Source organism: Pithys albifrons, chromosome 15 (assembly GCF_047495875.1).
Source record: "Pithys albifrons albifrons isolate INPA30051 chromosome 15, PitAlb_v1, whole genome shotgun sequence".
In the NCBI taxonomy this organism is placed as follows: Eukaryota; Metazoa; Chordata; class Aves; order Passeriformes; family Thamnophilidae; genus Pithys; species Pithys albifrons.
In genome coordinates this window covers 19,393,535-19,535,743 of record NC_092472.1, presented here as the reverse complement: position 1 = coordinate 19,535,743, position 142,209 = coordinate 19,393,535, and the positions used below count along the sequence as shown (strand labels likewise).

The following is a 142,209-nucleotide window of genomic DNA, read 5'->3' as shown; positions in this document are numbered from 1 at the left end:
TGAAGCTCATTAGTAGTAAGATAACACTCAACTCTTAAGTTTTTATCTAGCCCACATCTTGTAGCTCTCATGTTAGCTAATTATTAGAAGACTCTGGATAAAAGCAAAATAGCTGTAACTTATTGGGACTAAAATAGACCTTTCTCTCTCCCGTTTGCCCTTTAAACAAAAAACCCAAGCTTGGTTAAGAAAAATACTGAGGTGGAATAGAGCAAGTTGCACCATCTTTGTTCAAGCAGGTTGCAACACACTGCAGGTTTTATGTCTTCCTAGACCTAAATGTTCTGCTGCCTTTGGTGCTCAGGGTCTCCTCCTGGTGTGCAGGATGCCAAGGAGCACTGCAGTGCTTTGCAGGGCAGGTGCTTGGCCTGTCCTGTGCCACACACAGGGGTGGCACACTGTCCACACCATCCTGTAGCTGCAGAATGAGCTGCTTGGGGCTGCTCTGCCCTGGCACAGGGAGCTCCAGGCTAGCTGTCAGAGGGTACTATTGATCCTGGCCAATGTCTCTCTGCCAATCTTAATGACTAATGACTTCAAAGGCCTGTCTGAACTGATTGGTTTAGTTTGTGTTCCTCCCAGAGTGATAAATACAACTTAGCATTGAAGGACACTGATTGCAAGAGCAGGATTTCCAGCAGAGTTATATTCCGTGCTTAGGACAGAGCACAGTATTTCTAATGTACTTATTTTACAGAGTTGAAAAAGAATTTGCCTTATCCTGCATCAGAATGTATATCTAAGAGTTGACATTTTCATAAGGCTCTTGCTGATTGCATGGAAGCAACACACTCCATTCTCGTTAATATAATCTATTTTGGTATCAGACATTTGGGTCAATCTGCTCTCATACAAATTCTTAATAAACATTCTTTCTCCTGGCCCATGGAGGCTGAAGAGATGGGAAAATGGAAAGCAAATGGGCAAGCTAGAAACATTGCACCCTTATATTTCCAAGAAATGTTGTTATTGTTTACTACTGTGTAGCATGAGGACCATAAAACCAAATCTTAGTTTTTATTGTAGTCTATGAAGTTTCAGGGCACAATTTCAAAACTGTTTTTTCTGAATCAAAGAATAAAAGCTGCTGTTTCTGTAGACAGATGGCTAAGCATGTAGTTATCCTATCTGCATGTGCAAACAAAGATTATTGCAGGCTTGCTGCCTGCACCTCGCTTTCAGACTTTGGCCTTCATTTTATTTACAAATGTTTATTAAATAATATAGGAAGTTGATTTCACTGTGCCTCTTTTGTTCACAAGGGTTGTAGAATATAAATGAATGAGGGTTATATTCTGAAACCATTTTCTCTTACAGCAAGATTTAATAGGAAGTACATGTAATTAAAATTAAGACTTGATTGCCAACTTCTGATCTACTCTAATTCTTACATATTTGCTTATCTTAGAGAGTGCTAGCATTAGATTTTTCAATAATTGAAGAGTATTATTGCATTTAAAAATATTTAGCAATTACTGCACAGTGGTTACATTTAATAACCGAACCAGTTTGGCTAAAATTATTCCAATTGTTTGAGTCTCTAATGCATTTCAAACTACTGAGACCAGAGGGTGAGCTTGAAAGGACAGTTCCTCAGGCATCACCAAACAGCTTCTGTCACTCCACATTTTAAAAGAGAATTAAATGCCTTCATGAGGGCCATGTCTTCATGAACAAGAAGGTGCACTGAGGAATTGCCCTGTTAGGTACAATAATCAGAGAGCAGAGGGAAGTAGTTCCAGGACTGCAGTCTGGTGTGTGGGATTTGTGTATTTACTTGGGGGGTGCTGGTTTGGGTTTTGTTGTTTGGGGTTTTTTGGCTGTGTGGGTTTTTTTGTTTGTTTTCTTTTCTTTTCTTTTTTTTGAGCAGGTAGCCTTGTAGACGAAGCACCTCTTTCCTGATGCAGAAAGAATTCCTTTTCTCTGGAGGTCAGATTCTGGTTTTTGATGAATTCACAAGAAAAATCAAGCCTTGGGCTTGTATCAGATTCTGGGGCATCACACTGTGGGTTTGTACTAAGAAATGTCCCCAACAGTCCCGGATGAGGAGGCTTCACAATTAGAGAAGGTGTGTTGGGAACTCCTGTGCCAGCGCCCGTTATCGAGTGTAAGTGCTTTATTGTTCATAAAACCCCTTGAGAAAGGCCCCACAAATGTATGTGTGATGCCCAAGGTTGTTGCCACAGAACCTGTGTGTTCCTAAATCCCAATTTTAAGCCTTGAAGCTCAGTTTAGCTCTGAGATTCACTTTGCCAAGATCATGATTTTTTGAGATATTTGAATTAAAAAAAACCCTAGGACCTGAAATTCTGCTGTCAGCATGAAGGGGAAAAACCCCAAACAAAAATCCCAACATTTTTATCTCTGCATATTATGCTTTGAATGACAGGCTGGGATGAGACGAGAGAGAGGAGGAAGAGGTTTTTATTGAGTAATTTGATGATGACTCCTTTATTCTGAAGTGCTATTGATCTTTTTCTGTCTGGAAGGGGTTTTGGGGCTGACAACTAAAAGGCCTGGCATGAATCTCTGTAGAACTCCGTGTGTCCTGTTGTGCCATGCTGAGAGCAGTGTCCAAACAGATCTGAGTGGGGTGAGGTGTTCGCAGGGACAGAGAAGGTGTGCGGCGATGCTGCTGCGCTGCCGCTCCCCGCGCTCGGGGCTGCGGGGCTGCGGCTCCGCCCGCTCCTGCGGGGCCGTGTGCGGGGCCGTGTGCGGGGCCGCGGCTCCGCCCGCTCCTGCGGGGCCGTGTGCGGGGCCGTGTGCGGGGCCGTGTGCGGGGCCGTGTGCGGGGCCGTGTGCGGGGCTGCGGCTCCGCCCGCTCCTGCGGGGCCGTGTGCGGGGCCGTGTGCGGGGCTGCGGCTCCGCCCGCTCCTGCGGGGCCGTGTGCGGGGCTGCGGCTCCGCCCGCTCCTGCGGGGCCGTGTGCGGGGCCGTGTGCGGGGCTGTGGCTTCGCCCGCTCCTGCTGCCGCGGGCCGTGCGCGGGATTGTGCGTGGGTTGCGCGTGGTTTCGCAGGTTTCAAGGTGCAAGCCCAGGTGCTGCGGCAGCGGAGGCAGCCGCGCTGTCTCTCTGCATCCCCCTGCGCTCGGTCCCTGCGAGGCTCGGCCCCACCCGCTCCCGCGGGCCGTGCGCGGGTTGTGCGCGGGGCCGTGCGAGGGTTTAGCACGTTTTAAGGTGCAAGCTCAGGTGCTGCGGCAGCAGAGGCAGCGGCTCTCCCTGTCTCTCCCTGTCTCTCCCTGTCTCTCCCTGTCTCTCCCTGTCTCTCCCTGTCTCTCCCTGTCTCTCCCTGTCTCTCCCTGTCTCTCCCTGTCTCTCCCTGTCTCTCCCTGTCTCTCCCTGTCTCTCCCTGTCTCTCCCTGTCTCTCCCTGTCTCTCCCTGTCTCGTCTCTCCCTCTCTGGGCATCCCCCCGCGCTCAGTCCCGCTGGCATCTCTGCCGTTGCCGTGGCAACTGCCGGGGCGCGGGATTGGTGGCGGCTGCAGGCGTGGGCAGTGCCGGTGCCAGACACCGCACAGGCTGCACCGGGAGAGTGGCACAGAATGATTCACCATGTCAGATCCCTTTATTCGTGAAGAAGCCTCATGAACAGGTACATCTGCAGTGCCTTGGAAGTTGGACTGGAAGGAGTAATGGATGGAAAATTTCATCTTTGTAGAAACTAATGTGTTTTGGGGCGCTTCTTTTCTGTTGTTTTTTTTTTTTTTTTTGTTTTGTTTTTTTTTTTCCTCCCCATGGACACTTCTAAGACTCCGTTTAATGTCTGGGCCTATACTTTGCATTTATTTTTCTGATGATATCTGTAATAGAACTTGATTCTGACAGGAAGGAGCTAAAATCCTCACAAACCCCTAAATTAAATAAACAATCCAAAACCCCATACTGAAAACAGGTCTGTTTAAGAAACTACTTATTACAAAATGCTATCTTTTATTTTATATTTTCAGAGGAATAGAAGGAATTCACGTCCTTTGAGCTGCTTGTATTCGTCACCTTTTTTACACCTGAAAAGCTTGTATCAAAATTCCTTCCTAGCCTGTTCTGCTCCCACTGATGCCTCCATGAATGCTGATGGGCTGCAGAGTGCTGCATTCAATACCCTTCGTTAAGCTTTGCCCACATTTTTTTCAACAGTTGTAGGAAGACAGTTTTTGTTTTCCACCAAATATTCACTGGTAAGTAAGGCCTCCTTATGTCAGATTGTCTCAGTTACTTTGGAGAAAAGCAAACTATAGCTTAAAGCAAAATTCACTGTCTCAAGAAAAACTAGAAAGTCATGGGTGGTAATGTAGTTCCCTTGTGCATTGGTGTTGCTTTCAGTATCTAGTGTTACTTGACCATCGTTGCCCAACAAAATACCTGATCCCAGTGAAGAGTTTTTACCACACTGCAGAGAGAGGATGGCCCAGGTTACTCTGCTTATATGACTGTATTAGGAAAGAATGGGTATAAAGTAAAATCACTGTGCCACTTAGAGATATGTTTAGCATCCTTATTTTTCAGTTGCTACTTTCTTAGGAGTAGCATTTCATTTTCATTCTTGAATTATTCCAATATTTTTTTCAGACTTGTAGACATTTTTTCAATTCAAACAATAATGTATAGCTAAAGCACACCTTCCCCTCCCTGCCCAAGCCTGTCAGCAGTGAAGGGCAGGCAAGAGAACAGGTTGCCGAGCAGCTTTTGCAGACCCACCTTTGTGAGTTCGGGAGTCTGGGCTGGGTAGAGCTCCCAGTGGTCAGAGCTGACCAGGCTTTTAGCAGGACATTGTGCTCAATGGCCACTGGGATCTCCTCCAGCCTGAGTTCTCCTGTGCTGTGAGCCATCTCTGGCAAAGCTGGGTCCTATTTCCAGCTCCTGTTGGTCTGGCTGTGGCTTTGAGCCCTTGGCTTCCATGAGCCCTGTGCGGGCAGAGCTGCTTTGTGCTCTGTTGGAAGGGAACTGTTAAACAGGACACGCAGGTGCCTCTCAGCCTGTTCCCAGACCAGCAGCTACACCTGGTTTGGCTGCCCTGGAAGGTGTTTGCTCCATTCTGCCCTGGACAGAAAAGTGGAAAATATGCAAAATATGCAGACTTTCTCTGGAATGCATACATTGAGGCTGGATGCAGAATTCCCCTGTTGGAGTTTCGGTGGTTTCCTCTTGCTTCCTGTTTCAAGGTGGTCAAAAATATTCTGAGCAAAGCTCTGAACAAGAAATATACCGATCAAACAGGGGCTTTTTGCAACTTTTAAAATAATTACTTATTGTGTGAAAAATGATTGCAAACTTCTGTCTTGTTTCTTAGAATGTTTCTCAGCAACTGAGCGGTCAGAGGGAAGCCTGGGCAGGGAGGCACACACCCTGCCAGCCTGCCTTGGCACTGCCCCCTCTGCCCCTCTCTGCCCAGGCACTGCAGGTTGGCCCTCCAGAGCCAGCAGCTCTGCTCTTCTGCCTGCATGTGCCACAATAATAATGGTGCTTATTTTGGACATTTATTACATGTAGGTGATTGTGTTCATCAAAAATCTGTAATCTTTTGAAAGAATAAAATCAAGCTTTTAGTCCAGACCAATAGTCTCAAAAACTATTTAGCTGGGAACTAAGTATTTCCCTATACTTCAATTTGTCAGGCTGTTGCAGCAGCTTTCTGTAATGCTGCCAAGAACTGAGGTTGGGCATCTGGCCTGTGGTTACCTGATTCATCCCTCTTGGCCTTTTTTCTGTAGGCACAACATTGCCTCTCTTTTAATCTTCTGGAGTTACTCCAGTTTTCCATGATTTATTAGCAAATGAACATTAGCAGACAGGAGGTTTCCTCTGCCTCCTCTCCTTTAGTACTCTTTGGGGGATTTTGTTGGTGGTTTTCAGAGGCTTTTTCTTTTTTCCCCTGCTATGTTTTCAGATTTTTATAATGTTTATCCTTGGTGGGCTTTCCTTAACATCCTTCCTAATAATTCACTGTCAACTGATTATTTTTCTTCTTCCTGTGCAACAACTTACCTGGATGGTTGGTTTGTTTATTTGTTTTCCATATAAAACATTATTGTTTGTACTTTTAAAATTTTATCTCTAATGAATATGCTATGAATTACATAATTTGGTATTGTGTATATACCACAGTTATTTTTTCCTCCTTTTTGTGGAGTTTCTACTTTTCATGAAAAAACCCTCCAAAATTTATTATGAATTAAAAATGACAGAATTGACTTAATCTTAGCAATTCACTTTTTTGGGAGAGGATTCTAAACTCGAATTGAGACAGAATGGATTGAGATGACTGTATTTCTTATTTCAACATAATTAATAGTTCTTACTAAAAGTTCTTTGTTCCACTAATCCTAAAATTAAGAATCCGCTTAAATATCTTAAGATTTGCTGGACTGAGACACTATCTCTGCTTTATCTGATCAATTTTCCATGCCTCATAACTTTTAATTTACATTACTTACTGTCTCCTTCACTTTTTTTATTAATTCAATTTGCACCTTCACCTGGTCACTGAAATGAAGTTGTCTCTTTCTACTACTGTCATAAATTTGGAACTTTTAGTGTTCTGGTCTTTAGAAACCCTTGGGTTTGCAATTTCTTTTTCCTGGGTTTTTCCTGCCAGGGAGTGGATTCCTTGCGTTGAGGGCAGAGCCCCTCCCGGGCCCTGGAGCTGCTGGTGCTGCTGGCAGGGCTGGGGCAGCCCAGGGAGTGCCCAGCCAAGGCCAGGGAGCAGCAGCTGCTTGGGCAGAGCTCCCTGTGCTCGGAGGGCACCGTGGCCTTGGCTCTGCCTGCAGAGCCTCTCCATAGTTCTGTGGTTCTGCCAACCCTGGGTCCATGGAGAAGCTTCCTGGCCACTGCCAGCCCAGGTGGGGTGCAGGGCTCTTTGGAGGCCACTTCAGGGATAAACCTCCTGGCCTTGCTAGAGCACAAAATCTGTATTTATAACTAGGACTCTGAGGTTCTTGAAACAGGTGCTGAATTTAGGTGGAATATAATCAGGTATTTCAATTTCAGTAACCACCGGTGTCTGTATCAGTTACAGATGTTTGTTTCTCATCCAGGAGAATTTCCAGTTTATCTTTCATGTATCCTTATCAATGAAACATTATTTCACTTGTTCTTCAGTTACATTGACACCTTAGTATCTCAGTTACTGTTATCTTACATAATACTTTGTTGATTTTTTTTAGACCTCTGTTTAGAAAGTTTGCCTGTTAACATGTTATGACTTGGACTACTCCTCCATTCAGTCTTTCTTTCTCATGGAAACTTTATTCAATATTCTCTAAATTTACATCATCAGCTTCACAGCAACCACCCAACAAAATTTCCTCCTTTGTAAAAGCCATAAAATATTGTTTGCACTCTCCCCCTGCCCCCTTAAGTTCTAGTCTTCCTAGTTGTTAAATTTAGCAAATTGAACCAATGTTTCACTTTGCCTGGTTTGCAGGATTGCCTTTATAACCTCTCTTTTCTCTTTTCCTAATCCTCTAAAGTCCTGATGCTTGTGGAGAATTCCCTAATGGCACCTCAAGGTCCTGAAATGTTGCTTAGTGCTTTCTGGGATGGAGCCTGAAACGTTCCCAGTGGGATTCTGAGGCAGTGGCAGCACCAGGAGTGCTGTGCCCGGAGCCCCTGGACCATGGTGTGGCTGGCACTGCTGCTGCCAGGCTGCTGGCACAGGGCTGGGCCACCCCTGGGTCTGTCCCCTGGGGGGTCTCCAGACTTGCCTTCTCTGCTGCTGCTGGATCTCTTGCTTCAGCTTTTCTCCATAAACTTTTCTTCCTGTTGTTCTCTAGGGCTCTGTGGTGCCACTGATCTGTTGTGCAAGGACTGGGCACACCCGAGGTGAGCTGCCCAGTCTGTGTCCTGTGGCAGCTCACCTGGGGCCAGTTATGGCTCTTAACCAATTTCAGAATCAATGGGATCTGGACATCAGGAAGTATTCTTTGAAACTTGTATGCCTAAATAGAGTTTAAACATTTCCCCCTTTTTCAGTCCCTTATTCATAATTAAATGATTTACTTGTGGCTATTTAGTGTTAAAAACATGTGAGGCAGGACTGGAACACATGCCCAGATAAAAGCTGCAGTGCCAGGCAGGCCCCAGACAGCAGGATTGTCACCAAAGGGTGCCATGGGATATCAGGCTCTGCTCGTAGCAACAGGTCCCTGTGGCTTGTGTGAAACAGGAGGGAGCAACAGCACTGAGGGGATGGTGTTTGGAGTGTGCAGCTGGACTGAGAAACGGTCTCCTTTGGCATTTCAGATCCTGCAATAGTGCAGAGGCTGCTTGCTGTTCAGTTCTTGGCTCTGTAAGCCCCTCTGCAGCTTTCAGGTGGTGTGTCTGCATTACAGGTGTTTGTCTGGACAAGAGAATTTGCAGTATAAGAAAAACTGAGCTCTCCAGACTTTCTAGAAGTCTAAACACTCCTTCATACTCCCAGGCAAGCAATGTTGGTCAGGCTGCTGCATGGGGAGGTGGGTTTTGTTTTGTGGTTTTTTACTTCCCTGCAAACACACCTGTCTGACTGTTAACTTGATGTTCAGAAAACACTTGATTCAAATGATGCAAGTACTTCTTGAATTTTATTAAAATCTATTAAACTAAATGCAAAGGCTTGCTAATAGAATGAACAAGGGATACCTGCCTTCCCCTGCCTTTCTTTCAAAAGGTGTACTCAGGCTGGTAATAATCTACAGTGGCTTAAAATTCATGGAACTACTTGTGCTTCTGTAACCTCATTAGATATTTGAATTAGAAATCTGTCCCTTCCAGTAGTGAGCAGGAATTGTTCTGCAGGATGTGGGAAAGCCCCAGCTCCAACTTCTCCAAGTCCTGACAGCTCTGCTGGCTGGAACTGCTCTGCTGGTGGGGGCTGAGCTGCCCCTGGGGGTGTCTCTGCCTAACTCGGGCATGGGCAGCAGGAACCAGGATGGGAATTCAGACAAGTCCTTCAGCCCATTGCTGCAATTCCTGGAAGAGGCATCTGCAGATAATTTATCAGGGCTTGGGCCCTTTCTGCCCTTTTCACAAGGAGACATCATCTAACCAAGGGCAAGCAATGGTGACTTTCTGCTGGGTTCAACCTGTAGAAAAGAAATCCAAAGCAAATACTCAGACTTTGGTTACGTTTGGGGGTTTTGGAATGCTTGTTGTTTTGGAAATGGTTGTTATTCTGCTGTGTTGAGGAATAATTGTCTTCTCTAAGCTGAATCCAACATTAACCTTATTTAAAATTTGAGATTGTCACTACTCTTGAATCTGTTCATTCTCCTAAGAAGTGGGTAGTTTTGTCAGTAAAAAAAGGAAAAAACTAAAGTGCAGAAGCCCAATAGAAGATGGGTTTGTTTTTTTTGTCTTGTGCTTAATAAGGAACTGTTAGCAGCTTTAACCTTGGAGGCTGAGATTAAGCCTGTGCACTGCATCGAATATTCACAAGCAATTGTCAAATGCATTTTATTTGTGATAGGCTCAGAGCCAAAAGGGAAATGGATGAACTTGGAAGAGATTCTTAACATACAGCACTTAGCAGGAAATGTATTTACTGTACTTACTAATACATAGACTATATATTCTACATATGTAATATATATACTATATACTAGACTATAATATATAGTACTTATAATCTTTGTACATATATTTGCTTACATAAAGTTTTGCAATATCATTCCTGAATTTGACAGAGAAGACAGTAATTTGAATCTAGAGGTGTCCCAGCTGTGCTGCTCCCTCAGTGCTGGGCAGGGCACAGCTCAGCCTGTGCCTCCCTCCCTGGGCACTCAGCAGGGCACAGCTCAGCCTGTGCCTCCCTCCCTGGGCACTCAGCAGGGCACAGCTCAGCCTGTGCCTCCCTCTCTGGACACTCAGCAGGGCACAGCTCAGCCTGTGCCTCCCTCCCTGGGCACTCAGCAGGGCACAGCTCAGCCTGTGCCTCCCTCCCTGGGCACTCAGCAGGGCACAGCTCAGCCTGTGCCTCCCTCCCTGGACACTCAGCAGGGCACAGCTCAGCCTGTGCCTCCCTCTCTGGGCACTCAGCAGGGCACAGCTCAGCCTGTGCCTCCCTCTCTGGGCACTCAGCAGGGCACAGCTCAGCCTGTGCCTCCCTCTCTGGGCACTCAGCAGGGCACAGCTCAGCCTGTGCCTCCCTCCCTGGGCACTCAGCAGGGCACAGCTCAGCCTGTGCCTCCCTCTCTGGGCACTCAGCAGGGCACAGCTCAGCCTGTGCTTCCCTCCCTGGGCACTCAGCAGGGCACAGCTCAGCCTGTGCCTCCCTCCCTGGGCACTCAGCAGGGCACAGCTCAGCCTGTGCCTCCCTCCCTGGGCACTCAGCAGCAGGCACAGGATGCTGCCCACTCGGATTGCTCCTGCAATGCCTTCACAGGCACATGATCCAACGTAAGAGTTCTACTTTAAGGGCAGGAGAAGAAACAGAGAGATAAAAATAGGCCTGCAGATGGAAACTGTTTCACTTTCCCTATGCTAATAGCTGACTACTAGGGCTCCTAATCATCCCTCTCATCAGTGGCTGCATTTTCAAAATGGTCTCTAAAAGCTCTTCAGATGTGAATAGCCAGAGAGAGATGTGCACAGTGATACAGGGACCCCCCAAGAAAATGGATTTTATCCCTTCTCCATAAAATCCTAACAGTCTTTACTAATTTTTAATCAGACCTGGACTAACTTTGTACTTTATATTAATTTTGATTTTAGCTGGTACCTAAGCTTGTCAGTTATCTTAACCATGCACAGCTTTAGACAAAGAGGAATTTAACCCTGTAGGTGTAAGATGAACTTTAAGAAATAAACCAAAACCTCTGTTTAGATTAGAAGCTGAGCTGTAAGAAATGAATCGGAAAATCTGTCTAGGTTGAGGCCTGAAGCTGTAACATTGTTTAGTTAAAAGGAAATGCAGAGCTGCAGAGATAAGAGGAGCCCATTAGAGCTCTTAAGAGTCACACAAAATATCCTGCTTAACTTTGGGGAGGAGTTTTCAGTTGTAACTAGGGATATAAACCTGGAAACACAAAAGTCTCATTGGTGGAATTATCCCCCATATTCCCAGCACTGAATAAAAGGAAGAATTTTGTTCTATTCTATTGGATTTGATGGTTTCTGAACTCAATAGATAAAATTAAACAAAATTTTGAGGCCAAGAAACTAGACACAAAGCATTAATGTTGTCCTGGAATAACCGGAATGCAATTCTGAGTGTGCAAATGGCTTGCACATTATACAGCTTTTCTCTGTAAAAAGTCTTCAAATGCAAATGTCTTTGAACAGTTTGATGAGAAATATTTTACTTTATTTTCTGTTGTTGGAGGTGACAACTTTCTTAAAAGGGTTTGAATGAGAATTTTTGGTGCTTGGGGAATTTTGGGTATGAACAGCCCAGTGCTAAGGCCAAGGACAGCTGATGCCAAAGCCAGCAGTGGGTGTGGGTGGAGACTTGCTCAAAGCAGGGTCGTGTTCAGCAGATTTATCTGTACATGCACAATAAAAGCCTCAGGTTCAAATGTCCAATATTTTTCTGAGGAACAGAATGCCACTCTTCAAAGATGGGAAAAAACATTCTCCAGCAACACCTTAAATCATTGATGTTCTCAGTGGCCACTGAATATTTTGTTATTGCATGTTATTTAAGAACTCGGGGTTTGTTTGTTTAGAATTCAAGTCAAGATACATAAAAAGTGTTGCACCTTATGTGAGGTGTTATGAACATACAATAAGGGAGTTCCATTTCTCTGTGATTTATAACACGGTTGAATTTCTTAAAGGGCACCTGATTAATTTTCAGAGTGATGATATCTTGGCAATAGACACTGTCAAGTTTTAGCTGAAATCCTCGTTAGACTCCTTTACCATAACATGCAATGTTTAGCTTTTGCTTTACTTTGCAAAAAGATTTATATTGAGCCTTCTAAGCACTAAAATCTTCTTAGCACAGATCGCATCTTTCTGCATTGTATGTGGTAGATTTGGATGGATTGTCCCAAGCACAGCAGAAATAAACCCTGCAAATATGCACCAGGTCCCTGATTTATCCATCTTATTTGCAGATGGACTCTTCTGCTTGCATTTTGAAACTGCCATTTGTGAAAAGGTTCTGTATTCAAAATGAATAGTTTCATATTGTAAAAGAAATGTTTATTATATCCCATAATGTGCAGTCAGGTGAGTGTGTCTATTCCAAGGCTGCTTCTTAAATAACAACGAACGTTTATACACACCCTTTCCTTTTGAATTTTTCCTTTCTTATTCCTGCCCACTGGACTCAGTGAAATGAGCCAGTTCATAGAGCTGGTTTAAGAGAACTTTTCAGGGCAGTCAGTAATTGGGATGTCAGTGACTGCAGAATCCAGCAGAACAAAGGGATCCATGGCTGGCAATGCCAAGCATCAGAGCACTTTATTTCCTTTGAGTCCAAGCAGTTCTGGGGAAATCCATGACTGGGTCGTTAGAAATTCAAGTTCCTGAGTTGCTGGGAAAAGTGTTCTGCCCCTTTTAGGTTCAGGAAGCAAACAGACTGAAACAGGCTGAAAATTATGTTTCTGGAGCCCATAGTAATAACATGCAGAACTTGCAGATGTGTAGCTATTTGAAATAATTTTAAGAAAGTACTGAAACAAACCACTACTTTCCAATCAACTGATACCTCTTCAGTTATCAAAGACTTTCTAGCAGTAATTGCTAATGTTTCAACTCTTGCATTTCTAATCTCAGTTATCACCTGTAGATGCTAATTTATTACTATTTTGCCTTCATCTGACCTTACTTCTCCTCTGTTCATCTTTTTTCTTTTTATAAACACACACCCCCTAAAATGTGTTAATATACTTTGAATTTTATATAAATTACTTAACTTATTCCCCTATCCTTTGCATTCCCATCTCTTAATTAGGGGTTCCTCACTCTGTGACTATTTAGAGGGTCTTTAAAAAGTCTCCTTTTAGGAACAAAGCTTGATGGGACAGTGTTAAATGTTAACACCATAAGTGTAAATTTTAGTATATATTTAAAATCTGTGATTTACCAGCAGCTTATTAATTATTTGAACTCCTTAAATTTCCTCTAGCCTTATTTAAAAAAGGGTGATATATTACAGTTCTCTTCTTGGAAATTAATATTTTTAATCCACATTTAGGCTAAGCTCAAAACAGTTTATGGTTTCCCTGAATCTATGTCATGCTTTCTTTACATTTATAATGACTCTTGTCTGTACTACCTCAACCCAAATGAATGTTACTAATATGTTTCATGCACCATGGAGTATCTCTGGAGTTTTTTAAGCTTTGTTTTTCAGTACCTTGTTGAGGCCATAGTTTGGAAAGATGAAATTATTCCAGATTTTGAAAGTATGTATCTGTTGCCAGAATTCACTGACCACCTTTGTAAGGGTATTTGGTTGGTTGGTTTGGTGGTTTGAGTGTTTTTTTCATTGATTTGTTTTTTCTTTTAATGACCAAAGCCTCTTCTTCAGGAATTCTTTGGTCTGGCTGTATCAGAATTATTTTGCCAAGGCTCAGTGAGTTGTCCTGTCACAGAGGAACATATTTAGGGGCATATGGCAGAGGAGGCAGCATGTGCTGCTTGCTGGGAGAGCCCTTCCTCTCTCCTGCAGCCTGCACTGAGCAGAGCACAACATGGGGCTCTCCTGAATGTGCATTCATTGAAGGAGAGCATTTCCTAATGGTAAAGTCTGTGCTCATTTAATTTCTTTCTTGTTTACAAAACCAACACCCTTGAACAGCCAGTGTGCAGTAATTGCTGGTCTCCACTGAGAGAACTGGGAACGTGCCTTTGTTGTTCAGGATTTAGTTGTTTTGTGCATGACACACAACTCCCAGCTGAGGCAAAGCAGGGAAAAGGCAGAAGGTGCATGTGTATGTGCTCCCTATGCACCCAACTACAGAAGAGACAATGAAGAGATGACCTGGCACAGTCTGTATGAAAATGTCCATCCCTAAATGCCTGGGGCCCTGTTTGCAGGCACATGGACCCTGCACTCAGGGGGCAGGGGCCTCTCCCTGCACGTCTGGGGCAGTGCAGCTCCAGCAGGCACAGGACACTGCCCAGGCCCAGGGTGGGGTGTGCTGGCAGTGCCAGCACTGAGCTGAGCCTGCCTGCAGGGCTCCATGGGCAGCCTGCCTGCCAGGGCTGCCTGCAGGGCTCCATGGGCAGCCTGCCTGCCAGGGCTGCCTGCAGGGCTCTGTGGGCAGCCTGCCTGCCAGGGCTGCCTGCAGGGCTCCATGGCCAACCTGCCTGCCCAGGGCTGCATGGGCTCTGTGGGCAGCCTGCCTGCCAGGGCACACTGGCTCTGTGGGCAGCCTGCCTGCAGGGCTGCATGGGCTCTGTGGGCAGCCTGCCTGCAGGGCTCCATGGGCAGCCTGACTGCCAGGGCACACTGGCTCTGTGGGCAGCCTGCCTGCCAGGGCTGCATGGGCTCCGTGGGCAGCCTGTCTGCCAGGGCTGCATGGGCTCCGTGGGCAGCCTGTCTGCCAGGGCTGCATGGGCTCCATGGGCAGCCTGCCTGCCAGGGCACACTGGCTCTGTGGGCAGCCTGCCTGCCAGGGCACACTGGCTCTGTGGGCAGCCTGCCTGCCCAGGGCTGCATGGGCTCTGTGGACAGCCTGCCTGCCAGGGCACACTGGCTCTGTGGGCAGCCTGCCTGCAGGGCTCCATGGGCAGCCTGCCTGCCCAGGGCTGCATGGGCTCTGTGGGCAGCCTGCCTGCCCAGGGCTGCATGGGCTCCATGGGCAGCCTGCCTGCCAGGGCACACTGGCTCTGTGGACAGCCTGCCTGCCCAGGGCTGCATGGGCTCCATGGGCAGCCTGCCTGCCAGGGCACACTGGCTCTGTGGGCAGCCTGCCTGCCAGGGCACACTGGCTGGATGCTGTGGAGCTCAGCTCCTGATGTTCTGGCACCTGGGCTAAAGGAGTGCCACAGGAACCCCTCTGAGGGTACAGGGGCAGAGATGTGTTTTGGAAAGGTACCAACTCACAGTCAATGCTGCTTCAGTCTTCTCAGTATCTCCACTGCTCACAGAGTTTTTGATAGCTGCATCTTTGGGGAATGCCTCAAAAGCTGCTTTCTTCTTCACTGCTCCACATGGGCTCCTCCTATTCACTGTCTAACGAGCTAAGTGGGAAAGATTGTCTCACTGGAAGATCTCAAGAGGTGCTGACATCCCATGTGCATTCTGCTGAGCTTCCAAACTTTGGCTTTTACTGCATTTTGTTCCTATGTTTGGCAATCAGATTGGAATTGTAGCCTCTCAGGCAGTCATTGTTTAGGATCTTGCTTTCTGCCATAATTTGAGTTCCATTCAGAAAAAGTGGCTTGAAGGCCTGCAGACTTTATTTTTCAGCCCCTTCAGTACCTGCTCTGTTCACTGCATTTCCCTTGATTTGGTGTTCAAGAGCTCCCAGGGCTCTGCCCTGACTGTCTAACAAGCTGCTGTCCAGGCTGCTCCCCATGCATTTTAAAATGTTTTCTGTTCTTTTGACTTCATTGTCTTTCAAACTGCTCTAGCCCACTCATTTGAAAAGAATCTGGCTTCCGATTTTCACTGTTGGAAACTACCACTTACTTTGATCTTAAAAAACATGTCAAAATTAATTATATTCAGGGTTTTTTTTCTTTACTAGGTCAATCACACTTATTTACAGGAATTATTTCAGAAAATTACTTAAGGCAAAGTCAAGAATAGCCTTTTCTCTTCTTTGCTTCAGAATGAGCTTACTCAAGATGCAATTGTTTATTACTTTCAAAATTGTCTTTCCAATTTCTGTTGTGATGTGACATACAGCTCATTTATATTTGGTAGGATAGTTGTCCTAGCAAACTTTGTTACAGATTGCTGTAATCTCTCCAAAGACCTGCAAACACTCAGCTGTGTGAGTGTTCTCCACCCTGGGCTGTGCTGTTGTGTCCTGTGGGCCCATCCACACTGGCACGTAAGACCCACATGTGCCACAGTGTTCACTTTTATGTTGTAATAACCTTACAAAGAGAAGAGGTCATTCTTGCAGAGTTACACATGGCAATAATGGCCAGATCTCCTGTGCATATGGCATGTTCTCCTGTGGGATATGGATTCATGCAGCAGCATCAGAAAAGTGATGGGTTCAGAAAAGAAAACAGTTGCAAATGGATGACAGCAACATCCATCAGCCTTGTCCTGGAGAGAGAACTCTTACCAGAGCCTCAAAACCAAGTTGTGACAGGGTCAGCTGTGTTTTTGCCTTAGTGTAGGATGCCAGACTAGGGACTGACCTTGGGAAGAAGCTGCTCAAACTCAAACCAGAAAAACTGCAAACTGGACTTAAGCTTCAGGGAACTAGAGAGGCAAGCCTTTAACTCCGGAGTTCTTGACATGGTCAAGTGCTGCTTGATGCCTCATGGTGATGCCAACTGTCTATATATCTATAAAGTGTACCTGGAGAAGTGCAAAGGTATTTGAAAGACAGGGTTTTTTTGGACTGAAACTCTGAGGAGTTCTGGACATGTGAGTAATTACTGTACAGAGTTAGGATTATCAAGCTTTGTTGTGGAAGTTGTGTAAAGCACAGCGAGCCAAGCAGCTGGGGGTAACTAAAATGAAGGGAAATATATAAATAAAGCAGCATCATTATTTTACTATGCAGAGATTTTTTTTTGTAATCATGTAGAATTTGTAGTGTTACTCCTGATTGACACTGGCATGAGATGTCTAAAGTGCCACGTTAAGGCAGAAGGCAGAGCAGTACTTTGGATCTGCTGAGTAACCACATCAAATATGGGTATTTCTCAGCTGCTTTTTTTACCTGGGAGAATAACTTTACAAAGTCCATGCCATGACTGGTGTTACCCAGAGCTGCTCCTCTGTTTCCAGTGACAGACTCTTGTTCTGACTGGTTAATTCACAGCTCTTCAAAGTGGCTCTGAAGACAATTTTATTGTCCTGTTTAAGATGTCACAAAACTGTCCATGTACAGAAAAGTGATCAGTGCTAATTGTCAAAGAGACCTTCTGTTGGCCTGTGGGGAATAGATACGGTCTGTCCCCAGGCATTGGGTGAAGGTCACACAAAACAAATTCAGAATGGCTTCAAACCCTCTCTGAGCTCTCTCTGCCACTGCTTGAGGACTGAAAATACCTGTACCAACTCTCTGAAGGGAAGTTCCAGCCAGGTGGGGGTTGGTCTCTTCTCCCAGGCACTCAGCAATAGGACAAGGGGGGCTCAAGCTCTGCCAGGGGAAATTGAAGTTGGAGATCAGAAAAAACTTGTTTGCAGAGAGAGTGCTCAGGGATTGGAATGGGCTGCCCAGAGAGGGGGTGGATTCCCCATCCCTGGAGGTTTTTAAGCTGAGCTTGGCCGTGGCACTGAGTGCCATGATCTGGTAAAGGGACTGGAGTTGGACCAAGGGTTGGACTTGATGATCTCGGAGGGCTTTTCCAACCCAATTGATTCTATGATTCTGTGATATCCTCTATTTTTAAAGCTGTAGCTGCAAAAAATCTAAGAGCCTGAGGATGTTTTATTTCCATCATTAGATAAAAATTACAAAGTATTTCTCTTTAATTTCCCTGGAGATATGGTAGAGACCAGATTGGTAAGAAGTTGTTGAATAATCATGACTCTTGGGCCTCTTCCAGTTTTCTAGCATTTGATTCTTTGTATGATGGGCCTTGGTGTTGCTGTTCCTGAGCTGAATGTGGATTTTGTGATTTTAGCAGGAACAGGGTGTTTGGGCAGTGTGTGCTTCATGTGCCTCATCTGTGAGCCTGGCATGGCAGTGCTGTGGAAACTGCTCTGCAGGGATGAGGTCTCTTCCTGACTGTGGCTGGATGAAAGGTAACTACCCACAGGGACACTGGAGGATTTCACAGAGATCCTTGGATGCAACGTGGTAAATACTGATGGTGTCACTAGATTTTGTTCTGTATATACCTTCTTGAGAGGAGCTATTGCACAGCTCCCTTTGTTGTTGGTTTGAGTGGTTTGTTTTTTTCCTGTCCTGGCATTCTGAATTTTTCCAGGATTATCATCATTTCCTCTGGGACTCAGGTGCAACACCTGTGACTGTGCTCCATGCTGAGCTAATTTTATTGTCCAGTTTCAAACGTTGCTTTTGTGGTTCATTCACTCCTCTGATGTCACCTGTTTTGTGCTCCCTTGGATGTGTTTCGATGCATTCATGCCCATAAAGAGTCAGGTGCTGCCTCTCTGCCAGCGCTGCCCATGCCCAGGGGCAGCTGTTCCTGCAGGGCTGGACAGTGCCTGTGCCCCCTCGCCCAGCCCTCCCTCATGCCCACGCTGCTCCCCTGGGGAGCAGGGCTGGTCCCGTGCAGGGGATTGCAGCTCTGGGAAACGCTCCCAACTCAGGAAAGGCTCCATTCACACCTGGGAACTGCTGCTGAACAGGAGCATCTGTCAGTGAAGTGTTACCTTCCAGCAGCTGTAAATAGAGGCAGATCACATGGAAAACAAATATCCATTTCCTTAAATATTTGGGCTGTAGGCCAAAGGTTAGAAAGGATCAGGCAGGGCCAAAATGTGCTACAAAACATGTCTTTATGCTTCCTGCAGCCCTGGGGGACATACCCACACCCTCCCCACGAGGATTAGCTGAGGATTTAGGACAGCAAGGAAAGAACAGGAATATTGACACAAGCACATTTGGGATAGGCACAGAAGAGGGTGAAAGACAGTGAAGAGCATTGTGTTTCCTCTGTTCTCCAAGAAGGCTTGAAGGAACAGCCCTGCACATCTGAAGAAAGCAGTTCCATCTCCCTCTAGAACACCAACAAAAGGATGATGGGAATCAGTTTTACAGTCAGATACAACTTGTGTACTGCAGCCCTAACTGAAAACCTCTGCCTGAAAAGCACTTCAGTATTGCTTATATCCATTCTTAAATTCTTCTTAAATTCATTCTATTGAATTGTCTCCTGTTCTCCCTTCATCTGTTTAAGGTGGTGGTAATGAGGAGGAGGAGTTTTCTGAAGAAGGGAAGTCCTTCTAGCCACAGAAAAATCCAGCTAAAACTATGTAGATTTCCATTTGAATCTTAAAACCTGCATACACATAACTGTACCAGACCCGAGACTGATGTTTGAAGCTAAATGGCTTTAAAAAGAAAACAATTTGTTTTCCTCTGAAGTTTCAACCTCGCAGTTTTAGAACCCTCAGCTATTTTTACAGCCGTATTTTGGAATGTATTATACAATATAAAAAATTTAGGAATCCAACTCTCTGTGCAAGAGAGCTTAGAAAGGAAGACCAAATCCTGCAATCAATTGATGCAGACAAATGCCACTCCATTAATTTAATAACAGGTTTCTGCAATCTGCTTTCAGAGCTGCATCTTATACAAACAGCATGGAAGAGATTTAGACAGAGACTGACATAATCTTGGAGTACATTTTTTGCTGTCTTTTAAGTGTTTACTGTCCTTACCCTCTGCAATCACTCCTGGTGCTCTGTCCTGCCCTGCCTTCCCATCACAGGCTGTGTATACTGCAGATATTTCCCAGCTAAGTGCCAACATAGCTAAAATTGAGGAATTAAAAAATTGCTGTCTATATGGCTCTTCAACTAATTTATTCCACCACTTTGAAGGAAATAGGGCCTTTTTTGGTGCTTTCCTGAATTGATAAGAGGACTGTAGATCTCAATCCATCACAATTCCAGGTGCCAGACACTTTGTGCTTTGCTCTGGTCCCCACTGAGCTGCTGACAATTGTCTGCAATCAGAGCACTTGGGGATGTCTCACACAGCCTTTGACTTACTTTTTTTTTAATCTGTAATTCAATTTCACATTAAGAAATTTTCTTCAATATACATCTAAGATCTGCTGATCTCAAACTACACAAAAGATTTTTGTTAAAAGATACAGCAGGTCTTTGACTCATGAAGTGCAGCCTGGGTCATGAGCTGGGCTAAGTTCTCACCTCTGGAGCTGAGTGAGTTACAGAAATATGAGCTCCAGCAAAGCAAATCCTACATAATTATGCAAACAAGTAAGTGATTATTATTTGCCCTTCCCATTTGCTCTTCTCTTACAATTAGTGAAGGTCATGCTTGTATCAAGTGGTACTTGATTCCTAAGCAAGGAATAAGACTCAGTTTCTTTACAATGGCTCATGTTTTTTCACATTTTTGAAGGGCCATGAAGACCTATAATGACAGGTGAAACAAGATAAAGCATATTGAAATCTTGTTCAGGAAATTTCTACAAGAGTTGACTATATTTTGTTTTCTTTACATGAATTTATGGCTTTACAGGAGTTGGAAATTGAAATCAGGTATCAAAATAATTAATTATTGACATGCTTTGTAAATTAGAGAATGAAATCTTATTTGATACCTAGAAACAACTTTCACCTGAGTGTTTCTGATACTACTGCATCTCATCCAAATGCCCCAAACCTCTGGAAGCCTCACTTTCATAGAACTGTATTCATGACACCTGTTCATATGCAGTGGAAAGAATTTTTTTAAGTGGGATTTTGCACTTGTTAGTCACATGACTTGTGATAAAGGGTTACTGTTCTTGGGCTGCTCTCAATCAGCACCTCTTCTGGCTCTACTGCCTTGAGTGATTGGATCACTTGAGAACCTCTCTTGAGATTCTTACTCCATCTGAAAGCTTAGTTCCATAATCTATATATTTACAACAAGCCATTTGGAAAACCTTTAGAGTTCTTAGAAGACCCTGCTACAGTCAAGGGCTGAGCAGCCAAGGATGCTGTTACTTTGCAGCCCATTTCTTGCACAATGTCTCACCCTGCCCACCATCCATTCCCACAGAGTATTTCACTTTGGGGGGCTGTTGTTTTGCACTCCTCAATCTTGAAGGCTGAGAATCAAAATAATCTACAATTGGCATTTCATATATGACCATCTTTGCTGGCTCCTCTGGGAGATTACAGTACTTGTAGTCTAATTGAGATATTTTTAGAGCTACAAGTACCATCCCCAGCTGGGAACCAGGTTATTTGCCCATTATAAGACACCCAAAATTGTAGCAATCCTTAAACATGTCACATGAACGGTTCTGCATCTTGCCAATACTGATGTTCACACCAGTTATTTCCTCTACTTTTCAATCAAACACACAGACACAAGTGAGAAAAAGAGGGGAATGATTTCCTTGACAAGTTGCTTAAAATAAATGGGAGATTTTGAAGGTGATAAGAAATTATAAATGGCAGAGACAGACCAGAACCCTGTGGTCAGAGAAAAACTGGTAATGTCCCAAGTGCATAGCAAAGCACAAAAACCTTTGCAAAAGGGAAAATATTGTATGACTTTCTCAATATCTAATGATGATACCCTGTGCCATAGGCTTGTCTGGGCACACAGAGCTTGGAATGGTGCTAAGGCAGCGTTGCTGCTGGAGACCCATTTACACAGGGGCACTTCTCCAGCCATGGTGAGTTATACAGTGGTGCTCTGGGCACAGACTGAGCAGGTTCCACGGGGCACAGTGGTGCTCTGGGCTAGAACAGGTGCTCGTGGAGTATTAGTGCCTGTACCAGAGCAGGGAACAAATGCTGGATAGTCTGGCATATTTTGGATTCTCTGTGTACTACTTTAACATTCTGATGGAAGGGTGGTACTTTTCTGCCCCGATTTTAAGCTGACATGTAAATCAGAGATTCCTGTCAGCGCAGTGCTGAATAATGCCCAGCCTTCAGCATCAGGTTCGTGTTGGGATCCGGGTGCTGTTTCAGTGGTGTGACATTTCTGTGGTGTAATGGCCATTGGCAGCAGAGGCGCAGGACCAGCTCGGGAATCGGGAGTGTCCCAGGTAGCCCCAAGCTGGCACTTGCAGGTGCGTTTCACAGTGCAGGATTCGAGTGTTTTATCTCGAGACTTCCTGCTCTTCCCATGTGATTGCAGAACAAAGGAGTGTCCGTTACCCGTGTGAGGTGCGATGGTTCCGTGCGCGGCGCATCCCCACGGGCTGTGCCAGGAGGGCTCGAGAGGGCAGAGCGGGAGCAGAGCCGGCGCTGGGGCTGCCCTGGGGCCGCGGGCACAGATGGCTTCGATGCTTCTGAAGGGTTTGCTTTCCGTCTCTGGAACACACAAACGAGCCGCATTTATCGCACGCGGACGCGCTTGGCGCTCTCGCCACTATGTGTAATGCCAGGGACGGGAGCGGGAGGTGAAAGGTGTCCTGAGGGATCGCCCCGGAGATCCCGAGCTGGGCCGAGCTGGGCCGGGCACGGCGGGGCTGTGGGGGCCGTGCCCGATGGCTGCCCTGTGGGGCCCAGGGCTGTGCCCGCTGTGGGGCCCGGGGCCGTGCCCGCTGTGAGGGCTGTGCTCGCTGTGGGGGCCGTGCCCGCTGTGAGGGCTGTGCTCGCTGTGGGGGCCGTGCCCGCTGTGGGGGCTGTGCCCGCTGTGGGGCCCGGGGCCGTGCCCGCTGTGGGGGCTGTGCCCGCTGTGGGGCCCAGGGCTGTGCCCGCTGTGGGGCCCGGGGCCGTGCCCGCTGTGAGGGCTGTGCTCGCTGTGGGGGCCGTGCCCGCTGTGGGGGCTGTGCTCGCTGTGTGGCGCGGGGCCGTGCCCGCTGTGGGGGCTGTGCTCGCTGTGTGGCCCGGGGCCGTGCCCGCTGTGGGGCCATGCCATGCCAGGCCGGGTTGCTGCGGAGCCGCCCCAGCCCCGCTGCCCTGCCCGCTGTGCCCTGCCCCCTGTGCACCGCCCTCACCGCTGTCCCTCCCCATCTACCGCCCTTTCTTCTTTTATTTTCATTTTTTCCCGCTCTTCCACCTTTCTGCAGCGACTTACACAAGTCTTTGATAATTGCCACCTCAAGTGCTCCCCGTGCCGTCCCCGCGCAGCCGACCTGGCCCAGCCCAGTCCCAGCCCAGCTCAGCCCAGTCCATCCCAGCCCAGCCCTAGTCCCAGCCCAGCCCTAGTCCCAGCCCAGCCCGGTCCAGCCCAGTCCCAGTCCTTCCCTGCCCGGCCCAGTACCAGCCCAGCCCATCCCCAGCCCAACCCAGCCCGGTCCAGCCCAGTCCCAGTCCGGCCCAGCCTGGGCCAGCCCAGTCCAGCCCAGCCCACCTCCAGCCCATCCCAGCCCGGCCCGGCCCGGCTCGGCTCGGCCCGGCTCGGCTCGGCTTGGCTCGGGGAGAGGCGCAGACCCGCGGGCCGGGCGCGGGGAGCAGAAACAGGAGGAGCAGGAGCAGGAGGAGGAGGTGGTGATGTGAAAGGAGCGACGAGCACAAAGCACATTTGAGAGGAATCATTTAGCTCCGGTGTTTGTTGTTTTCGGGAGTCTGTTTTTCCCTTCTCTTTCTCCTTTCTATCGTTTTTCCTGCTCAGGATTTAAATGCCACTCAGAGCATCCCCAGATCAGCTTGCGGCTCGTCTCCTGCTTCTTCCGAGGCATTGACTGCATCGCTCTCTGCATGCGAAGGGCTCGGGTGTGCCACCCGCTAAGGTAAGGGGCTTGTGCAGCCGTGCCGGGGCTGGATGGTTAGTGCCAGCCTCTCGGGCGGTGTTGGGCTCCCTTCGGCCCCCAGCCCCGTGCCAGGCTCCGCGGCACCCGGAGAGCTCGCACCGCCGGGTGCGGTGCCGGTCGGGGAAAGGCAGCGGGGCCGGGGGGGCTCCGCGCCCGCCCCTCACACCGCCCGTGCCCGCGGGGAGCACCGCGACCCCCGAGCCCCCGCGCCTCTGCTGCTGGAACAGCGCCTGGCATCGCAGGAAGGGCAGAAACAGCCTAATCCTCTCCTACAAGAAACTGTTCGTCATCATTTTTTTCTCCGTGAGAAATCCTGGAGGCGCCCATCTCCCCTCCTCCCCGCCCGCCCCCGCTGCCAGCGCGGCTCCTTTGCCCCCTCCTCTCCTCTCCTCTCCTCGCCTCGGGCGGGTCTTGCCAGGGACCGGAAAGTTGCGCTGCCCCATCTGCCCCATCCGCACGCTGTGCGTTCCCCTTTGAACCCGTTCTCCCCCTGCCTGATCCGCGGCCGTCCGGCCCCCCCACCGCCTTAAACTGGGTTGCGAAGGCGCCGTGCCCTGAACTCCTCAAACTTCTCTTCTGGCTGTGATTTATATTCTATACCAACAGAAGGGACAAGAGAAATATACTGATCCTCCTGTGGATGACTTTTTTTTTAAATAATGCATTTCCTTCTTCCCCTTTAATTTTTTTTTTTTTTGGCAAGGAAATTTGCTCCATCTCCAGCAGCAACCACTGCTCCTTTTGATGTTGTGGTACGCCGTGCGCATGCGCCTCACATTAGAATTACTGCACTGGCCAGAATAAGTTGGATCTCTTCTCTTCACTGAAACCCTAAATCATATCAAAAGCGAAAGGGATGCTGAGAGTCCGGAAAAAGGGGTACTTTGGGATTTGGTCATTCCCTTTAATAATAGCCGTGGTGTGTGCACAGAGGTAAGTGATGAAGGTATCTCTTTTCCTTTACTTTGAATTGCAGTGCATGCTTCTGCTGAGAGGAATGTACAGCTGGGGGCTGAGAAATCAGAAATAATATCGTATTATTCTTTTTTCTTCTTTAGTGTCAATGACCCTAGTAATATGTCACTGGTAAAAGAGACCGTGGATAGACTGCTGAAGGGCTATGATATTCGCTTGAGGCCAGATTTTGGAGGTAATTTGACCGCTTTTGAATAAGCGAGGATGCATATCCGGGCTGTGCACCTTTGGTGTGGGGGGGATTTCAGACGTGTTGGGGGTGCTGTTGCTTTGGGGTGTGTGTGTTGCCGTTTTCTCAAGCTGATCCAAAGTTAAGCTCGTTGTTTCTCAATTTTCTTAGCACAGGATGTGCTCTTAATGCCATCACTTCAATCACTTGCATATTCGTAATCGGTCGCTCATTTTGTGTGTGCTGACACTTTATTAACCCGTAATTAAACCCTTGTTTAACTGGTTTTATCGAGATGCAAATCTCTCTTAAGTTTACCCAACGTTTGTTCCTTTTAGTACAATGTGCCTGTGATCAGTTCCTATTTTTGAGTACAAGATGTGCTGTTAACTGATACAAAAATGTAATTTAACCCCTGCGTGCTCCCACTTCGAGCTAGTTTGTTTATTCCGGACGTGTTCGCTGCGGGTGGCCCCTTGTCCCCCGTCCCTCATCCCCATGCCCATCCCGGGCTCGGTGGCCGCTGTGCCCGGGTGCGGGGCGGGGGCAGCGCGGCGGGGTCGGTGCCGGTGCCGGCGCCGGCACGTGTGCGCTGTTACATAAAGCACGGGCAGGCTCCGGGCCCGGGGGCGAGGGGAGCTGGGCTCGGGGGGCCTGGGGGTTGAGCAGGGCAGCCTCGGGGGGCCTGGGTGGCGAGCCGGGCAGGGCTCGGGGGCCCTGGGGGATGAACCGGGCAGGGCTCAGGGAGTGAGCCGGGCAGGGCTGGAGGGACTGGGGAGCGCTTTGTGCCTTCCTCTGCCTTTCTGGTTATGCTTTCACGCCGGTGCTGTGCGCGCCGTGTCTGTGCCCAGTAACTCCGGTAAGGACGAGTTAAGTTCTCAGAGCTCACATTGCGGACCATCCTGTCGGTTTGCAGGTCCGCCGGTGGCTGTGGGCATGAACATAGACATCGCCAGTATAGACATGGTCTCGGAAGTCAATATGGTGAGTATCTCGGGTTTGGGGGTGGCTTCGCTGCCCCCGCCCCTGCAGGGCGGAGCGCGCCCGGCGCGGCCTCGTGCCCGCGGCGCCGCCTGCGGGGGTCGTCGGGGGGTCCGGCGGGAACGGGGCGGGGATCCTGCGGGCGGCAGGATTTGATGCGGGGCGGTGTTCCCCCGCTGCGAGGCGGTGGATCGGCAGAGGCGGCTCCGGGGCCGTGGGAGATGCGGGTGATGCTGCGGGGCGGCACAGGCGGCTCCGGGGCGGTGGGCGATGCGCGATGCGGGCCGTGGATCGGCAGGGGCGGCTGCGGGGCCCCTGCCCTGCCCTCCCTCCCGCGCCGCCTTCCCGCGAGCAATGGCGCCCCCTGCCGGGCGCGCGCGCGCACCGCACCCCGGGCCGGGCCGGGTCAGCAGCGCCTCAACCTGAACCTGAACCTGAACCCAACCGGGTTTAACCCGCGCTGCGCTTTAACCCGGCTCAGCCCGGTCTGTCCTTCAGGGGCCGGTTTTGTTTGTGCCATAGTAAAAATAAAGGGCCGTTTTGTCTAAGCAGTGCACTTCCTATTAAAACCAAACAAAGGGGCTTTTACTTCTGCACATGTTCTAAATGTACCGGTTTGTTCTGAAGCCTGACATTACTTTGGGTGGCGATGACCGAGTCAATGATTTTACAAGTTTAGTTTTTCCAAGATGTTGGCTTTTCTTTTCTGAATCCTTGGAACTGACTGTGCTGAGATACTGAGCTTGTTCAGAACAAGATAAGTGACACTTTCTGTGTTTCGCTGTCATCACCTGGGACACTAATGAGGTGTGAAGGAAATTGGAGAACTCTAGAAGTTGTTCTTGGCTTAGGTGAAACTTTTCTCACACTGATTTTTCGTATTTAGAAATGTTTGGGGTCAAGTTTTGACGTTTTTATTGTAATTTGCATCCTACTTAGTGAAGGATGCATAATTTGGCCTAATATTCATCATATACAGGAAGGCAACGTGAAGACACTGAAACATGGTTAGCAGCACGTGATACAAAATAAATGCCTTTGTCATGTGTTGGTGAATGGGAGATTGCTGTTTGAAGCAAACTTTTCACTACTTTTTAAGAGGTTTAAAGGAAACATCTTTCTAAATGCAAATGTGATTTTAGGGAAACTACTGTAGCTCTAATGTGTTTGAAAATAATATTTAGAGAGTTATCAGTTGCTTTAATATAATTCTACTCCTGAATTATTTAATTGCTCAGTGTCATGTTTGAGTTCTCAGCCATGTTGCAGTGCATGAATTGGCAAACGTTTGCTCTCAGACTGGATGCCTTGTGTGATGTACAGGAGCTTTTTCATCATGTGAAATATGGCCCTTGGCCTGGCTTGAGGGTGACATTACAGGTGGTTTTCCTGTGAGACAGAGGGATGCTGGTGGCAGGGCTTGGTGCTGCTCATCCTCAGGATACCAGGAACATGCAGTAATTTCACCCTGTGCAACTCGGGAGATATTTCTAAGTGGCTAAAAGGGGCTTCCAAACTTTGTCTCACTAAACTTGTAATCTAGTATTCCACCTTTGTGAGCTTTACATGCAGAGGAGGAATATTGCATTGTATTTTACACCTCTTGCTTTTCATTAAAAGAACTATGGGTGGGAGAAATAGGGTTGTACAGAGCTGTGTCTTGGACAGCCAGGGGAGTGAGGGAGTGATGAGGGTGCACTTGGCAGAACTGGGAGCTGCTGGCCAGTGTATTAATCTCACATCCCTTCAGCACTGGAAGGTTCTCATGAAAAGATTGTAAAGGTACTTGTGAATTTTTTCTGTGTTTCTTTCGATGATTTCTAGAAATGTGGTCTCCAGTTAAAGGTGGTAGCACATCAGAATACTGTGATCTGACACTTACAGACTAACTATAAAACCAAGAGTTATTTTTAGTATTCTGTAGTCAGTTTATTGTGTTTCTATAATGAAATGTTTGACCTTTCTGCAAAGTCTTTTCAGACCATCTGCAGAACTCGGGGGAGTGTGAGGGGGAAACGTATAGACAATTTTGTCCTACTAATTTGCCTAAAGCATTTAAGCTTTGAGCTTATTTTACTCTGAGAAGCCACCTATTTCTTAAAACCAGGCAATCATGTTACATAATTGTTTTTTTCACTTTACACTTTCCGATGAGATTCCAAACCCAGATTATGTTCTAAATCTACCTAATTGTCAGATGTAACATGTAACACCTGATTTCACAATGGTCTGTACAACACAACAAGTACTAATGTACCCTGATAGACCTGACATGACTGAGAGAGGCCCCCAAGCAAGCAACAGAATGTTTGGTGTACAAGGCCTTGCCTTTTTCCTTGCAAAGCCTCCAGATTTTGGAGCAGAAACCAGGAGGAGTACATGGAATGCTGTCTGATGCAAAGCCTTCTGAGATAACAAGATACACAAAAAGCATCTTTTGGATTTATGAACCTTTTTTTCAGAGCATGGACTTGTAGCACTGTTTGTAGTCACAGCAACCACTACTGACTTTACATAAAGGCAGATTGCTGCCTGGAGTCGTGTACTAACATTAGTGGGATCAAACTTCTGCCTTGGGAGGAAGGCTAAAGAATCATAGTTAATTTTAATGTTAACTTACTTTAAAATTACATTTCTTTTTCAGTCTTGATCTATTCTATCTTCCATACATATTTGTGCCACTATGCAGGCTGAAGGTTTGTCTCCAGTGTCTTGAAGTAAATCATAAAATCTTCACTTTGTTGAATAGGAGGATTTAGAGTTCCTGTTATAGTAAGTAAATGTGTATTAAGGATGTTCAAGAATATTATTGTTGATTTTGAATTCTTAAAGAGGTGATAAATATTCTGCCTCCTTAAAACTCTCAGAGTGTATCAGGCTTTACAGGTGCTTACAAATATTTCTTGTGTGCAACAGAGCTGAAACCATCAACTGTTTACCTTTTGCAGTCAGGAACTTGATCTAACTTATGTCTTAGTTTACAGAAATGGTTTCTAAGTGCTGGTACTCGTGAACGTGGTGGGTTCCAGCCCTGGGGACTGCCCAGGACGCACATAAGAAAAGTGAGAACTTCAGGAGTATGTGGTTGTTGACAAGTGTCATGGCTACTTGGACTAATTTCTTGGTATTTTGCAAAGAAAATCTGTAACCGGGGGAGACGAGTTTTTGGACGTGAGGGAGACTCCACAGGAGTCAGCAGCAACAGGCCCCTTTATTCATCCACACACTCTTGTATACACCTTCAAGACTGTAACTCTCCACAGCTGATGCCACTTTGGCACTGATTATTGGCTAATAATGCTGTTTACATTACAAAGCCTCCCATAACTGGCTGACCATGCACATCTGCTGAGAAGGTCAGCTGTTTCTGATTTCATTAATTAGTTCTTAAGGCTACATTACACTAATTTACATAGGCAGTTCAGCACATGGCTTGCTTTTTAGGTGAAATACCATACGAAATTCCAACAAAAATCTACATCAGGTAATGATTTTATGCAGTACAGTAATGACTGTGGTACCCCTATGGACCAGGCCCTGCAGTATTGTTGTGTCTCCTTTATCCCAGTTATGCTACAGATTCTCTGAAGGTTTCTCTTATTCATGTAACAGTGGAGAACGAAGATGGAGAGGTGTGAAGGCTACTAAAATGGTTTTCCTGGGCTAGTGAATTTGATGTTCTATTAGATCAGCTGTATTGCCCCGAGCTTAACTCAGTATTCTCGATAGTCTCCAGGTGGTTTTTTCTCTACTTCAATTTTCTTCTGAGCTTCTTTACCCCTAACACTAAAAATTCATTGTCAAAATAGTATCTTCAGACAGTAATTGTGCAATAGTATCTCTGGGTTTTTTAAATTTATTTTGATAAGCTATGGTAGCTGGGATGGCACATTTCCACATTTTCATCTCAGTTAACTTTTGGAGTAAACCCTTATGGTGCAGCAGCAAAGACTGTTCTCCATTCTAACTTTCCCCCTTTCATCCCAACAGTTCCCTTGTAAATTGTTTTTAAAAATTGGTACAGGGTCATTAAGAGGTACAGATACAAATTTCCTTCCCCAGACACCCCTGAAGATTCTGTATAACGTGTGCATTTGATCTGTCTAGATAAGACATGAGGATTTCCATGGATAACTTTGGTCATGTTGTGGTTTTCAATGCCTTGGTTTATTCCCTATTAAATAGGTCAACATTTCGGGTTTTTTGTGTTCTTTTTTTGTGTTCTCCCCCCCCCAGTCTGTAGCTATTCTGGGATTCTGGTACAGGATGTCTTTAAAAGACAGAGAAATATTTTGCAGCTATAGCTTTTACTCAGGAAATACACACTTTTTTGAGGTAATGGATTGTGTCCTGGGGGTCACTGGGGTCTGCAGAGAGGAATCTGAACTGTTTATTTAATTCCAGGTATTTGCTTCTTGTCCAGCTTTGGCACATGGCTCGGTGTGTGTGTGGAGTCAGGACACGATGGATGGGTTTGTCTTTCTCAGTGGAGCCATTAGTGTTGATTGAGTGCATAATCCTTCCATCAAGTGGGAGCTGGAGACACAAAGGAGCTGTTACCATCTATCAGGGAAAGGTTTACTACTTAGTGTATGCCAAGTTTTACACAGCAGAGCCCAGTAGCTTCAAAGCTTGAAACAGAAAAGCTTTTTTATGTTATATTTCACTTCTATATTTGAGATATGCCAAAGTTGCCCAAAATAGTAAGTCTAATACGGGTAGATCAGAATATTCTCAGTCTAAGAACGTACAGGCATGACTGTAATTTGCTGGTAGACCTCTGACTTTGAGTTGCTCTTGATAATGGAGACCCATTGCTGGTTTTCTTAGAATCTCTTATATTTTCTTGAGGTATTTTTAGAAGGGGACATTAACAAAGCTCAAGATTTAGATTATGAAATAAGTTTAGGTTACAAAACCAGCAGGAGCTGTGTGGCTGCCTCTCAAATGGCAGCAATTATCTTTGTGTGTTAAAGGGGTGTAGAGATGGCTTGTGATATAAAAAGAAAGGGGGGTTAAGTGGTGAGGAAATACAGTGGACCTGTTCCAAACCCAAAACCTCCAGGGAAAGTCCTGGTAGAGACAAATGAAGAGAAAGGAATTTGTAGAACAGGAGAAGTGTTCTGTATACACTGGTGCAGAAAGAGGTGAGGGAAATGGTTTCTGCCAGCAGGATCTTTTGTTGGTCCATTCTAGTTGTATGTGCTGCTGCACGTGATCTGCAGGGAGAATAAGAGAACAGACTGACCATGCATTGAGAATGAAATGAGAAGGTGCTGCTTCCCTAATCCTGGGTAGTTCCTGCTGCTGGAGATGGTTGGGTTTATATTCTCTCTGTGTCACAAATGCATGTGCTGCTTCACACAAAATTGCATTTCTCAGCACAGTTTGAATTTGGCTCTTGCCAAATTATTGTGCTCGCACCCTACTGACTCATCCTGAAGTGTCTGCAGAGACTTCTGTGAGTGCAGAGCAGGTGATGGATGTCTTGGAAGTGAACTTCTTCTTATTAGAAGCCCTCTTGTACCTTTTCCTTCAGCTGCTGTCTGGGATAACATGGCAAGACCTTTCTTTTTGAATTGGGGTACTTTACATTAGTTTGGATTTCCATTTCTTGTTACTGTGTCTCTAATTAAGGAGTTTTCCTTTCTTAGCTTAAAAGAATGTAAAACAAATTAAGAGCTCCTGTGTTCAAGTAAAATATTCTAGAGGAGAAAACTGAGTCTTCCTATTGGTACTCTACATATGGATTGAAGTTTTCACACCTTGGTCAAGTATGACATGACTTACCCAGAACATACACGCAGGAATACAGTAAGTTTGTAACTAAGATAGTTCAGAAGTAATAAATTATTATGTGTATATATATAATGTCTATCTATGTTACACATATCTAGAAGAATCACCTAATCCTTTTTTTCTTTAAGGTCAGTATAAATGGTTTGTTAATTGGATTTCACTTTCAGTGTGCTACAGCAAGACTTTAATCAGCAGAAAATTATCTTGTTTGGTTGTTGGTGGTGATTTTTCAAAGTCATTACTGGATTCAGCAGACCAGGAGATGGTTGGTAGTAATTTAAAGAGGTTTCCTTGGAGATGATTTGTACAATTGAATGAATAATTATTGCTTTTTTTTTTTTCTGAAAGCCTTGTTCTATAAATATTGAAGTATTTTGGCTCTTGCCATAGAAGAAAAGAAATTTATCTTCAGGGCATTTTCTGGGCAGTGTCTTGGTGCTAATGCCTGGGAATGAACATGAAAGTGTACTTTGTTGGCTCCTGCTAAAGGCTGCTTTATTTCATAACTCCTCTATTCAAAATCACATAAAATCTTTATAGATGAGCCGTGTTAGTGGAATAAAAGATTTTATGTTGTGCTCTACAAACTTGTTACAAGTTTAAACGTTTCCAATGGTTGTATTTGTGCTCCTTGGTGACTCTGGAGTCTGCCAGTGCATCATGGCTAAATCCTTATTATTCCTCCCTCCCTTTTTTATCCTCATGCATCCTGCAGCTCTCTGTCAGGTTTATAGCAGAACCTTTGGTATTCAATCATGTTGAAGTACCACCATGTAGAGTAATAATTCTTCTTTTTCTAGAAGTAATCCAGACTCCTGGTAGGCTTTTAGTGGTTAATGCAGTAGTTCTCTGCCAGTGCTCGTATGAATTAGGGAAGCAAGAGTCAGTCCCTTCATTTCAGAGGAGGGTGCTTGCCCATGAGGTAATGTTTTTATGCCTCTTTGAAGCAATGAAAGAAAGCATCTTGCTTGTCTTTAGAGTTAACTTTGGAGACAGTCAAATATCTGGAGTTATTGACTCCTGTGAGGGGATGCAATCTGTAATTTAAAAATACATTGCACGTTCATAATTACATATCAACTGTAGGCACTGATAAAACTTGTGGGTTGGCAAAAAAACCCCAGACAGAATCAGCCTTTGAGCTTCCTTGCAGTGACTCCAACTCAGCTTCTCCAGGGCTTCCCCCCTGCTCCTGTTCCCTGGCTGTGGTGGCACAGCCAGTGATGGCAGTGGTGGCACCGTGGACACAGTGCCAGGCAGTGCTGCCTGTCTGAAGGAGCAGAGGTTTTCCCTACAAAGATCTTGGTGTGCAAATTTTCTGACTTATTATTTTCAAACTAGTAACCAATTAGTCATCCCAGTTGGGTCCAGGAGTTAGACCCTCCCAGACTTGGAATCACACCAACTGTCATGACATTTTTGTAGGAGTTTTGCAAATAAGGGTGTAATTAATTCCCAATAAAAACTAAAATTTCTGTTTTAAATCAGAAGACATTTAATATCCAGGAGGCTGACATGTATGCAAGGGAATATAGAATTTGTAGATCATGTTTAATGTAGCTTATGATAGGCCAGATAAAGCATTTAGAACGTGAGCTCTTCCCCTCTCCCCAGACTTGAAAAACAGGGAGACTTTTCTGTTTCTGTCTATCTTGAGCTTCTTTCTGCATATCTCCATCAAAGCTAAAGCCTGTTAATTTTTATTCTGTAAACACTGACAGAGGGATTCGTTTGTTAGTTTTCAAGTAATAAGAATTTAACTATGTGGGGAAAAAAGCAACCCTTCTGGGATGCATTTTGCATTTCAAGTGTGTGCTGTTGTAGTAGATACGGCACTTTTGAGTATTTCCACTGATTTTTCTGTAGACAAACCACTGATTCCTTGTGATTGTGCCAGAAGACAAACTCAGCTTTATAAATTTTGAACAAGTAGAAGAAGAAATTTACAGGAAGTTTGGTCTTGGAAAGGAGCAGTATATTAAATTACCCTAATGAATGCATTATTAAAATAATGTCCAGCTATTTGACATGGAACATCCTTGTTCCAGTGCCCACTTTTTGGACTAGTTCTTTGATGAACAGGCATTTCTGTTAACCAAGCACCTCAGTGACAGTTGGTTAAAGCCCAGAATTTTCCTTCCCAGTGGAATGTTCTGGTGCTCCGGAATGTCCCATCCCTGGTGAGGGGCTTTGCTGCCCAGCACAGCCTGGGTTTGGGAACTCTCTCCAGCCAGAGGTTTATTGGCCTGTGGTGGCTGGGAGTGTTTTCAGACTGCAGGGACCAGGACAGGGGGAGGAGGGAACCTGTGACAGGTGCCAGCACACACTTCACCTTCTCTGCCCCTGGAAACAGCTTTCAATCACAGCAGCTCATGACTTGCTGTTCTCTCAGGCATGACCTAAGCACATGAGCGTTATCTGCTTTTGCAGGAGCTTTAAATATTGTCAACCTGCCTGAATGGGCTTAAGTAGGAACAACATATCTGCTCACCTGAAACAGTCCCTTCCTGAATAGATGTGCAGTAAACATCTTTGTGAATCAGGAAACCAAGTTGTCAAAATGGAAAACCTTGTGAATACAGTCTTTTTCAGAGATCAGTTATAACAGTTTCCTTTGAAAGTTGTTTTAGAATGACATATGGCAAACAGCTGTAATGTGCAAAATAATTTTAATTTTTGAGATACAACCCTTGGATAAAAATTGGTAGAAGTTGTAGAATTAGGTAAAGGTCATAATAAACCCATTTGAGATGAGAAGAAGGTATTCCAGAAATGGCTGTGGATCTTCTGATATTTGGGATGTCTGAGAGCTGTGACTCGTGTGGTTTGTTTTTGGAAGTGTTTCTCATTCAACTGCTTGTTATGACTGTGGAATAGGTACATGTTCTGTTGCTTTTAGGAAGCTGAAGGCATCTATTCCTCACTGAGCATTATCTCTTCAAGTGTGATGATTAAGTATCTGGGTAAGATACTGAAGACTTTTTAAAAACTATTCACTACCATGGATGCAGAGGCCTTTGGAAAATCTGGTCCTAATTCCTATTGTAGATTAATTTATATTTTTTCTTCATGGAAGTTTAAATTGTTTTTAATACTTGAAACAGAGATTCCTTCTGCTTGACTGAGTAAAATTAGTGCTTAGACTTTTTTATTCTCCATACAGACTTTAAAAAAGTTATATTGGTTTTTTTCAAAAATCTCTCTTGTTAATTCCTTCTGGTCCACAAGGGTGAATATGTTTTTTCATTTGCATAAGAGTTATTCCCCAATAGTCCAGAAGTCATTATGATCCCCTGTCTAATCCTTATTTGTTTCTTTGCTCAGTGTGTTTGAGTTACCAGCCCGTGCAGCTCAGAGGGCGGGCAGGGCACTGGCAGCTCAGTTTGCCCAGCGGGCTGTGCCGGCTCCCCCGGGGCTCTGCCAGGGGCACCGCTGAGCCAGCTCTGACCGCGTGTGCATCGCGGGAGGCACAAAATCGAAGGGAAAAGAAAGGAGTTTGAAGGTCCAGCAGACTGTTTATAAATTAAATAATTCAGGAGTGTAACTGTTCCATTTTTCCTTATTATGAACTGATTTGCTCTTTTAGAAAGCACACAGGGAAGAGGGAAATAGGATTAAACAAATATGCACGTCATTTACAAATGAAAAGGAGCATTTTGCAACTAATTCCATCATTGTGTCTCTAATCATGTAAGTCCATAAATGACCAAAGAAGCCTTTTAATCAGCCCGAAATCTTCCACAATTTATGTGGCTGTTCAAACTGCTCCACTGTCCAGTTGCTCGGTTTCATGGATGTTTTGTGATGGGAGATGCTTTAGGAAGTCCATCCATGAGAGAACCAGTAATGCAGTGTTGGTATCTTGGAGCATTTGCTACCTTAGGTTGCTCAAGATAAAGTGCTTAACAACCCCACCAGATAGGAAAATAAGACAAAATTATTTTTTCAATTTTGAAAGGAGCCTTTTCAAAGGTGTGGGAAGGTTTACTGAGTTAAGCATAGCTGAGACCTTTCATATCAAGTCTCAGCTAAAAATATATAATTATAGCAAAAATAGATTTGTAATGGAAATACCAGGAGACCCCTAACTATAATCACTCTTGTTAGTGTAAATGCCTGCAAATGAGCACAGTTTTCATTAATGTGCTGTTATGTGACACGAGTGACCACTTAGAGAGAAACCCAAAATAACTCTGGTTAACTGGCTGCAGTTCAACCCCCACCCTGCGCTCGGGCTTTGCAGAGCCCTTTGTGAGCTCAGGGCCACGGCAGCCTTGTGGTGAGAGTTAGATGTGGGAGTGTGGGGCTGTCTCTGCCCATCTCTGGGTGCTGGGCTGCCTGGCGGTGCAGCCCCGCATGTGATCTCTGGGCTCTGCGCGGGCACCGCCGGGCACGGGGCTCGGGGGCAGCAGCAGCTGCTCCTCTGCGGTGAGGGGGTGCCACTGTGCTTGTACTGGGCCACACAGCCAGAGCACCGTGCTGGCACTTCTGATTTAAGGATATTTAAAAGCCAATTAGGCCAATCATAGGAAGAGTTTATGTTTTTACTCTTACACTTGAGTTTGTGCCATAACCAAATGCACGGCTGAGGCAGCATTAGGAGGTTCCCACCAGGGCCAAGCTTTGCCTGCCATTAAATGGAATAAATCACTTTGCAGCAAAATCTTTCTGGCTTTTTTTTCCTTCCTTTTTCAGTTAAATGAAAAAGAATGAACTTAGTTTTTGGTCATAAAATCATCTTGGGTAAGGTAGATGGTAATGCATGCACTTAAGTGTAGAATTAAATTTTGATTAACTTTTTAATTGTATGGTTTTTTTGAAAACACAAAGATATATGAACTTTTGATATGGCATTTTAGGGATAGTTGTCTACTCCTCAGTAATGTGCTGGTTGGACAATAGTTCTGTTTAATCATCAAGGCAGCAATTATTTAGTAAAGATTAAGAACGAGATTTCAGTCAAAATCACTGCTTTTAGATATGTAAACATTTTTGTTTAATCAGTTCTATGGGGAAACATTGTTTTTGTTAAGGAAGTATTTTGTATTTTATGTAACTTAAATTATCTCTTGAGTTAAACTTTTTGAAAACAAAGAATGTGAGTATGTGTTTCCTCAATCAGTAATTCACATAAGCTGAAATGCATTCATGAACTCTTTTGTATTGAACACCAGCTGAAGTGCAAACCTTTCCTGGCCATGGCTGAGCCGTCTGCCCCTGTTGGGTCTTGCTCTTGGTGTTTGTTGCTCACTGTTTCAGTGGGTGTCCCCTGCTGTGCCTCCCTGTTCCCTGCAGTGTGTGCAGCAGATCCTGTTCCTTCAGCTCCCTGAGTGGCTCTTCTGTTTCATTCAGGTTGATACAGTGATACCTTTGGGCATCAACAGTTCAGGGGCTGTGACACCTTTAACCAACCACTGGGGTTGTAGTGGGGACTGTCTGACCGGAGCCTTCCCCAGCTGGCACTGGCTGTGGCACTGGCACAGTGGCCCCCACAGGAGTGGGCAGTGCTGGGGCTCCTGTCCTGCCCCTGTGCTGAGGCACCCTGTGAGACACTGGCACGTGGCACAGGCTGGGCTTGGAGGTGCTCTGTTCCTCCTGAGTGCCCTGCCCTGGCTCCATCTGCAGAGCCCAGCACAGGGAGGTGGCTGTGGCAGTGCCCATGGCAGACACCACGACTGCCACAAGCAGGGCTGTGCCTGGGTTGGGAGCAGCAGATCAGACAACCCCCAAGACAGAAATCCAGGTTTCCAGCAAATACTCCAAGTGATAAAGAACCTGAGGAGAAAAAGATTAAATGTGATCCATAAGCAGAATTGTTCCTATGCAGAATATTTTTCCAGCTTTCCCTTGAGGGGTCTGCTGTGCTCTGAACATCCAAGAGGTTTGCTGTGCTTCTGATCAGCTTCCCACACATTCTCACCCACTCCACTTTGCTGTGTCATCTTACTGTCATTTTTAAATACTAACAAAAGCAGTTTGTTTATAATGCAGAAATAAAAATCTTGAGAGGGGAAAGAATGTCTTTTGTATGTTATTTTAGCAGACCAAAGCTGACTCATGAGTAGCAAATATGAAGTAATTAATGTGTTTAAAATTCACAATTCCTGAGTGGCGAATTTAAGAATTGCTTTGACTATGGTAATCAGATTCCATACACTTTCTAATACATGATTGGTATTATTTTTAGGAAGTTTACCTTTCTGCAGAGCATTCTATTCAGAATATACAGCAGTATAGCAATTTGTAAAGCTGGGTGTAACTGGTGTTTTAAATAGTTGAGTGTGCTAAGCTGAACAGTGGGCAGGTACACTGGAGGATGGAAAAACAGCCTTTCTCTGGGGGAAAAAAAAAGAAAAGCTTTCATGTAATTTCCTTGGCATGGGAAGTTTTAAACAACCCTTGTTATTGGCTGCTTTTGTGGTGGGCTGGCACAGGAAGTTCATAGAAATACAGAAATGTGTCACTGCCACTGCTGCAGGCGAGTTTGCATTTGCACCAACCGAACCATTTTCAAGACTGGCAAACTTACACCATGTAATATCTTAGAACTGCATGGTAAAAAAATTATTTCCTTGGAGGTCAGAAAACTTGAACTAGTTTCTTCTGGGAAAAAGGGAGGAAGGTGTTTGTTTTAGGCTGAGAGCTTGATCTTGGTGGTGCAGCATAACTGATGTCTTAAAGAAAAGAAAAAAAAATGGTCCAGTTGCATGTGGAATCCCTGGCAGCACGTGAACAGCAATGGAAGAAAAGATTATTTGTATTAACTATATGGCATGTTATCAGTAGAACAAGTGCTCTGTCCATCTCTCCAGGAGCAGCCTGGCTTGCAGTCTCCTGTTTGTTACCACGTGGTGCTGTTCCCTGTGTTGCCTCTGTACATCTCTGACACAGACCTTGCACTAATGGCTCCATCCCTAATCTCGTGGTTGCAAACCTTAAAAGGGAACAAATGTGGTTTGTTACTGACTCTAGAGAAAATGTTCCTTCAGCACTCGACTGACAAGAGTTAATGATAACAAACATTTTTCTTTCAGAGTTATTGATTGCTAATTCACAGTTGGGATTTGCATAGATCTTTATTCATGAGGGTAAGAACAGTTGCCATTTTGCTTCTGTCTCCAGCCGAGTCTTCTCCAGCAGAGAAGAATTGCTCCATTGGGCTGTTTGCCCTCTTGTTTTCTAAATATAACTGTTCCCCAGCAGCCTGGTCCCTGCAGCCATCTGTGTTGGTATGGCTAGAGAAAAGGAAGGACCATGTTAGTCACTTATTTTCCTAAGTGAGCATAACTTGTCAAAAATGAAAGTATTTTCATAAGGAAATACTCTCCTAAGCAAGGACAGAGTTATTAAAGTGCTGCAGCAAAGAGCTTTTTGTGATAGTGGTGGTCATGCTTGTCTCCTGTTTGTAGCACCAAGTGTGGAAGCACTTTAAAAATATTTTTTACGATCTGGTTTTGAGAGAGTAGCAATTATTCACCTTCCTCTGAGATTCTCATTTCCTCTGTTTTCAGCCTAAAGTACTGTCTGATAGCAAAAGGGGAATGATAGGTGTAAAGGTGACCCAGAGCAGCAGAAGGGAGGAGGTTTAAAGGGAACAGGTGGAACTGGGGGAAGTCAATGGTTCCAGCATCTCAGCACTGGCAGTTTTCCATCACTGCTGTTTTTGTGAAAATAGTCTTTTAACTGGCCATGGGCAAAATAAATTGAACAGTATTTCTGCTTGTAATGATAAATCATAATCAAACCTCTCTGATTGTTCAGACCTGCAAAGATGCTCCCAGAAGGGGAAACATTTAAAAGCAGCATTATTTTAGTTACCATCACTAAGGTTTTATGGATATGCTATTCAGTGTTCCTCTTGTCTGCTGGAAAGGTTACACTGTCCTTTGGTTTTGCAAACCAGACTGTGGGCTGCAGCTCTCCAGGAGTTTATCTATCTGAGAGAGGCACCCAAAACCCTCAGTGGGATCCTTGCCTGGTGTTCCACCATTGATGTTCCTACTGTGCATTCCATTATTTCTGTGTGATGGTTTTTCTGTTTGGTTTTCTGGTCCATCTTACCTGTACTCTTTCTTTTCTCAACGAAGGTGTGGCAATAGCAGCAGATGCTTTCACATGATTCATAGTTAAATATTGGGTGAAGTTTTGGGTTTGTTTTGCTTTTGGTGTTTTAAAAAATTTGTGGTGTTTTCTTTGGGGTTTTTTGTGTGGTTGGTTTGTTGGGTTTTGGGATTTTTTTTTTAACCCAAGTATTTTCTGGAGGTAATTGTAGTGTTTATAATGGAGGGGAACATTTCCTCAGGAAACCTGTGTATTTGTCTGAGTCAATAATGCTACAGTAGAGGCAGTTTCACTTCCCCTTTAGGCATCTGCTGGCACTTTGCAGCTTTCCCTGGGGGCTGTTCAGTCTGCATGCACCCTTTTTTCACTAAAACTTAATTTCATTGAGATATCAGTTGGACAGCTATAACAGTCTTCAGATAGAATATAAGACCCTTAGCTTTGTGTGTGTGTGCCTGAACTTTGACTTAATTATTCTGAAAGATTTGGAAGAGCTTCTGCACTGATTGCATTCAAAGTCATCACTGACTAATGCCATCCATACAGGGTATTTGGGCTAGAACTTTTGTATAATAGGAAGTAATCAGTGTAAAACATCCTTGAGTACCCACTCCAGGTAAATGCTGCCTTTTCTGTTTATGACCCTTGTAATGTACACATTTCTGTCTGTTCCATGGACATAAACTTCACTGCAATTCCATCACCCAGATGCTGTTTATGCAATCACTTTTCCTCTTGCATCTTGATGAACTTCCCTTCAGAAGGACACCAGAGTGTGGCCTGGAGAAGGCAGAACACGGCCTGCAGTCCTCTGGGCTGGCAGAGCAAGCTGTGCTTTTGGGTCCTCATCTCCTGGGGCTGTGGCCACTCTTGTGGGGTTTCTCTCTGTCCTGTAAAAAACCCTCCTTGGATTATAGGAGCTGAACCCAAGTTCCTTTAGCCTTGTTCTTGCTTCCCATCCTGTGGAGTTTTAATGGCCAATTAAATGAGTGGTCTAGTTAGCATGAATTGTCTAATGATGATCTCCTGTCCTGTCTCTGGGCTGTCGGCAGCACAGGGGGAGTCAGTGAGGTGATGCACATCCTGCTAACAGAAAAGGAGTGGCAGGAACTGAGGGGAGAGGCTGCTGAGTGTTCCCTGTCAGTGCTCCCAGAACAGGGATGTACTAATTACTGCCAATCCATAATTAGCTGTTATGGTACTGTTAGCCCACTTTTCTAACAGCGTGTTTGAACTTTTTCCCTGACTTGTTCCAAACCTCTATTGCTGAATGAAAACAGTGGGGACAAAAAATAGTAGAATAAGAGCATTAAGAATGAATGTGAAAAACAGGTCTGTATTCCTGTGACTGCCCAGTGCTTTGAGAATGTTAATGAAGTACCCATTCATGGTGCCTGTAAGAAAGCAAATCCAGCAGCAGGGAATGGGGAACATCTGGAGTGCAAGCCAAGTATGTAGGTCAGCAAATGACAGTTCAGTTACTGCTTAGAAATGGTACAAGTTAAGGATGGGCTGAGCCTCAGCTCTGCAGGATTATCTTAGTCATACTTTTTGTTGTTCTTCAGTGATTTCATTTCTCTTTCAAGGTGCTGGGAGAACATAATTTTCAGCTTCCCACATGCCATTATCCTATGGCCAAGGTAATTTTATTGATCTTATTATTAATGTGGATCAGAAAGTCTGATCACAACCAACCTTGGCATGGGGGAGCAGCGTCTCCGGAGAGACACTTGCAATAAAGGAGAACAGACCTTTGATGTTGGGGAGGTATTTCTCAAAAGAGGAGGGCTTGTATTTACATTTTCATAAAGCTGTAAGTACATTTAAATCCTGTCACAGGCTTTCCCTTTGTGCAGTCCCGAGTTGTTCTCGTGTGAGCAGAGGGCAAGTCCCGGGGCCTTGAAGGCTCCTCTGTGCTGATGGGAGCACTTTGGGGTGTGTGTGAGTGTGTCAGGCTGTGAGAAAAATGGGGAAGGGAACGAGGAGAGCACTCAGGTAATAATGGACATGGAAAGGTTGTTTGACCAATATATCTTTTGATAGGAATATTCTACAGTTGTACAGTTCAGGTAAATGCCAAGTTATTTTTAGCAGATTGTCTTGGGTTAATGTACTTTCAAAAACTGAAATGAATATGTGTAAAATGAATGTAGTTGACTGCAATAGCATATCCAGGAAAGCTCTTGCACTCCAAACCTCTTCTGGCACTTTGAACTTGTCAGATAATTCCCAGTTGTTGTCCTGATGATTTTGTCATTTTTACTGGGAACAGACTTGCTTTTCTCAGTCTGTGCTTTTTTCAGGGACCAAGAGCTGTGTAGCATCCTTATGGCATGTACTGAACCTGATGGGAATTGGACCTCCTGGGCTTTCCAGGAATTCCTCCTCTCTCAGGTCTGAACTGCAGAGTGAGAGCAGTGAGGAAAGACAAGCAGGGAGTGTGTCAAAATGCTTCCCCTGAAATGTTCTGGGTTTGGGCACTCAGTCCAAACTAGTGTTTGCAATGCAATTAAAAATCACTGTCATTTCAGGGCACCATAATTACATGAAAGAGTGGTTCAGGAAAGCTTCAGTATCTCAATAATTGCCTTTGGATTTAAAGTTTTAAAGAGTAAATATCTGTCTAATTGAAGTGACTCACATGAAAGCAGCAGAGTTAGTAATGGATGGTTCCTCCAGACCTGCCCTAATCCCCTTCTCAGCATCACTGTTGGCTGGCTCAGGTCAGAAATGGTCCTGACTGCAGAAAACTGTCTTGATTTCCACACTTCATTTTCCTAATATCTCAGTGGAAATCTTTTCAGTTGAAATAAGAATGAAAACCTTGGAATCCCAAGCTGGTGAAATACACATTGTAGAGCAGCAGCCATTATCTGTTATGTCAGTTGTCAGTGGTTCTTGGCTGATGTTTAGTAGGCAAAAAGTGCTTAGCTTCTTAATTCTGCTTTTACTGTTTATGACAGGAAGTCAAGTGAACCAAGAGCTAAAGAAAGGAATGAAGTTGAACAAAACAACTTAAAATTAGTGACATGGTTTTCTTGCTGTGAGCAATGTATCACTGATTCTTGATGTGATGAGGGTAAGGAGAGAGACCTCAGTTTTCAGTTTGCAGTCTCTGGGTATTAAGAACTGATCTTACTGACCACATCAGCTGTGCCACCCTTCTGCCCTTGTATCTGATTTCATCTGAACATTTTGGAGATGAGGATCTCCTTCAGTGTTGAATGTGGGTCTCTTCCATGCTCGGGAAATTTCACCTTTCCCTCTCTGGCCATATGATTCGTTAATGAATTGGGAAGTATAGAGGAGAAATTAAGTCTTCCTTGTTGGAGTATGAAGAATGTGTAGTCTGGTTTTTGTTCTTCATTTTGTCTTTGCTGCATATTCCCTATTTCTTACTCACGAGTTCTCACACCTTTGCATGGAGAGATTGGTAGGGATTTTCTGTTGGGAAATGTGATTTTATGAGCACATGTGTTGTCAGGTTTGTGATGTTCTTGGAGGCAGGTGAGTTCTGCCACTGGAGTCTGTGTTAGAATCACACAGCTTGAGGGCTGGGGCTTCTTTTGAAGTGTGTTATTCTCTTGTCTACCTGCCATGTTCTGAACCTTGTTGCATAAACTGCATGTTGAGACGAAAGGGAAAATGTTGATTTTAGAATGTGATCTATCTCTACTGTCTCCTGAGGGCAGGTGATTTCTGTTGTGCCCCTCAGTGCAGGGTTCCTGTCAGTGGGTTCACATGGCAGTGCAGGGCATTGAAAGGAGGGCACCTGGCCAAGGCTGGAAGTGCAAACTGGCACCGAGGGGGTTGGCTTAAACGAGTGATTGGCAGGAGGGAGGGGGACCTGATGTGGGAGGTACAGATGGGTCCTTAACTGAGGCCCCAATGTCAGGGGGAAGCAGGGGGGTTTGGGGCTCAGGCAGGGCTGGGGCTGTGTGGGTGGGAAGGGCAGCTGGGATGGAAGGTCAGTCAGTGTTTCTGGGCTGGGGGTCAAAGGCTCTGTGAAGGTGCAGCTTTGGCAACTGGAACAGTTGAATGGTGTGATATTCCAGTGAGAGTTTTGAGGCACAGACCATTCCTCTGTTGTGTGTTTGGCCATTTCCAAGCCTCTTGGGTGTTAATTTGTTGGGAGAGCCTCTGAGTGCTGAGCCTGGGCAGTGACAGTGGTGCAGGTTCTGCTGCCAGACTGAGATCTGGGGCAAGTGGACTTTGGGAAAAGGCATCACTGTATGGATAAAGCAGCTCATTACAGGCAGATTTATTTCCAGAGCTATTATATGGCCCGATTTAAGCTGCAATATGGAAACATTTAGATTGACAGTGAACCACTGAGCTGCAGTCAGCAGCAGCAGGGCTGCAAAGAGCCACTGCATTACCAGAAGGTTGGAGGAATGAATTCAAGTCACCAGTGTAAAGTTCCAGTGACTCTGGGGAAATGAGTGGAGCTGTACTGGGAGCCACTTCAGCAGCTGTGGGACAAGAGAGCTTGAACAGGAAAAAGAAGATATTTGATGGAGTCTTTTGGTAAAGGGATGAAGAATCATTATGGAGGAAAAGGACAGTAATTTTCCAGAGTTCCTGAAGTAGAGAAAGAATGTCACTGTGTCATAGGGGGTTTTCAGTTGTTTTTTTCAGTTGGTTGGTTGTTTTAGGGTTTTTGTGCTTTGTTTTTTTGTTCACCTCTGGTCTGTTCCGATTTGCTGAGAAAGTTGCATTTTTGGGCAACTAATTACATTCTTCTCACTGTAATATTTTTTCTTCTCTCATGTCAAGTCTTCAGGCAGCCAAAGTTGCTGCTTGTCTGGAGGAAGGTTTAGATTACAAATTTTAGAGGAATCACTGTGCTTCTTCCATGCTTTCAGGGATATTAAAATGCATTGAATAGCAGGAGTTACAAATACAAAAGCCAGATTAAAGTAAACCAATTTTTCACCTCAGTAGCAATGAAGATGCTTTTCCTCCTCTCCTTTGTGCATCACCCTCCTTCCCTCACTCATTCAGCAAGGTGAGCAGCTCAGAATGGCTTTTACCTGCATCCCTGGAATGTTCTAGAAAATAACTACAGTTGGGAAAATCCATTCCATTCAGGGTTTTGTTTGCTGGTTTTTAAAGCAGAGTGATTTATGTAACAAATGCCATGAGGTGGTTTATGGGAGGTCTTGCTTGCAGGGCAGGGAAAGATTCAGGAAGACAAATGTGTTGTCAAGCCAAAGATGCTTAAGCACCATTTTGAAAGGGTTTGGGTTTGGTTTTTTGGCTGATTTTTTGTTGGGTTTTTTTTCCAGTTGTTCTTATGGTGGGTTTTGACTCATTTCTGAGTGCAGTTGCAGTTCTGTTAACCAGGATAAAAATGAGGGGACTGGGGAGCCCTTTGGCTTCAAGGCAGTATCTGTGTGAGCATCTGGTTTGGGAAAGAACAAAAGCCTGTAATTCAGATATTTGCATCTTCCTGCAAGGCTTCCATTAGGAGGAGACAGGAAATGGAAGACTAGATTTTTTTCGACTGCTGTTTTTCAGTAAATACTTGGGGAGAACACTTGTCTTGGAATCTGGTCTGGGTTTTGCTTTGCTCTAGAGATAATTCTTTCAAACCAGCATTTAAGGATGTTACAGAAATAACTGACATTTTATGAATTAGTGGGGATACAGCCGAGCACTTCTCTATTCACCTGAACAGATTCTTAGTGGCCAAATGACCATGTATATGCTGTACATTAATTTCACACCTAATTTGAAACGGGAAGAATCTGGGCAGTTTTATGCACTCTGAAAACACATCTGTATCATGGGGGAATGATCAGAAATGATGAGAACAAAAGAGGGAATTGGCTGTGGTTTAAGAGCAATTTTAGCAGAGGGAGGACATTTGGTCTGGTGGTGCTGCAGCATCTCTGGGTTAAGGGTCTATTCCGGCTCATTATCCTGCTCTGTTTTACACTTGTAAGTTCATTGGCATTGAATTTAAGATTAAATGAGCCAAATGTGGTCACCAATTTCTTTTCATATGTCCTTTTCTGGCTTTTTCCCCCTTTGGTATGTAGTATAAGTTTATAGATTTGGAGTTTTTGATAATACCTCATTAACATATATCCCCATGTGTTAAAATGAAACATTTGACGTTGTCTCTGCACCTTTCTTGACTTCTACAACCTGTTAATATTGTGGGCTTTGTTCCTCTAGTGTTCCAGCAGCATCACTTAAACATTTCTGCAGCAATGGCAGCTTTTAAGTTGTTGTTTTCGCAAGTGCTTTGGACCTTTTGAAGTTCATGAGACAGAAGAATTTAGAAAGGTGTCGTGTTCCCTTTTGAGGAAGGTGAGCAAGTTCTGTTCTCATCAGTGCTCTCTTCTCATCAGTAGAAATAGGAGTAAGGAAATAATTTTGGTAAGCTTTGCCTTAATTGTAGTCATACAAGTTGTAACGTTATTGTGGGTCTCTGAACAAAAGAATTTCTTTTGCTCTCTCAATATTTTTCATGTGCTTGATATTCACAAAGGTTTCTCTCTGTTTTACTGTTACATGCACAAGGATTTTTTTGAAACAGAGACAGATGTGAAAGGGAAGGTGTTCCTTGTGGCTCAGTTCTGACCTGAGCCATCTGAAATGGTTTGGTGAGAGCCCCAGGAGGGTGCCCTGTGCACTTATAGCATCTATTCAGCTCTACATTAGTGATGCAGTTATTTATCTGAGGGTAATCAGGTCAGCTTTTTATGAGGCAGGCAAAAATTGCCACGAAAAATTGCACATAACATTCTGGAAACAGGAAAGGCACATAGACAATGGTTTTGCAATTAAAAAGAGATGTTACCTGCTGTTTTATAGATTGGTCACTGGGGCTTTAATATCAGATAATTAACTTTACCTTAAATAAGGTAAATTGGGCTTTCACTCTTTGGGTGCTCCTAATGAAAGGCCCTTTAGGGAAACACAGAATGAGCTGCAGAGTCAGGTTTGAAGCCTGTCTGGGGCTGTTTCCTTTGGCTGCCACATTCCCTTGGGCCCCAGGGAGTTCAGGAAGGCACTAACAATCCTTTACTGAGCCCTGCAAAACCTGAACGTGCAGCACATGCGATCAGAGTTCACCTCCAGAGCATGAAAGGGACCCCAGTGTCTGCAGAGAGAAAATACCGGCAGATTTCTGGTCAAATTCCAGTACATTTGGGCATGTCCAGCTCTTCTGGTAAAACACTCACACACTCCCCCTGGAAAGTTCAGCTGCACTTACAGAATTCCTTCACTGCTTTGTTTGGATCACAAAGGAAGGTGGAGGCAGAGGAGCTCAGCCGAGGTTAATGCCCAGACCCCTGGATGGTCCCTGCACTGCCAGAGGAGGAAGGGAGATGCATCCAGGGAGGGGGGTGAGGGTGCCTGGCCTGCTCCCCCAGACTGAAAGTAAACTTAAAACCCATCAAGACCATAAGTTTTGGAGTTCCTTGAGAGGACCATTTTAAGCTTTTTTGGTCACATTGGCTTTGCATTCATTTCCTGGTCTGAACTGGATGGGTGCTGGTGACACAATTTGATGAATTTATTTGTGATAGATCCAGTGCTTTTACTTATTGTGCAGACTCCTTGGGAATTTACTCATGATTCAGATATAAATTGAAAGAAAAAATAATGCAATAGAGTCCTGTACAATAAAAAAGAGCTTGAAGTTTCTGAAAGGAACAGTTCAAGCAATATAGTAGCATCTAATTTTAAACATGAAATCTATGAAAATTAATTCGAGGTAGCTGGATAACAATTGCACCAAACAATAAATTATAGGAAGCAAGTGTATAAAAATCAACACTTTCTTGAACATTTTAGCTGAAATGAACATAATTATCCTTAGAAAAGTCTTGTTTCTCCTCCCAGTGACTGTCTGTTTTGCTGTGAATATGCATGTGTTTCAAACGCTCAAGTTTCAAGATATTTTTAGTCATCATAGTGTGGAGCAGATCCTTTGTTGTGCCTTTGTTCTCCAGTGCCTGGTGTCTGAGTTACAGGCAAGTTTAATGTTTTACTCTCTTCAGCTGGACCACGGGGGAATCCTTGCCTTAATTAGGAAATTGCCTTTCAGTTCTGTTTTCTGTAAACTATCCTGGCTGAGTGTGCAGGGCAGGGCAGGGCAGGGCAGGGCTGTCCTGCCAGCCCGGCATGGGAAGCAGCTGCCCAGCTGGAGGGGAGGGCACCGGGAGCCCCTGAGCTGTGGAGGTGCTTGTTCAGCGCCGAGATACCCGTCTGTGCCCTGGGGCACAGCCCCCTTGGCTGGGCACTCCTGGCTCTGTGCAGCCCTGACAGCTCCTGGACACGGGGGCACTGCCAGCTGCAGGGCTGTGTGTGGCACAGGCTGTGTGTGGCATGGAGGCAGTGCCAGCTGCAGGGCTGTGTGTGGCACAGGCTGTGTGTGGCACGGGGGCAGTGCCAGCTGCTGGGCTGTGTGTGGCACAGGGCTGTGTGTGGCACGGGGGTAGTGCCAGCTGCAGGGCTGTGTGTGGCACAGGGCTGTGTGTGGCACGGGGGCAGTGCCAGCTGCAGGGCAGTGTGTGGCACAGGGCTGTGTGTGGCACGGGGGCAGTGCATGGCACGAGGGCAGTGCCAGCTGCAGGGCTGTGTGTGGCACAGGGCTGTGTGTGGCACGGGGGCAGTGCATGGCACGAGGGCAGTGCCAGCTGCAGGGCTGTGTGTGGCATGGGGGCAGTGCCAGCTGCAGGGCTGTGTGTGACACAGGGCTGTGTGTGGCACAGGGCTGTGTGTGGCACAGGGCAGTGCGTGGCACGGGGGCAGTGCCAGCTGCAGGGCTGTGTGTGGCACAGGGCTGTGTGTGGCACGGGGGCAGTGCCAGCTGCAGGGCAGTGTGTGGCACAGGGCTGTGTGTGGCACGGGGGCAGTGCATGGCACGAGGGCAGTGCCAGCTGCAGGGCTGTGTGTGGCACAGGGCTGTGTGTGGCACGGGGGCAGTGCATGGCACGAGGGCAGTGCCAGCTGCAGGGCTGTGTGTGGCACAGGGCTGTGTGTGGCACGGGGGCAGTGCATGGCACGAGGGCAGTGCCAGCTGCAGGGCTGTGTGTGGCACAGGGCTGTGTGTGGCACGGGGGCAGTGCATGGCACGAGGGCAGTGCCAGCTGCAGGGCTGTGTGTGGCACAGGGCTGTGTGTGGCACGGGGGCAGTGCATGGCACGAGGGCAGTGCCAGCTGCAGGGCTGTGTGTGGCACAGGGCAGTGTGTGGCACGGGGGCAGTGCCAGCTGCAGGGCTGTGTGTGGCACGGGGGCAGTGCGTGGCACAGGGCTGTGTGTGGCACGGGGGCAGTGCCAGCTGCAGGGCTGTGTGTGGCACGGGGGCAGTGTGTGGCACAGGGCTGTGTGTGGCACGGGGGCAGTGCCAGCTGCAGGGCTGTGTGTGGCACAGGGCTGTGTGTGGCACAGGGCTGTGTGTGGCACAGGGCTGTGTGTGGCACGCGGGCAGTGTGTGGCACAGGGCTGTGTGTGGCACGGGGGCAGTGCGTGGCACAGGCTGTGCTGGTGCTCTCACTGGTGTGCCAGGAGCCAGCTGGCAGCGCTGGCAGAGCTTCTTCACCAACACTGTTTGTGCAGCAGAGTCGAGTCCCCCCCGCTGTCCCTGAGCCCTTGTCCCAGCTGGCTCTGCACTCCTGAGGGCTTTCCATGCTCATGTGAAGAGAGTTTGGCACTGTCACCAGTCTGAGTGTGGCACTTCGCCCTCCACCAGCCTTACCCAGCAGCTGCCCTGTTAGCTTTGATGGCACCTCAAAGCTTTGGTGTGAAGCTGTAAGTTATTTCAGTGCTCAGTTTTTATCCATCAGTGAATGTATTGCCAGTACTGGGGGATTTAAGTAGGTTTATTTTTCCAGATTTAACAGTATTTGGTGTAAAAAAAAAGGAAAAAAATTGTTAGTCTTTGAAGAAACAAGAGAATTCTCTTCTGTTACTATTTCTAAATGTGAAATGTTGAATGTCTCTGCCATGGTTCTACCTCCAGGTAGGACCAAGAGGTACTGAAGTTCAATCCTTAGGATAACCAATCTCATAGAAAAGTATGTCCTAAGAGAAATTATTGTTTAGCGACAGGAAAAAGTATCCTTGAAACAACAAATTAATTGAATTATTGTGATTGCTGCCATTTCTGATTGTGCTCTCAGCTCCTGAGGTAGAAATTTAAGACACCGCAGTCCAGAAGTGACCAAGTTTTGCCCTTTTTCTTCCTTTTCAGTTTATTTCCTTTTGCCTTTCTGGTTAGGGATGCCAGTCTGGGTAACTCACTGCTGATTGTGTGATGGCACATTGTCCTAAGCAGAACATTTTCCCATAAACATTTGTTTCAGAAGTAATTTTAACTAATGTCAAATACTTATGAATCATCCTCTTATCACTTACAAAAAAGAACTTTTAGTCTTCCATCTGCTTCTCCTTAATTTTCAGCTTTATTACACATGCAATTACAATTTTCCTCTTCCAAATAATTCACTACACAGTTCATTTCCCACAGAAGGTAAATGAATAAAAATTTGTTTTCTTTAGCATTAGCCTGTCTGTTTTCTATGCCTGGCTGGCAGCCAGAAATACTGGATTTCAACATTCAGTTTTTAAAAGTGTGACTTTAGTGTTAATAATAGATAATATTTATGGGGATTTTGTAAATTATCCAGTGGATGGAATCTGAATCCTCTTGTACCCCCTTTTCTTTCTCCTGTTCAATTCTAGGCAGAATGGCTAATTACTCTGCACTCAGATGGGTGCAAAACGTTGCTCTTGGGCTACAAATGAGCCCGAAGTAAAGAACACACTGAGGTCTCCTTATTAACTAGAGAATTGCTTTGAGACTTGGCCATGCAAGTCAAAAATAAGATATAAATCCCGTGTAAATGCCCCAAAAAAAACCCCAACCCCAAATTTGCTGCTGATGGAGATGGAGAGAAGTTTGCTCACCAAATCCAGACTGTGACACCCTTTGGAAGGGGCAAGAGGGTATTTAGAATGTGTCAGCAGATTGAGGAGTGGAGATTGATTGGCAGCTCTTTCGGTTGGCTCGGAACCTCTGCCCTACTGGGGTGGGAGGGGAGGACCATTCCCGTGGGCTGCTCACATTTCCAGCCTGCTGGAATGCCAAGGGACGAGTCATGTCCTGGTTTCCAAGTGGCTGTTTCTGGACAATGTGCTGAATAGATAAAGCACCCTCCGACTGCAGAACAGGCTGACCACTGGCTGTGAGTCACAGATCTGCACAGCTGATGTATGTTCCAAAGCCTCGAAAATCCACATATCGGCTGCCAAAGTGTCACCAAGTCCCTAAGAATTATACTTTGTCATTTAGTATTTCTGCCTGGTTTGTTGTAACTGCATTTGGGTAGGAAGAGGGAGTTACATCTTAATTAAATCAATGGGATGTGATCACAGAAGTTGATGTCTGTGGTAGGGAGTTGTATGTTTCCCATCAAGTCATCCAAAGAGTTATTTGCAGTTGAGCATCGTGATACAGCAGAGTGCAGGGATGATTCTTTTTCTTGTTAAACAAATAGCTTGAGAAATTTATGGCAGTGTTGGTGTCTTTTTCTTTTTGACACCCTCATGTTCCTTTGATTCATGTTAAAGGATCACATTCAGGTAAGGATTTAGAAAAAAATTCTGCTAGGGAAAAAAGATATTTGCTGTTTATTTAACTGTTTAGTGGTTTGTTTGTTTGTTTACACAGTATGACAACAATGTAAATAAAAACTGAGTGAAATAAATTTACTAGAAATGGAATAGGGTACACAAGGATTTCTCTTTTTTTGCAGCCATATAGATCTAAATAAAATCTAAGAATCAAATATAATCTTAAGAAGAATCCATTTTTCAATGACTCACATGTACCTGCAGTTCAGAGGAGCTCAGAGTTCTCACTGTCTGGATTAACAGTGTATGGAATGAATTCCTTTCCCAAGGCTGATGCTGAGGTGCAGCCCTGGTGTCACTGGGCAGGATCAGCACCCTGAGGGGACATTCTGTGCCTGAAATCTCTGGGCCTGCCTGAAAGTGCAAAAATGATCTGGTTTTACCTGAGAACGTACCTGTTTGGTTTCTGTGTTTGTTTGATTTTAAGCCCCTTCTGGGTATTGGTTTGGTGAGTGCTCTTTTGTAAAGCCCTGAAGGATGTGCTCAGTTTTAAGCACTTAATGTTTTCCTCAGGAGAGGTGTTTTCATGGAGCATTGGCGATGGATTCGCTTTCTGTTTGGGCAGACTTTGCTGGAATTAACTGCAGATATTGTTCCTATTTAATGCAAGAGTCTGTAATTCTCACAGCTCTGAGAGCATCTGCAGTTGCAAACACTGCTGGTGAACAGCTCAGAGCAGCAGGCGCTGCCCTCGTGTGTCAGTGGGTTCCTAAAGGAGTGTGAGTGGGTGGGTGTGAGTGGGTGGGTGGGTGAGTGGGTGCGTGGGTGGGTGAGTGGGGGCTGCTGGGGGTGAGTGGGGGCTGCTGGGGGTGAGTGGGTGGGTGGGGGTGAGTGGGGGCTGCTGGGGGTGAGTGGGTGGGTGGGTGAGTGGGGGCTGCTGGGGGTGAGTGGGTGAGTGGGGGCTGCTGGGGGTGAGTGGGTGAGTGGGGGCTGCTGGGGGTGAGTGGGTGGGTGGGTGAGTGGGGGCTGCTGGGGGTGAGTGGGTGAGTGGGGGCTGCTGGGGGTGAGTGGGTGGGTGGGTGAGTGGGGGCTGCTGGGGGTGAGTGGGTGGGTGGGTGAGTGGGGGCTGCTGGGGGTGAGTGGGTGAGTGGGGGCTGCTGGGGGTGAGTGGGTGGGTGGGTGAGTGGGGGCTGCTGGGGGTGAGTGGGTGGGTGGGTGAGTGGGGGCTGCTGGGGGTGAGTGGGTGAGTGGGTGAGTGGGGGCTGCTGGGGGTGAGTGGGTGGGTGGGTGAGTGGGGGCTGCTGGGGGTGAGTGGGTGAGTGGGGGCTGCTGGGGGTGAGTGGGTGGGTGGGTGAGTGGGGGCTGCTGGGGGTGAGTGGGTGGGTGGGTGAGTGGGGGCTGCTGGGGGTGAGTGGGTGAGTGGGTGAGTGGGGGCTGCTGGGGGTGAGTGGGTGGGTGGGTGAGTGGGGGCTGCTGGGGGTGAGTGGGTGAGTGGGGGCTGCTGGGGGTGAGTGGGTGAGTGGGGGCTGCTGGGGGTGAGTGGGTGGGTGGGTGAGTGGGGGCTGCTGGGGGTGAGTGGGTGAGTGGGGGCTGCTGCAAGAACGAGGCTGTGCCAGAGGCCACTTGAGGGCTGGCTTGGCTTTTTGAATGCTGAGAGAGGAGAAGATAACTTAAGAGGAGAACTTAATTGTAATATTTGGTGACGTTAGTAACAACTTCTCTGATATGAGAAATGAAATAATTAATTTAGGGCATTCTTGCCTCGAACTGTTCATAGAACAGCTCAGGTTGGAAAGGACCTTGAAAGGTCACACATCCTTGCTCATGTCCCCTGTTCCTCCCTCTGCTTCCCCACTGAGGGGAAAAAAATTGTATATAAAACTTTGAGGAGGAGTGTGTGAGTGGTGGTTCTGAACTGCTGCTTGGAAGGGCTTTGGTTACCTTATGGATAGATTGGCTCAGGCACTGAGCTAATGCCAGGAGAAAATACCAATGTCTGGTTATAAAAGCAAGATCTCTTAAATAGGATTTTTAAAATCCTCATCATGTTTATGATTCTAAATTGGTGTTTGAAAACATGGTATAATCTCATAATATGTTTTTTATATTTTGAGTCAAAATAAAAATAGTTTTATAAAAATTCCGTCATTGTGGTGATGTGAGACACGTCTGTACGTCCTGTCTGTACTTGAGTGCATTTTAGACGTTTGGAAAGAAGGACTGTTGTTATGAGGATGTAATACCAGTACTTGTCTCTAGCCTAATGCATTTCTAAGATCCACAAACTTTAACTAATGCACTGCATGTTATTTATTCATTTGCACTGACTTTCTGGAAAAGAAGATGATCAGAATTCAGAATAATGTTGATAAGCAAAGCCCTGTAGGAGCAAATCAGTAGTGTGGAATGCTCAGGGGTTTGTGCTTACTTTCTTTTTTGCTTGCTTAATGAGTGAGTGCCCCTTCCCCCCCCCGGGAGCTGTGAGTGCCACCCCCCGGAACTGTGAGTGCCACCCCCCGGAACTGTGAGTGCCCCCCCCCCCGGGAGCTGTGAGTGCCCCCCCCCCCCGGGAGCTGTGAGTGCCCCCCCCCCCCGGGAGCTGTGAGTGCCCCCCCCCCCCGGGAGCTGTGAGTGCCCCCCCCCCCGGGAGCTGTGAGTGCCCCCCCCCCCCCCCGGGAGCTGTGAGTGCCCCCCCCCCCCCCCCAGGAGCTGTGAGTGCCCCCCCAGGAACTGTGAGTGCCCCCCCCCGGGAGCTGTGAGTGCCCCCCCCGCCTGGGAGCTGTGAGTGCCCCCCCCCCCCAGGAGCTGTGAGTGCCCCCCCAGGAACTGTGAGTGCCCCCCCCCCCCCCCCAGGAGCTGTGAGTGCCCCCCCCGCCCGGGAGCTGTGAGTGCCCCCCCCCGGGAGCTGTGAGTGCCCCCCCCGCCCGGGAGCTGTGAGTGCCCCCCAGGAGCTGTGAGTGCCCCCCCCCCGGGAGCTGTGAGTGCCCCCCCCCGCCCGGGAGCTGTGAGTGCCCCCCCCCCCGGGAGCTGTGAGTGCCCCCCCCCCCGGGAGCTGTGAGTGCCCCCCCCCGGGAGCTGTGAGTGCCCCCCCCCGGGAGCTGTGAGTGCCCCCCCCCGGGAGCTGTGAGTGCCCCCCCCCGGGAGCTGTGAGTGCCCCCCCCCGGGAGCTGTGAGTGCCCCCCCCGGGAGCTGTGAGTGCCCCCCCCCGGAGCTGTGAGTGCCCCCCCCCGGGAGCTGTGAGTGCCCCCCCAGGAACTGTGAGTGCCCCCCCGGGAGCTGTGAGTGCCCCCCCCCCCCCCCCCCCAGGAGCTGTGAGTGCCCCCCCAGGAGCTGTGAGTGCCCCCCAGGAACTGTGACTGCCCTCAGTGAGAGCAGCTCAGGGAGCTTCTGGGAGGGTCAAAGTTGCTCTGGGCGAGGCCCAAAAGTTGCTTAAAAACCATCCACGTTTTCAGTGTCTGCCAAGGCAAACGCATCCACAGGCTGATTATAGTGAAGCAGCTTAATTAAAAATGTTCTCTGTTTTCCTGGATAATTTCCTTCTGCACTTATATCTGTGTTTGTAGGAAAGGATAAAAGTCTGGAACCAGTGAGACTTTTATTACCCTTTCCTTAACAAGAGTCTGACGCAAAGAAGGACATGTGGCATCCTAATTTTATCCTTAGTTCGTTAAAATAGACTGGATTTTTGTTAATGCTAAGTAAGAAATACTTCTCATGCCATTTCCATTAACCATTTCCATTTTATGCCTGGGAAAATGATACATTCTGCCTTGTTCTTGCTGTTTCCAGCTGTCAAAACAGCCACTTTCATTTGATCCCTGAAGTACAAACCTGACTTCAACTCTGAGGGAAATTGTGAAGGTTGAGATGAGATTTTTAATCCAGTTGGTGGCAAGTAAATAAACCCATTCAAGTAAAGGATGCCAGATTTGGGGGGGTTGGGGAGCTTTGGGGGGTTTGGTTCTTGGAGTATATTTCTGAGAATTCATAGTACAAATGTAAAGGCATTAATAGCTCTTGATCAGAGGATTGCTTCAGTCTGACAAAGTACAGTCAGGACTGTTTAGAAAGTAATTAATGACAGTGTGGAGAATAGAGATAAATTAATTGCATAGAAAGTTCTCTGGCACAGATGGAAACCTTGAAGATTAAGAGAGAGGGAGAATAAAATACAGCAAAAACCATCTCCTGTATAGGAATAGGGAATATTTTCATGAGAAGTTGTTGGTGCCAATTGAAGCAGATAAAAAGTAGTGAACAATACACACATTCCAAACCTCAGTGGTAACTGAATCCTGGTGATTTCTAAGTGGCTCAAATAGTTGTGAAATTAAAGAGTGGAGGCAATTGCTGAGAAAATGACTCAAAAAGACTGGAATAATAATGCACTAAACAACAGATGGAAGTGATAGATGGCTCTACAAATCAGACAATGGTGATGTTAAATCAAACTGGAATTAAGTTGCAGTCACTGCTAGATCAGGGTGACCATCCTGATTTTTCCTTTTTAAAGCATAGGGAACCTCTTTCTAAATGCAAGTAGCAGTTGCATTGTTATGGAAGTGTTGTTTTAATCTGTATAGAAAGAAAGCAAAATCTCCATTATTAGGTCCTTGTGAGCAGGTTGGATAAAGGCCTGAGCTCCTGGGTCTGACCCCCCAGTTGATCTTGCTTTGAGCATGAGTTTGGACTAGAGATCTTCAGAGGCCTCTCCTAGCCCGAGTTTTTCTAGGAAGATATTAATACAACATTGTCCCTGCAGTATTAACCTCCTGTTGTTTTCTTGCTGATGAAATGGGCAGGTTTACTGTGGAGAAGGAGGGGCATTTTGTGGCTGTAGATGTTGCATCTGTCCCTTGCTCTCAGCTTTTCTGTGTCTGACAGGGCTAATACACCCCTGTAGCAGAGCCCAGCTCTTTCTTTCAAGTTTTTACTATTAAAATGCAGTTCCTATTTCTCACTGAGGTGCCTCTGTGGCTTGTTCCAGTGTCTGTGGAGGGGGAATGGTGTCCTGGCCGCTGGGGCAGGGATGGCAGTGCTGCTGTGGAGCTCCCACGCTGGGGAACAGGCAGCGTGGCCCGTTCCTTCAGCACCCAGGGCAGCTCCCGGGCTCCCTGCACTGCCCATCCTTCCAGCTCCTGAATGCATTCCCGAGGCTTTGTTTCTGTGTCAGGAACTCAGAAATCTGGAAAGCGTCAGGAAAAAGGGCACTCATTTTGATGTTACGCTGATTTTGCTCTGCCTCTAAGCACAGCCTGAGTTCTCAGATTTAAGCCAGATTTAATCTCGCTGTGAACGACTCTATTCTTATCCTGGAATTCCAGCCTTCCTCCCCCCTCTGTTAAAAGTGTTCTGGTAGCTGCTCCTGCTTTTTTGGGTTTTGAGTCTCTTTGCAAAATAATATCTTAGGCCACCACCTGCTCTCATCAAACTTTTCTGTTGGATCTCCAGTTCTGCTTAATCACTGCTTTATTTCCCCTCTATTTAAGATTTGTTATGATTTCTGTTGTTCTTCAATATTTTCAATAATGTTCTCCACTCTTTTGCAGTGCTATTATATAATTGGCTACAATAAGGGAGGCCTAGTAATAAAAGCAATATAAACATTATTTCTGTTGTTAGTGTTTACCTTTCTGAATATCTGAAGAATTGTACAATTGCATAGGAAATGGTCTGTGAACTCTGGGAAATGGCTTGAGATACAAGAGTAAAGAAATCTTTGAAATTCAAGTATAAAGAAATGGTTTTGGTATTTCTTGTGGCTTAAAACATTTTATTCTACTTCAAAGACATGAGTAAATAATAATAGCACGTCATTTTGTCTGAGGCAGGAAACTACTGTTTCCATAACTTCTTTCAAGTGAGCACAGTTGCATTTATTCATCTTTGCTCACCTGGGGCTGGTGCAGTGCTGTGTTGGGAGGGGCCTTTCAGAGGACAACGAGCTGTAGCTCTCAAGCAGGTAGCACATGATGGCAGTTTTGTCTGAGTTCACTCCGTGTTGCCCCGTTCCCAGGGGGCAGCAAACAAAGCTGGAGGGGCAGCTGGTGGCACGAGGGGCACTGGTGGCAGTGCCTGGCCTGGGTCACTGGGGGTGCCTTGGCACAAGGGAACTCAGTGTCAGTGTCCTGCCAACCCCCTGGTGCTACAGGGGGCACAGCTGGCCCTGCTGTGGGTCACTTGGGGCAGGACCTGCACTGCACAGGGCCTTGGCATTGCCCAAACTGCCGTGTGCCACCAGTCCGAGTGCTGGCACTGGCAGAGGGCTGGGGAGACGCAGTTTCCTGAGCCTGTGGCTGCAGGCACAGTTTCACTGCAGGTGTCACAAAATGAGGAGTATTTGCCTGACAATTGTGGGAGATAAACAGCCCACCTTTGCTTTGGTGCTCAGCTGACAAATGAGAATTGCTGATGAGTCGTTCTGGGAGAGTTGCAGCAGAATAAACGGTGACCTTGTTGGGATCTTTTCTTTTTGGAAAGATCAGACACTTTAGAAGGTGTGATTCCCATCAAGAAAAACACCCTTGTAAGCTTTGAAGACACAGCTAACTACAAGTATTCCATGGATTTCGAGCCAGCCTGGGAACTGGGACTTGACAGATTGAGGGAGTTCGACTGGAATTTTGTGTGAGGTCCTTGATGAGCATCCTTTGAAAGGGCATATGACAATTTATGTTGACACTTCTTTGGTATCACCCATTCTTCCCACAGTTCTTTCTGCTTTTATGTGAGTCACTTTGTGGTGTCTCCAGTGTTAACAGAGCAGATTTTTTACATTTTTCTTGGTGAGAGACTGAGGTAACTAGAAATGGAACATGTGGTGTTTTAAAGAAAATGAAGATTGCAAGGATGGTGGATCAGCACTCAGGAAAAGACACTGCTTTTGAAATAAATACACTGAAGCTCCTTTGGCTTGAGGTGCTTTGGTTTGTATTGTTTTCTGCACCATTCAGGGAGTGAAAGGCACTGTGTGCTTTCCTTGGAGGAGCTGCACATGTCACTGATCGCTGGGCAAGGAGAGAATTCACATTTGCTCCTTTCTTAACCATGTACTGGCTTCTAATATATTAAAATACATTTTGCAGTGTAGATGTACACTTCTAATATTTTGCTTATGGCCCTTCTAAATATGTCAGCAGCAAACAGCTTTTTAAATGTACATGTTGAATAATTGTAGTGCCCAGGCAAAATCTTCAGCTTCCAGCATTTCCAGAAGGAAATCATTGCCCTTTAAAATGGCTGTCCCTGGAGATGTGGTGTTGAGTATTTTCACAAGTTGAGAATAACCAGGAGAGGACTTAGGCCAGACCAGAAATGAATTCTGCATTCATTGCTGATGAGCAAAGATAAATAACTTCTACTCCATGCTGATATATACTGCATTTATGGTCTGCAGAGTGTATGTTATACACGTTAGAGATTCCTTCTGCTTATTTTTCAGGCCTAAGCTGTTTTTATTTTAATTTGGCTCAAGAAAACTTTTATTTGAGAGCATCATTGAAATGTGAGAACATAAATAAGAGTTCCAGTGCTCAGATTTTGTGCTTTCCTGCACAGTCACTTCCCTTGCATGGTAGAAATTCATGGTCATTCACTGATGCCTTGGCTGGCTGCAGCAATTCTGTTTATCTAAATTTCAGTTTCAATGTCCCAGCAGATGGACATTTCCAGCAGCTCAGTCTCTGCAGGCAGCCACCACACAGAGGAAATGCTCAGGATAGGACTTACTCCTAAATATGATGATACAAATGAACCTGTTTGATACTTTTTTATTCATATGGGAAATTAGGCATTCAGATTAACTTTGTCTCATATTTGCCACTGCTTTGTTTGTTGTGTGAAGTAAAAAGGAAGACAATGATGAATTTTAACTGCTGAGAAAAAGAGGAGAGATCTTTCCTTGGATCAGCATAGAACAAGAGTAATGACCCATTTTCTGTTGCCTAAAATTTGCTCTGGACAGAATAAAAAAGTTTATTACATTTAAATCTAGGTGAACAATGGAATAATAATGAAAGGTATAAAATGGATATTACTGTGCATTTACAGAAAATCCAGTGTTTGCCTATCGTTTGCTTGCAACTTTGTCAGTGCTAGTACAGATTTGTGCAGCATTTTAAGCTGTGTGTGCCCAGGGCAGCTGAGGGACCTCTTTATTTCTGTGTGTCTGTGCTGTGAGAGGCTGTGCCTGTGTGGTTTGTGTGTCAGGGTGTGCACAGACACAGCAGCAGGAGCTTTGGGTTGGTGTCTCTCAGCTCACTGTAATTCTTCCCTTGTGTTGGGCTTTTAAAATTAATTCGCTCCTGTTTCATCTTCATACTTACACTGTTAGAAATAACAGTCCCACCTGTGAATTAATGGGATGCTAAAGCCTTGACAAATTAAAATCATCCTTTGCTTCCATTCCTCTGCTCCTTTGGTGTGCCTCTCTTCCTAAAGAGACAAGATATTTGCATGTTTGGTTTGTTGTATATCCTTGGAACAGAGAAGAATTCCCAGATTATATGGGAGTTCAACAGACTGTTTCTTGTGGTATTTCTGCTAGGCAAGCATGTTCTTAATCTCAAAAATAAAGAGTCTTGGGATACTTTAGGGACATTTTGTACCTGCATAGCTCCTTTTTCAATTACTCTTTCATTCCAGATTTTGGAAACAGATGCCTCTCCTTTCTAAGGAATGAATTGCAGTTTGTTTGACAGGTTTTCCTCTTTTCCTGACTTACCACTTACACTTTGAAATATGTAGCTTGGAACATGTGTGGGCTTATTTTAAATTATCATTAAAAATAAATACCTACATTTGAAAGGTTGTGAGGGTTTAAAAAAAAATCTATAAAGTGTTGTGTTTTGACCATCAGAAACTCCAGTCACATCTGAAAACCGGGGCCAACAGATGACAGAGAATTTTTAGCTGGAGCACCAGCTCTTTCTGGAACACAGTGTGTTTGATTCTGAACTCCAGCCTGGTGACTCTGCCTCCCTCTGAGCTATGCCAGTGCTCCAGATTTCCACTTTATGTAATTCCCTTCCATGCACTGAACCATGCATGTTTAGTTTTCTTCCTCCTCCTCCTTCCCTTTTACTGAGGTGTAAAGAGGGAAGCATGTTCTATATATATATGCTATATATTAATACAGGGAGGTTATTCCTTAGAATAAGAATAAAATGCAGCATTCCGGGCATAAAAGGGGAACAATTGCTACAGCTCATCTGCTTTGTCGTGATGTATTAGCATAACAAAGACTCGTGTGTGTTCTTAGTGCAGCGCATTCCTGAAGCTGTTCTGGTGTCTGTTGTGGATCAAACCCTGCAGGGCAGTGATGGAGCAGAACAGCAAAACTGTGGATGTAGGTGGGATGTTCTCGCAAGCACAATCTCATCCCGCTCCTCGGGGGGTGCGAAGGGGAAGAGATTCCAGATTATTCAGACTGAACAGACTACAGAATAGTTGCCAGGTGACTGTATTTGGTGGGCACAGTTCTTTGGTGTTCCCTGCTGGTGGCAGCGCTCTCTGCTCCTGTCTGTGCCCCTGCAGAGGGGCAGGTCTGTGCATGGTGGGACAGGCTCTGTCCTGGAGGGGATGGACCTTCAGCCACTGCAGGCTGGAGCACTGGAGGGGCGGCTTTGCCATCCCTGCTTCGTGTTGAGCAGGAAAATGCCACAGCTATTCACAACAAAGCATGTATTTCTCCTGCTTCAGTGAGAATTGAAGAGGCATTTTGAAGGCCACGTACAGGGCCCTTCTGGGGAAAGAGGCTTCGAAAAGTACGAGTGTTTCCACCATTGGAATGCACATTTCTGAGGAAACCCCCTGTACAGGGGTTCATCTGAGTGCACAGTGTCCTGCAGAACAGGCAGGGGCAGTGAGTTCCAGGTGCTGTGTCACTGCTGAGGACTCTGCTGGAGTGCTCAGTTCCCACAGGCCCTCCCTAGGGAGTGTTTTCAAGGGTGCACTGTGGACATTTTAAAGGCAATAATTATAGCAACCTAATTTATGCATTAAGAGTTGAATTAACAAAGAAAGGAAAATAGTTTTCTGGGTACTCAGGCATTGGTAATGAAAGTTATTTCTGATTTCAATATTCTTTTCAATTTGCTGTTGGGACTGGCTTGAATTCACTTGACTTCACTGGGGGGTTCACTGTGCAGTGCTTGGCACTGACTGCCCTGGGTGCTCCAAAATTGGTGCCCAGAGATGTCTCCAGAGCCTGAAGTTAAGTAGGATTGAATCCACCTTTCTGCTGAGGGGTGGAAGAAAGTTACTGTGCCTGTCCAAGGCAGGGACACTTTCCAGCAGCCCAGGCTGCTCTAAGTCCCATCCAGCCTGGCCTTGGACACTGTTAAATATCTGTAGGTTTTTTCCATTTTATTGTTAAATATTGAAATGAGGACTTCCAAGTAATTCATAAAATGTAAATGCATCATTGCCTCTGTATTCTCTTTGCTGTTATTAAGTACATACAAGATGTTCAGTACTGTAAGAATAAATAAATCTACTTATGGAAATGTGGAACAGAAATGTTGGCCTTTAAGACCAGTCACAATGAACACACGTGTATTTGCACTGTCATTTTTGGCATGTGTGTGCCCCCTGTTTCACTCCTGCCTGTTTCCCCCCAGGACTACACCCTGACCATGTACTTCCAGCAGGCCTGGAGGGACAAGAGGCTGTCCTACAACGTGATCCCCCTGAACCTGACCCTGGACAACAGGGTGGCCGACCAGCTCTGGGTGCCCGACACCTACTTCCTGAATGACAAGAAGTCCTTTGTGCACGGGGTCACTGTGAAGAACAGGATGATCCGTTTGCACCCAGATGGGACAGTCCTCTATGGACTCAGGTCAGTAGAACCCTTTCTAGCTCTTCTGGCTCTTCATTTCAAACCATGATTAAAAGCCTAAAACTAAACCCCATTCCTTGCCTTTCTTAATGCTATTCTTTTTATCACTGTTTTCTATATAACTGACGATATAAAAAAAATTAAGTATTCTAAGGATGGATAAAGTTGGGGGGTTTTAGTACAACTTTGGAGATAAACTGCCATTTTTAGTACAGTTCAGACACTTGTATTGAGAACAGATAAGACTGTAAATGTTATTTGAAATACTCATTCTGCATTAAAAGCCTGGTTTGGAACTGCTTCTTCAAAGGAATTGAAATATGAAATACAAAATCAGAGGAAAAAAATGGAAAATGTGTTTGACAGTGGAATTGGTAGTTTAACTGATATATTTTGTAAGTATTTTGGTTGAATATTTGATTCATTTGTATGGACCACTTTCTGACTTTTGCTAAGAAGTGGTATGACTTGAAGTGTTGTTTTTGTTGTTTTGTGTGATTGTGGAGAGTGGTGACTGGAGAAACCAGCAGGAGAGCTTCACTCTTGGGGTCTGGAAACTGGGAAAGTGTCTGGTTGTGCTGTTTAATGGAAAAATAATTACTGAGAAAGTGATTTGAAGTAGTGCTCCCACAGGTGGCTGCCAGCAGGGCTGGAGGGGGACAAAGAAAGGAAAGCCTTGCCTGGCTCAGTGGGAGAGGCAGAGCTGGTTTGGGTTTGCCAGGTGTGTTGTGCCAACTGTGCTGTGAGTCCACTGGGGCTGGGGGCAAGGCTGGCCCTGGGCACTGCTCTGGGAAGCAGCAGGGCCTTGGGGCCTGGAAAGGAGCTGTGGGGTAAAGGGAGAGGAAAACCAACTACAGATCACACATCTGCAGCTCTGGAGTGACAGCAAGAATCACAGCTTTGGGTGCAATTCTCAGTTTAAGACTCTGACATCATAATCTTTATTTTTCAGAATAAATTTGGAATAGGTGAAATCTTTTCCTAGTTTTTCATTTAAAGCTGTTTAATGTAATTAGAGGAAACTTTATTAATGCTTTGACCCTTTATTTCTCAGATTTATTTTCTTCAATACTTTCAAATACAATATGGCATCCAGAATGGTTTTAGAGTAATTCTGTGTGTTTGCTGGGGGGTTTTGGAGGGAGGTTGTGTTTCAATTTGTTTGTTTGTTTGTTGAGTTAATGTGATTTCAAGTGTCCACAGTAGTGATATATTTAATGCCTGCTTGCAAATAATTTCCATGTCTTAAAAGTGGCTGCTTAATTGTATTTTCCATATATCATCTCAAAAATCAGTACACTGCTATTGTTCTGAGAACCACTACTGCTCTTGCTTCACCAATTCACTTCTTCTTACACTTGCAGTGGCATGTTCTTGCTTTGAGGTGTGTTCTACCAAAGGGAGGTCCCTTTAAGTCTCAGTCTTAATTCTTTTTACTCACTGTGCCCCTGTGCATGAGTGTGTGTGTACCTGTATCACATGCTCATGTGAACTGAGCTGCATTCCCCCTGACTGCACTGACTGCACTGAACTGGGAGGGATCTTATTCCTGTACATGGAACTGCCCCATGCTTTGATTTCCCTGCAGTTTAATCTCAATTTTACACACAGCCAGTGATGCCTGAACACTGTTCTTCTTGTTTGTGTGAGCCCATACATGGCATGTGTGTCACATCAGATCAGATCTGACACTGAAGGTGAATTCAGGCAGGGCCAGGAGGCACTTTGGAGGGCACCTGGATGCTGCTGTCACTGGCAGAGGGGACAGGGAGGGTGGCAGTGGCATCCAGAGGTGGCATTTGGCCTCCCAGCCTGCCCTGCTCAGGCTGTAGAGCAGGATTAAAGGCAGAACTGAATTCTTGGCCAGTTTTTTGCAGAGAACATGACAGACTGGCTACTTTTTAGGTTAAGAAGGATTTTTATCTCTGAGGGATAGCTGCCAGCTATCTGCGTGTTGGGAAAATGTTTTATTTCGTGTTATTTTCATATTCCATCTGGCAAGAAAATTCTTTGCTGCCAAGATCAGGACATTCAATAGATGATGTACTTAAATCACCTAAATGGTAGAAAATTGTAAACACAGAGTCTTAAATGAAGAGTCATTAGAGGGAAAATTACTATGTTGGTAGTTAAGATGACTTGCAAGAGGATATTAGTGATTTGCCAATATATATAGAACAGTAAATGTAGAGATTCAAATCTAGGGTAACATTTTACAGTAGGTTGAGCAAAGCTTGAATGAGATACACAGTTAGAACTCAAGAAAAAGTATGGCTTTATCTAAATGACTGTATGTTAAAGTATCTGGTTTATATAATACACTTAGCAGAGATAGGTGCTACAGTAGATAAGATTTGTTATTTTTAAAATTTATTTATATTTATAGGTAAAACATTTCCTCCGACTTTTGCTATTAAATCTGTTCTAAAATGCAGATGGAAAGTGCAGCTCCTTCTGCTTTATTCTGTATTATCCTGGGGAGGAATCACTCTCTGATTTCTGCATCCTCTGAAAGCACTGGAAGTTTTTTGAGGTTTTTTCCCAGGGATGGGATACAAGATTTGAGGAGTGACAAGCAAGATCCTCCTGGTTGCCCAACTGGAATTGCTGCTTTTTGTGTGACTTTGTTCTGGTGTCTCTGGAACTGCCCCTTTGCTGGAAGGGAGCACTGGGCTGCTGTGTCAGGGTAAGGAGCACATTCAGTGTGCAGTGCTGGGGTTACATGAGTCGAAGTGGCTGCAGACAGAGGTGCTGGGGTGGTTGTGCCCCTTGGCTGTGTTGGCTCTGGCACACACTCCTGCCCTTCCTCACCAGGGCTCTGCACAGTGGGTGCTGAACTGGGAAAGCCCAGGAGCATTGCATGCTTTGGCATCTCTTCACAGGATGGGTTTGTGCCTTTTGTAACTGATGGTCGTGGGTGTTTTCATTGAAAACCAGAATATATGCTGAACTCCTGATCAGGGGCCACCTTGTGTGCAGTGGGGACATGCCCATCCTTTAGCCAACGGGGAAACAAAGGGAAGTAGAAAGGAGCAGTTATGGCAGAAAGGAAAGATTTGTCCCATTTGAAAGCCCAACAGTTGTACTTGCCAAGATTCATTTAATGCGTTGCCAGCTCTAAGTTTCCAACCCAGACAGCAATAACTCCTGTTTGACTGATGGAACAGGGTAATCTCACACAAATGAGAGAATTGCGTGTGTGATGGTCTTGCTTTGTCCTGTCTGTGTTTCCTGCTGCCACCACTGAGTCACAGGAACCCAGAATAGTCCTGGAGCTTGGATTGTGTTGTCTCCTCTGTGCCTTCTGCTGCCTGCTCGCTCCGTTCAGCGGCTGAGACGTTTGCACTGTGGCAAGGAAAATAGAGTCGCCCACACTTGGTTCTATTCAAATCACCTGGGGCAGTTTTGTTGTATTAATAGACTCGTTCAAGAGTTTAACTTCTCATATGCTTGCAGCTTATTAGCCACAAAATCTGATGGGCAGTTTAAAAAGCAGGTGCTTTCCTACATGCCTTTAGTTCTCAGACCATACTCTGAGAGGTGAATTGCTCACTCCACCCACCCTGCAGTAAATTGTCTGAGCTTTATTTTGAAACCTTTTGCTTTTTTCTTTTCTTCTTTTTTTTCTGATAAGTCTTAATTTTAATTGAAATCTTAAGCATAATTAGGAGGTAAATTCCCATTGTCCAGTTCTAAAATAATTTGTGCTAGCTGGAACCCTGGCAGTGCTCAAAGCCAGGTTACAGCAACCTGGTCTAGGGGCTGTCCCACTAGGATCTGGGACTAGATAATATTTAAGGTCCTTTCCAATGCCTTAACATTCTGATTCTGTGAATTAAAGTTATGTCTTTGGACTGCCTATAATATTTCAAATATCCTTGTTATTCCAGAATTTCCTCTTCAAGAAAGTGAGAGATCTGTTCTACATTTTTGCTCCAAAATTAAATTTCTCGAAGCTGGACAGAAGTTGTTGAAAGGCTTTTAATGCCCATTTGTGCCAAGCAAAATTTTGCTCAAAATTCTTCTAAGTCTGGGGATTTCAGAAAGGATACAAAGGACCTGGGCTTCTTTTTTGGGGGCAAGGATGTGATTTTGAATGCTGTGTTGCTGCCTCTGCTGCTGCCAAGGGGCAGGTGTTCCAGCCCCTCAGGGGGGCAGGTGTCCCAGCCCCTCAGGGGGCAGGTGTTCCAGCCCCTCAGGGGGGCAGGTGTCCCAGCCCCTCAGGGGGCAGGTGTTCCAGCCCCTCAGGGGGGCAGGTGTTCCAGCCCCTCAGGGGGGCAGGTGTTCCAGCCCCTCAGGGGGGCAGGTGTCCCAGCCCATCCAGGGGACAGGTGTCCCAGCCCATCCAGGGGGCAGGTGTCCCAGCCCATCCAGGGGGCAGGTGTCCCAGCCCATCCAGGGGGCAGGTGTCCCAGCCCATCCAGGGGCAGGTGTCCCAGCCCATCCAGGGGCAGGTGTCCCAGCCCATCCAGGGGACAGGTGTTCCAGCCCCTCAGGGGGGCAGGTGTTCCAGCCCATCCAGGGGCAGGTGTTCCAGCCCATCCAGGGGGCAGGTGTTCCAGCCCATCCAGGGGCAGGTGTTCAAGCCCCTCAGGGGGGCAGGTGTTCCAGCCCATCCAGGGGACAGGTGTTCCAGCCCATCCAGGGGACAGGTGTTCCAGCCCATCCAGGGGGGCAGGTGTTCCAGCCCCTCAGGGGGGCAGGTGTTCCAGCCCATCCAGGGGGCAGGTGTTCCAGCCCATCCAGGGGGCAGGTGTTCCAGCCCATCCAGGGGCAGGTGTTTCAGCCCATCCAGGGGGCAGGTGTTCCAGCCCATCCAGGGACAGGTGTTCCAGCCCATCCAGGGGGCAGGTGTTCCAGCCCATCCAGGGGCAGGTGTTCCAGCCCATCCAGGGGCAGGTGTTCCAGCCCCTCAGGGGGCAGGTGTTCCAGCCCATCCAGGGACAGGTGTTCCAGCCCCTCAGGGGGCAGGTGTTTCAGCCCATCCAGGGACAGGTGTTCCAGCCCCTCAGGGGGGCAGGTGTTCCAGCCCCTCAGGGGGCAGGTGTTCCAGCCCCTCAGGGGGGCAGGTGTTCCAGCCCATCCAGGGGACAGGTGTTCCAGCCCATCCAGGGGACAGGTGTTCCAGCCCATCCAGGGACAGGTGTTCCAGCCCATCCAGGGGGCAGGTGTTCCAGCCCATCCAGGGGGCAGGTGTTCCAGCCCCTCAGGGGGGCAGGTGTTCCAGCCCATCCAGGGGGCAGGTGTTCCAGCCCATCCAGGGGGGCAGGTGTTCCAGCCCATCCAGGGGACAGGTGTTCCAGCCCATCCAGGGGGCAGGTGTTCCAGCCCATCCAGGGACAGGTGTTCCAGCCCATCCAGGGGGCAGGTGTTCCAGCCTCTCAGGGGGCAGGTGTTCCAGCCCCTCAGGGGGACAGGTGTTCCAGCCCATCCAGGGGGGCAGGTGTTCCAGCCCATCCAGGGGGGCAGGTGTTCCAGCCCATCCAGGGGCAGGTGTTGCAGCCCCTCAGGGGGGCAGGTGTTGCAGCTCCTCTCCAGCTGGGCTTGTGTGGCCCCTGGGAGGAGAGGCATAAACACTGTAGAGAGGAGCCCTGCAGCATAAAAAGCACAAATAGATCTCCAAGTAGTGTTGCCATTGTTAAACTAACTGAATATTATCCATGTTTTTATGAAGGTGTAGAAAGTGTCAGCAGCTTTCTGTTGCCCCAGTTAAACATACAAGTTTTCTTAATTTTGGGTATCAGTTCTTGTCACTCTTTTCTCCTGTGAACATATAACACTAAATTTCCTGATATGACAATAAGGCAAGTACAGGCATTGCAAAGAGAAGGTAAAAAGTGATTTGTGTAAGACTTGTTTGAACAAGAGAATCTCAGCCTGCAAACAAGTGTTTCTGTTGTGTGAACTGGGTAATGTTTCTATGCCAGTGCTCACATTTAGAGATGCAATTACTGACTTCTCCTTTGCCAGCACTTGCCCAAGTTCATTCCCAGTCCGACAGGCAGTTGTTTCTTTGGCACAGGAAGGGGTGAGCTGGATTTTTGTGTCCAGATTTTCAAGGCTGTTAGCATACATACACAGGGGGAAGAACCCTTAAATCTTTTGGGCAGGTGTTCAAAGCAGGAGCTTTTTGAAAACTTGCAGAAATAAAGGTAAATTTAGTAAAACCTCATTTCAAATTGAAGTTGTGGAACTGTTGTGAAGGTTTGAAAACACTGGAGTCCAGTACAATTCTGTAGGATTTTGAGTACCAAGTATCACCTCCCTTCAGGAGGAAGCATCAGCACCCCAGTGTCATTATTGGCAATCCTGGGGCAGGACAGGTGAAACCAGCTCTTCTCTTGTGCTGTCAATACTGACCAGCAAAAGCAAAGGAAGTTGCATCCCAGTGTGTTACTGAAATGAATTAATTGTTGTTTTAAACCAGCAAGGTATCAGCTCCAGCCTTGGGATGGGCCACATTCTGGTCTTCTTTTTCATGCCAGTAGTTCTGTGGAAGGGCCCAAGGCATAAAGCACAGAAACAGAGCTGTAATTTGTGCTAATGTCTGAGCTGAAGAGCTGGACACGAAGCCAATGTTGCAGCTCCTCTGCTCAGCCCCTGCTCCTGCTCCATTGCAGGGCTCCAACCTGCCTCTCCCAGGCTGTTGTGAGGATTCATTAATTAGTGAGGAAAGTGCTTTGACCCCAGAAAATGCTATGGAAGTGCCAAACATTATTATAAAGAGTTAGAAAGTGCCAGCCCAATGTGCCCCTGGGGGAAGCTGCTCTCTGGCCACACACCTGCCTCGTTCCCCACACACCCACATTGGCCACTGCAGCAGCCCAGCCCCAACATGGGCCCATTGCAGGGGAGATGCAATTCCTTGGATAGAAAGGAGATGACTGGCTGTAACAAATACATTTTTCAGTTAAGGATTCACAGATTGAATATGCATTTTGCTGTAGGATTTGGAATGGCATCATTTCACCATCCATGCTCGGCAGGAGGGAAGGGATTTGTAGTTTAAATATCTCCACTATCTGAAAGAAAACAATGATATCTTCCTATTTCAATTCCTTTATTAGATTTTAAGTGTGGGATAAGTATTCAAAAGGGTCTTTTGCTTTTTTTTTATGAAGTGGATGTTAAATCATTAGTATGTGAATAATTAATTCAATTAAGCTTAATAAGAAAAAAGCTTTAAGTCACAGGAATCTTTTCCATTAAAAGCCCTATTATCCAAGATTATTATGTTGCATTGAAGTGAAAAAAATCTGAATGTTATTGCCTCACAGGCAGACTGTGGCACTTGCTCTATATTAGCAAGAAAATCTCTATCAGCTACAGAACCATGTAATAGTTTAATTTCTCCAAGGGCATTGCATATTCCAAAAACAAATAGAGGTCATCAGACATTTCATCTTAAATTAAAATTTAATAATATATATATATTTTAGAATTACAGCAATCTGTCATTTCTCTTCTGCAATGTTTTGGTCCTATCATTTGAGCTGGTGGTTGGTGATCCCGAGAACAGACATTTTCACCTTGAAAAATCTCAGAATACTCTTCCCAAGACTCAGCTGATGGACCTGAGTCAGTGTGTGCACACATAGCCCTAAATACAGGCTGGGTATTTGACACAGAAATACAGCAGATTTGTGTCTGCATAAATTCTGCTTACACGTTTGTTTGACTGAAACTGTAAAATACAGATGGAGGCCACAAATAGGGGCAGGGGGAAGGAGCCTTCTTGTGTAAGGAGAATAAGCCTTGTAGCACTGTCTGTAGAACTGGTGATACCTCCTGTGGGTCACACCGTCACTTTCTAGTTGTTCTTCTGCTTGTGCAGATGAAGCTTTTCTTTTACACTTTTAATGTAAGACATTGTAGAATGCTATTTATTGAATGAAGGGATATTTTCTTACCAAATGTGTTATTTGTAGGTGCAAATATTGAGGCTTATTTTTCATTCCAGTCATATATCTAGTTGTGGTGGTTTGATTATTTTTCCTCCAAAAAAATATTTCCTCCATGTTTTAATGCACTTTCTGGGAAGAGAACAGCTGGGTTTTGACTCACAGTTTTATCATACCTCATTATTGAATTTTACAAAGTGGTAAAATGGTTTCTGAGAAATAAGAATTGTCTAAACTCCTAAAATCTAGGGGGGGAATTATGTATTTTTTTACTTCATCTCCTTGGATCTATTTTCTATTTCTTTATTTCTCTGAAAAGTGAAGATTCTCAAGGTCCTCAGTGTGCAAAGCAGGTAAGGGGAGCTTACTGGGGCCAGCACTGGGCCCTGCCTGGCAGAGCAGGGGCTGGGAGGGCTGGCAGGAGTTGGGCAGGGCTGTGCCCCCAGCCAGTTCTGCAGCTCTGGCAGCCCCTGCAGGGCTCTCCCAGCTCTGCTCCCTGCCCTGCCCTGGCCCTGCACTGAGGGGCTTTCTTGGCCTCTAAAGCCATTGGGTAAGAAGGTGATCATTTTCTTTTCTGCAGCCTTTTTCTTTCTAGTCATGCCTAGAACACTCCCAGGTTCTGCTAGTCTGGAAGCACCTAATCTGAGGAGAGAGAGAACAGGCAAAGTTGGGAAAACGCTTTTTTGAAAGCACTTGAGTGTGCCATGTGCAGGAGCAGATGGGCAGGATGTCTGGGGGCCAGGGGGAGCTGGGAGAGCCAGGCCAGGGCAGGGGCTCCGTGCAGGGCACTCTCATGTCCCCAGCCACCCCTTCTGCTGCCCCCTGGGCACTGCCCGCACAGAACGCTGTGCCCACAGCACCAGGTGTCACAGCACAAGGTGCAGCCCATGCCCTGCAGTCTGTGCCTCCTTCCTGAGCAGCTGCCAGAGGAGAACAGACCCTCGGGTCCCTGAATGGCTCTCCCCTGTGAGCTGCAAACCCCCAGCCAGCTGCTGGATGAGAAGGCTCTGTGCTTTCTCCATCTTCCCATGGTACAGTGTGGAGTTCTTGAGAGCACCTGTAAAAAGCATTGCAATAAATGCAGAGTGTCAGAGAGTCAGGACAGCTCCCAGCAGGTTCCAGGCTCAGTTTGTGGTGGTGCAGCTGTGCCAGTCCCGTGCCCCTTGTGCCCGGGCAGCCCATCCCAGCCCCTGCTGCCCAGGCTGCAGCTCCTCCTGCTGCTGCCCAAGCAGCACCCACAGCTCACAGGCAGGGTTCCAGTTACTCACAGCCATCTCTCTCAGGCCTAGTTTGGAAAACTCTGACATTTGAAAAGATTTGTTCCAAAAATTTATCTTGAAATGTGAAAGGCATGTAAAAGCATATGACCTTTCTGTGTGAAAAAATCTCCTTTTCCCAAAGCCCTTTGAGGACTGTAAAGCCACTGGGGATTATAAAGCTGACTTTGTTTGCACTTAGAAAGTGCAGTGATAGACCTTGACAATCACTGCAAGATGAGATGGGTTTACCATAGAAGGTGTTACATGTCAACTTTTTTCCTACTTCAAGCAATAATGGAGAATTTATTCAGTATATATTGATGAATGCTATGGTGCATTCTCCTCCGTGTCAGGGTGGAGAAAACCAGGAACGTGAGGCTGCTGAGGAGGCTTTGGGCCACCTCAGTCCCACTGGCAGTAACTAAAGCTGGTCCAGCAGGGTGAGGGCCAAGTGCTCTGGCACTTCTTTGCAGCCTTCTCTCATGGACCAGAACTTCCAGCCCACATCAGTGTGTTATTTCTGCCAATCCCAAATTATCCCCATTTGGAGATATCTGGGTAAACATCAGAATTGTTGGACCTAGGTGGTAAAAGTTCTGTTTACAATGTTGATATCCACAAATTCTGTCCTTCCCCCTTTTTTTTTTTTTTGTCATTTGCAATCGTGACTTTCTTTGTTGTGCCAGTTTTTACAACAGTTGTTACTGGTAGAAATGTGAGCAAAAATTGGTCAACAACAATAGATCTTTGTGTAGTTCTCTTCTTTTTTTAACTTAAAAACAAGGAGTGAGTTGTAGGATAATACCCTTGTACCTTCACAAGGCAATATAACTGATCCTGCACGGCAGGAAACACTCCAACACACTTTGGAATGCTTCTGCTTACGTGGGAAAGCAAGAAAACCTGAATTTACTGTGATCATAAAGCTTGTTGCAATCTACCTCACAGATATTTTTACCAAAATACTGTGAATTTCAGGCAATGCAAATGACTTGGAAATCCCCTGAACTACAGAATGTTTGCATGTGTTCAGCTGAGGAGGTAAATTATTTTTAGACCTTGGTGATAAGCTGCATCCTTTCAGGGAGATACTGCCTGTGTTTCCATCTTATCAGTCCTCTCTAGGAGATGGCTCCAGTCAGTTTTCTTGGTAAGAGGCAGAGGTGACCATCAGGGCACAAGATGGAAACAAGACAAGGAGGCAAATACTGAAAATTCCTCCTTTTCTCCTGTTTTTAATTATGCACATTAGGAGCTTATTCCATAGTTCCACCCCAGACTCCACTTTCCTCTTGGCAAAGCTCTGAGTGAAGCACTGAGCCCCCTCAGCCCCTGTCTGGGGCTCCAGAGCCCAGAGGGAATGGGCAGCCACTCTCTGGTTGTCCTGCAGTGCCTGTGGATGTTTTGACACGGTCAGTGCTGCTCAGAAACGGAGCTGCCCCAGAGAGGGGCTGGCTCTGCTGCTGCTGCTGGGGTTGGGAAGAGCTGGTGGAGGAGCCATAGAAGGAGGTGCCATTCGTCATCTTCCTGCAACTTTGCTCTGCCTTCTGGAAACACATTTAAGAGCTGCAATATTTATCTGAAAAAGAATTGTGTAAGGACACTGCTGCCTGTTAAAGAAACGTCTGCCCCTTTTCCCAGCCACATGGAGAAGTTTATTTCCTTTGGAAGGGAGAGATGCTGAAGATCTAGTCAAGATTAATTACTTTTTCATAGCCTTCTGTCTTCAGCTTCTGATGCAATGTGGTTTTATGACACAGAGAAGACACATCATAATTTCAGGGAAATTATTTGCACATTACTAAAACTGGAGGATATGGATAAAATGTTGAGCACTGGTGTTTAGGAAGGTGTTCCTAATTGCAGTTATATATTTATAATAATACAAATACAAAACACCCTGGTTTTGAAGGGTCCTGAAGTAATTTTCAGATACATATACTGCAGGATCCAGAGTTATGGTGTTCTTAAAATATTTAGTTTGCTGAAAAATCTGAGGAGGCAAGTTACAGTTCCAGAAGAGACGCAAATCCAGTTGTTCAAGAGACCTTTGCACACAAGGTACAACCCTTTTGTAGAGTCCCTTCCCCTGGCCGAGTGTTCTGTGGTACCACTGGTGCTGCAGGAGGGCTCACACTCCTGGAATCCAACAGCAGTTTCCCACTGAAGTCAGGCCTCTTGTCATCCTCTCTGTTCTGCTCCTCCTGTGATTTGAGTGTGCAGACCCACAGGTTGTATCATGGCATTCTTCTTTTGTTGTATTGAACACTCCACAGTATTTCCAAAACCATTTAAAAGCATGTGATGTGTTTGGATATCTCAGCATCTGATCTCTGGTGTTACAGTAGGAGTTTTGGTGGCTTTTTCTGCTTTTCTTGTGGTTGTTTTATTTTGTCTTGGGATTTTTTTCTGTAGTATTCTGTTTCCATGACTGCTGAAGCTGTTTGTGATGTATTGAAGGAGGGAGACTCCTATTTCAGCTGTCTGATCTGGTCACATCCTGTCTGCTTCACCTCGTTTAATTTTCTGTAAGGTTCATCTTTCCATTTTATTCCAATACAGCTTTAATTTCAATAGAATCTCTGTCTGTGATTTACAGGATTGCCAGGAAAACAGGCTGTGTCCTGGTTATAGAAACAGTGTAGGACTGAACAGGGCACTGGGAGCAGTGGGAACACCACCCCACAGGACTGAAGTCAAAGGGTACAGAGAGAAGCACTTGTCTGATGTCAAGAGTGGAAGTAAATATGAAGTGTTATCTCTGCTATTCATGGCAGGTATTCCAGGACCTTATAATGGATGTTAGATCAATAGAAGGCAGTTAGGAAATACACAAATGATGGATGCAATGCCTGAACTGTACAGCTTCAGGTAGGCAAGGATAATTGTGACTTAAGCTTATGAAAGAAATAAAGCATTGATAAAGCAGTTTTTCCCCCCTAGATAATTTTTAATTAAGTTGTATTTGTCACTGCAATAGGTAGCAAAAATGCCTTCTGCTGTTTGGATCTGTCCATTGTGTTTTGTGTTGGGTATGTTACTGATGGCCGAGCTGATAATCCCAGAGAGTTTGCTGGGCCTGAGCAAGTGTCTCTGAATATCAGAGCTATAATCCTGAATTCCCACCCCTGCAAAACAGGGGGAGAATGGGGCAAATTTAGTGTTGTGTCCATGGCCCAGCCCCAGAGGTGTTTATAGAGATAAGGTATCCTTATCCTTTGAGACCTTTAGAATTCTATTTCATTTGAGAGAAAGGAGCAGGATATGAGGGTTCATTTATGCTCATTAGACTTGACAGGTATGAGCAAGTTATTCCTTGCAGTTATTTGTTGTTCAACAGCTTCTACCAACCCTGGAAAATAAAATGTTCTGAGTGTTTTTAAAAAGACATTGACAGTTCAGGCTTAGTGTGACAGATAATCTATTGTCTCTCTTCTGCAAGTGTGGTATCAGTTAAGAGAACAGGGTTTCAGCTCTGCTTCAGGGCATTTATCTACCAAAAAGCTTTGGTGAGGACATTTTGTCCCCAGGAACACGGGAGAGTTTCCACTTATGCAAACAAGTCCCTCTCAGTGTTGGCACACAGGGTCAGTGTTAGCCAGGAACATTTCCCCTGCCTGTTTGAGCATAACTTTGTGTTCTTATCAATATTGAGAAGTAATAGAAATACCCTCCCTCCAAATTTTAATTGATCAAAGACATGCTTGGCACTGGCCAAGTTTTCCTGCCTCCTTATCTTTGTCTGGAAAATGCATTTTGCTCTCCCCTTCTGGCTCTGTTAATGTTACTGTTCTGCCTCCCCCTGTGTGCCATCCAGGCCTCCTGCTCAGCAATTTTGTAAGATAAAGTCTGTACAACCTCTCAGACTTTGGAAGGTCAATGTGTGTTTCTGGGGTCAGTTTGCCATTGAATTACAGACCTTTTTTGTCCTGGAGTTGTTATTGTTTCCCTCTAAACTTTGGTGTGTGCTCTGTTTGTTTTCTCCATGTTGTAGGGAGGGAGGAGGTTCCCTTGGCTGTGCAGCCCTGGAGTGTCACTGTCCTTGCTGTGGTGCTGCCACTGCTGCCCACTGAGGGAGGAGGTTCCCTTGGCTTTGCAGTCCTGGATTCTCACTGTCCTTGCTGTGCTGCAGCCACTGCTGCCCACTGAGGGAGGAGGTTCCCTTGGCTGTGCAGCTCTGGAGTGTCACTGTCCTTGCTGTGGTGCTGCCACTGCTGCCCACTGAGGGAGGAGGTTCCCTTGGCTGTGCAGCCCTGGATTCTCAGTGTCCTTGTGGTGGTGCTGCCACTGCTGCCCACTGAGGGAGGAGGTTCCCTTGGCTGTGCAGCCCTGGATTCTCAGTGTCCTTGCAGTGGTGCTGCTGAGGGAGGAGGTTCCCTTGGCTTTGCAGCTCTGCTTGGCAGTGTCCTTGCTGTGGTGCTGCCACTGCTGCCCATGCAGCCTCAGCCCAGCCCAGGGCACCATTGCTACAGCGTTGCTTTGGGGCCACTGTGACAGCTTCAGTAAATGGTGGATTTTATTTCGTTTGCCTAATGAGGATGAGGAGCTTGGCTAATGACTACATAGTCATAAGTGATGATGCTTTTCCTCCTACTCCCTGGCTGCTGAGAGCACACGTTAATGGTGCAGATGGCAGTGGCTGAGCTGTGTGAGAGCTCCCTTTTCATCTCCTCCTCTCGTGACATTTACACCATGCAAAGCGGGTGTGTTGCCATCCCCTGAGTGAGGGAGATTGGTGATTCACCACCTGCCTTTTAAATCCAGGGCTGTGACTGCATCTTGTTGCTGGGAGGCAGAACTTGGACGTGCCCTTTGTTCTTTGGAGCACATCTGGGCCAGGCTTAGCCTGGAACCCTCTGGCAGGTCCCAGCCAGGAGCACTGAGTGTTCCTTTCTGCTGTGAGATCTCAGGGCCTGTGTCCTCCTTCCCAGTGCCTTCAGAGGATTCAGTGTCCAACCTGGCCCAAACCTGAGCCGAGATTTACTGGTATTGACTTTTCACTGAAAACATCCTTTTCAGTTGCTGGAGCTGGAGTGTAATTTGCATGTGACAGGTGGAAAATAAATACTCTTCCTGCCTTCTTTATTGTTTTGCTTTTCTTTCCTACTCATACATTTTGTTATTCTTATGGCTTGCAGGAAACAAGAGGAATAATTTAGGCATGGGGATGGTGAGCCTGTGGGTTGCAGAGCAGTGGTGCTGAAAGAGAGGAGAGCACTGAGGGCTGTTCTAGCACGTGTCAGGGTCCCCAAGACAGACACAGGCAGAAATGGGAATGGAGAGGTGACCTAAAAAAAGCAGAGAGGACCGGAAGGAACTTGCTTTTCCTCCATTCAGAGTTTGTGGGTTGCCCCAGAACATGGATCCTGTTCCCTCCCACAGGAAATGCACAGGCTTTGCACGATGTGTAGTGTGCCCTCTGAGCAAAGTGCTGCTATTCTGAATTTAGGAGTGTCTCTGTTGTTCCAAGAGGAGAGAAGTTATTAACACCTTTTTAAGGCTCTACACTCGTGTTTAAATCAGTTGATGGGAAGGTGACTGATTGAGTGGGAGCTGAGGCAGACCCAGAGCACCAGCACCACAGCTGCAGCTGCCAGCAGCCCAGCTTTGGGGCTGTGCCTGGGCAGCACAGCCCCTGGGGCAGGCTGGGTGGTGCCCAGCTGTGTGTGTGGCTGTGCAGTGTAGGCACAGGGCAGGCACAGCCCTTGGGGCAGGCTGGGTGGTGCCCAGCTGTGTGTGTGCCTGTGTGGAGTGGGCACAGGGCTGGCACAGCCCTTGGGGCAGGTTGGTTGGTGCCCAGCTGTGTGTGTGGCTGTGCAGAGTAGGCACAGGGCAGGCACAGCCCTTGGGGCAGGTTGGTTGGTGCCCAGCTGTGTGTGTGGCTGTGCAGAGTAGGCACAGGGCAGGCACAGCCCTTGGGGCAGGTTGGTTGGTGCCCAGCTGTGTGTGTGGCTGTGCAGTGTGGGCACAGGGCAGGCACAGCCCTTGGGGCAGGTTGGTTGGTGCCCAGCTGTGTGTGTGGCTGTGCGGTGTGGGCACAGGGCAGGCACAGCCCTTGGGGCAGGTTGGTTGGTGCCCAGCTGTGTGTGTGCCTGTGTGGAGTGGGCACAGGGCTGGCACAGCCCGTGGGGCAGGTTGGTTGGTGCCCAGCTGTGTGTGTGCCTGTGTGGAGTGGGCACAGGGCAGGCACAGCCCGTGGGGCAGGCTGGGTGGTGCCCAGCTGTGTGTGTGCCTGTGTGGAGTGGGCACAGGGCTGGCACTCTCCTCAGTGCCCCAGGAATGGTGGCTGCAGTGCAGTGCTCACACCCAGGATTTGCCTTCTCATCTGTCAGCTTGGAGGGGCATCAGGGGAAAAGCATTTAAATTTAACAACAGGGTTATTAAACTGCTGACATTGTTTGCTAAATTTTGGGTCTGTGGTTAGAAATGAGATTTGCCACCTCTAAGAGAGATTTTGCAGGTCCATTGGCTCCAGCTTTGGGTTAAATCAACATGACAGTAGCGATGAATTCTGGTCAGTGCTTGAAATATCTGAAAGTAAATTTTTATCTGAGGTACTGAAATGTTGTGACTAAAAACCCCCAAACAAACAACAAAAATCCCCAAACAGATGGCTCTTTCTCCTTGTGCAGCATTTAACTAGATATTGGAGACCATGTATTGGGAAATGAGAATGCTGGACTGGCTTATACAGAATTACCTTACCCATTCAAGATATGGCAAAGATAATTTTCATGAGCTGTTCCATATTTCTCTCTTGAGGAACCTGCTTGGCTGTTTCATTACACAGTATTCTCTCCTACTGCCCTCACACTGCAGGCAGTGCCCACTTGGAGTGCCCAGCCCTGCTAAAGCTTTGCTGTTGGGCAGTGACCTTTGAAAAGCTCTCCCAGCATATTTCCCACAAGTGCTGTGGCTCATGGAGGGAGTGGGATTCTGTTACTGGGGATTGTTCTCCTTGTACATTAAACAGCTTCAGAGCTGATCCTGCCAGGTGGGTCATGGAAACCATCCCAGCCTCTCCCATCCTCTGGTACAAGAGTGGTGTTGGTGTGCCCACGATTCTGTGAGTGCAGGGAGTTGGGGAAGGGCTGGGGCTGGGTGGCCACTGGTCCCTGCCGGAGCTCAGGGGGGGTGAGGACGTGTAGGAGAGGACATGGCAGCCACCCAGCTGCTGCTGTGCCACCAAAGTGCTGCTGTGCCAGGGCTGGCTCTGGGCTGGACCTGCTGTCTGAGTGTTGCTTCCACCTTGTGGGTTCATGCCAGTGTTTGTTTGCAGTCACCTCAAAGCACCTGTGCATTTAATCAAGTAAATGGATGTGTTGTCTGATTGTTTATGTATAAAAACTTCTAAGTAAAGCCTAGGAGAAATTTTAGAGATTGGTTAAAAAACCGAAAAATATGCCCTTTTTACAGCAAAATGATCGTGTTAAAAATTGCCTGAATTGAGGGAATGGGTCCAGGACAGATCTAACAAAGCTGAGAGAAGCATTTAACTCCTCATCAGGTGTGTGTTTGCTGTGTTGGGTAGCATTGATATTTGTCAGCTGACTCTTCATCTGCCTCAAATGTGAACAACTCTCAACTTGTTTCTCGGAGAAAAGAAGCTTCATGTGTAGCCAACGTAACATGTAAAGCAATGGGGGATGTTTTTAAATTAAACTGTAGAAGTACACAAAACAAAGAAATCCTTCCTATGTGGCCTGTGTATTGATTAAACAGCCACTGCAGAGTGCAGTGTCCCAGTGCAGCTCAGGCTGTACGGAATGTTAAAAGCGATCCCCACTCTCTGCAGGAGTCTGTGGGAAGCAGAGACCTGATTAACCTGATAGGAATCAGCTGAACTTGGATTCTCTTTGACACTCAGGTCATACAGTATCTGCTAATGGGGCTGTGTAGAGAGGCAGCTCAGGCTCTTTGGCAGGTCAGAGTCAAGTATCTTCCCAATCTAATGGCTTTATTGATCATCAGTGCAAATAACTGACTGCAGAAACTGGTGGCTCTTCCTTCCATTGCAATGGAAATGGCCTTGGTAGGATTTCTGAAGCTTGGCTCAGGGGAATACAGCTTTTCTTTTTTGGTTTATGCATTAGAGTTCTGGGCACTGAGATCTGGTTTTTGAGAAGTGTCAAAGGTTTTGTATCATAAACAGGAAAGGACCAGCTGAATATCCCAAAGCAGCCCTGCACAGTTTTTCTGTTCAGAGTCCCAGGCTCGGTGTGTTGTGTCTCTGCTCAGTCTGATGCAGCTGCTCTGCCTGAAGTCTGTGGGGTGGTTTTCCTGTTCTGTTTGGAACAAAGTGAAGAACACGAGGAAGAGAAGGGTCCTAATTGAACATCCTAACTTTGGAACAGAGAGTGATGATTTCCCTTTGGAAATGGATTTCAGGAGGAAAGCTGGAGTTAATTTGGATGCCTGTTATTATTTATGTTGTTATATATATATATGAGTGTGTGACCTTCTTGTGTTGCTTGTCACTCCTGATGTGTGTGAACCTCAGCTGCTTTGGAGCTTCAGGATCATCTGTGGGGTTTGTTTGTGTTCTCTCACTCTTGCCAGTTGCTATTACAGTGATACTTGAAAGGGTGTCAGTGGGGTGAAATTGCAGATTTGGATACACATCTCTTACTGTGCCCTAAACATCAGAATGAAGCTGAAATATTTATTTGCAAAGCAAGAGATATTGATTTTCTGACAATAGACAATTACAAGGGTATGTGGGTTATTGTCCTGACTGATTACAGGAGATCTAATCAGCTTATTCAACGGGAGTACAAAAAGGGGCAGTTCCTCGCTCTTGTTTTGGCTGGTGGCACAGAATTAAGCCTGCAAGGGGCACGAGGGAAGGTGGCACAGCAGAGTTCAGCTGCATCATTCTCTTCCTGATGTGCCCAGCGACTGCCTGTGCTTCCAGCTCCTACTGGAAATTTAAAAAATGGAATTATTTTGTACAGCTGTTTGATGGTGGCTGATCTCTCAGGCAGAGAATGAAGGAGGTACCAGAAGTGAGGAGATGTGTTTTGCCAGAGCAGTGAGGCCAGAGGAGAGCACATGGCAGCCAGGGGTGAGGGCTCTCTGCTGCACTGGGTCAGGATGCTCAGGATGAGCTTCCTCAAGGCACAGGAAAGCTCTGGCTCTGTTTTGGCAAGCTCTGTTTTCTCAGCCTGAATGTCTGCAGAGTTTGGGTTTAGACCTATTCAGGCTATAAGGGAAGTGAGAACATCCTCTTTGACATCAGGAGAAACAGAACAAGAAAAACTCTCCATTTGTACAAGATTTTTTCATGGATATACCCTGCCTAGTACAATGCTGTGTGGAAAGGTTCAGGACATGGGCACTGGGAGCAGCCTGGGTAGAGGCAGGAGTTCCTGGGAAGGGTCAGGGATGGGCACTGGGAACAGCCTGGGCAGAGGCAGGAGTTCCTGGGAAGGGTCAGGGATGGGCACTGGGAGCAGCCTGGGCAGGACCAGGAGCTCCTGGGAAGGGTCAGGGATGGGCACTGAGAACAGCCTGGGCAGAGGCAGGAGCTCCTGGGCATATTCAGGGATGGGCACTGGGAACAGCCTGGGTAGAGGCAGGAGTTCCTGGGAAGGGTCAGGGATGGGCACTGGGAGCAGCCTGGGTAGAGGCAGGAGTTCCTGGGAAGGGTCAGGGATGGGCACTGAGAACAGCCTGGGCAGAGGCAGTTCCTGATGCATTTTGGGGAAGATCAGGTTGTCTATAGACAGAAAGTAGAAGAAATTAAGAGGAACTGAGGAAATACTTCATTCCCAGCCCTGGTGAATTTTGTTAGAGCAGAGTGAAGAGGAGAGATTACTGTGTGAGCTTTTATTTTTGCTGGAATTAGAGAGGTTTGTAGTAGATTGTCCAACGGGGGTAAAAGGCATAGGAGTAAATGGTCTAACTGAAATCCTACACAGGCACTGCAATTCTGCATTCCAGACTGTGTGGATGAAAGTTTCTGGTAAGAATGGAATTAAAAAGTAATAACCTATGTGTGTTACTCTGCTCTGCTTTGCACAGTTTGCCTTCACACTGAGTCTTAACTGTGCCCCTGTTTGGTTGCTTTTCAAGTGTGACTCTGCTTTAGGACAGGAGAGTTCCTTTGACTTGTGGCTCGGTTTTGTAAGGGTTAGAATTTTATGGGTTACTGCTTTGTGGTGAAGGTTCTTGCAAGAGGTGTAATAATTTCAGGTCTGTGCTAGAGGGTCTTTTACTGACCTTTTTTCCACCTATTTGGATCAAAGAGTGATTCTGCTTACAGAATCCACTTAAATTTATTATTTCTCTTGCCATTTTCCTCTGGGCAATGAGCTGCCTGGCTAACAAAAGCCAGAGGAAAGGGAGCTTTGGGCTCTTATCTCACTGCTCTGTAAGAATTACTAAATGAGCTGCAATCATAAAGCTGAATGTGCCTTTTCTACTGAAGATTGTTTTGACTTTCACATTAATTTTTAACTCAAGTAGAGCTTGCTCTCTCTCTCTCGGAACAGTGAACTCCTCTGCACTCAGTTTCTCAGAAGAGGCAAGTACCTGATGATGTTCCGAGGGATGTTCCTGGGAATATTCCTGGTGATGTTCCGAGGGATGTTCCTGGTGATGTTCCTGGGGACATTCCTGGGGACATTCCTGGGCACTTTGGGAGGAGAAGGAGGATGTGGCAGACATTGAACACACAGAGAGTGGAGATGAAGAGCATGGGGCAGAGTGGAGGCAATTTCTGTGTGAGCTCCTCCCACAGAGCACCAGCCCCTCACACCCATCTGGGAGGTGCTCCCAGCAGCTGTGCCCAGCAGTGCCCAGGTGTGCCCAGCAGTGCCCAGGTGTGCCCAGCAGTGCTGTGGGCTGGGCATGCAGGTGTTCTGGGGTGGGCAGGCAGGGTTCCTGCCCCTCAGCCCTGTGTGTGGCACACTCAGCCCCAGCCCTTGTCTCTGCCAGGTGTTGGGCTGTGGTGCTGCAGGTGCCAGTCCTGGGGCCTGGCGAAGGAGTTCAGACTTCATGGTACTCACTCTGGTTTGTCCTTCCTTAGTTCTCTGTTTCCAGAGGTGGCACCACCTGCACAGGTTGGGCATGTTTTGTGGAGAAGATAATCCTTTTTCCCCCCTCACTCTCCAGTCCAGCTTTGTGTCTGTGTCTGCTGGAATAAAGGTTGTTAATGGAGGGTGTGTTTATGCACTTGGGAGAACTAAACCCTGGCCATTTTAGGCACTGAGAAGAGACTAAACCCACCAAGACTGTGTCTCCTTAGAATGTTCTAGCTCTCTGCCACAGTTTGAGAGAGCCTGTATTTGATGTGCTGTATTGTCAGAACAACTGATTTAAAGAGGTTTTGTGTATATGATTTATTTTATGTATCGTGGTCTGGGTGGCTTTAAGAGAAAGAAGGGGAAATAATGCACTTTTTATTTCAATGCTGACATTATCTGAGTAAAGTAGACATGCAATTTTCACAACCAGAATAAGAAACATGGTTTGCAAAATATTTGCAAATAGAACTTCCATGTTATCAGTGATGGTCAGTGAAGCCAAGGGACTGAGCTCTGTAAGTGGAGATGTCCCAGCTCTTTGTACCAAGGGTGCTTGTCTCAGACTACTTATGGTGCTTATATAGTTTCATTTTCTGTAAGTTCTGCAGTGCTTTAGCATTCTGCCTTTTATTTATTTCTCTTGAAGGGGAGAAGTGAAGTGAATGCTCCCAGACAAGGATACATTTCGCAGCTATAAAATATTAAAATTATGAAGTGCTCCTCTGAGCTCCTCTGCCATGTTGTGTGGGTGTTATTTTCTAGAGGAGAACATATTATTTCAGAGAAAGGTTTTGAATAAATTCAGTCTAAAGCTGAAGTTATTGTAGCAGAAGATTTTACTGCAGAGTGATGTGTGCTTTTTGCAGGGGTTTAAATTATGAACATGATGTTATGACTGAGTTTTGGACACAGTGACAGGATAGTAGAAAATGCTACCTCATTTAAAGAACAATTTACAGAGCTACATGTGTAGCAGTATGGCAGGAAATTGGGCATCATTGCAAGGAAATGTGCAGCAAAATTCTGGTTCTGAGTAAGAATTCTTTTACATTCTTTTAAATAATAGCCAAATTCTCCATTTTCCCGTGACTCTTCCCTGCTGGGATGCACATGCCAGAACAGGTTACCCTTCAGCAGAGAAATGCAGAGCTTCTTGCCAAGGAAGGTCAGAGGCAGACAGGTCTTGGTTTCCTCTCAGCTGGCTGATATACCTCTTTTACCAGCAGTATCAGCCCCAGCAAAGCTCCTGAGGCTGTAGGTGCTGGGTGTTCTCTCTCGCTGCATTTATCAGCTCAGAAGGTCTTTTCTCTCTCCTGTTACATTTAGAAAATGCTTTGGCACCAGATCCTTCATATCCTTACCTTGTATTCTGCTCGTGCCTTCCAGCTTTAGCAGGTACATTTGTGCTTTCAGAGAGCACGAGGCTCTGAGAGCTGCCCAGCATGGGGAAGGGGCTGCTCCTGGAGGGGTCCAAGGGAAAGCAGCTCCTGCACTCAGGCTGGAACACTCCAGAGATGCTGAGAAGGGCTGTTAGAAGAGAACACAGCACAGATTCTGGGTGTGTCACGTCATCCCAAATAGATGTGCATATCATTTCATCTCAAACAGAGACAGCAACGTCAATAAATGTATAAAACTATTCTGAGAAACTCCATATGCTGTTTGCAGTTCAGAGATTGTAGTAGTCAATAGCTGAGTGCTTAGATTTAATGTTGAATTTGTGGAAATGTCACTAATTTTTATCCTTAGCTGCAGCCAACTCAACCTGTGGTCACACAAGGGAAGCTTATCTTTTCTGTGAATAAGCAGAAGGAGGGAAAGTTCTGTGAATTCTTTAATTAACTAGAAATCTATTTTAATTTAAAAGTAGATCTGTTAGTTTGTCTAACAGCCTCGACATGTTCCTAAATCCAACACTGCCCTGGAGAGTGGTTTATCACTTTGGAGTTTTGCTCCCAGAATTTCCCTGTATTCACAGGTGGTTCTGCTGTTGGCACAGATGCTTCCAGATGTGTCTGCAGGAGGAGGAGCAGAGCTGAACAGTGGGCTCAGCTGCAGGACATGATTGCAGTGACTGATTCAGGGAGTTCCTGACTCCCAGGCAGTGCGAGCAGAGGATTCTTACAAAAACCTTGCTAAAGAGACCCCGTGTGTGGTATCCTTGTGAGCTCTTTGGGTTGCTCCTGGGGAGTCAGTCTGCCCTCAGGTACTCAGATCTGAGGCAGAATCTCACACTGGATTTACCTGCATGCATTTAAACAGAGAATTTTCATGTCCTGGGCTTCAGCTCTGTCTCTGACCCCACGGAATCCCCACCTGGCAGGGCCAGGACAGGAGAGGAGGGTGTTCCAGTTCTCCCAGTCCCACTCCCTCAGCAGAGCCACCTGCCCCTGTCATCCTCTGGCTCAGCCTTCCTGCTGTGTCTGCAACCCTGTAATTACAGCTCAGCTCTTCCTTCCAGGGCACAGGGAAGTTTCTGTTCTGCTTGTTCTCCACTGCAGCTCCAGGAGGGCCTTGGCTCCTGTCCATCTCCACATGGCATTAGCATTGCTCTCCTGTCCTCCAGGGCTGCTTTTCCTTCACTGGTGATGTCAGAACTGTTTAAGTTGCTATTTTGAATTTCAAATCCCACTTGAACTTGTCAGTAAAGCAAAATCTATAGGATTATGGAAAACTGTCCCCTACAGAGCACTGAAAAGTAAGAAGGGCTGGCACTTCTGGGATGGTATAATGTGGATATTATTTTCTGCATCACTCTAAGTTTGGAAGTGTATAAAAAAACCTCCTTATGGCCTTCACACTTGGCCTGTGAAAGGAACACTGCCAACTTCCAGCTCTTATTTGAATTGTAGAATCTCCCCAAGGTTTGGAGATGAGCAGATTTCCAGCTTTCTCAGAAATAATAGTTTATATGAATTATTTTGAATTACTGACTGGAAACTTTAGTTTCCTTGCCAGTCAGTTGTGCAGGTTTCTTTGCTGTGTAGCTATGCCTGCTTTGACACATGAAGTTTTCTTTAGCTCTACTTCATAATACTTCATGTAGTCAGTTCAGTGGTGCTTCAGAGTTGGCTTGTTCTCTGCTTCCTGATCAGTCCACATTCAAAATATGGACAACAAAAGAGGAAGATGAAGACTTGTTTTGATTCTTAGAAATCATAAAATATCACAAGGTTTCTCTCCCTTTAGCAGCTGATGAACAGATTAGTGTGGGAGTTCTGGGCTGCTTCACTCCATCAGGGTTTTCTGGGTGCTGCTCTGGCCCATCCCCAGGGACTGCAGTGCCCTGAGTCACAGTGGTGGTTGGTAAAGCTTTCACTTTTCAGTGGTTCTTCTCAAGGTTGCATTATGCAAAATGCAACATTATATTTTTTGCACTAGTCCAGGCTGTATAAGAAGCATTTGTGATCCTTTTATGAAAATTGCAGTATCTGTGCATGGTGAGGAGGCTCCAGGCCTGTCCCAAGTGCTGCAGCTGCTGCAGGAGCTGCTGCCTCTGCCTCTGCTGGGCAGGTTTGGGTCCTGGGTCCTGCCCTCAGAGGGGCTCCAGGAGGGGCATTCTTGCATGCCCCTGCTTTGGTCATTTGATTGAGCACCACCATGAATTGCAGAGCACTAAGAGTTATCAAAAGGGAGGTTTGTTGTTTAAGTAATTATGAAAATGAAAGAAAATGTTTTCTACTGTACCATAAGTGGGGAAAGTTAAGGTGAAAACATGAGAGATGGACAAGGAGAGGAAAGGACAGACTTGTGACTTTATTTCAGTGGATGTGTATTGTGGATGAGAATGGACAGGCAAACTGAATTAAATAGATTGATCAAAACTTCTTTTGGCTTGACTAGAACTCTGTTTTAGCAATCATTTCCATTCTGTGCCACTTGTTTTTTCTCTGCTCTCTGGTGAGGTGAGGCCCTGTGCCCTTTACTGATGTGCTAATGTTCTCTGCAGAGCTTTTGTCCCCCCTGAGTGCAGCCTTCAGCCCCGTTTGTGAGATGTGCTGCACCCCCAAATCCTGCAGCAGATGGGCGAGGGTTGGGGCGCTCTGTGCCCACCAGGGGAACAGCCCCCTGTGTGGGTGGCACAGACAGGGTTGGCTCTTGGGGAAGCCCCAGGTCTGGCACACTCTGACAGGACATGTTTGTGCAGAGAAAGCTGTTAAAGCTATTAGAAAACCAGGTTAGTATTTACCGTGGTTCTCTGTGCATGTAAACCTTGGCTGTAAATCTGCACTCCTGCCTTTGCCTCTGGGAACTACTGAAATTCTTCTACAACTCCTGACTGTAATATACACATAGATATGGAAATACTGAGGAAAACAACACAGCAAAACTCCCTCATAAAAACCCATAATCAAACAGAAAACATGAGCTGTAATTTTTTTCTGGTCTTGCTGCACCTTTCTTGAAGTTTTCCCAGAAATAATCGATCTTACATTGATACTGGAACTGGGCAACTTCTTTGATTTTCCTCTAAATTTAAAAATAAGGAACCAAGTCTGAACTGCCAAGAGTTTTATTTATATACTCATGTGCTGCTGTTTGCTCCATTTGCCATCAACACACGTGTGTTCCTCAGCAGGCTGGGTTTGTTCCAAGCTGGGAGGCTTTCACTGGGGCAGCCAAAGTTCTCTTTCCCTGCTTTCTCTGGAGCACCTGTGGTGACCCACACTGAGTGCACCCATGGCATTTTCCACAGCAGTTCTGGGGTGTCCCTGGGCTGACTGAAGGAAGAGCTTGGTGCCAGGTGCAGTCAGGAGTGGCCCAGCCCCACTGACCGGCTCTGTGTCCCCCCAGGATCACCACCACGGCCGCCTGCATGATGGACCTGCGCAGGTACCCCCTGGACGAGCAGAACTGCACGCTGGAGATCGAGAGCTGTGAGTGCTGCTCACCCCTTCCCACTGGGGCTGGGGGGCTGGGGGGTCAACGTGCTGCTCTCCCGCTTGTGTTTCTGGCTGATGACGTTTGGACCCTTGTAAACACAGGAGAAAAAAATAGCTTTGCAGATGGATTAGTAATTTGTGACCTCAGGATTAGCAAAAGTTGTTCTGTGTTTTGATGGACAATTTACAGCTTTAAAAGTCTCATTCAAATGCCTGGTCGGAGTTCATGTGAGGAGCACAGGGATTATTGTCAGTTCTTTATCCTCCTTCATGCTGAACTGTGGCAGCTTGTGTGCCTTTAGAAATGAAGGCAAGGGTTACAACTGTCTTTGAAATAGGTGGTTTGTGGGTTTTCTCCCTAATTTTGACACATGTAATGCAGTTTGCTTACACTTGCTGACTTAATGGCTGGCGTTTCTATTGACCTTTCTCTGTGGATAAAACTTGTAAAGTAAAACCTCTCTTTTTCTCTGAAAAATGGGAAGTATGTCAGAGGAAAACCAATTCACGACCCCTTTTATAAAGACAATATTGCAAGTGTGTTTTTGATGTTCTAAGATCATTATCAGCACTTTGAAGATTGTCACATTTGAAACACAGTAGGCAAGTATGTGTATTTTTAAAGTAACTTCTGTATTATGAATTATTATGTGGGATTTCTGTGTGCACTGAAGTACAAAATAATAACAACAATTTGTGTTACTGTCAAGTAAGAACTTGGTACAGCTGAACTTTTCTCCTATTCTTGTTAAGAACATGCTTAACATTTGTGTCCAGGTTTCATTTATTGCTCTGGAGCTTACAGGTAAGTTCAGACCCTTGTGACACTGTTGGGTGAAATAATTTCCATGCATAAAGTAAGGGAGGTGAGACTTGGGCGAAGCTCAGCCCTCTGCATGCTGACAGTCCCAAGCAGCAAATGAGGTGAAGGGCTTTGCTCTTTGGAGAGTGCAGCAAATCTCGGGTGTTTGGGGCTTTTTTGGAGTTCGTTGTAGCACTGATATTATTTGATTCAGAATTTCATACCTGCAGGCAGCCACTGTACTACCAGAATATCAGGCTGATTATAATAAAGCTACTGGCATTAATCCTGCCCTTCTTCCAAGAGCCACTGCTGCCTTCCTTCCCAGCTGCAGGACTTTCACAGATCATACTCTTTCCTGGAACAGCACAGGAAGGTCTTTCCTTTCCTCACTCGTTTTCCAGCAGTGGGTTCTAGCTTTTGGTAGAATTTTTTTGTTAATGCTGAGAAAACAGGACTTGGCATTTCCTAAAAGTCCCTCAGATTTTGTTTCATTAGAAATTTCATTAACACACAAATACTAAAGAATAGTAATGCCAAGAAGGAAGAGCTTTGCTTGCAGTCGTTCTCAGTACTGAGCATGATCTCTTCTTTCCATGCAGTACAGTTTCCTGCACACCTTTGATGTATCTTTGCTGATTGTCTGTTCTCAGATAGTCCTGTACCAGATGTTTCAGTGAAGCCCAGGTTAGATGTGCTTTGCTTAGAAAGCAGAGTTACTGTCTAGCCAGGTCATTTGAGTGAAGTCAGGATAGGTTTGATCCCATCTCCATACCTGTTCATGTCTCCATGGCCTCCATTCTTCCTCTGCTTCCTCCCTCCTTTCCTCCCCATCTCCTTTTCCTTTTCCTTCTTTGCCAGAGTTCAGTGCCTTCTTACACCCCTGGGCTGCTTTTTGGTTCCACTTGTCATTCCACTGCCATTTGAGGCCAGTACCAAGCTTGTGTTATTCTGGGTGATCATGAATCCAGATTAATTTGCAGATTACGAATTCTGGATGAAAAGGCCTGGCTATAAAACCTAAAACATGTCATAGAGGAGGTGGTTTCACCTGTTGAGATACAAGAGACAGCATTTTCCCTCCTTCAGTGCAGGGTGGTCTCAGTGAGATCAGATGCTGAAAGTGTAAGACAGGATTACTCCCCATTAGTTCCAAGAGAAGCAGTTTTGAGAACTGAAATCCTGGGTTTCGTGTGTGGCCAGTTACAGTCTCAGGTCTGGTTTTGCTTTAAAGGCAGAAGCTTGTTGAACATCCAGTTCTGCTGTGATGCTTCCAAACCTGTGGGCCAGCATTGCTAAGGGTGGCTGATCTGAGCTATTCTGTCTCTTCCTTCCTTTTGTTCTTTCCCAACACACTGCATAGCAGGTTTAGAATACCAGAGGGAAATCAATTTTCCCATGTATTCATTTTTTAGTTTCCCAGCTTGCAGGCAACAGAGAGCTTTTTTCTTTTTGGTGGAATATTGACTCGACTCAGTAAATACCTCTCATTTCTGCTCCCTACCTCTGCCACCACACTTTGCAGTGCTCAGTTTGTGATGATGCTCTAGAATAATTTGATTTCTCTGCTGTTTCCTGCCTCTCAGGAATTGTAACTGTTGGAAGGAATGTCTCAGCTAATCAACCATAAGACTAGTGGGAGCTCAAAGGCAAAACAGAAATACAAGGGAGTTGGAAGAACAGTTATATTCCTATAAACAAATAAATATTGTGTTGCACATCCTCCAGAACAACAGAGATGATTGTGATTATTTTGAATATTTTTAATGCAATCATTCAAGATTCATCTGGTATGTTTAGACCTTTTTCCATTTCAATTAGGTGGTGTAACAAAAAGGCATAAACTTACTTCAATTCCTTGTAATCTTTTTCCCAATGTGTTTGGCCTGGCTGTATTTGTGTTATAATGAGGTGGAATTCAGGATTTGCTGCCTTGTGGCAGTGTGCCTGTTTATGTTGCCCATGTTTTTTGTTGCTGTGGAACACACAAGAACATGCTGAGTTTCTCCTTAGAAGCAGTTTCTCAGAAACCCCTTCCCCAGTGTGTGAAAGGTGTGGCATTGGAAAGGGGCACTGAAGCCCTGCAGTGGGAGCCTTGGCACAGGGGATGTGCCCAGGGGTGCTGCCAAGGGCAGGGCACTCAGAGCAGCACCCTGGGAAGGGAAGGGGGCTTGGCTCATGAAGGAGGAGCAGCTCTGCTCAGAAGGGCTCAGTTCTGTGTAAGCCTGGGCTGTTTGGAGCAGAAATCATTGGAATGTTTCTCTGTTTCATGGCAAAAGGGCCCCACAAGCTCTCTGAGAGCCTGCCTTTCAGTGAGGGTGTCTGGAGGAGCCAGGACAGAGGCAGGGCAGTGTCCCCCCTCCCAGGGCTGTGTCCCTGCTCCCAATGCAGCATCCCCGCTCCCAGGGCAGTGTCCCCGCTCCCAGGGCAGTGTCCCCACTCCCAATGCAGCATCCCCGCTCCCAGGGCAGTGTCCCCGCTCCCAGGGCAGTGTCCCTGCTCCCAGGGCAGTACTCCCAGGGCAGTGTCCCCGCTCCCAGGGCGGTGTCCCCGCTCCCAGGGCAGCGTCCCCACTCCCAATGCAGTGTCCCCGCTCCCAGGGCAGCGTCCCGGCTCCCAGGGCAGCGTCCCGGCTCCCAGGGCAGCGTCCCGGCTCCCAGGGCGGCGTCCCCGCTCCCAGGGCAGTACTCCCAGGGCAGTGTCCCCGCTCCCAGGGCAGTGTCCCCGCTCCCAGGGCAGTGTCCCCGCTCCCAGGGCAGTGTCCCCGCTCCCAGGGCAGTGTCCCCGCTCCCAATGCAGCGTCCCCGCTCCCAATGCAGCGTCCCCGCTCCCAGGGCAGTGTCCCCGCTCCCAGGGCAGTACTCCCAGGGCAGTGTCCCCGCTCCCAGTGCAGCATCCCTGCTCCCAGTGCAGCATCCCTGCTCCCAGGGCAGCATCCCTGCTCCCAGGGCAGTACTCCCAGGGCAGTACTCCCAGGGCAGTGTCCCCGCTCCCAGGGCAGCGTCCCCGCTCCCAGGGCAGTGTCCCCGCTCCCAGGGCAGTGTCCCCACTCCCAGGGCAGTACTCCCAGGGCAGTGTCCCCGCTCCCAGGGCAGTGTCCCCGCTCCCAGGGCAGTGTCCCCACTCCCAGGGCAGTGTCCCCGCTCCCAGGGCAGTACTCCCAGGGCAGTGCTCCCAGGGCAGTGTCCCCACTCCCAGGGCAGTGCTCCCAGGGCAGTGTCCCCGCTCCCAGGGCAGTGTCCCCGCTCCCAGGGCAGTGCTCCCAGGGCAGTGTCCCCGCTCCCAGGGCAGTGTCCCCACTCCCAGGGCAGTGTCCCCACTCCCAGGGCAGTGTCCCCGCTCCCAGGGCAGTGCTCCCAGGGCAGTGCTCCCAGGGCAGTACTCCCAGGGCAGTGCTCCCAGGGCAGTGTCCCCGCTCCCAGGGCAGTGCTCTCAGGGCAGTGTCCCCGCTCCCAGGGCAGTGCAGCCCACACCAAACACTCTCACTCACATCATGGCAAAGCTCCTCAGCAGGAGACACCCAAGTCCTCTCTGTGTGCTCAGGGGGACTTCACAAGTGCAGTGAAGGAGCTGCAAAGAAACCAAAGAAGCCTTTTGCTGTAGCCCTGAGAGCTTTGCAGATGGAGCTGTGGCCATGGATCAAAGCTGGACTGGGGCCACAGCACCACTGGGACAGTGCCAGGAGCTGCCCAGGCTGGGCTCTCTGGGTTGGACGGGAATTACTTGATGCCAGGCAGGAAACTGGGCCAGTCCCCAGGGCTGGGGTGTTGGGCAGCAGGGATGCCATGGAAACATGGCACTTCCAGCACTTCCAGGGGAAGTGGAAAGGTAAGCACGTGACTTTTGGGACACTGATGGTTAGAACCTTTAAAGTAATTCATTCCCCCCCCCTTTCTTTTTCTCAAGCCTGGCCTGTATCCTGTGCCCTTTCTCTCTGCAGCTGAGTGTGCTTTGCACTGTGGCCCTTGCAGGGAGGATACTCCTCTCTCAGTAGAGTCTGCTCTGCCCAAAGCACCCCTTTTCCCCCCTTGTTCATATCTGTGTTTGGCTGTTCTGACTGGGGTTCTCTGACAGCCCTGGGGTGGGAAGGGATGTAGGTTTTCAGTGACCAGTGAGGAATTCTGTGCCACACTGTCCATTCTGGCAGGATCAGCTCTCAGTGTGGCCTCCTTGGGACAGGTGCTGTGTTCTTTATTTGTCCCCATCATTTCATCTCCAGTCTGTTGAGAAGAGGAATAATTTCAGTGGCAGAATGCACAGTGGCAGTGAACAGGAAATCCTTGACTCCTCTTCAGTGTGTGGATAGGATGATTCAGTGAGAGCTAAAATAATCCCAGTGATGGGTGACTCTCTGGGTAGTGTGAAGAGAGGCAGGAAATTGGGACTGAGCACCAGTGCACACCATCAGGGAGGGCTGTGGACACGTGAGCAGTGTTTGGAAGGTTCTGGTAACACAGCCCACCCCAAGCTGGGATTTGGGTGGCTCTCACACTGGGAACCCAGTGCCAGTCAGGGTACCTTAGCAGCCTGCAGGTGGGCAGGAAGGAGCAGTGCCCTTGGCATTCTGTGCCTCTGCACAGCACACCCTGAGCTCTCAGCACAGACTGGGCATGTGCTGGGTGCAGAGGAGAGCATGGCACAGGAGCTCTGCCACGGGCTCCTCATGCCTGGGGGCAGCTGGAGTTGAGTTCAGAAGGGAATGCTGTTTAGGAGTATCTAACTCTGCTCATCAGCCCTGGGCTGAACTGCCAATATAGACTGAAGTGCTTTTCCCCCCTTTTTGCCATTCTCAGCTGAATATGGAGCATATATAGAATCACAAAGATACAGAAATAAAACACAAATGGTTTTAAAGCTGCTTATGCATTTTGCCTTTTATATCCAGTCTGAACTAGAGTGCATTTGTCCTTATCATGGATAACCCTGCCTCTTATCAAGGAATTATTGGAAACAAAGAGGGCCCAGTTCAGAGTCCATATTCAGAAAGTACCAAATTCATTTACTAAGGTTTGGGGAAAAAAGGTATGTCCAGGAAGGCATGTCTGATGCTACAGAAAGATGTCTTTCAAAAAAAAAAAAGGAATATATTTCTAACAAAGACTCAGAGACTCTTATATCCAAGAAATTATGTGGCAGTGTGGAAGGCTCATGGTTGGCACTTACAGTTCTGTTTTGAGGAGGTATGAATTTTACAAGGTAAATTTTCACTTTTTTTAACAATCTCTGTTATAACATCCCATACTTTAGACAAGTGTTTTTCTGTAGCTCTGGTATTCTTTTCAAAGACCTTGTAAATTCTTTAAGGAAAAAAGTGCTACTGGAAGAGACATCTGTGATATGGTCACATATCTGTGGCCTGAGATTTCAGCCTTAGTATTATCCAGCTTTTGGCAGTGCCAGGGGAATTATCCCTTAACTAATTCTTGTATCAGTCTAACACCATCTTAACTGATGTGAGAAAGTGTTACTGTAAATTTGCTAAGACATTGCATGAGTAGGCAAGTCTGTACAAAACTATTGTCATGTTAGAAATGTTTCTGAGGCAAATGCCACTCAGAGTATTCAATATGTATTTGACACACTGAAATCATTTGGATGGAAATTCAAGAGTTGTTTTATGTATGAAAAATTGTCACTTTTACATAATCTTTCTCCTGATGTGCATTTTTTTGAGTAAAAATGAAACACAAATGGGTAGCCCCAAAAATGTGTTTTGTGGATGAATATTTCTAAAGGAATGGATGTCTAAGTGGCTGAGAGAAAGCATAAATACTATAGTCTTTATTGTTGATGTTGCATTTATAACAGAGTTGGGGGTTTTTTGCTTCCTTTTTTTCCTATATGATAATTGAAGTCTGTTGCTTTCAATGTTGCTTTTTATTTATGTGGCAAAAGAGAAGTCACTAAGTGGATGAATATGTGCTTCTATTTCATGGTGTGTTTCAATAATGATCAGGGTGGGAGAGGCCTCAGGAGGTCTCCAGTGTGATCTGCTCAGAAATGGCAGCTCTGGGTCAGACCAACTTACTCAGGGCTTTGTCCAGTCTGGGCTAGGAAAGCTCCAACTGTGGAGAGTGTGAAACCCCTGCAGGCAGCATGTCCCAGTGCCCGAGACTGTTTGTTTAGTGCCCGAGACTGTTTGTTTAGTGCCCGAGACTGTTTGTTTAGTGCCCGAGCGTGTCCCGGTGCCCGAGCGTGTCCCGGTGCCTGAGAGTGTTCCAGTGCCTGAGAATGTTCCAGTGCCTGAGCCTCCTGAGGGTGAGGAAGTGGAATTGCAGTGGGGAAAGGGGCCACATTGCCTGTCTGGTTTAGGCTGTCCTGACCTGCTGCATCTACTTCAGAACAAATTATTTGCTGGTACTAATCTGAAATAGAATCTAATGCAATCTCTGCTGTAAAAAAGTTATGAGTCTTAGAACAGAATGACAATATTAGGAGAATACTCTGAATAAATTAGTATATTGTGCAAGTAGTCCTGTAGCTTGAGAAAGGCATCTTTGAGTTGGATTTAAGCCATCTGATTTTCCTTCCATGTATGATCTTGGGTGGTGTGATCTGTTCCATATCTCCTCCTTGAGTTACACAGGTGCTGTTCCCACCATATAGGTTGAAGTGTCTCTGTATCACTTTTCATTCTCTGTCATTTATTAGGGTTTAAAAAGTCTCAAAATAAGGGTTCTTTTCCCCTGGATAATGATCTCTGAATTTTCATTATGGTGTTTGGCTCAGTGACATGTTTCCTGTTATGCACATTTAAAAGACTGTACAACACACAAGTTGTCTTTCCTGTGTAGGTAACACAGAAATGTGTTGGAGCTGCCTGTGTTTCAGCAACAGCTTTGGCACCTGTGGTGTGTGCTGTTTGCAGCTGCAGAGCAGTGCAGTGCTGGCATTTGCTGTCACACGAGCTGGGCTCACTCCTGCTGCCTGTGTTGGTGCAGCCACAGTTCCACTGGCACCTGAGCCCAGGCAGTGGTCAAACAGGGCAGTGTGACAGGGCAAACAGGGCCCTGCTGGCAGCCAGAGCCAACTCTGTGCCTGGGAACCACCACTCTGGCACTGGCTGTGCTGCTGCTGTGCCCTGGGGCAGCCCTGAGGTGACACCTGGGACAGTGGTGGTGACACCTGGCACAGTGGTGGTGACACCTGCATGGGTGAAGTCAGGTCCTGTGTGAGTCCAGGCGTGGCACTGATGGGTCAGAGCTGATTATTCAGCTATTTGGTGGGCTCTGCATAACCTCACACAACAATTTCCTAATTTCAGTACAATCAGCAGTTCTCGCTGGTTTTCTAAAACAGTTGATTGCCAATCAACACTCACTGGAGAGTATTTGTTCCAGCAGACACAGCTTTGGCCCAGGCAAACACCTGTGTGGGCACTGTGGGAACCAGTTCCACAGGAGCAGAGCAGGCACCTCAATCCTCCTATGGAAGCTCCTCTGTGAAATCAGGAGACTCTGCAAGGACAGAGGAGTTTGTTTCTGTTGCCTGAGCCTGGACAATCCCTTCAACAGTTTCAGCCAGGAGGACTCAGTACCAAACTGTGCCACACACACCTGAGTGACTCTGAAACACTGGTGAGTGACATTTCTGCTTGAGAATTACACTTCTGTTCCCTTGGGGCTTTTATTTGCACCCAGACCTTTGTAACCTGTTCTGAAACACAATCTGTCACTGTTTGAGGGGAGATTCTGTAAAGGGGCAAAGAACACAACAGTAGATTTTTCCTTTTCTCTTTGTCTGTGCTCCCTCTGTCTTCTTTTCTTTGCAGAGGAAAGATGATTGATACAAACAGTAACACTGGTGACTCTGCTGTGCCAGAGTTGTTGTCCTGGGGATGGTGGCCGTGGCAAGGACCTTTCCATTCTCCACAGGAGTGTGCAGAGGAGCAGCTGAGATGCAGGTGTTGTGTGGCCCTGCTGTGAGTGGCCTGTGCTGCTGCAGCAGGGCTGTGGCCCTGCCCACGTGGGCTGACAGGAGGGGTCTTCTCCTTTCAGTCCCAGCAAGGATTTCCTGCAGGTCCTGAAAGAGCCACAGTCCTGCAGGTAAATGCACGATGCTTTTCTCCTGCAAAACCAACTTGAGTTCCTCCCCTTCTTTCCCCTCCCCTCCCCTTCTTTTCCTTTCCCCTCCCCTTCCTTTCCCCTCCCCTCCCCTTCTTTCCTTTCCCCTCCCCTTCTTTCCTTTCCCCTCCCCTTCCTTTCCTTTCCCCTCCCCTTCCTTTCCCCTCCCCTCCCTTTCCCCTCCCCTCCCCTTCTTTCCTTTCCCCTCCCCTTCTTTCCTTTCCCCTCCCCTTTTCCTTTCCTTTCCCCTCCCCTTTTCCTTTCCTTTCCCCTCCCCTTTTCCTTTCCTTTCCCCTCCCCTTCCTTTCCTTTCCCCTCCTTTTCCTTTTTTCCCCTTTCTCCCTCTCCCTCCCTTCCGCCCTTAATGACTCTCATGTGCTGCTGACGCTACTGTGGAATTGATTGTACAGGTGTGAGAAACTCTTTCATTGTCAAATTGCAAGATGTTTGCTAAATATGTCAGCTTTCTTAATAAAATAAACTGATGTCTTTCACTGTTCTATGTGTGTGTTTCATGAGTATAAAGGGATTCTGAGCACAGCCAAACATGGGAAATGTTTTGAATCTGCTGCCAGAAGATGACTGTGGGATCGAAATGCCTGTCAGCTGAGGTTTCTATTTTTACATAAAAAAATGATATATTAAAAAATACCATGCTTTAAAAAACAAAATCTTGATTTTGGATGGGGATCTTGGAAGTGGTGCAAGTATCATTTGTACTGTGCCATTGCTGTGGATTTGTGCTGCTGAGTGATGCATGAACAGACCTTGAGTCACGTTTTTTTGAAGATAAGTCTCTTTGTAATTGAACAGTGAGCTCTTATTTGCACATATTTACATATGTACCAGCTCTTACTTGGCCTTGAAACTGTGCTCAGGGACACTGTTCTGTGACTGGATGCCAACTTGGTTTGGATTGTAAGGAATTTAATAAAAGATATTTGATAAATGAGGTAAAAATGCCTGTTAAATGGTATGGCTGTAACTTTGCAAAACATCAACTTGTAAAAAGTGCTGTAGTTACCATTTCAGGAAGATTTTTATACTTTTAGTGGCCATATAAGAACAGACATCTTAACACATTTTCCTACTTTATGTCTTCAAATGGTCTGCTTTTCCAGGGAGCTCTCTAGGCAGATTAAAACCTGAGCTTTGCCTTCAGGGAGCACGACAGACGGGCTGCCTTTATGGCTGGGGCTCTTCTCTTTGAGCCAGTGCTCATTCAGTAGCCTCCAAGTGGCAATGTGACTTTAGGGAAAACCACTCCTGTCTAGTGTGGTGTTAGTGGTCAGGCAGGATCAACCAGGGTCTTGCTTTTGCTCAGTCTTGCATGGATAAGCTCACTGGTTTACAGATAGAATAGGAATTCAGATGATGCAGAAAAGTAGGCAGTTAAAAACACCAAGAGTTACTTAGCCCATTTTTCCAATTGCTTTCTTGTATTGCTGTGCCTGTGAGAGACCACCCAGAGAGCAGAGCTGTCCCCTAAGCAGCTCTCCTGTCCCTGCCCCATGAGGAGTGCAGCCCTTGGGCCCTGGGTCTGAGGTGTGCAGGTGGAGGATGAGGTTCTTTGAAGGCTCCTGCTCTTGTCTGTGCTGCTGGAGCAGCTCCTTGGGCAGCTCCTCTGAGTGTGGGGCTCGACAGGGGAAAGCATTTCTGTGACTGGATGCTGTGGTGTGAGCATGGTGCCCTGGAGAGGAGAGGGGTGCCAGGTTATACAGCAGGAGAGGCTTTCTGTGGTACCACTTGCTCCTTCTGGAAAAATACTGTGGTTTGGAACAAGCCTGTCTTCCTTAAACAGTGATTTACACAGCCTGGAGCAGCTGTTTGTTCTGTGTGGGTTTGGTTTTGCATTTGGTTTCTTTTCTAAATCCTTTTTTCCTTCAGGGATTTGGATGTGTGGCAAGTGTTTCAGCCAGAAGGTAGAACAAAGCTCACCAGGGAAGCTGTAGCTGGGACTGAAAATGTGGCATTGTTGGTTCCACATGTTCCTGAGTCAACACATGAGGCCATTTGACCAGCCAAAAATGAACTCAGGCTGTTATAAAGGAGGTAATACCTTGTACTAAGGGCCTGGCACTCTGTGGATACAAATGTATCTCCACATTTCCTGATTTGCTTATGAATATTGGCTATTCTGTGGGTGTGTGACCTTCGAAGGAGTAAGCTCAGCTCTCAGCTCAAGCACCATCATCCCCAGTGAGCTGTTCAGAATAGATTACAAACTGCTTCCAAAGGAAGGATGAATGTAAGCCCTAAATAATTATGAGAATGATGACTAGGCAAGCCTTTTAGTTAGATCTTTCCTTATCTAAATTGTTCTTCCAATCATGATAAAAATATCAAAGTGTGCTGTAAAAATATCTGAGCAAAATGTCGGAATCAGTTGCAGAGAGGAAGATAATTAGCAGATAGTGTACATCTGTTCCTACAGACTCCAAGAAGGGCAGATGAGCTGCTGTGCAGCTCTGGGCTTTAACCTGGACTATTTTCAGCCCCTGGGTTGGCTTGGTGTGTGTCCACTGCATTGCAGCTGTCAGCAGCAGGGTGGGCTGCCAGGGCGTCAGTGACACTGCCTTGGTGTGCAAACTTCAAAGTTTGGATTTTGCCTGTGCTGGAGCAGCTGATGCCAGTGAGTGTCCTGGTCAGTGTGGCTGAAAGAGATGCAGAGTCCTTATCTCAGTAAAATCTCATCAAATAAAGCTTAACTCAAAGCTGTCACCATTTAAAGAAGTCTGTGTGAGATGAGATGTTCTCCCCCAGAGACATCCTGGTTGCCACTGGAAGGTGCACCCTGAGGGTGTGGATCCTGTTCTGAGCTCAGAGCTGTTGGTTGGTGGTGCTGGGTGGTGGTTCCCAGAGCCTTTAATGAGTGGATCATATTCCAGGTTCTGGTATGAGGATGGGAACGTGCCATCAGCCCCCAGGGCTGGACCCCAAAGCTCCTGCTGTCCCCAGGGCACGGAGGGGCCAGGTGACCCCCTGAGTGTCCCCAGGGAGCCTGGCAGTGTCTCACTGGCTGCTCTGGGGTGGCAGAGCTGTGGGCTCAGCCAGCTCCAGCTTCCACCTGGGCAGGGCAGGTTTGGTGCTCTGGGAATCCATCCCATGTGGCTGAGGACTCTCCTGAGTGGCCCCAGTGCCCCAGGTACTCAGCACCAGCCCCTTCCTCACTGGCAGCTCTGAATCCACCAACACAGCCACGTTTGGCAGTGCAGCATTTCAACTGAGGCAAGAAATGCAAATATAAATGCTAACTTTTCAAAACGTTTTTATTATGTTTTATGATGTCTCATTCTGGTTTTCAGAATAAATGCACCAATTTACTTAAACACATTTAAGCATCATGTAAGTTCTCTTTATTTGTAATGGTTTTCAATGAGGACATTACTGGGTGTTGTTTGCTGGGAGTCTGCAGCTCAGTTTGCTGCATTTTCAGTTGCTCAAACCAGTGCAGAAAGACCTTGGGGTGGGTGTGATCAGAAAGTACGATTGTGCTTCCATAAATCTTGCTGGTGGGTGAATATTTTATCTGGGGGACAGGGTTATTCATTCCACATCCATTTTTTACCTCTCTGTGTGCTCTCTCTGACTCCTCTGCAAATTGATGATAGTAAAGGAGGGAAAAAAAGTTCTGTAACTTCGAGGGTCTTTTAAAGAGAAGATTGGGGTTGATGCCTCACACAATATTCCCTTTTCTGAACATGAAGAAAGGCTCTTGTCTTCCTAAACAGTAACCCACAGTTCACATTATCTGTGGTTGATGTTGATGATGTGAGTTTTTAGAGTGAAATATAAGAAGGTAAGGTAATTTATATCTAAAATATATAGAAGTTGAGGGTTTTTTCCACCTGGATTAAAAAGACAAGTTTTCTTTTGCAATATTTGGGGAGGAAGAAGGGTCATGGGGCAGGTTGTGAAAAGAGGAGAGCCCTGTGGCAGCAGCACAGCCAGCAGTGCAAGAAGGAGGAATTTTCCTCTGTCAACTTTTGTTGTAAACTCTTCACACACAGATGATGCTCTTTGGGATCCTACTGTAGATTGTGGAGTTTCTGAGTGTCCTCTCCACTAAACCTCATGGCTTTTTTGCCATGGTCTGAAATTTGCTTTGTTGAATTCAGTTTTAATTCTCATTCTTTTTACATGGTCAGTCTTAATTCTTCCACCTCTTTCATTAAAGTATTTCTACAGTACCAGCTTAAGGATCTGAGATTTTGGGGAATCTGTTCTTGGTTATTGATGTTCAGTGCTCCAAAGAGGGGCAAGACTGACTTGCCCACTGTTTTATTTTCATATATAAAAGAAGGGTGGGATTAGCACAGGCCTCTGAGCAGTGGGAGCAAATCTTGCACGTGTCTGTAAAATTCCACCTCTTCTCAAAGTGTCTGGATTTTTTCAAAGCTCCACGAAATCCACATTCCTGTGAGCTCACAGCCCAACAACCTGGTGCTGGAGCCCCCAGTGGCAGGGTGGGAGCCAAGCACCAGCTGAGCAGGAGCTCTCCATCCACTGAAAAGCAAGTTCTCCAGTCCTGTGATCCTGTGTCATTTCCAGACATGCTGATTGCCTGCATTCCATGTGACCTGTGGTAGCTCCAGACATGTGAAATGTCCTGGCAGGTGCAAACCAGGAACTGTTTCTTGTTTTCCCAGAGGGATGGCAGCCCACAGCAGATGGGGGAACCTTCTGGCCATGGCAGCAGGTTGGGCTCCTTGGGTTTTGAATTGTCCTTGTCTTTTGCTGTCTTGTTTTCTGTGCCCCTTTGCCTGAGTCAGTGCATGCACAAGTGCTTCCCTCTGTGCCCTGGTGAGTGGCACAGTAACATGTGCCTGGCACAGGAAGGGGTTTCTGGGTGTCTCCCCAGGAAGGGGTTTCTGGCTGTCTCCTCACTGCCTTCTGTGCTCTGTGCTGCCAAGTCAAGGGGTCACACAGTGCCAGTGTCTTCCCTGCCCCACCATGGGCAGTGCCCTCCACCTCCCTGCTCCTCATGGGCCATGCTGGACCTCTTATTGTTCTCTGAGTTCCTGTGTTGGAGTTGTCAGTAGGGGATTGTTCTCCTTGCTCTGAAGGTTCCCCAATCAAACCTGCCCTTGCATTGCAAATTTGTCTTGGATTTTTCTCTGGAATAGCCCAGGAAATGAGTTGTCCTCCTTCTAATATGTTGTGCATGTGATTTCTGTGCTATGAAAACAGTTTAAAAAAGGCTGGAGGTTGGGGGGTTTCTGGGTTTCATTCTGGGAGGGAAATTGCTCCCTGCAGGCGTGGTCTCGGTGTGTTCTCTTTCTTTGTGTTGCTTGTCACAATGGAAGGAAAAGCTCATCATGTGATGTTACAGGCCAGGGAATGTGGACTTGCTGGAAGGCTGATGTTTGAGGTGTCCCCTGGGACTGCCAGTGGCACTGCTGGGCTCTGAGCAATGCCACTCGTCCCTGGTCCTGGCTCTGGGTGTCCATCGACTGGGCAATGCTCTGTGGTGCTCTTTAGGAACTGATGTATTTCTGGTGACTCATTTTTGCTTCCAACGTTTGGCTCTGGAAATTAGGGGGGTTCATCTTCTTTTTAATTTTTTTTTTAAATTATTATTTATTTGTTCCTTCCTTCATTCTTTTCAGTTTCCTCTGATTTTCCTGCTTATTAAGCATTATTCTTGTGGGTATTCATTCAAGCTGCTGCCAATATCCCCCAGGAAAGCAGAGTGAAGGAGGGATGGTGGGGATGTGGTTCCACTTTTCTTTGCAGAGCTGACTCAGCAGGGAGGGACTGTCCTGCTGCTTCATTTAAAGCCCACAGACTGCAGGAAGGGTTTCTGTCTCTAGAGAAGATGAGGAATGAAACAGAAATCCAGTTTGAGATTCTTCGTGCCATGTGGTATCTCATTATCCTTAGTTTCCAGTCTGGGAGTCATCTTTCCTAACCTAAGGTTTTCCAAGAAACCATTTCAGCCTTCAGCAAGGCAGAACAGTTGAGTTTCCTCAGCTGTGGGTGTGCCAGGGATGTGCCCACCCGGGCACTGTGGAACGGGGGGTCTGTGCCCATTGTCTGTCTGCAAACACCATCGTTTCATGTGCTGTCCTCTGTGCTGCTCCTCAGCTCCAGGAGTTCTCTGTGCTGTGGGTGATCTCAGCAGGTCTCTGCTGTGGAGGGAAAGGCAGATCTGAACAGAGTTCCACATTATTAACATGTTCTCAAAGCAGATCGTGCTCAGAGTGACAAGGACAAAGCCCCACGTGGGTAAAATCAAGTGTTACTCAGCTCAGCACTTTTAGAACAATGGGCACCACCAGTGCAAAGCATTTCTCATGCTCTAACACGCAGCCAAAGGCAGCCCTTGCTGTGCTGGGCATCTGCTGGTGCCTGGCCCAAGGCGTGGCACAAACCATGGCAGAGAGTGCTGAGAGTGTTAAAGTTAGAACAGAATGGCAGAGAAAACTGGGCACTGGGTAATCCCCAGAAATCTGGCATAAAGATTGCATTGCAAGGTGGCTTCAGCAGGAATTCCAGTGACATATGGGAGCTTCAGATATAATCTAATGATATATCTCTGTTGGTGAGATGTTTATGTAACGTGATTGCAACGGAGATTTCTTTTCTTGTTAATTTATTAAGATAATGAAAGGTGCCATCTTTATAGAACCATGAAAAGAACAAGTTTTACTCATAAAAATCTTAGTGTTGGTACAAAAGCTTTCCTTTCTTTTGCTCTACATTTATGAGAAGTGGTGCATGTAGTTTGAGATGTGCTGGGGACTGGCAGCTGCTCTGGAATCTGTGCCCTCCTGCCGTGCCTGGGCATCAGGCTCTGTACAGGGAGGGACAGGACACAAACACAGCATAAAACAGGCACTGACTGGCCCAAGTGGGAGGCAAACCTCATTCAGAGAAAGCTCTGACAGAAATAATTGCATAGGGAATAATCAAGTGCAAGTCTTTGCCAGCAAAACTGGAATTGAAAAAGCTCTGTCTAAAATGCTGCAGAAAAATCCTGAATTATTTCAGTGTGCTCCAGTTTCTAAACCAGGGGTTGAGTGGCTGTGCTGCTTGGCTTTATAGTAATGCTGGTATGTGGGAAAAAGTCTGAGTCACTGTGGGTTGCCAGAATTCATATTTTTCTGTGCTATGGAAGGCTTTTTAATTCAAATCTCTTTTGTGGACATGCTTTGTAATGTGGCAGGTGCAGGGTGGCACTGATGAGGAAATGCTGCCTAATTTACTGCTGAGGAAGAACACTCTTTCAAATCAGGTTGAAAGTTATTGCTACATGTGTATTCAGACCAGATTTGTTCTGAGTGATTTTCTGGACATACTGAAAGTTGTGTGCACTTGGACATTAACACCTTTTTCATGTATTCTTCCTTTTCTCTCTCTCTCTCTCTCTGTTTTTGGGGGGGGGTTTTAAGACTCGTGATAGTGGGAGAGAAATCACTGTCCAGTTTTGTAGATTCTGTAATAGGAAAGGACAGGGCTGCAACAACACTTGCCCATGTGCACAATTAGTTGCTGAAGCAGGTTCTGTATCTGAGAGCACAATAAGGCCCTGCTGGGGGTGGGAGGCTGAGCTGGGTGGGGAAAAGCCTCAGTGTGGGCTGTGGCCTAATGGCAATTGAGGTAACAGAGTTCAGCTGGAGGGATCTGCTGTTGGCTTGGGGAGCCTCAATGTTCTATTCTTGATGTATTTTGAAGAAGAAAGATGTTTGAGGGTATCAGTTCTGCTGTATCAATTCTGCTATTCAGGCATGTGCCAGCAGCACACCCCATGTGTCTGTGCCTGGCATTTCCTGAGACTGTTGGTGTCCTCAGCTGATGGGAGGTACAAAAATGGCACATTCCCAGGCAAACTGAACACACTCATTCATGGCTGTGGCTTGACTGTGTCTGCATAACACTTCTTGTCATTTTTTCCCCTATAGTGTGAGACCAGTATCAAAAGCAACAAGTTCCTTTGGATTGGGGGAATGTCCCTGTGTTTTGTGATTCCACTGAGCTCCTCTAGATGCTGAGAGGAACAACAAACCAGCCTCAGAGCAGCATCTCCGATGAGTTTGTGCTTTGCTCACCTGAGGATACTGATCTCAGGGTCAGGCTGAACACACTGTTGGCTCTCCCTGTACTGCCAAGGGAATTGGATGTCCCCTAAAATCAGGTCATCACTGCTGTCCTCTGAGGACATGCAGAGACAGACACTCCTCTGGAGCCTGGTCCTGCTTCCAGCCCCTGCACACGAGTCCAGGCTGAGGCACAAGATTGGGGCTGGGAAGGTACAAGTGCTAAATCTCTCTCCAGCCCCAATTGCACTGAGAATATCCCCAGAATTCACAGGATGTTAATTTTGTCCTTTTGCAGTATCAACAATGACTGTATATTCTGCCTTGTTTATTCTGCTGGTGAAACTGGAAATTTCCTCAAATCCTCATGTCCTGTGTCTATGGAATGTAGATTTTGCATCCAGGCAGCAACTCTGTAATCTGGACAATTGATCAGGAGTCTCAATGCTTGCCCATGAGCACCTGTGTTTCTGTAAATGTATTTGAATCCTAAGAGACTTTAATCCTGGCAGTTCATTCAATGAGAAGGGGTTCAGGTTAGGTACAATCATGAGTTGAAGGACTGTGTGTCTCACTCATCTTCTTTTATCACAGGAAAAAAACCCTCTTATGTGTTATAAGTATTTATATCTCTAGATTCTCTCCGAGAAAATGTCTTAATTCCAAAGTAATCTTTGGCCTGATCAGTCATCTGGGTTAGAGGAGCTAATGCCATAGCACTGGACAAGGCTTAGTGTCTGACACTGGGGGCACTTCCCCCTTCATTGCTTCTTCTTTTCATTTGGGGTTTGCAGGCTCTGGGCACAGCCCCTCCCTCAGCCCTGTTCCCTGGCACTGGGCAGTGCCTTTGCAGCTCCCCCTGTGTGGCTCAGGGATGAAAAGACAAGCTGGTGGCAGCATGGCACACTCCTCTGGGTGCTCTGTGCTGGTGTTTGGCAGAGAACATTGGTGACTAAATGCCAGTAGATCTGTGAGGACAATTGTTATGGGGAAAAGAAACAGGAAATGTCAGAAGTGTCAGGTGTGTCACCCACTCAGGGTGGCACACACTGGCACCAGCCTGGAGACTGTGCCTGCTGAGAGTTTCCATTTCAGGAGTTCTGCTGTAAAGTGTAGGAGATGCTTTTCTTCTATGATTCAGGTCACTAATTGCTGTTGGTAGGATGACCAAACCTTGCATCTCTTAAGGGCAGGTCCTTTCTGAGAGCTGTGTCTCGGGCAGGGGAGCAGCTGGGTGGGAAGCACCAGGCTGGGAACAGGTTCTGGAGTCTACATTTATTCTGATTTGGTCACTTCTGTGTCCTGTGGTGGCATCTAGCTGTGCTGTGGTTTCCTTTTGCACTCTGTTAAGGTTTCTGTGGCTGACAAACCCCTGTCTGGGGTGAAGCTGTTGCAGTCTGGGACCCTTTGGTTGTGAGCAGTGCAGAGTGGTGGGAAAAGATGCTCATGGCAAGAAGTGAAATATGAAGTAGCTGCTAATAGAGAATGGTACAACTGTGGAGTGATTGCATTTCCAGGTTATCAGCAATAATTCTATCAACATTGTGCCTTTACATCTAATTAGCTCTTTGTTTCAATCTGGTTTTGCAGAGCTGTTTCTCTGCCATGTGCTGTGCCCGAGGCCTCTCGTGCCTCCCCCAGGAGGGAGCCCTGCCCAGGCTGCCCCAGTGGTGCCAACACGTAGCCAGATAATGCTGTGTGTGACTGTTCCCCAGCCCTGTGCCAGTTATTATTTCTGCCTTTCTCACAGACCCCAAGCAGCAGCTGAGAGCATGAGGCAGTGGCTGGGAACACTCATCTGATTGTGCCTCCCTGAAGATCCCTCCCTGTGTACTGTCTGCTCTGCTGCAACACAATTAACAGATTACATTAGTTGTGCTCCATTTACTGAGAAAATATTGTTTTATCCTAACAGCATTCACATATAACATCAAAAAAGGAGTCCAGTATTATTTTTTTTTCAAGGGGAGTCAGTTTTTTCAGGTAATCAAGAGATTTTCAATAGCAACAAGATTTGAAAAATAGAGCAGGTATCTTGAAATCCAGGGGATTAAATGCACTTCACCTGATTGCATTTATGTAACATATGCATGGATTCCTGATTTGGTTCCCTTTCTCTTATTTCTTTGACTTTATGCCTTTTTTTTCCCTTTTCTCTTACAAAGAGAAGTAGTTGGAATTTGGCTCGTTAAGGGTAGTTTTCAGAACGTTTTCAGTTATCTGAAACATTCAATTGGTGCATTTGATTTTTTACTGTATAGCAAGTTGGCATTGACTAAAACTAAACACTTTGAATATTGAGGGCAATAGCACATAAGAATGTGAGTGCAGTGGGAAAAAAGTCTTGCTTTTGTGTCACAACCAATCTCTAACAAGGACATGGAATTTTTTGTCTTATAAAACTGTAGCATCTCAAGGCTGAGAATAAATGTCTGTCACGGGAACCAGGCACTCCTTTGAGGAACTTTAAAAAGCCCCCAAGCCCCAGCCCTGCTGCACAGGTTATTAATAGCAGCAGAGCTCAGGGAGACAGGAGGATGTGGAATGTTCCAGTGAGAAACCCTCAGGTCAGAGTTTTGAGCAGAACTTGAGCAACAAGGTCACGCTGCTTTGGGGGCTGCAGTTGTTTTCTCCTCCTTGCAACCAGCCAGATTCCATCTGCTTTGCAGGATGGGCTGAGGGTGGTTTGTGGGGCTTTGGTTTTTGGCTGGGTTTTCCCTTGCCCTGCAGTGTCAATCCTGCAGGAGGGAGATGCCAGAGCAGTCCAGGACCAAAGGTACAGAGATGTGATCCCAGGGGAGGCTTCGTGTTCCACAGGGCTACGAATGGAAAGGGTGAGATGATGCTGTTCCGTACTTTTTACTGAGTAAAATCTAAAACTGATGGGGAATGAGGAGCAGATTTGCTTGAAATCACTGACACTTCAGTCTGATTGCAGAGAGAGGCTAAATTTGATAAAACTGCCTTTGCTGGGGAAAGGCCACAGATGTGGAGTCTGCAAGGTAAAGCCTCAGGTAACAGATCCTGATCAGCACCATGAATCAATTCAGCTTCTTCCTGATTGCATCTGATGGGTTTGATAAGGATGTGATGAATAAAGGCAAAGTCTTGTGTTCCAGCATATTCACTGCACATTTTTCAATTTTCTTACAGCTGCTTTGCCCAATTTCATTTATAAGCCTTTGCTTATTAAGGCAATTCGTTATTAGGAGGAAGAAGGAACGGTATTATGTGAAAAATACCATGTTAAAGAGGCTTCTCAGCATTGCATCTTGCTCAAAGCTGTCTAAATGCCAATGAGGTGGGACTTCTCCAGTCCTCAGTAACAGCTGATCCAGCTTAATGCTGGTTATTCCTAGACAGAAGGGAAACAGCTGGAATTAGTACTCTGTTCTTGGAACTGAATTTGTGACTTTTTTTGCCAGCACATCAGTGGGTGGGGGAAGAGGTGTGAGGGTGAGGACTGGTGACTTCTCAGTGACTGCAGATTCTTTTATATATTCTATAGGTCCCTACATTCTTAGGTAAATAAGAGGAATTTGTAAATACTCGATAGGAAGAACTATATATAAGTTAAATCCTTTCAATTGGTCTGTACTAAAGGTATGCAGCATAGATATATCTACATATATGGACATAAACTAACATCAGGTGGCATTTGGGTTTCTGTGAAGCATCAGGTGCCTGTTGCAAGCACTGGGTGGATGGTTTGTGTACAGAAATCTTGACTTTAAACTCAGTGGTCACAAAATCAATGGGAGAGTGGAACGCCTGTTCTCAAAGGCTCAGTTATAAAGCAGAGCCTTGTACCTAAATCAAGCCAAGAGTGATCTCTGCATTTAAGTGACTCAAAATGTTTCTTTGTATTCCCACAGAAACACTTATTTGCTGTTTAAACTATTGAGCAGCCAAAGTGAACTGCTGACAGATTGGTTTATTATTTTGCTGTTGTTGCTACATGCAGTTCAAAGCAGAAAAGTTCATTGTCAGGGACTATGACACCAACCATCAACAAAGAGAACCTGGGAGGAACACAGAACTTATTTTAATAGGAGAGATGAACTAGATGAGAGAGGTTTTTCCAGGAATTTTTATTTCATATTCATTGAACTTAGATGAAAGGAAAGTTAAGAGTAAGTGTATTCTTTCCCCCTTGAAGTTACTTTTCCCTTTAAAAACCAAAAAGCAGATGTGGCTGTTGCTCTGCGTGTTTGGGGCTGTCGGTGTCCTTCAGCCACCCCACGGGGCACTGAGGAGATGAGTCTGTGCCTGAGCTCCAGAACACCTGCCCTCCATGGCACTGGGGATGCTCCTGGTTCCATCAGTCCCAGGGCACAGGGGGCACTGCCCAGAACATGTTCCCTCCATGGCACTGGGGATGCTCCTGGTTCCATCAGTCCCAGGGCACAGAGGGCACTGCCCAGAACATGTTCCCTCCATGGCACTGGGGATGCTCCTGGTTCCATCAGTCCCAGGGCACAGGGGGCACTGCCCAGAACATGTTCCTTCCAGTGTTCCAACAGTGTTGCTTGGGTTGGATCAGGTTTTGGGGCTCAGTCAGAGGCTTGTGCAGCAGCACTGGTGGCTGAGAAAGCAGCACTGCTCTGGTCTAAGGAAACAAGAGTCTAAGTGGGACTGGAGAGACTGTCTGGCAAAGGTAACAGAAATGATGACCCAAATGTTTGTTCCTACACATTCCTTGTGAGTTTGCCCTTCAGAACAGGTGTTAGCCACAGTCTCCTGGCAAAGTTGTGTCTTTGCTAATTAAATTCTGCCCGGCTAAATTCCCCCTGTAATGTTAATTGGATTTTGTGCTCCTCAGTGTATGCCACGAATTGTTGTGTGATGCTGCTTTGTGCTATTGAATGCCTGCATTTAATTGGTGGGTGACATACTCCTTATCCCCCAGTACAGTGTTATAACTTGGGAAGTGATTTAAGATTTATTAATGCTGGTAACTACAGCCACTGAAACCTTCATCAGACAGAACTCATTCTGAGTTTAGTCTTCTCAAGTGATTTTACTTGGCTGAAAATTGCATTAGGGAATTGTGGCCAGGGAATGTACAGGTGGAATTGTGAACAGTTTCCTTCTTCAGAACAAACCAACGCCCAACTAGGTCCTTGCTGGGGACTCATTTCAAAAGAGAGTGCTGAGGGCAGACTGAGAGGGAAAAGAGCTAAGCTGGAGCTTGTTCTCTGCTCTCGGGGGACCGTTCTCTGCTCCCAGGGGACCGTTCTCAGTTCTCAGGGGACCGTTCTCTGCTCTCGGGGGACCGTTCTCTGCTCCCAGAGGACCGTTCTCTGCTCCCAGGGGACCGTTCTCTGCTCTCAGGGGACCGTTCTCTGCTCTCAGGGGACCATTCTCAGTTCTCAGGGGACCGTTCTCAGTTCTCAGGGGACCGTTCTCAGTTCTCAGGGGACCGTTCTCTGCTCTCGGGGGACTGTTCTCAGTTCTCAGGGACCATTCTCTGCTCTCAGGGGACCGTTCTCTGCTCTCAGGGGACCGTTCTCTGCTCTCGGGGGACCGTTCTCTGCTCTCGGGGCACCGTTCTCTGCTCCCAGGGGACCGTTCTCTGCTCTCGGGGGACCGTTCTCTGCTCTCGGGGGACCGTTCTCTGCTCTCGGGGGACCGTTCTCTGCTCTCAGGGGACCGTTCTCTGCTCTCGGGGGACCGTTCTCTGCTCTCGGGGGACCGTTCTCTGCTCCCAGGGGACCGTTCTCTGCTCTCAGGGGACCGTTCTCTGCTCTCAGGGGACCGTTCTCTGCACTCAGGGGACCGTTCTCAGTTCTCAGGGGACCGTTCTCAGTTCTCAGGGGACCGTTCTCTGCTCTCAGGGGACCGTTCTCTGCTCTCAGGGGACCGTTCTCAGTTCTCAGGGGACCGTTCTCTGCTCTCAGGGGACCGTTCTCAGTTCTCAGGGGACCGTTCTCTGCTCTCAGGGACCGTTCTCTGCTCCCAGGGGACCGTTCTCTGCTCTCAGGGGACCGTTCTCTGCTCTCGGGGGACCGTTCTCAGTTCTCAGGGGACCGCTCTCTGCTCCCAGGAGACCGTTCTCTGCTCTCGGGGGACTGTTCTCTGCTCTCAGGGGACCATTCTCTGCTCTCAGGGGACCGTTCTCAGTTCTCAGGGACCGTTCTCAGTTCTCAGGGGACCGTTCTCTGCTCTCAGGGGACCGTTCTCTGCTCTCAGGGGACCGTTCTCTGCTCTCAGGGACCCTGTTTTATGCTGCCAGCAATGGGGGTGTCTGTGCTTAGGACCATTCACAAGTTACCACTTCATACCACACTCTGCATTATTTTGGGCAAACCTTAAATTGTGCTTTCAGTGGGGATTCTGTGGATGATCAGCTCCATCTGAGCACCCACCCCGTGCTGGTACCTTCAGTCAGAGTCGAAATCTTCCTGTCCTTTCTGAGTTCCCAACGATTCTGAACTCTTGGCATGGGAACTGTGCAGAGCTCAGAGAGGTAAGTGCAGCTCCTGATCTGGGCTCACTTACAGGGTTATTCCCAACAAACTCAGACCAACCTCTTGTTCAAAGAGCGTGTCAGTGCTGAACATGCAGTTCTGATGGAAATCCTGGGCATGTTGACATTATTGTGTACAACAAAAAAGGAAGCTTTGGTGATCTCCTGTTTGACCTTTTTCCTGATATTCATTTATGTGGGATCTGTCTTGATCCACTTGATCTTCAAGTTGTGTAGAGCTGTACCTTCAGCTTGTTGCTCCTGCACAGACAGAGTGCTCCCTGCAGGCAACAGCTCTGTGAGTCACAAGGCCCACAGACACACCCAGGAGAAGAGAACACTTCCCAAGGAAGGCCAAAGTGGAAAGTAGGAATAGAAATGCAGATAATGGCATGTGTGATGCCAATGAGCCCTGGGCTGTAAGGGTGACCTTGGCATGTGGCTGTGCAAGGGAAAGGGCAGCTGAAATAAGGGACACACAGGTATGGAATTCTGCAGCCTCATGTGAAAAAGAGTCCAATCACTTGAGTATAGATTTTTTTGTAGTTTGGAGGAGAGTTTGAGTCATAACTCCTTCCAGAATGATTCTGTGCAGTTGTGTCAGGAAAATACAGTGATCATGAAGTACTAATTATAGGGTTTGCCATTGCTGCATTGTGTATTACACATTATTGTATTATTCATGTGTTTTTCTCTTCACTTTTTTTGAAGGAGGATATTTATTGCAAAGGCCTGAGAGAGGTGCAGTCCACATGGGGCTCTCAGCACAAAGTTGTAGTGCCTTAACTTTTGTGTTTGAGGCTGATTCCCTTTTATGTATGTTAAAATATTGTACTGGGTTCTTTTTAATGAACATTTACATTCAGATATTCTGCTTTTCCAGCCCAAGAGGCAACCTTATGTAATACATATTTGCATATTGACACAGTTACCATACAGAGCTGGAGGAAAACAGAATAAAAGTCAACAGTGTGTTAAAATCTGCCTGAAGGGAAAAATTCCTGTAAGGGTTGGCATTGTCTTGTCTCAGCCACATCTCCTTCCTGAGAGAGGCATAGCCTGGAGCACTGCCTGGAGTGGCTGCTCAGAAAAGGGAATGTTTGGAAAGTCTGGGACAATCCTGGACTGTGGAACGTGCTGGTACTTGGAGGTCAGTGCAGATCAAAGGGGAGTACAGGACAGGGGGAACAGGGCATCACCCACAGAGCAGGAGCTGGCATGGCCTGGGGGGACAGCAAAGCCAAAGCTTTCAACTGGACAAGGGCAAGGGAACTTTGCTGGAGGAAAAATGTGGCAGGAAGTTGTTTGTGCCACAGATTTCACAGGAGCAGCTGCTCCTCAGTGTTTGGGGCTGTCAGGGCTCCAGGCTCTGTGCCAGCTGCAGCAGAGCTGCTTTACTTTCCTTTCTCCTCCCTTGGCCCTGTCCAGCTCCTGTTAAACCCTTGCTCTTCCTGCTGCCCTGTGCACACCCACCCACACCCACTGGCATCTGGGTACCCACCAAGGAACGTCTCTCTGTGTTCCATTCCTGAAAGCTGCAGGGTTGGGTGTCACAAGGATTTACCCTCCCCTCTTCCAGTATCCCAGGAGGGCAGTTGGGATCCTGCCAACCAACCTGGGCTGGCTCTGCTGCTGGAGTTGGCCCAGCAGAGCTGCCCCCGGACAGCCCTGGGAGCCCTGGGCACAGCTGGCACTGGGGCAGGACCAGCAGTGGGTGCTGGTACCAGGCTGGGTGAGGCACAGCTGGCACTGCCACAGCACCCTGGCAGTTTGCAGCAAATAATGCTGTGGCTCTAACAATATCAAAGCCTATAATTAGCATTCCTATAAACTCCCTTCACATGATACTGTATAAATAGTTCTCCACAGCAAAGGTACATGTGATTATCCTTGAAAAACTTAGAGCAGACAGAGGACTTATCCAGATAGGAGACTCCATTAAGAAAAAATTCCCAACTCTGCCTCTGTGGATGACTTTAGAAAGACTATTCCTTACAGCTCACTCATTACTGAAGGAAAATGAAATAGTGCAGGTTCAGTGAAGTGTCCAAACCCAGCCCTTACTGCACAGGTGTGAAGACCTGTGGAGGTTTTAATGTTCTCGTGGAGTCTCACTCTTGCCTGTACCAGGTTTCAGCATGTTGCTGTTGGACAGTGGATGGGGCTCCTGTTTTTCCCAGCCAGAGATTTCCCTAAAAGTGGAAGTGCTTTAGAGACCAGGATGTCCTGAATAGCACAGGTAAAAATGGAGGAATATTCCAGAATGTTTCCTCACATGCTATGGCAATCTAACATCTCCTAATGAATAAATATTTTTCTAAATTGGACAAATGGCACAGGCACAGACAGAAGGGCTTTCTTCTACAAATTGCATTTTTCTCCTTGTGGCCTTGGATTTTTAATGCAGCTGTGGAATAATTAAGCAGAGTGGAGTATTAATGCAATTTTGTAAATAATGTGAAGGTTGCCAGATGTTGTTCATTGTTCCTCCCTTTTTTATGATGTGCATCAACATTCACAATGTAGGCTGGTGGTGGGTTGTGGGGAACTTGGAACATTTGGTCTTACATATTGAAGGTATTAAACACTGAGATTATGGAGATGATGCTTTGCTGATTCATTTGCTTGGACATACCCCTCACTTCTATTTCCAGTTTCCAAAAGACCAACTCTTAAATTGGGTAAAAGAGCAAAAACCCAACATATGTAGCCTTTCAGTGGAGTCTTCTCTGAAGGAAGGATATTTCTTTATCTTTTAGAAAACAATATGCAATGTCTGAGCTCCCTCATCATTTCCAGAGCACATGGAATTGTTTTGGGCACCGATTTTCCTCTGCATAAGTTAGTTAATGTAGTCAGATGGCAGTGCTGGAGCCAGAGTGCCAGTGCTGGAGCCAGAGTGCCAGTGCTGGAGCCAGAGTGCCAGTGCTGGAGCCTCAGTGCCAGTGCTGGAGCCAGAGTGCCAGTGCTGGAGCCTCAGTGCCAGTGCTGGAGCCTCAGTGGCAGTGCTGGAGCCTCAGTGGCAGTGCTGGAGCCAGAGTGCCAGTGCTGGAGCCTCAGTGGCAGTGCTGGAGCCTCAGTGCCAGTGCTGGAGCCAGAGTGCCAGTGCTGGAGCCTCAGTGCCAGTGCTGGAGCCTCAGTGCCAGTGCTGGAGCCAGAGTGCCAGTGCTGGAGCCTCAGTGCCAGTGCTGGAGCCTCAGTGCCAGTGCTGGAGCCAGAGTGCCGGTGCTGGAGCCTCAGTGCCAGTGCTGGAGCCTCAGTGCCAGTGCTGGAGCCTCAGTGGCAGTGCTGGAGCCAGAGTGCCAGTGCTGGAGCCAGAGTGCCAGTGCTGGAGCCAAAGTGCCAGTGCTGGAGCCTCAGTGCCAGTGCTGGAGCCAGAGTGCCAGTGCTGGAGCCTCGGTGCCAGTGCTGGAGCCAGAGTGCCAGTGCTGGAGCCAAAGTGCCAGTGCTGGAGCCTCAGTGCCAGTGCTGGAGCCTCAGTGCCAGTGCTGGAGCCAGAGTGCCAGTGCTGGAGCCAAAGTGCCAGTGCTGGAGCCTCAGTGCCAGTGCTGGAGCCTCAGTGCCAGTGCTGGAGCCAGAGTGCCAGTGCTGGAGCCTCAGTGCCAGTGCTGGAGCCTCAGTGCCATTCCAGCTCTGCTGGTGGCCCAGCCCCAGCCTCATTGCCCTCTCCCCCTGGGCACCTCTGCTGCTCACCCGGCCCTGCTGTGCCAGGCCCTGCTGTGCCAGGCTCTGGGGCTTGCAACATCTCCATGGTGTGGAATCCACCACATTCTTGGATCCCTCCCACTGGTGGCAGTGCCTGAGCTCCTGGAGCAGGGAGGTTGCTGGGAATTGCTGAGCTCTGCGACCTGAGAGGGTTTGAGCAGCCTTGCCTGGACACAGCTCTCCCTGTGTGTTTGTGATCTCTCTTCCTTTTCCTGCAACAATTGCAGCAGTGGGAATTTATTTGTGGGAGCATTTTGCAGGAGGTTCCCTAAAGTATGAATTATTTTCACTGAAATCACTGGGAAGGAAACCAGAGGTATTTAATGGGCTGCACCAGGCCACGGAACCTGTAAATTCCCAGGTTTATTGTAAGGGAGAATCAGCCTGAAGTGGCTGCATGAAAATTAAACTTGGTTCTGCTACACCAGGAAAATCCTACTCTGAGTCCTGCAATCAATTTTGTCATTTCACTTGTCCATCAAAATACCTTTTTGTTTGTTTTTAACAGCTGTTTGCAGGAATTGCAGAGTCACATTTCTGTGTTTCTTGTCCCCACCCCACTCTCTCCAGTAAGGAACCATTTGTACAACTTGAAGGTGATTGTTTTTTGAGAATGTCACCAATTTAATCTAAAAATCAATTGAGTTTCGCTGCAGTCAGAAAGTTGTACATCCTCTTTTGTATCCAGATCCTCAGAGCCTTAGGGGAAAAAGCCTTTGAAGTGAAATGTAAAAAGAATTTTAATGTTTTATGCAGAAAGAGTTTGGAGGGGCTGAGAAAGAGGAGAGAGAGACAAGTGTGATGTCCTTTTGCAATTGCCAAATGTGGCACAGGAATTCTGCCTTTCCTGCTCACCTTGGTATCACCCCACTGGTTTCAGTGGCTCTTGTCTTGTGTTCTCCTCAGACTGAAACATCCCTGCAAATCCAAAGAAACCATTTTAATGGAATCTTTCTGGTTATGTGTTGGAATAAGTGATGGGATGCAGTGAAACAAGTCTGAGTGTTCTGAAGGGTTTCATAAATTCAAAGTATGCTTTGTGTGTTACTTGTGATTTTATAAGTAGTTATTCTGTTTACTCTGTGCAAGGGCAATCTTGAAAAAGGAGAAAGTGATGGTTCAATGTTTAAAAGAAATAAAGTGCATAGATTGGTACTAAAGGAATGCTACTTTCTGTTATATCAACAGGATTATTTATTTAGTAAATATTTCTGTATAGTATTGACCTCATTGTGCAGGGCCTGGAGGTGTCAAGTTCCTCAATTTATTCTGATAGTCTGTGACCTGTATTTAAATAAATTAATATGCCTTTAGACAGTTAGCTAAGAATATTTTGTATACTCTTGATCAATTATATCTTGACCTTTAGGAAGCTCTGATATTGTAAGTGGGCAGGCAAAGAATATCCACTTGGCAGAAGCAGAGCTGTGACAAATGAGGGACCTTGGTGCTCATTCCCTGGCTATGAATCCATGGATTTATGTCGGTTGTGATGTAAAATTGTGGGAGTTCCCTCCCAGATCCCATGTTTCTGATGCAACTGTGTTACTCTCTACCAGGTATGTGGTGTCCTTGTTGTCAGGGGTTGCACTGCACTGGTACTGAATCCCAGAGCCTGCTGTAAACTCAGCTCTTGTGTGTTCTGTGGTGGGGAGCAGAAGACCAAGAGTTCAGGTGCTCATCAGCCAGGGGGTTCCAGCTTTTCCAGCCTCCCCTGGGCCCTGCCCTGCCCAACTCAGCCAGGCTGAGCTTCCCACACTTCAGCTGTGTCTCAATGACCTTCACCTTCATGGTGGTGCAGCTTTCATTTTAGCTTGTTTGTATTGAAAGAATTCCTGAGTTTTAGTTTCTCTTAAGCAGACTGGGAAAAATAGGTATTCCTGTAGTTTCTGCATGGAAGGATTTTTGTTTTATGTTCTGCCAGTTGCTTGTGTTTGCTCTGTGATGCTTCATCACCTGGCACTGCTGCAAGTGCAGGCTGGGCTCAGCTCTGGCCCTGTGGTGGGAGCAGGGAATGCTTTGCCTCTCTCAGGGTGGGGCCACATTCCCAGCACAGGGGATGGATTGGTTTGCTGCTGGTGTGTGATGCATGGAGAGAGAGAAATGGAACCTTCTGAGGGGGAGTAAATCGTGCTGCTGATGGGATAGAAATGATTGAGGGACAAGCAATCAATCACTGCTGGTAGCAGTGCTGTGAGCAATTTAATGCAGAGTAAACCAACAGTTGGTTTACAGTCTAAATGAAATAGTGTTCTGTGCTGAACTCAGAGTCTTGCAAAAATGATGGGAGTGGTTTTGAGTTTACTGTGCTTTGCCTTGTACTTTGGCAACTGTGATCTGATAATTCAGAAATCCTGAGCTGACATTCCTTAATTCTGCTTTTTTTCTTGTGAGGAGCCACAGATTATTTTTTCTAGACTGCTTATTACTATTTCAAATTGATTGGTCTTTCAATAATTTTAACTTGTAAGTAGAGTTGTTTTGAATCTCAAATACCCACAGAAAGAGTTTATTACAGCCACAGGTGATTGGACTTTCATATCTGTGAAGCATCCAGTAGAGACGTGAATGGGCCCATTCTGTCTCTGGCAGACACTTGCAGGTATCAGACTTCCATCCAGTTATCTCGGGGTGCTCCAGCAGGACACAATGACATTCATGTGCAGGGGACTGAAATGGGGTTTTCTCTCCTTCTCCACGTCATGAAATGAATGGGATAATTTATCCTTCTTGGAGAGAGAGAGAAGTATTTTAATGAAAGCTGAAAGAGCCTTCCTGAGCTCCTTGTCGTGGACACCCACACCAAATCCTGTCAGTGCCAGTCTCGCTCACCCCTTGCCCAGGGCCAGGCCCTTGGGCACAGCAAGGAGTTGGGCACAGCTCCCCCAGAGCCTCCCAGAGCTGTGGGCTTTGGTTTGAACTTCTGGGAGAGGGTTTCACAGGAGTTCAACTCTCCTGCAGGGATGGCTGGTGATCCTGGGGCAGTGTTAAAACTCAGAGGGTGGCAGAGGATGGTGCTGAAAATGTTGGGAAGCAGAAGTTGCCTTAAGCTGAATGTCCAGTTGCTGTCTGGAGATGGGATGTGTGGAGTCTTAATTTGGTTTTAAAGGTTTGTTTTATGGGTATATTTGTGTAATACATCTTTCAACAAATACAAACCCAACAAATACTAAAACACACCTAGGACTGCCTTTTGAAATTCTGTTTGGAATGGGCTGTGTGTGTTTGAGTGAGCTGTGTGCCTGCTGGGGTGCTGCAGGAGGGTGTGTGTGCCCATGGAGTGCCCATGGAGTGCCCATGGAGTGCCCATGGAGTGCCCATGGAGTGCCCCTGTGTGCCCATGGAGTGCCCCTGTGTGCCCATGGAGTGCCCCGGTGTGCCCATGGAGTGCCCCGGTGTGCCCATGGAGTGCCCATGGAGTGCCCTGCGTGCCCATGGAGTGCCCCTGTGTGCCCATGGAGTGCCCCTGTGTGCCCATGGAGTGCCCTGTGTGCCCATGGAGTGCCCCTGTGTGCCCATGGAGTGCCCATGGAGTGCCCCGGTGTGCCCATGGAGTGCCCCTGTGTGCCCATGGAGTGCCCTGTGTGCCCATGGAGTGCCCATGGAGTGCCCTGCATGCCCATGGAGTGCCCCTGTGTCCCCAGATGGCTACACCACGGATGACATCGAGTTCTACTGGCGCGGGGGGGACAACGCTGTCACTGGTGTCACCAAGATCGAGCTGCCACAGTTCTCCATCGTGGACTACAAGCTCATCACCAAGAATGTGGTTTTCTCTACAGGTTTGTGCAGGGGAAGGGGAAAGGGGAGTTCACTGGGAAGACTTTCAGAAGTGGCTTAATTTGCAATTAATGAAGTTGCAGTTCAAGGTCTGAGCAAAAGGTTTTGAAGCAGAAATGTTAGAGCAGGAGCTGTGATATGTGAAAGGAGAAGGTTCTGTGACAGCTTCCCCGGTGTGGGAGGCACCCTTTGTCAACCTCTGAGGAGGGGACAGGAGGCTGTCATGTCATGGGAAGGCTCACCAAAGGAGCTGCATTTTCTGGTTAAACTGATTGAGCCACTCACACACCTCAGAGTAGCAGTGTGGCCACAAACCCAGCCAGAGCCTGGGGGAGACTTGGGACCCTTTGCCTCCCTATTTCTAGATGTTCCTTTTGCCAAGCTGTGCATGTATTAGTTTAATTATTTTGCCTTCAGTGTAAAACCTTGAAAATCCTTGATGCACAGGATTTTCAGTTTAGCCTATTCCAGCAAGCATATGGCTTTCTGAATGCTGAAAAGGTGCTGTCTGAGGAGAAGCAGAAAATCAAATTGGGTATTAAATTGTTCAAGAGAGGCAAGAGCTGGGTTGGGCTGTTACTGTGTGATGTTCTCTGTCAACTTGGGAAACTCCTTAGGTATGTTAAAAAATTACCTTCAGACCTCCATGGATAAAAATCATCTTTGGAGGGACTATTGAAAGGTTTTGCATCCCAAATTCTTCAAAATCAAGCAGAAATGGGACTTGAATAATGATTTCCACATACCCATTTCAAAAAGTGTTTCTGGACACCAGAAGTAATTTCCTGTATGAGACAAACGAGACCTGTTGCATTTCTTGGGGGGTGACCCTGCAGTGGGCACAGCACAGTGTGCCAGGGAGAGGCATTTCTGTGCCTTGTTGCTCTGCTGTGTAGTTTGGCTGCTGATTGTAGAATATTCTGGTACCAGCAGATATGCCCCTGGAGCATCTTTGTATCTCAGAATAAAAGATTCTCTAATCCCAGTTCCTGCTAGGAATTCTGCAGCTGATTCTCCTGGATCTTTCAGCTCTAAGTGTACTCTGTTGCAGGAAACAATAAAACCAAAATGAGAGAAAAATGTTTTCAGGCTTCATACAAGTAAATTATGGCCATGCCAAATATTCTCTTTTAGGTGCCTACCCAAGGCTGTCTCTCAGCTTTAAACTTAAGAGAAACATTGGTTACTTCATTCTGCAGACCTACATGCCTTCTATTCTGATCACTATCCTGTCCTGGGTTTCCTTCTGGATTAATTATGATGCTTCAGCTGCAAGAGTTGCTTTAGGTAGGCATTTTTACCCATCTCATGCAGTGTGCATTAGCTGAATGCCTTTTTAGCTTCTGGCTTAGTGGGTAGTGCATGATCTGAAAAAAAATCTGTTAGATCTTTTTATGTCTGGCTTGTTAAGCTTTGTATTGTTTGAATCAGCATTTAAATCATCTCAATTTAAGTAAAAATTAAAGTGATTTCATGTCTGAATTAGCTAAGTGTATCATCATTGTAACCAGAATTAGCCTAATTGTCTCGACATTTTCTGTTGTTCTGCTTGTTTTTTCTCCCAAGAGAGTGCACCTAGTTTGCTTGTGCCCATGGCAGTCCAGAGCACACATTCAGCACTCTGTTATGGATTATAAATTGCTTTTCCTTTCAGGTATGAATTAATAAGGTCTTACCAGGGTTGGATCACTCACTTGTCCTTAGGCTGAGGCTGCACCTCCAACACTGTGTCCTGTTCTGGGCCCCTCAGGAGAGACCCTGAGGGTTAGAGGGGTCCAGGGCAGGGAATGGAGCTGGGAAGGGGCTGGAGGTGCCCAGGGCAGGGAATGGAGCTGGGAAGGGGCTGGAGGGGTCCAGGGCAGGGAATGGAGCTGGGAAGGGGCTGGAGGGGTCCAGGGCAGGGAATGGAGCTGGGAAGGGGCTGGAGGGGTCCAGGGCAGGGAATGGAGCTGGGAAGGGGCTGGAGGGGTCCAGGGCAGGGAATGGAGCTGGGAAGGGGCTGGAGGGGTCCAGGGCAGGGAATGGAGCTGGGAAGGGGCTGGAGGGGTCCAGGGCAGGGAATGGAGCTGGGAAGGGGCTGGAGGGGTCCAGGGCAGGGAATGGAGCTGGGAAGGGGCTGGAGGGGTCCAGGGCAGGGAATGGAGCTGGGAAGGGGCTGGAGGTGCCCAGGGCAGGGACCAACAGAGCTGGAAGGGGCCGGAGGGGTCCAGGCAGGGAATGAGTGGGAAGAGGCTGGAGCAGTAGGAGGGGCTGAGGGAGCTGGGGGGGACCTCAGCCTGGAGAAAAGGAGGCTCAGGGGGCACCTTCTGGCTCTGCAATCCCTGCCAGGAGGGTTGAGCTCTGGCCCAGGGCACAGGTGCAGGAGCAGAGGGAACAGCCTCAGGCTGGGCCAGGGAGGGGCAGGTTGGGGACTGGACAATTCTCTTCACCACAAGGGTTGCCAAGCCCAGGCTGCCCAGGGCAGTGCCCATCCCTGAGGGTGTTCAGGAGATGTGCAGGTGTGACCCCTGGGGACATGGGTTAGTGCTGGAGTTGCCAGTGCTGGGCTAAAGGTTGGGCTGAATGATTTTAAAGGTCTTTTCCAACCAAAATAATTCTAGGATATTTTGCCTCCTGTACCTTATATTCCAAAGCAAAACTGTTCCCCTAATTAATCTCTGGAGTGCTCCTGTATCTCCTCACTAATCCCACGTGTGTTTGTTTTTACTGTGCCACTCATGAGAGGATCCAAGCACGTTACAAAAATAAATATCTGTATCTATTGCCAGATTTTGTATAAATCAGACTGATTCCTGCCAGTACAGCTCTTGTACAGCTAAAACAAGTAAATCCCCATAAAACATGCTATGGAGAATTTGACATTTTAACTTTAGAGATTTCTGTCTGAGTTTTACCAGACTTTTCTGTGTAGCGTTTTCCCTTAAGAATTTGAGACTGCAAATCTCCTGAAAGAGCTGGAGGAAAGCAAGATAAAATGACTGTAGCCTGGTAATTTAAAACTGAGACTCCTTACAGAAGGTTGCAGTTTAGCTGGTTAAAAACATGCTCATGGAGTCCAACTCCTGTTTTTCTGACTGAGCAGAATTTCTTAGAGGTGTAATGTTTTTTGTGCTATGCAAAAAGTTCATGTCTAAGAGAAGGAATGAACAAGATGTTCCAGACCAAATTCAAACACAAAAAGGAGCTTACAGAGGGTCAGGTAGCCTGGGAGGAATCCAGAAAGAGTCTGAGCAGCCAGGGATCAAGGCAGGTAAGCCAAAGCCCTGACAGGACTAAACCTGTCCAGGGACATCAAGGGCAACAGGAGAAGCTTCTGTAGGTGTGCCAGTGCTAAAAGGGAGAGCAGGGGAAATGTGGGCTCTCTCTGGAAGGAAACAGGAGACCTGGTTACCTGGGGCTGCAGAAACTGAGCTACTCAATGACTTTGTGCCTTGCCCTTCATTGACAAGTGCTCCAGACACATTGCCCAAGCTGCAGAAGGCAAAGGCAGGCACTGGGAGAGGGAAGAATCACCCGGGGTAGGAGAAGATCTCATTGGAGGCCATCGGAGGTCTGTGGGATCTGGTGAGATCTGCAGGTCCTGAGGGAACTGGCAGAAGAACTGGCTAAGACACTATTCATCATACCTGAGAAGTCATGGCAGTCTGGGAAAGTTTGCACTGACTGGAAAAGTGGAAACATAACCCTCATTTTTAGAAGGGATAAAAAGGATGACTTGGGGAACTACAGAGCAGTCAGTCCCATATCGATGCCTTCAAGATCATGGAGTGAATCCTCCTGGAAACTGTGCTAAGGCACATGGAAAACAAGGAGGACACTGATGACAGTCAGCCTGGCAAATGGTGCCTGACTCATTTGGTGGGCTTCTACAAGAGGGTTCCAGCACTGGTGGATGAGGGAAGAGCAACTGGCAGCCTCTAGCTGGGCCTGTGCAAAGCATCTGACTCTGTCATGCACAACATCCTTCTCTACACTGAAGAGTCATGGGTTTGGTGATGGACCACTCAGTGGACAAGGAACTGGCTGGATGGTGGCACTGCAGCAGCTGTGGCCAAGGGCTCAGTGTCCCCAGTGACAAGGGGGTCCTCAGGGGTCGGTGTTGGGACTGGCATGTTGGAACTCTGTCAGCAACATGGACGGTGGGATTGAGGGCACCTCAGGAAGTCACTGAGCTGCGTGGTGCTGTCCACACTCTGCAGTGAAGAGGAGCCATCTAGAGGGACCTGGACAGGCTGGAGAAATGCCAGAGAGATGAGAGTTGCAACTGTTCAGTCTGGAGCACAGAAGGGTCCAGGGAGACCTTAGAAGCACCTTCCGGTGCCTAAAGGGGCTACCTGGGAGCTGGAGAGGAGCTTTTGACAAGGGCACAGAGTGACAGGACAGGGGAGAATGGTTTCAGACTGACAGAGGGTGGATGTACATCAGGTCTGAGGAAGAAATTCTTCACTGTGAGTGTGGTGGAATGTGTTGCCTGAAGTTGTGGCTGCCTCATCCCTGTGAGTGTTCCAGGCCAGGGTAGAAGGGTTATGAGCAGACTGGTCAGGTGAGAGGTTCCCTACCCATGGCAGGGGGGTTGGAACTGAATGGTTTTAAGGTCCCTTCCACCCAAACCCTTCTAGGAATCCATGAATAAGGACAGGGGTTGGAGATGTCTTTTTTCCACTAGGGGAAACAATAATCTCTAATTGTTCCGTTCTAGCCTTTGAATGTTATGAGCTATTTTGCTAGAAAATGAAAGTTATTTCAATCACTAGACTTGTCAATTCTGTTTTCCAGGAATCACAACTGTGCTCACAATGACAACAATTAACACCCACCTCCGAGAGACCCTGCCCAAAATCCCCTATGTGAAAGCCATCGACATGTACCTCATGGGCTGTTTTGTCTTCGTGTTCATGGCCCTGCTGGAATATGCCTTGGTCAACTACATCTTCTTTGGCAGGGGCCCCCAGCGGCAGAAGAAGGCGGCCGAGAAAGCTGCCAGCGCCAACAACGAGAAGCTGCGCATGGACGTCAACAAGGTACTGGGCTGGGGCTGGCACTGCCAGGGGCTGGCACTGCCCGGGGGCCGGGGCGTTCGGAGGGGCTGTGTTAGCCCTGCAGAGCAGTGCCAGCCACCCCAGCAGGGAGAGCTGCCCTGCAGGGCTGGGGGCTCCGTGGGACCCCCCCCTGCACTCAGTGGGGCTTTGTGAGAGGTCAGGATGGAGAGTTAAAGGTGTCGTTTGTTTGAAGGAACAAATCCAAAATGATGGCTGGAGCTGGCACTCTGTAAGAGCTGTATGGAACATTGCAACTAAAGCCTAAATTTAACCTGCTCTCATCAGTTTCTCAGATGAGCTGGATAAGAAATATTTGCTACAGAAGTGTTTAGAGCTTCACAAGTTTGCATATTTTCACCATCTAATGGCCCAGGATACTATTGACTAAGTGAGGAACTGCTCAGGAGTAATAAAGCATCTCCATGGACTTAATTGTGAATGTAAAAATGGTTCCCTGGGGATGGAGACTCGAGGCAGAAAAGACATTTGCCAAGATACACACTTGGGGCAAAAGTGTCCATTATGCTTAATGAAAATGGGGCACTTACCATAAAGCACTTGGAATTTGTCACTCTGACCATTCTGGGTGAGTTTCACACAGTGGCAAGTCTGGGCTGAATGCAAAACTCTGCTTGGTGTGAAATGTCTAAACTTTCACATACGTGCAAAATTGGAAAGTCAAATGAAGGTAAATTGTCTTTGGGGGAGTTTGTTGGTTGAGTTTTTGGTTGAGGTTTTCTTGGCAAGGGAATCTGTGAATTTGTAACTCTAAGGAGAAAAAATCAAAGTCAAAATTTAAAAACTCACCTAAATTATAAAAAACCAAGGGATTATTTGCAAACTCAGACATAAGTTTCATACAGCTCTAGTGGTGGAATTTCTCACGTTTGTTCAGAATTTCTACACTTCTACACACATAGTGTGCCTGCAGACAGGACATTTGGTTCCACTTTTGCTGGAACAACAAAAATCCATTACATGTTGACAGAATAAAACAGTTTTATAGGTTATGGTTTATGGTCTTTCAAGATGGAGAGTTATATTGCCATGGTTCAGATCTCACCCATTCATTATTTTTTTTCTTTTTAATTTGAAAGAAACATGTTTTAATGAATGAAGGCAAATGCATAATGATGAGATTCATTTTGATGTGATGTTACCATAGATGAATTTTTTACCATTGTGAAGCTCATGAAGACACTGCAACATTTTTTTCTTTCTATTGGTGATTTTTCAGCAATGAAAAATCCAGAAAAGCTGGGAGGTTTGTTTTAATTTGTCAAGTTCTGTTGGGTTTTTTTTCTTTTTTAATTCCATTTCCCCTTCAGCCATCAGGGCCAGGGACTGCCCTGCCTGTCCTTCCTCACCCTCAGTGGGAATGGAGACCTGTGGGTGCCAGGGGCACCCCTGGCTGGGAGGGGGTTCTGTGCCTGTTCCACTCTGGTGGTTTGAGGTTCTCATTCATCCCACGGCTCTCTCTGCCTTGGGCCAGAGTAGCCCAAGCCTGGCAGCCAATGGAGGAGAGTGAGAGAGCCCTGAGCAGTGTGTGCCCCCAACCAGTGGGCAGGGAGTGGGCTCAGTGCCTGGGCAGGACTGGGGCAGGGTCTGCTGGACCCAACTGGATTGAGATTTCCCTTCTCTGAGCCTCTCAGTGACAGCCCAGGCCAGCCTGGCAGGCAGTGTGTGGCAGGGCTGCCCTGGTGCCCAGGCACCCCCGGGCTGAGAGCCAGCCCTGGCAGCAGGGACGGGCACCAGGGAGGGGACCAGCCCCACGTCCTCCTGCTCAGGCTGCTCTGGGGACAGGAGGGAGCTCAGAGCTGCTCTTGGTGTCCTGACCAGCAGGGAGAAACAGATTCATATCTCATGGATCTGAATGTTTTAGCTATTAAGGGAAGCCAAATATTACAGAATTATTTTCATGTGTAAGAATTAGCAATGGGCCTGAACTGCTGAATTTAGTTGAGATGCAGCTGTTCATAAAACCAGAAGTACTTTAGAAAAGGGAGCAAATGAACACTCCATCTCTAATTGGGATCCAGTAGTGAAGGACTAATTTTCCAAGGCATAAATGTACTTTTGTGATTCCACTTGAGTCACTGTGTGCAATGTTATGGGTTCATCAGAATCAGATACTGTGTGAGAAAAGATTAATGCCATGAGGAGTAAACCTCAGAAGAGAGGATGAAAACTTCTGCCCAGTTCAGTTACTGCCTTCAGCACGGATCTAGTAAAACAGGTGGAGAAATGGTTTGGGAAGTGCTGCTCATGGCACAGCAGCTTTGTTTATACATCACAGACCAGAAAATCCGTAATACATTTCCTCAAATTTCAGCCCCCTTGTTTGGTAACAGCCTCTTACAGCTCTTCAATCCACCAAAGGTGGTGAGAGGAGAAGTGCTGATCAGTCCTTTCAGTCACAGCTACTTGCAAAATGGAAGGAGAGGTTGGTCCCTGCTCCCTTATGCTGCTGAACTCTGGCATGGAGAGGCCCCAGGGCACACACAGGCACTGGTGGGCTCTCTGCTTTAGCCTGGTGTTACTCAGAAGGTACTGGAGCCCCTGCAGGCCGGGCTGTGGTGGTTGCAGGGCACTGCAGGCACTCAGAGTCCCCCATGGGCACCCTGGGTGCAGGTGCAGCAGCAGCCCAAGGTGGCACACCCTGCTCCAGGGCAGGGCTCCAGGACACCAGGCCTGGCTCGTGCCTCGGGCTCTCTGCTGCCTTGGCCCTGCTCTCTTCAGTTCATTGGTTCATTTCTGCCTGAGGAATTCATATTATGTGTCTCCAGAAAGAGAAACTATTGCACAGGTACCTCAAACCAGTCAGTGCCTGTCACACAGAACTTACACCCTGTGCAGTGGAGGTTCTGCTGGGATAGAACATGAGTAAACATGTGAAACACGTTTGCAGGAAGATGTAAAAGCCTTGGGGAAAAAGAGGATTTTTAAACTGACTTTATGCACAGACTCCTTAATAAACTGAACAGGATATTAAAACACTAAGGCAACAGGAAGCTCTTAAAATTTCAGTCTCAAATCTCAAATCCTCACTGCTCTACATTGCTGGGGCTAATGCTGCTTCTGTGCAGCTGTCAGGGAAAGCATCCACCCTCCTGCCTGTTCCATCCTCCTACCTGCTCCATCCTCCTGCCTGTTCCACCCTCCTGCCTGTTCCACCCTCCTGCCTGCTCCACCCTCCTGCCTGCTCCATCCTCCTGCCTGCTCCATCCTCCTACCTGCTCCACCCTCCTGCCTGCTCCACCCTCCTGCCTGCTCCACCCTCCTGCCTGTTCCATCCTCCTGCCTGTTCCACCCTCCTGCCTGTTCCACCCTCCTGCCTTCTCCATCCTCCTGCCTTCTCCATCCTCCTGCCTGCTCCATCCTCCTGCCTGCTCCAGCCTCCTGCCTGTTCCACCCTCCTGCCTGCTCCACCCTCCTGCCTGCTCCAGCCTCCTGCCTGGTCCATCCTCCTGCCTGCTCCAGCCTCCTGCCTGGTCCATCCTCCTACCTGCTCCATCCTCCTGCCTGTTCCACCCTCCTAATGCTCCATCCTCCTGCCTGCTCCATCCTCCTGCCTGCTCCACCCTCCTAATGCTCCACTCTCCTGCCTGCTCCATCCTCCTGCCTGCTCCATCCTCCTGCCTGCTCCACTCTCCTGCCTGCTCCACTCTCCTGCCAGCTCCACCCTCCTGCCTCCTCTATCCTCCTGCCTGCTCTATCCTCCTACCTGCTCCATCCTCCTGCCTGCTCCACCCTCCTGCCTGCTCCATCCTCCTGCCTGCTCCAGCCTCCTGCCTGCTCCATCCTCCTGCCTGTTCCACCCTCCTGCCTGCTCCATCCTCCTGCCTGTTCCACCCTCCTGCCTGCTCCATCCTCCTGCCTGCTCCAGCCTCCTGCCTGTTCCACCCTCCTGCCTGTTCCACCCTCCTGCCTGCTCCATCCTCCTGCCTGCTCCAGCCTCCTGCCTGCTCCAGCCTCCTGCCTGTTCCACCCTCCTAATGCTCCATCCTCCTGCCTGCTCCACCCTCCTGCCTGCTCCATCCTCCTGCCTGCTCCACTCTCCTGCCTGCTCCATCCTCCTGCCTGCTCCACCCTCCTGCCTGCTCCACCCTCCTGCCTGTTCCACCCTCCTGCCTGCTCCACCCTCCTGCCTGCTCCTCCAGAGACAGTTCCTCTCTGCCTGAAGTGCAGCTGGAGGTGTGTCTGGCCTGACATGTGATGAATTGGTTTCCTCAAACACATCAGCTCCAAAGAGTTTGTCAAGGTTTAATTGAATGGCCATGTCTATATATGAATACATCTTTTTTCACTCCTTAGAAACCAGTTTTAACAATGTCTCTGTAAGGATAAAAGGTTATAATAACACACGAAAATCTAAATCTTTTTTACTTCTTTCTAGAAGTGAGAGAGACTTGAATTTAGTTTGCTTCCCCATGGAAAAACTTGTTGAGGCTTCTCCCTAAGCCTCCTGTGCCTTGCAGCTGGGTGCAGAAAGCCCTTCAGGCCTGGCCCTGCTCAGGTCCTCAGAGCACACTCAGCATTCTGGTCAGACACTTGGCAGAATCTTGTGGTGTTAAGGATGCAACAGGGAAGGTCTCACAGCCTAAATCAATGTGCTTATTTTCATGTGGTGGTTTCTTTGGGCCATTTCTGCCCCTGTAATGTACAAGTGTTCAAAGGTTCCTGCAGGTAACTGGCAGGGAAGATCTTCAGAAGTTTCAGGGCTTTGGCAGGTGTTTCACTAGGAGGAATTCTGAGGTGCTTTGCTTTCAGGCTGCTGCAGCTTTGGGGAGGAGAAGCATCTTTGCATGAGTTCCAATGGTGGCATGGCAGGTCCTTTGTTTATTAAAGTGTGTGATAACAGAGCTGGAGGGGAAGAGCAAAACCCAAGTGCATGGAGGAGTCATTTGAGGGGAGGTCCCCACGGTGGGGATGGTCCCTCAGCTTTTGTGCCTCTTCCTTCTTGTACCAGGGGCAGATACAATATAGAATACAATTAAAAAGAAGCCTATATTTGATCATTAGCTCATTAATAGCTTGCACAGTTCCAAGCAGATCACCCTTCCTGAAATGCACCTGAGGAAATTTGTGTAACTTTGGCTGTAATTGTGTTTTCCAGAAACACCTGCCATGTTTATGTGTTGGCAACTCTTCTTTTCTCTGGTTTCCATCAAATGATGTGGGTCAAAACCAAACTGCACAGTCCTGCCAAAAATCCAATCAGTTTTCTTTCATTTCAGATGTGTTCTGAAATGCTCTGGCTGTCCCTCAGTTGATGTTGGAGATGTGTTTCTGCATGTGGATGTATTGCTATAAATTGTAATGCTGAACTAAGCAGGCTCAAGTTTGGTGACATTCACAGGCACCAAAGGCCACCACAACTCCATGAAGAAAACTATAATGTGGTTTTTATTTTCTCTAGAGTTAATGCACACACAAAAACAAGTATAACACAAAGTTTGCAGAGATATATATACATAACACTGAGATATATTTTGCACACACAGAAATTTACTCAGAAACAAATCTGAAATGACTAACCACATCTGAATTTTCTGACCTGAAACAAACCAAAGTAACCTGAAATTCTGAGTCCTGCTGATTTTCCTGCCCTCTAAGCAGGAGCTGCCCAGCCTGACCCAGATCCCAGGGGTGGAACCCAACCTGAGCCAGTGCCTTTGAGCCTGGGCTCCTGAGCAGGGTCTGTGAGCGGGCAGGGGAATCAGTGCAATGTCCAGGAGTGTTTGTGCCATTGCTGAAGACATTATTTCACATATGGATACTGTGAAATATTTGGCATTTGGGTGTCAACATCCAGTAGCTCTGTGTCAGCAGAGTGGCCCATCCTGTCAAACATGTCTGGGGGGCTTTAGACAGGAGCCAGTGGAAAACAGGGACTCCTCCTGTCTCCCAGAGGGAACCTGAGAGTGGCTGCCAGGGAGCCACCCCATGCCCAGGGGGGGCCCAGGTGGGCAGGGCAGCCCCAGGGGGGTGGGTGGGGGGCTCCCACCAGGAACTGCAGCCTGGCTGGTGAGGGAGCACAAAGGGCACTTCACACCTCCCCTGGCCCTGCCAGAGCTGCTGGGACTGGGCAGGAATGGGGTGGGACTGATGCTCCAAGCAAAGCTCAGGTTCAGGAGATGGGAGACTGGGCTGGAGACACCTTATCTCTAACAAATTAAATTATGTATCCAGGCATGTCATGCAGGTCTTTGAGAAGGGGGACTTTATTTCTGCCTGTAGTTCTGCAGTGTCAGTTCACAGGACACAGAAATGCTCCATCTCAGGTGTCAGTCTGTGACGGACTCTGGGCACTTCCATTGGAAACTTCCACGTTTATCTCTCCAGGTTTTTCTTTGACTAATGTCAGACCTACTTAACAAAAGGAGATTTGTTTTTATTTTACAACTGTTTTGGTTCAGGAGGGTTTTCCAGGGGAAATTTCATCCCTCCTGGCTCTTTTATCCCCAGTGTCTGAGCCACCAAAGGAGCCACCAGGACCTGCCTGTGGCCAAAGGTGATGGGTGAAAATGAACCATGTATGAGAAAAGTGTCAGTGTTGGATGTTTCCAATTGATCAGTATTGGCAGGCTGTGTTTGGCAGAACAGTAAAGCACAGTCCAAGATGCTGCTTTACTGCAGTCACTTGTTTCACTCTGCTCATCCTTGGAGGGTTCTGTTGTATGTGTGTGGGAGTTGTAATTTCTGCTGGTTTCATTTGCTGATGTATTGGGGTGAGAGGAGTTCCTCGACAAAGCCATCATTTTGGAGTTCTAGGGATCAGAAGAATATAGAATGGTAACATGTCTTCCCTGTCCTCTGTATTCCCTTTGTTTGAGACCATCCAAAAGGTCATGGCCTCTTCCAAGGCTCCAGACTCAGCTTTTCTTCCAGCTGATCTGGACCTATAAATGGGTATCATTTGCATCATATATTTTCTCATCCACTTTTAAGATTGATTAATTCAACCCTGACCTTGCATGGTTGCCAAGCTCTGGTCATTTCTCCTCCACTTCTACTCTCCCCTTTTATTTCCACAGTACTTGCTGCTGCTTTTCCATCCTCATCCTCCCTTCCTTTCTTGTCCCTGGGAATTTCTCCTTTAAGTTTGAACTCTCCTGTTCACCATAAAGAGTTTATGTCCTATGGCTGAACAATCCTTTAACACCAAGAGATCTTTTTAACCTTTCCCCACCTCCTTTTGAAACCACTTTTATACTTACTTTTCCCCCAAAATAATTTTAATAACTGTTTTCATGTCATCATATCTTCCTTGGTCAAGTGACCAGTTGGAAAAACCACATTTGCATCCCAACGTTATGTTACCTTGAAGAGCAGAGCAAGGCAGTAATAGCACCTCTGAAGCCAGAACATGCCTGAATACCCCTAATTGTTGGCTTAGAGGTACCTATATATTTGAATTAGTTGTCCTGTTATTACCCTAGAGTGCTTTAATTTTAAATGAACAATAATAGCTGCCTTATCTCTAAGGAAACTGGTCTTGATTTTATTAACTTACAGGACAGAAGAATAATTGGCACATATCATTGTCCAGAAATGTATTCAACAAAGGTATCTTTCGTTGTTTTCTAATGTTTTTATCCTCAGACACTTAAATTCAGGCCTTGGCCGTTTGTGGTCATTAATGATCCCGTGGCCCCGAGCGTGGTGCTCCCCAAGCACGAGGCCACCCCAGTCCTGCAGCTGTTCCTCCTGCCCAGCATTGCCACCCCACCCACCACCCATGGTCCAACTGGCTCCAGCATCCTCATGCCCTCGAGTGCCCCGAGCTGTGTGCCCTGGCAGTGCCACCTTCACCCCGAGGGTTGTGTTCTCTGCCATTGGAGTGTCCCTGTTGCCACACTGCCCCGGGGGTTGTGTTCTGTGCCACTGAGATGGCTCCTGTTGCCCCCAGGGTTGTGTTCTGTGCCACTGAAGTGCTCCTGCCCCCAGGGTTGTGTTCTGTGCCACTGAGATGGCTCCTGTTGCCCCCAGGGTTGTGTTCTGTGCCACTGAAGTGTTCCTGCCCCCAGGGTTGTGTTCTGTGCCACTGAAGTGCTCCTGCCCCCAGGGTTGTGTTCTGTGCCACTGAGGTGTTCCTGCCCCCGGGGTTGTGTTCTCTGCCACTGAGGTGTTCCTGCCCCCGGGGTTGTGTTCTGTGCCACTGAGGTGTTCCTGCCCCCAGGGTTGTGTTCTGTGCCACTGAGGTGTTCCTGCCCCGGGGTTGTGTTCTGTGCCACTGAGGTGTTCCTGCCCCCAGGGTTGTGTTCTGTGCCACTGAAGTGTTCCTGCCCCCGGGGTTGTGTTCTCTGCCACTGAGGTGTTCCTGCCCCCGGGGTTGTGTTCTGTGCCACTGAGGTGTTCCTGCCCCCAGGGTTGTGTCCTGTGCCACTGAAGTGTTCCTGCCCCCAGGGTTGTGTTCTGTGCCACTGAGATGGCTCCTGTTGCCCCCAGGGTTGTGTTCTGTGCCACTGAAGTGTTCCTGCCCCCAGGGTTGTGTTCTCTGCCACTGAGGTGTTCCTGCCCCCAGGGTTGTGTTCTCTGCCACTGAGGTGTTCCTGCCCCCAGGGTTGTGTTCTCTGCCACTGAAGTGTTCCTGCCCCCAGGGTTGTGTTCTGTGCCACTGAGATGGCTCCTGTTGCCCCCAGGGTTGTGTTCTCTGCCACTGAGGTGTTCCTGCCCCCAGGGTTGTGTTCTGTGCCACTGAGGTGTTCCTGCCCCCGGGGTTGTGTTCTGTGCCACTGAGATGGCTCCTGTTGACCCCAGGGTTGTGTTCTGTGCCACTGAAGTGTTCCTGCCCCAGGGTTGTGTTCTGTGCCACTGAAGTGTTCCTGCCCCCAGGGTTGTGTTCTGTGCCACTGAGGTGTTCCTGCCCCAGGGTTGTGTTCTCTGCCACTGAAGTGTTCCTGCCCCCAGGGTTGTGTTCTCTGCCACTGAGATGGCTCCTTTGCTGCTGGAAAGCACTTTGGGACCCTCTGGGCAGCTGGTGCTGTTGGCACCTCCCTGGCACTGCCCCAGGCCTCACTGAGCCACCAGAGCATGTTGTACTTAGGGGTGGGCGAACCTCCTCGGTGGGAATTTCGAGCCCAGCTCTCCCTAAGCTGATGGAGGCTTTGGTCAGAGCTTGGAGAGTTGGGTTGGTTTATTCTGGGTTTGTTGTTCGTTCCTTTCTTTCTTCCGCTCCATGTCTCATTCATTTGTACTTCTGGATTGGAACTTTGGGAGTTCCTTTACGTTGGAAAGTCAAAATACCACCCAAAAATGCAGTTTTTTCTTATGGTCAATTCAGTGTTCCAGATGCAGAAAGGTCAATTAGTGCTTAAGAAGCACCTGAACTCTGTGGTGGTTACTGGTTATTGCAGCACTTGAAGGTTCGCCCATCACTAAATATTTACTGTATCTTGCACTGTTTCCTCAGAAAAATTCTTGGAATATTGAAAAATGGTGTCCTTCAACTCTGATATCAGTGTGATAAGTTGCAGAAGGCACTTTGCCCTCGAAGATAATTTAGAATATTGCTAAATGTTTTTTTCTGCCCAGCATCACTAATCTTACTAACTGCTTCAGGATTACCAGATATCTGCAGCAGTTGGAACAAAAGTTACCTGAAGGAGTGATGTCCTGTCACTAAAACATGTCTGTGCCTGACTCCAGGAGACTAAAATAACTTCCTGCATGTGTGTTGCATAGAATGTGTGCAATATGCAAAGAGCACTCCAATTTCTAATATCATTGCAGATCCAAAGGATAAAATGCTTAAAGTAGATTCATCCTAAGAAGATTTAAGATGTGAACAAATTTGTTGCCACTAAAATCTCTCCAAAAATAGTGACTTAGAATGCACAACATTGAGGTGAAAATAACCCAGGCTCTGCACTAATGTAAATTACATTAGTGGATGTTGTGTCAAACTTCCCTGCTGGAACTGGAACTGAGACTTCTGTTCTTGAGGTTCCATGAAAATGTGGCAAATGTAGTTACCAGTGGCTTTGCACCCCTCTTGAGAAACTCTTTTGGGTTTACACATTTGTGGGATCAATGGATGCCAAAAATGGCTTTTATTTTTGGGATCCTGAAATTCTTAGGATTGGTCTGAGACCTTATTAACAAAAAGCACAGCCCATTTGGTCCTACCCCACAACCACATGAGAACTCCTAAAAGCTGCCCATTGTAAGGAACTGTTGGAAAGCTCCCTTTGGAAGAGGGTTTCATGGATCTGTGGGAAAGCTTTGCCTCTGTGCTTGTGTTCGGTTTGCAACAGCAGAGCAGAGTTTTCCCCTCAGTTCTGTGTGATGGAGGTGAGATCTGCTTTGATCAGTGGGTCCTCCCATGCTCAATATGCTACAGGGTTCTGGCAGGAATTTTTCTTGAGTTCCAACTCAACTTTACCATTTTTCCAGTGCTTTTGAAAAAAAAAGCTGGATTTCCCTAATGCACTGCCAGATTTCCTCTGGCGTTGATGGAAAGCAAACAAAAATGGAAGATTTAGGCTGCTTTACACTGAGTCACCTCATCTAATTTCAAACTCAAATATACCCAAACCAGAGGGGTGCAAACTCACACAGATTGGGCAGAAAAAAGAGAGAGGGAACTGTGGCATCCCAGCCCTGCCAGTTCTGTGCATCACTTGAACAGATGTAATCACTCAAATGCCAGTGTTTCAGTAGGTCCAAAGCACTTTTGGGAGCATCTGACTTCCAGTTCAGAACACTCAGCAGTGGGTGCTCCGAAAAGCAGTTGTGTCCAGCCCACTTCTCTCCCAGTGCTGTGGGAAACACTCCAGAGGGGATTCAGTGATGGAAAATACAGTGCCTTGGGTAATGCAACAGGTACCTGCTGCTGGTGGCTGGTTTTGAAATATTTCACAATAGACTAATTCCATAGTATTGTTTAGAAATCCCCAAAGGTCACAGTTGGTGCCCTCTGGGCAATGATCCTGGAATACATTCTGTACACCATCAGTGAGGATGTGGCTGAGCTGTTCTTAAAGGAGCTCTGGGACAAGTTTGTCTCTTATTTGGCCTGGAGTATATCTGCACTACCATCATTAAGTCAGTGTAATTAATTAGCTCCTCATTAGCTATTATTTCTTTTAAAGTATTTTTAGTTAATTTTGCTCTCTAATCACACAATTCAAAATATATATTTAGAGAGAAGGCTGAGGAGAATTACAACTTCCTAAATGACTTCATATTTGTTTTCGATAAATGGATTATTTTTAGTTTCTCCTGCCATACTCCAGATCTACTCCAGATTGCCTAAGAGTAGAATTTAGTTCTTTGTCTTTCAAATCCTCTTGACTAAGGGGTTTCTTTACAATATTGCATTAATGTTTTTTCCTGATCTGCCTTAAAAGAAGGCACAGTAGCCAAATCTACCCATTGAAACACCTGCTCAGTGTCCATTTGATGTGATTACATCGTGCAGACCTTTCCCTCGCTTGGAATGCAGATCCTGCTGCTGCAGCACTGAGGTCTCCAAGGCATGAACTGTCTGTGCACTCTGAGCCATGGGGTGGAGGCTCCACACAGGTGTGGGCACACGGTGCCCGTGCCCAGGGACACGCCAGTCCTGTTGGGAATGCAGGGCTGGGAAAGGTGTGCCCTCCTGGACAGGGCTCTGTGCCCGTGGGACAGACACAGAGGCCTTGGCAATGCCCAAGTTATGTCAGAGCAGCAGACCCTTTCCCACTTGGTTTCCCTTCCAAATCCCTGGGAACGTCCAGCTTTGCCCCAAATGCCCTTCCCAGAGGCAGGATCCGGGTTCAGGAGCCGGGCTGCATGTCGGTGCCAGCCTGTGCCCACACTCGTAGCATCAGTAGAGCCTGGCTGTGCCCAGTCCTCCAGCCAGGCTGCTGTACCCGCGATGCCACCTTGGTGGCACCAGTACTGCCTGGGCTGTGCCCAGTCCTGCAGCCAGGCTGCCCCCAGCCCCGCTCTGCCCTGCCCTGGCACCGCGGGGTGCAGCCGCCGTGCCCGCTGAGCGCGCGCTCCGTGTCTTGCAGATGGAGCCGCACGAGAACATCCTGCTGAGCACCCTGGAGATCAAGAACGAGATGGCGGCGTCGGAGGCCGTGCTGGGGCTGGGGGACCCGCGCAGCTCCATGCTGGCCTACGACTCTGCCAGCATCCAGTACCGCAAGGGGCTGCCCCGGCACAGCTTCGGGCGCGCGGCCCTGGAGCGCCACGTGGCGCAGAAGAAGAGCCGCCTGCGGCGTCGCGCGTCCCAGCTGCGCATCACCATCCCCGACCTCACCGACGTCAACGCCATCGACCGCTGGTCGCGCATCTTCTTCCCCGTCGTCTTCTCCTTCTTCAACATCGTCTATTGGCTTTACTATGTGAACTAAGGGCCAAGGCCGCGCGGGAGGCACGAACTGCATTTCTCTTCGAATCGCTTGTACAGCCAAAAGTGGGACTTGGAAACATTCTCTTCAGGACAAAAAGTTACTTTAAAACACCTTAGTTGCTGGCCCACTCTCTGGTCTGTTTTATAACCCTTTGGTTGTCTCTGCTACACCACATACATGTTGAGTTGCAGTATGGACATACCCTCCTATCAAAATACAAGTGCATTTTGAGTGTGAAGGCAAATTGGATTTTGAAAATAATTTCTGCTCATTGTGCTTTTCTTTTTTTTTTTTTTTGTCCTTTTTTCTTTTTTTTGGGTGGTCATTTGAGTTTAGTCCTACAAATTATAGAGCAGCATTTGAGAAACAAGTGTGAACTTCAAGAGCAGGACATGCCATTCCCAGGAAAACTGCGTATCTGAGACATACATCTGCACGTCAGAGGGGGGACTAACTTTTTGTCATGCTTATCAAACATACACACTTTACTTTTTAAATGTGTAAACTTGAAAACAAGTAGTGCCTATCATCTTTCCAAGATGATGATGGTCAGAGGTTTCCCAACCATATTCAGGTATTTCCTTTTGTTTATTGAAAGAATGAAACCTTTGACTGATAACGGTAGGTTGGGTGTTTGCACAGAAGCTGAAGCAAGAAGCACTAGTTGTGTTTGTATTTCAGAGAGAACCTTTGCTCAGTCCCAGTGAGCAGAGCTGTGATCAGCAGAGGAATGTAGCAATGGGGTGAAGAGGCATCAGCGGTGAGTGGGGAGATGTTCTGCTGGGTTGGGTGGGGAAGGGAACCGTCTGTCCAAAGTGCCAAAAGTGGTTGCCCAGACAGTAATTCTGCAGATGGGTGAAGGCAGCCAGTGGTGCCCTGCCCTTCTGTAGGGCAGGGAGAGTAGAGAGCAGGGACAAAGCACAGGGGCAAGCAGAGGGAAGGCTCCCTGTGTGTGTGTATGCACATATATCTATACACACACTGTGCAGGTGAGTGCTGGCAGCTGTAGCTGAGTCTCCAACAGTCACGTGGAGTTGGGTGATCCTTCCAAGTCTGCACCTTGCCAGCATCACTCCTGCTGTTGGGTGAAGGTGTTGAACCTCTCCCAGCAGTGAAGATCCAGCAGCTGTGTTTCCATACAGGACCTACTGTCACAATATTTCTCACTCTGCATTAGGCAATACCATTTCACCTTTTGCTTTCCTTAATGCACCGTTTTAAGGGGAAGAAATTGGTAGCAATCACTTGAAGAGTTTAATTGCACTTTTGGATGTTTCCTGCATTAGGGTGATTTCCTTTGAAAAACTGGCAAATTTCAGGTTTTCTTTAGGAAACTTTCTGAAATAAAAGGTTGGGGTTTTTCCAGTCCGTAGAGCTTTATTTTTACAGACAAAATAGAACAGACAAACAAATAATCTACACAAAAATAATTTGTCATTTATTCCACTGTGGAACTTTTTCTGTAATGAAAAAAGCAATCACAAGAACTGTATGAAAAGTATAAATTCTTGATGGCTTTTAGAAAATCAGCTCCCCAATATTGTTTGACACATGAAGTTTCAAGAAGCAAAACCCACATCTTTTGCATCTATACTACCTCTTACCATGTAAAACTTTTTGAGAGAAACTAGATAGTAAAGGCTTTTTCAGGAGAGAAATATTTCTTGAGAGTATTTTAATAAAATATTTTCTTTTACTTTTTTGTTCTTTAAAAGAATAATTTTCTTACAAGTTTCTGTGCATTTTTTCCCTGATTGCCAGTGAATGACAGTGATAGGAGGGGAATAGTTCTGGACACTAATAGGCCAAGTTTCTGCCTTTGTGTTGAGCATCTCATGTGCTGATTTCTGTTTCAGCTGAGGGGGTGGTTTCTGAGCTGAGCTGGGGTTTGCCAACCCCTCCCCATGGCAGGAAGGTGTGTGGACGTTCACATGCTGCCTCCAGGTTCCCTCTGCACTGTCTGCACACAGACTTTCACCGTGGGATTCACTTTCCCAGTCAATTTTGTGTTTTGTCCACGTGCTTCATTTCTCACTGCATTTCCTGCACAGCCCAAGAGCCTTTGTAGATGCACTTGCAATTCCAGCTGATAGGTGTGCATCATGCTGGAATTTTTTCCCAATTCTAAGAAATGGAGCCACAGCAAGATTCAGTATTTCTCTTCAAGGTGTGTTCCTTAACACTGGTCCTAATTCTCCAAAGTGAAGCAGTGCTGCTCCTGTGAACACACTGCTGTGTCCCTGCACACCCACTGCTGGCTCGGTTGGCTCTCCCAGAGCTGAGTGGCTGCAGCTCAGCCCTGCTGGGTGGGACACAGGACCTGCCAGGGATTGCTCCCTCTCTGCACTGCCCTCCTGCCTCAGCTGCTGGGAAGCCTCAGAGCTTGAGCCCTGCAACTGCACAGCCACTTCTCTGAAGCTCCAGAACAAGCCATAACACTCTCTGATGCTGCTGCTCAGGGGGTGCAAGAAAATGTTTGGTGTCTGCTCAGGTGTCTCTAGGAAAGAGAAATTATCTGGGGGGAAGGAGCACTTGGCTTTCCCTGTGTCCTTCTGGCTATTGATGGGATCTGTAAAGTCAGGGCAAGAGAAGGATTCTATCATTTTGTACTAAGGCTTAACACTGTGATATAAAAAGATGGGGGTGAGGCACCACCAGGGCGAGGGACCAGAGCCCAGGCTGAGCCCTGACCCTCCTCTGGGATCCTCAAGTGAAGGGAGGAATTCTGCCAACCCCCTGAGATGTGGGCTCTGCTCCATGTGCTCCCCTCCAGGTAAAATAGAATAAATTTGCTTTTCCTTTAGAATTGACTGAAAATGAGTATTATAGATCTTTTTAATCGTGTTAACTGTTGTTAGTTTCGATAAGCAAACTATCAAAGTGAATAATTTAGATAAAACTTGTAATATAGTTGCACATCTTATTGTTCTATTAGACATAATAGCCAGCAATTAAGGTGTTTTTCATCTTTGTGAAATTCATGGGTGAATTATGACTATAACATGGCACAGTTTTAATGAAATCTTTGAGATCAATCTGTAAATATACACTGTACATGACTGCTAGTTAGTGATACACATTTTCAGAACTGAAAATCCATGCAACATGTTTCTGTGTTTGCATAAGGAATGTTATGTTTCTATCCCATCACAGTTCAAGGACTGGGAAGAAAGACTCAAGCAATGATACTGTGACCATTTCTTTTCTCATTCCCAGGGGAGGAAAACAGAGTCCCAGATCACACAGCATGTCACAGAGGTATTCAGAGTTCTTACATCCTGATAAAAAAGGACATAATATCTGCAAGGTACAAAAGCACAATGAGTAGAGAAAATGAGTAGTGGTCTTACACCTGGGGAAAATGTCCTATTTAGTTCAGAAAAATATGTGTTAAAATTAAACCTCAGTTAATTTTCACTAGAATTATTAGACTCTGTTCCAGTTCTATAGCACAGCACTAAACACAAGTGAGAGGATATTAAACATTGTCCAACTGTATGTGCATATGGACACCAAGCACCTGTCTGTATGGACATACATGTGTGTGTACACACACCCCATGTGTCTGTGTGCATATGGACACAGGACATACGTGTGTGTGTGTACACACACCCCATGTGTCTGTGTGCATATGGACACAGGACATACGTGTGTGTGTACACACACCCCACCTGTCTGTGTGCATATGGACACAGGACATACGTGTGTGTGTGCACACACACCCCACCTGTCTGTGTGCATATGGACACAGAACACATGTCTGTATGCACATACATGTGTGTGTGCACACACCACCCACCTGTCTGTGTGCATATGGACACAGAGCACATGTCTGTATGCACATACATGTGTGTGTGCACACACACCCCACCTGTCTGTGTGCATATGGACACAGAGCACATGTCTGTATGCACATACATGTGTGTGTGCACACACACCCCACGTGTCTGTACATGCACACCCTGCCATGGGTTGGGGTGGGAAAGGAATAACTAGTACTAGTTTTGTTTCTACCATCAGCCAGTGTCTGCCTCTGTTTTTGGGAAGAGAGAGGAATGTGTTTGAGCAAACCAAACCACTGGGTGTACAGGGTAACTGGGCATTCCATGGCAGTGGGCAGGGCTGGGGGGTGGGTGGCACCTCCTGCCCTGCAGCTGCACAGCCCTCTCATTGCTTGCCTCCTTCTCCTCTCCCTTTTTATATCAGCATTGCCCACTAGGAAGTGTTCCAAACCAACCAGTTCCTTGGGGAACCCAGAGAACAAAAGGCCCAACTGGTGTGTGTTTGTAGCCACTGCTGTGGGAGGGCTGGGCAGTCCCACCCCCCTGGCAGTGCCCATCACATTGCCCTGTGTACATAGCACATCGTGGGAGCACCAGAACTGACGCTGAACTGTGTAAATATGATCAGATTTCTTAAACATTTTTAACTTCTAATTTGTACTTTATGGTAAGGCAAAAAGCTAATTCTACTTATGGTTTAGGTTAATGTGTCCTAAATTATGTAAATAATTAAATAAGCTGTAAATGAGCAGTCGCTAGATACAGTATTTGTTTAGTGACCTTTTTTTTACTGAGTACAATAATTGCAGTGCTCTAGCAGAGTAATTTAAACACCCTTTTGCATAAACAGATTTGGACTCCTGATACAAAACAGTGCAGAAAATGCTGTGGTGTGAAATAGCCACAGAGGCCACATCCCTGCTGGCTCAAGTGACTCTCTTGGATGGTTACCACGTTCAGGCTCCAGGAGAAGTGGCCTGGGCTCAGAACCAGAGCAGCAGTAGCTGAAGGGGCTGGTTTTCCCTTGCCCTGAGGACCTTCTGCTGCTCCCAGGGGTGCAGAGCCTTGAGGACCTTGCTGTGCTCCCAGGCGTGCAGAGTGCAGGGCCCAGGGCAAGGGAGAGCTGAGCTGGTGGTGATTTCCTTGCAGAAGCTGCATATTGCTCTGTCTCTGAAATCTGTATCTCTTATGGTATCTAATAGTAGACTTCTATTTTTCTTTAAAAAACAAAGAGATATGTTTGACTGTCGTGAGATAGCAAAGTCCCCCAAAGCCAAAGAATCTTCACTCCAGAAATTGTTTAAAAGGGAAATCTAATAAGTCACTGCTTAACACCAAAGGTAAAGCTTCATAAAATGCACTAGGAACTTTGTCTAAATTTTTAAGAAGCAAATGGAATGTTGTTGATCAAAAAGACTGCCCTGTTCTACTTTGTAAAAATAGTAATAATTTAAATATCCATTATATAAAATTGAAATAGATCATCTCTACAAGAATATGCAACGCTAATGTTTCATAAGTATAAAATTATTTTCTTTGTAAGTGCTTTGACAAAAAAAAGAAACTTAAATGATGAAAAAATCTCACCTCTACTTTCATACTAAGGGTTGTATTTTTTTAATGTTTTTCAGACATGAGGTCATCTCTTCCAATTTGATAGCATTTTGTATGTTCTCACTGTTGCTGTCTGTGGCAGATCCTCACCAGGCTGTTGTTGTTCATGGTCTGTCCTGTTTCTTTCAGTTGAAGACAAAAAGAACATTTGAAACATGATTAATTCTGACCAACTGCCTATGGTTTGACTTCTATCACGTTTTTATTTGCATGGGTGTTTAAATGGTTCTGTTAGTACTGTCTTTGCACAGTTCTGATTTCTCTTTTTTTACTTAGCACTATTTATTTCATAATGTAGTAATCATCAGCCTTACTAATGACCTTGTAGCCTTTCTTATATGCACATAATGCACATTTTCCAATGGCTAGAAAATGCAAAATACTAGTGGATATCATTGCATCAGATCTTCATGTCTTTCTCAAAAGGACTGCTAACCTCTGGGATACATGAGGTAGTAAAATGATGATTGTAAATGAGTAGCACATAAGAGATATTTTCTTGAATTTAAAATTATTGCAGCCAGTTTCAGCATGTAAATATATAATAATGTTGGCTAGTGTGTAATTCTTGAATTAAAAAATATAAATAAAGAAAACCTAAAACATGTATATGTACTTGTGTTGTGTTGTGTTGGCAGGATCTTCTCCCAAAGCTGCAGAAGATGAGAGAGACATGTCTGAAGGGCAGGTCTGTGAGTGTGGGCAGGAGGGGGCAGCAGGGCAGGTGGGCACTGGGGCAGCTGCAGGGCAGGAGGGGCAGCAGGGCAGGTGGGCACTGGGGCAGCTGCAGGGCAGGAGGGGCAGCAGGGCAGTTGGGCACTGGGGCAGATGCAGGGCAGGAGGGGCAGCAGGGCAGGTGGGCACTGGGGCAGCTGCAGGGCAGGAGGGGGCAGCAGGGCAGGTGGGCACTGGGGCAGCTGCAGGGCAGGAGGGGCAGCAGGGCAGGTGGGCACTGGGGCAGCTGCAGGGCAGGAGGGGCAGCAGGGCAGGAGGGGGCAGCAGGGCAGGTGGGCACTGGGGCAGCTGCAGGGCAGGAGGGGGCAGCAGGGCAGGTGGGCACTGGGGCAGCTGCAGGGCAGGAGGGGCAGCAGGGCAGGTGAGCACTGGGGCAGCTGCATGGCAGGAGGGGCAGCAGGGCAGGTGGGCACTGGGGCACCTGAAGGCAGGTGGGCACTGGGGCAGCTTAATAAAGGGCCCCCCAGTTGTGTTCCCAACCCCAAGTGCATTCCATGGGGGATGCCACAGGATTTATTGCAGATTTACAGCCACAGCTGAGCCTTTGGTTGGTCCAAGCAGGAGCAGATGGAGCACCAGAAAAGGGAACAAATGGCCACCAGAGCAAAGGCTGCCAAGGGCTCAAACTGGCAACTCCTAGTCTTTGTCTGGGAATGCAGACAGCAGTGGGTAGTTTCTGCTGCAGTGCCCACCTGACACCTCTCTGCCCCCTCTGTGCTGGGCACAGGCAGGGGCTGAGGAGGGGCCAGCGGAGCAGAGGAGCTGCTGGGCAGGATGCTGCCCCTGGCAGGGACATGGAGCACCACATGTGTAATATCCCAGACTGTCCAAGAAAGCTCAAGTACAACTTCATTCCTTCACTGGTTAAAATGCCACCTCTTCTCTGGAGCTTCTGAACAGCAGAGCCAAGTCCTGAACAAAG

General features: G+C 47.0%; 1 protein-coding gene across 3 annotated transcripts; it reads left to right on the top strand.

Moving 5' to 3' along the window:
* The first annotated feature begins 22,930 nt into the window (after nucleotides 1–22,930).
* Nucleotides 22,931–141,159, top strand: GABRB2 (gamma-aminobutyric acid type A receptor subunit beta2). 3 transcript variants are annotated; one of them, XM_071570606.1, is made up of 11 exons: nucleotides 22,932–23,400; nucleotides 24,125–24,354; nucleotides 24,480–24,571; nucleotides 25,482–25,549; nucleotides 61,622–61,842; nucleotides 86,824–86,906; nucleotides 117,635–117,772; nucleotides 118,905–119,057; nucleotides 122,547–122,791; nucleotides 130,328–130,378; nucleotides 134,812–141,159. In XM_071570606.1, exons 2-11 carry the CDS (start codon nucleotides 24,278–24,280, stop codon nucleotides 135,154–135,156), a joined length of 1,473 nt encoding a protein of 490 aa, XP_071426707.1. In that variant the 5' UTR covers nucleotides 22,932–23,400; nucleotides 24,125–24,277; the 3' UTR covers nucleotides 135,157–141,159. The 3 variants fall into 3 exon arrangements, with proteins under 3 accessions (XP_071426710.1, XP_071426707.1, XP_071426708.1); XM_071570609.1 differs by lacking the exon at nucleotides 118,905–119,057 and having other exon boundaries at nucleotides 22,931–23,400; XM_071570607.1 differs by lacking the exon at nucleotides 130,328–130,378 and having other exon boundaries at nucleotides 22,934–23,400.
* The last annotated feature ends 1,050 nt before the right edge of the window (nucleotides 141,160–142,209 follow it).

What these genes read in the sequence shown, in the direction of transcription:
- GABRB2 (XM_071570606.1), top strand. Translation starts at nt 24,278, where the DNA reads ATGCTGAGAGTCCGGAAAAAGGGGTACTTTGGGATTTGGTCATTCCCT. An exon ending in CACGCTGGAGATCGAGAGCT is followed by an intron (nt 86,907 to 117,634) that starts GTGAGTGCTGCT and finishes CTGTGTCCCCAG; the next exon opens with ATGGCTACACCACGGATGAC. An exon ending in TGCGCATGGACGTCAACAAG is followed by an intron (nt 122,792 to 130,327) that starts GTACTGGGCTGG and finishes ATTAACTTACAG; the next exon opens with GACAGAAGAATAATTGGCAC.